General features: G+C 38.5%; 2 protein-coding genes across 2 annotated transcripts; one reads left to right on the top strand and one right to left on the bottom strand.

Moving 5' to 3' along the window:
- Positions 1-16992: 16992 nt before the first annotated feature.
- On the top strand, positions 16993-41100 carry LOC129764633 (rhythmically expressed gene 5 protein). Its single transcript, XM_055763900.1, has 3 exons — positions 16993-17539; positions 34579-34759; positions 39261-41100. The coding sequence occupies exons 1-3, from the start codon at positions 17426-17428 to the stop codon at positions 39815-39817; spliced, it is 852 nt and encodes a 283-aa protein (XP_055619875.1). The 5' UTR covers positions 16993-17425; the 3' UTR covers positions 39818-41100.
- A 12455-nt stretch (positions 41101-53555) lies between these two features.
- Positions 53556-135562, bottom strand: LOC129764628 (putative sodium-coupled neutral amino acid transporter 11). The gene is made up of 9 exons (XM_055763891.1): positions 134741-135562; positions 92927-92983; positions 82008-82190; positions 77863-77977; positions 76650-76905; positions 64799-64869; positions 64543-64704; positions 64188-64489; positions 53556-64121 (listed from the first exon to the last, which is right to left on the bottom strand). The coding sequence occupies exons 1-9, from the start codon at positions 134798-134800 to the stop codon at positions 63840-63842; spliced, it is 1488 nt and encodes a 495-aa protein (XP_055619866.1). The 5' UTR covers positions 134801-135562; the 3' UTR covers positions 53556-63839.
- Positions 135563-136103: the final 541 nt, after the last annotated feature.

Genomic DNA, 136103 nt, shown 5'->3' with positions numbered 1-136103 from the left:
ATCCACACGCATTTGCCATTTTGTTCGGAGATTTGCATTTTTGATTGCTCAGGTCAAATATTTGCTGAGCTGAAGGATGCTAGCCGGCGTTATGAAACACGGCAAGAAGTTCTACCCTAAAGTTCACCCAAATTCGTTGCGGTGGGCTGACGAAAAAAGTTTTTTTTCCGCATTTATAATCAAAATCGTCGTAGCGTGTGTCATTTTATTACTCCCATCAAAACAAACACTTATCATCCCGTCTGATGGTATCTAGCCATGACATCACCGGTTTCCAGGTTTGTTCCAATAAAAACACCGCCAACGACGACAGCCACGGGTCTTACGTTAACGTGAGAATTTTACATCCGCATTAATCTAACTAAAGCCCCCGCGAATCTTCGTCCGGGGAACGAGTGCTCGCAGACCTTTTGGGGAGGCAGAGCACTTCTCTGCCTCTAAAAGAATAACAAATTATTATAATTACATCCACAGAAGGTGCCCCGAATGACCGAGCTGTTGTTGGACGAGTTTAGTACTCGCTAATGATGGATGCCTGCGGGAGTGTAGCAAATTTTTTGTCCGTTGATTCCCAGATTGCATGATTATCTAGCTGAGCATCAAGCCAGACAGTTGGATGGACTGTGACTCATTATTATTTTTTTCGTATTTGGTATTCATCCAATTTGAATGACCCATAAATTTTAAGTACAAAAAAAACAATTGGGTTGGTTCAAAAATATTCAAAAGCATCACTATCTGCAAAATACAAATTCATCTCTTGTTCAATAGATTTCATATCGACTTACTTGGTAATCGGTACATTTTTACGGCATTTTGAATGAAGGTCGGACTTAGGAGCGGAAAAAGAACGAACCCACTAATAGAAAAAAAAACTAATTCAGAGTTTCCCTAGATTTGATTGATTACTTCCGAAACATCCGTCTGAATATTATGTTTGTTTTCGTGCTCAGTGACCGTAGAGGATGCAGAGGTTATCATACAACTGATACAATCTTATTCGTTTGTTTCTATCCCTTCTTCGAAATCCCCAGAACAACTTTATCACTCGTGGGTGATCCTCGAGATAGTCTAGAAAAATCCACAAATACGCCGCCGCGAAGCGTGTGGCGTTTGTTTCTCATCCGCCTCGCTTACGACAGAAAACAACGCTTTTTCAATGCTTGACATTTCCTTTTCAGACAATGCAAATATGTTGTTGGAGGGTGAAAAAAATGAAAATAGTTTTAATTCGATACACGTGGTACACGTGCCGAGGATTTAAGATAGAAAATATAAAAATATATTCTACTGAAAAAGAAGGATTAAAATAAGATTGATTCGAAAGCAATGAATTTATTTTGCCGCTCTGTTAGTGGCCAACCATTTTCGAAGGCCGTTTTGCGGACGTTGACAGTGTTGCTTTTTGTTTATTTTCGGGCATGTTCCGCATTTGTGTGAAGCTGGCCTTCTTCTATTTTTAATATTGCTCTAATTCGGGCTATTTAATAAGCAGTTACACCGTGAAGAATGATTCGGAAGTATTTGAAAAATTATTTGTTTCCCGTTTCTATTACGAATACTGATTTATTACAGTATTATCCAAATCGTGTTTCGCGAAGTAACACGAAAACACATAAATAATTGAGCAAGTTCCCCAAAAGAAAAGTTCAGTGATGTGAATTTGCCTAATATCGATGGATAGTTATCATCACTGAAACTAGAAGATATCCGATCCGGGGACCTTTCACGCAACGGAATCCAAATGAACGTTAGATGAAAAATGTCGGGTAAGAGACTCTGTCATGACAAATATTTCCGGTACGAGATAGTACTGATAATATTCGCTGAGCTCTATTTTTAACAGTTTTGACGTGGGACTACGTCTCGAAAGTCGAAAGTCGCGATACCTTTTGAACAGACCTAGTACATTCAGCAGGCAGTTGTTGGCTCTTATTTCGAAGAAGTTGCGCGTTAATAAAAAGCAACCAACCAAGGTGAAGTGAGTTCAAGTAGAATTCGATGAGGAACCGGCTGAAAGGTAAATTTCTAGTAAAGAGTTAATTCCCAAGTTTAGTTCATTTCTAAAACCTAGAATCTGAAATTTAAAAGTGATAAATAAGCGAATCGAACAAAATGATCGCTAAGCCTTATGTCAACAAAACGGTCGCCCAACCACTTTTTAGACAATTTGCTGCCAATTTTCCAAGCCATTTCGTGGGTGACAGAGTGGGCCTCATCAGCAGTTTTACTTATACATTTAATTTCAACCTCAAAATCATCGAAACTCCGGTTCTAATCAATGGTACCACCAACCCAAGAAGAAAAGCATTTAGAATCCCCAGATTCACCTTCGGCCGGCACGCAAACGCCAACCGGGACACGAGCCTGAATGTGTTCAGTACCACAGTGAACTCCACCCTCTGAGGGTACAGCACTGTACGTAATCCCTTTAGAAACGATGTATCCACAATAGCAACCATGAAAAGGACATAAAAATAAATAACCAAAAATAATTGCCAAGCCGTGCTCCCTTGGCCGAGTGGTTAGCGTCATAACTAACATGCCGGGTGTTCGGGTTCGTTTCCCGTTCTGGTCGGGGGAATTTTTCGTCAAAGAAATTTCCTCCGACTTGCACTGTGATCACGTGAATTCTAGAGCTTGCCACTCAAAATGCATTCAAGGCGTGTTATTTGGCATAGAAATCTCAACTAAGTACTAATAAAAATGACGCAAGTAATACTACGTTGAGACGGCGAAGTTCCTCTAGGAACGTTAGTGCCATTGAAGAAGAAGAAGAATTGCCAAGCCAAGCGTGGAGAAGTGTGGGCTAGGGATAGAAGGAAATATACGCCGACGCGAGCTACTCAAAAAGAAAAAAAAAAGCAGCGGAACTTTCCTGAGTGGATCAATAACGTACCAGGGATCGACTAAAAGAACGAGAACGGATTGGTTGCGCGTTCGCTTAGTAAGCGATTGATCGTGAGTTCAAAAATCAGGGCCCTCATTGACCATCTTTGTGTTGTTACAGAATTACTACGTCCACGCAACAATCATCAGCGATGGAGATCGATCCACGGTCGAAATAAGATCGATTCATCCATACAACTGCTCTGCTCTGCAAGACACATCGGGCTGCTGTTCTATAAATAACTCAACAATGATCAATCAACTGTCTCCGCTGTCCGGTGGTCTAACTGGATAATGGAAGAACAGAAAGAGTACTCTTACGCCTAAATGGCTACTGTGTAAATGTACCATATGCAATGGTATAGAAGGAATACACTGGCAAATGGCAGCTGTGTAATGTACTAATTATGTGTGTTCTGTTACAGCTAAAATGCTAATGAGCCTAAAATAAATAAATGGGATAAAAAAAAATCGTGCTCGAGGTTGCGTTATTTACTTGTGTTAGAGATGGGAAATTGCGTTACGTAGGGGGGTGGGGGGGAGGTGTGCACCCGTGGCCGAGTGGTTAGCGTCTCACATTATCATACCGGGTGTTCGGGTTCGATTCCCGTTCTGGCCGAAGGATTTTTCGTCAAAGAAATTTCCTTCGACATGCACTGTGGTCACGCGTATTCAAGAGCGATAAAATCACAGAAATGATCGAAGTTGCGTTAGCATTCGCAAAATTGGCTCAATATAGTCTACATTAAATATTATTCAGAGCGTTAATGGTTAACCGATGGTCAACCGTAGTTTCAGATGCTAACGAATAAATGTTTTCTGAATAAAAAGAAATTTTAATGGTTTGTATCTAGAACTACGGAATTACATTATTCAATACACTTGTTTATCTCTTCGGATATTATTTTAGAATGTATCGAAATTTTTAGTTTTTTATTACTTTAGTAGACTTGAATCATGCATACGACTATCGGCACTTTTCGTTTATTTAGTTCCGTCCTCACTTTACGATTGAACTGCACTGTCAACTCGCATCAGGCTTTCTTCTTCCCACTCAGATATCGATTACAAACTATAAACACTTTTGCTCCTATATTCCGCTTGAGATGTGATCGACTCCCATAATATGCAACAGTAACGTTTCTTTGCTAGAATTTGAAATCATACTTCCATGAAAGATTCGTTGTATCTAAATAAATACAGTGTATTCCAAAATTTTGGATACTCTTCCATACCCGCACTAGCAAAAACATTACCCGTATGCACCTATGTCGTAGCACACTTCGCTACAGAGAGCTTCTTCTTTTTGTATCGGGCTGTGTGTGTAGGGGAACCGCGGGTAATACGGACAGTGGGGGTAATATGGCCAGGTGGTTGATTTGTATTTTGAATTTCCGAGTTCTGTTAATGAGAACACCTTCTACATGTTATTCTATAATATTTAAGCCACCATATGGCGATCAATACTGATCAAAAGTGGAAAAGGGAAACAAATACCGAAAATCATACATGATGCTGCGTGAGGATGTAATTTTAGCTGCTTCGATATTAAGCATTTTGAGTGGTTTATTATCAAAATTCAATTCGCTGATATTTTCCAAAGATATAATTAAAGTTCCTCTTAACATGTCTGTTTTACCCCCACCTCCCCTATATGTGTTTAGATCAGCATAAAGCGGCACATAGACGTTCAATATTATTGCGCAATATTTTGGTTTGTACAATATAAGTGTTCGTCTAGCAATATTGAAGCCCCTAGACGAACGATTATTTTGCACAATCCAAAATATTACACAATAATATTGAACGTCCACGGACCGCTTTAGGCATGAATGATATCGGCTCGTCCCCCTTCTGAAAGGCGTTGTTCTACGCCAAAAACACTACAAGTCATCATACATGACTGCATTGTTGACGTAGAGCTATGAATTTTTTTAATTATATTTTGGATGTTATTTTAGAATGAAATTAAACTTGAGTATTGATTCTTTAGTATGAATTTTAGATGATCCCCAAAAAGGCCGAATATTGGCGTGTATTTGTAGAAACAGCCGTAGGAACAGCTTCACTGTTCGTCTTACCCACGTAAGTACAACACAGGATATGACCATGTGTCACATTCTCCCTTTGAAACTTCAATTACAACCTGTAGAATCACTATCATCAATTGATTCATCACAGGCTGAGCGTGCGATTGCCAGTTCGATTGTTCTTCGATGAAAGGTAGCTCTTCCTTCATGACTCCATCGGTTCAGGAGGAGGAGACAAGTTGGGACTCTTCAAACCGTTATTCTCTGCTGAGACGCATGTGTTCTGCTTTCTTCCGTTGGTTTTTAGTTCTGAGCTTCGCCTTTAGCCTTGAAAAAGGTTAATTATAGAATAACGAACAAGTCTCACAAAGCCTTGAAAAGGTCCATTTGAAAATATTGAAATTTACTCTTAGCTTTGAGAAAAGATGTTGACATGCCCGGGAATGTCATGTGTAACGGATGTTAAATAAAAAATGAGAATTTTTTCAATCACATATAAAAAAATATTTTTTTTGTTTTCGTCGATTTCAGTATTTTTCATTATAAACATAATGTATTTTCTTCAAAAAAAATGTCAGTGAATGTTTGAGTAAGGGTCTGCTGTTCGACGCAACTTTGTCGCGATGCTCTCACAAGAACGTTGTACGGCACTTACGTTCATTTTCCGGATACAATTCCGGACTCTTGTAGTCAGTTGCTTCGTGTCCATGGCCCTCCAATTGTCTTTATACATTAGGACACTGAGTGAGCCAAAGAAATCCTCTATTGGGCGGCACTGGGGCAAGTTTGTTGGGTTACGATCTTTCGGCACGAACAGTATCTTTTTCTCCTCAAGATACGCCAGCGTCTTCTTGGCGTAATGGGAAGACGCCTTGTCCGGCCAGAAGACGTACTTCCCATCCGCGTGATGCTCGTTCAGGAACGGCAGCAGGATTTTATCGAGGCACTCTTCTCGATAGATTTGTTGGTTGATTGCCAGACCGCTCGGCTTAAACCAAGGCTTTGAAATGCCCCGGTCGGAAATGGCGATGTACAACATAACCTTTTTTTCAAACTTGTGCTTGAACTTGTATTTCACTTCAGGAGGTGTGGATGATTTGTCGCTGGAGTAGTAATTATCATTTCCTGGAATATGCGTTTTGGACAGCGGAAAATAGCTTTCGTCGTCCAGAACGATAGACGTCCCGCGGTATTTTTTGGTCATCCACCGACACTGTGATTTAACCGTCTCAATCTGCTCCTCCGTGTACTCCGGCGACCTCGTCTTCTTCCTGCAGACGATTCCTTCAATCTTGAGGGTCCGATGGATTAATACGTGGGAGCAGCCATATTTCCGACCGGCGTCACGCAGGCAGGTTGGTAAATCCGCGTTAATTGGTAAATCCGCGTAAAAAAACCTCGTAAAAAACCGCGCAAAAAAAACCGCGTAAAAAAACCTGGTTGTATTGTCATTTTTTCCGTTGGAGAAATCGTTGAAATCGTTGTCGTTCTGAGGAAGAAACGATGTGCCATGTAATTGTCAGAGACAGAGAGAGAGAGGAAGAAAAAGGGAGAAAGAGAGAGAGAGAGAGTGAAAGAGAGAGAGAAAGAGGGAGAAAGAGAGAGAGAAATGAATGACAGAATGATTTTTCCATTAAGGGGGTATTCTAGTGTAGAAACACGAATTACGGACGTTCTTCGAGCTCCGTAAAAATAAAACAAAGAATATTTTTACTATCCACTACATCATTATTTGTTCATCTATCTTCTAACAATAAAACAAAAAATTGAACAAGGGAAAAATATTCATAACTAGAACAGTTAAGAGCAGATGAAGAGGGTTCAAAAAAGTTGTGCCATGGCGTGCACGATTCCAGCCCTTCTGGATATCTGGAACAAAAATATCGAACAGATTCTAAATCAGTAACGATGCTGCTATCGCATGAACCTCGGACAAGTCAAAAACATATTTTTTTTTACAAAACGGCGGCCATTTGAAAAACAAAATGCGGTTTAAAAGATTTTTTCTTACGTTTCCCGATTTTTTAGAAACAGTAAAATTTAAAAACCATCAATTTTAGAGGTTTATGCGATAGAGAGATGCATATAGATTGTATTCATATAAATTCGACATGAATCGGTTCAGTGGAACTTGAGATATCGTGTACGCCAGTTTGAAAAAAATAGTTTCGTAAAAAAAATTGTTTTGTTTTAAATTTCTAGACTAGAACACTGCTTTAAGAATCCCGGTCTGGAAAGTCGAAAAATCGAATTTTGTTTTTTTTTTTGTACTTTTGGATTGTTTTGATATTTGATTTCGTTGGAAAGTTACAGCCAAGAGTATAAGGTCACCTCAAAGGATATCGTATCGCTGTACGAATTTGAAAACACGTTTTTCTTTAAAAACTATTTTCTTTTAACTGGTGGTATCGGCATCTCAAATATGTCTTCACCCTTTTCGCAATATGGGCTCGAGCATTTTCATTATGCAAAATCACTTTCTCGTATCTTTTATGTGTACTCAGGACGCGGGGAATATGTTAAATTTTTCATTCCTTGTGTTTTCGACTGCTTCGAGTAATGGTGATGCATATTCTGATATCCACTTGTAGCATTAGCGTAATACATTTTCTAGATACCTTTCTAGAGTAACGAAATTTTATCCAATAAATTGTCATTGGTTCATACCGATGACGCATAAACACGAATTGAATAGGAGTTCAACAACCGACAAATATCTCATCAGACATCGTACAATTGAAATAAGCTTAATCATCAAAACAGCGTAAATCCACAAGCATTGAGACACACCACCTTCCCGCTTTCGAAATTACTCCTTATCCGGGAAGCTAAAAATAGCCTCCCAATGAACAAGAGGTAAAAAAATCACCGTAAAGCCCCCGATGCGATGACGGATCTCCAGGAATGTTTACATTCGCTGGTGGTCACTGGCGACAGCCGTCCGAGACAGCACTTTTCATGTGTCGGCGGCTCTTGGCCCCGTCGTCCTGTTATAAAATTAATGCAAATAAAATTTTGGCGACGCCTGCCGATCATCATCATCTTCAGCAGCAGCATCATCATCATCATCATCTGTATCCACAGCGTAGAAGAATCAGCCAGATTTATGCACAGCCTTCTTAGGAATGCGATCGTCTTCTTTCCCAAAGGACAGATCATCTCCAGACTAGTAGGGGAATTTTGATCTCGATATCGCCAGCAGGGAGAGAGATGGAGATGAGCTGGAAGCGTGCCGTTGTTGAAATGCAAAATTGGCGCGCCAATTTTTTTGGTTGGAATGCGAGATCTAGAAACTTGTCGATGAAGACAACAGCGGATCGCGATAATAAACAACAGGCGTGAATCTGTTTATTTGTTTTTTCATTACCATAAAAACAACATTGATGTCGTCGTCAATAGATCACAAACCAATAAAGGAAAACTCGAAGAATGGCCGAACTAAAATTCCAGACTCGATTATTCTCGATATTCAGATTGTGGGAAAAAATTGAATATTGGGCAGGTTTTCTGAATGTCTGCCACATACTTCCGGCGTATAATGAGCAGATAAGATCATTTGCTTAGCATTGAACTTTGCAAATCGTTTCCACGCGAAATTGCTTTTAAGCGGAGGACATTAATCATAGAAATGCGCGCGCTTCTCATATTTCAATAAAAAACAACATTCTTGCTGTTTCTGCTCAGAAACCGGGTACAAGCGATAGAAAATTTTCCCGGCCTAGATGTTGATGGTTTTCATCTTTCACTTAACGATCTTTCGCGAAAAAAAACAGACGCCGGAGAACTCTGTCCTGGAGCCTCATTTGAATATTCATGCGATGAGCCACGAGCGTAGCCGGTGAGTTCAGCGATCAATATTAAGAGCAGGAGTGAGGATACATCAACGAAAAGAAAACAACACCCCAAAGTGGTCCACCAGAATTAGCGATGCAGCGATCTTTCCTTTCCGCGAGTTCGGCCTCCAGTACCGGTTTGAATTGTTTTTGGTTACACAAATGATATCAGATATCCCACAAACGCCACAGCTTCAATCCATTCTAGTTTGAACCGGCGCAGAAACTGGCGCCCGTCGAATTATAACAAATGCGAATAGGTCTGAACGGTGATAAACGGCGCTGCCGCGGAAAATCCATTCAATTAGCTGTAGAAGATGACACTGATTGAAACATCTCGATAGATTGAAGCAAAGTTTACCGAAGGGGGCTGCTCCCATGAATGTTAATCTTCGGTGCTTTTGTGGACAAGTGCTACTGGTGCGGGAGAGTGAATCAGCAAATGTCAAGCCACACGTAATCTGGAAAATATCAACAATTCAATTCCGGGTTTGAACCAACGGGAAAGATGCACCGAGTCATCTCAAATTGAAGAACCAAGTATTTTGAATGATGTTTTATTTGTATCAGAAATGGCAAACATTTCAGATAAACCAGAGCTATACCGCGCATTCTAAATTCTATCGCTATCCCTTCTGGACGTTCATATTTTCATTGAGATGTCAGAGATCATGAAAAAATGAAGATCTCGTGTAATTGAGATGAACAAAGTAAATGGTTATTGTCTTTTGATATTATTTAACTTGGAAATATAGCACTTTAATAGACGCCTTCAGTAAAAATCTTACATTAATTCAATGCTTATTCCAAAGAGACACGCCGCCTCACGAATATCCAAATCGAATAAAAATTATCACAAATGATGCTATCACCATAAATAATATATTTCATTATAATTTATTACGATTTCTTGTAAATCTAAATCATTTAGCAAACGGTGAATCTTTTTGGGTCGTGTGTGTGAGTTCTCAAAACAAAAAAGTTCTTTGGGTTATTCCGAGGCGTAATAACAAAAAAATCTACCATCGACGAAAATCCAATTTCCAAGGGCACACACGCGGGAATTTTATACAGAATCAAATGGGATGTGTTAAGGCCGGCCAAACTGATGGTATATTCCACCCTAAAACGTGATCCAGAAGCTGAATAGACCCGCTCTTGCAACAAAAGTTTCCATTCCTACGGTCGTATAACTGGGTGTTTTTTTTTATTATCTAGAAGTGTTTTGAAGAAACCCAAATTGATTTTTTTTACATGGTATCGGGCTTGCTGTATTTCAGGAAGAGATTCAGCACGTTTTATGTGTTAATTGAATCGCATGAGCACATGTTGATTGTGACTCCCGAAACCGAGATGTTAGCGGCACCATTCAAATCGTTAGTATATTCAGTATATTAGAATCCTTAGCATAGAGCATTACCATAAATAACACACAGTGTGTCCCATTGAAGAAAAATCCGAAAATCCTTCTTCAAGCTTACATTTTTCTTATTTTGTTATGATTGAAAAAGCTTTTTATTCAAGGACGTACTTTAGCTAATACAAAAGTAAGGTATGTCCATCTTCATTCTCAGTAATTCTCCCCAGGCGATTGCGAAATCTAGAGTACACTTTCATAACATAGTCCTTCGACATCGATGCCCACGCCTTGGCGATGAAAGCTTTCAAAGAGTTTACACTTGGGTATAATGATCCACAGGCCTTCCCTTATTGAACAATCGAGCGGGTATAAATCTGAACATGCCTTTTTGGCCGGAATATTCCAAAAAGGCATGTTTTTCTTCAACCAGGTTTTGGTCCATTTAGAGGTGTCCATTTAGATGGTGCTCTAACTTGTTGGAAAACAGTATTCTTGTATTCAGCGAAATTTTCTTGAGTCCACAGAAGCACTTGATTCTTCAAAATGTCCATCTAGACTTCAGTGTTTGCATTCATGCCTGCTATTTTGCAAACAGGAGACATCTTCATTCTATTCAACGTGACCGCTCCAAATACCATGACTTCAGAGGGAAGCTTGGTGGTAAACGCAAATTTCACACATTCTCTGGAACATCCTCAATCTTCAGGAGTGAAAGTGAATATCTCGTGAAGTATCGATTAAACGATTTCAGATATGAGCAATTCCAAATGAAATCGTCCTGAAAATGTAGATCTCAAAAGCATGTGTTTTTGATTCGAATGAAAAAATACAAAAAAAAAATTAATTGCAATATCTAAAATATGTATTTTTTTATTTTTTTTTATTTTTTCAAATAAAATAGAAACCATGTACAAAACTTAAAAAACCGGTCCAAGATGGTAAATCGATTTCTTAAGAATTTTCGAAACTTCGAATTTGAAAAAAAATACACAAAAAAACTTTAATTGCAATATCTAAAATATGTATTACCTAATTGTTTTAAATTTTTTTCAAATAAAATAGAAATCATGTACAAAATTTTAAAAAATTGGTACCATCTTGGACCAATTTTTTAAAATTTTGTACATGATTTCTATTTTATTTGAAAAAAATTGATTTTTTTATGAATTTTAGAAATTTCGAATTTTTGTAAGGTAAACAATCATTTTAGCCACAAATTATGAATCCTGATATGATTTAAAATAAAAAAAAAACTCTAGATCAATCTCCTTCTAAATTCAGCCATTCTCGAGATATTTAAAAAAATATTTCTAATTTATTGTGAGAGTTTCACTCGTGCAGTCGTCGAATACAGACGTTTGTTTCCGGTAGAAGTGCTCGTTTAAGAAAAGTGCCATCTCATAAGGAACCGGAAAAAGATTCTCCTTTTAATAAGAAACAAACAGCACAACACGCATAATTTGGAGAAAAAAAATTGTAATCAAGTGAATTAAAGTGTGCTGTAAGCAGAATTCCAATGTTTAAAAAGTGATATGCCATGTATTTTCACGTTTCGAGGTGTATTGAAATTTTTGTGCAGGAGAACGGGTGCTTGTGTTTGGCATCGGATTTTTTGGGAAATATAACGGGATGTGTCTTCTGCACTAGTGAATTCGGTAGAATATGTATAAATATACCTGCATATACTCTAGACAAACTAAAAGATGCGTAGTTTGGTGCTCTTAAAAATTGGGCGAAGCCATTTTTTTAATTTTTTTTTTCGCTTCGGGTGTGTTAGTGAGAGTTCGGTTAGATCGTTTCGGCTCGTTCCTAATCGTCGCGCGTTCGATTTCATATTGTGCTAAATCTCTTCTCAACGCGTGTGTTTGTGATTTACATTTCCCCTAGCTTCGTCTGACCGATTCAGAGTTGCTAATGAATATTTTTCTCGTGCTTTTAAACGAATTTAATTTTGATAAGTCCGAAACTCCTGCATCGTAGTGGTGGTGAGAGAATTACTGTCATGGCTTGCTGGGCGAGCGGATACGTGAGCTAAGTATTATGTTTTCTTCATCTCTCTAACATGTGTCGTTCGATTTGCAGTTTTGTTCGATGGTAGATTCGAAGTGGGGAAAGGTGTTCTCATGTATATGTATGTGTTTTTTTTCTTCAGTTTTTCCTGTTGCAGCTTTGATTTTTATATGGTGCGTCATCTTTCGTTCCGGAGTTGGATTCTGAATTCGGATTTTGCATGCAGAGTGGGAGCTGGGGTGATGGATGTTACTGTTTGATTCGTTCTCCGGTGACAGCATGCGGTCTCGTATTGAGAGTTGAAAGCTGGATTCTTGTTTTTTCTCTTTTTAGACTTGAGATTTGGTGCTTCAATTTTGCATTTTGGTTTATACGGTGACCTTCTCAGGTTTCCCAAAAATAACTTTCCGTCGTCGCGATCGAAGTGTGATATAGAGAGTCTCATTACGAGCGTCGCTGCGTGGTGAGGGCGAGATGATTTGTATGCAAGGTTATATACACTTCATCTCGTTTTCACCGTGAGGTTATGTTCGTGATCAGGCTCAGAGTAGGTGTGATGAATAACGGAACATATCGCCAAACTCCTTCAAGGCCAACGATCGGTTGGCTTTGGAGGAGTTTTCTCGGTTACCTTCTCAGGTTTCCCACAATTGAATCTCCGCCAGCGTGATTGACTTTCGATGAAAAGTACCTGCAATGAATACTAGAATATATTATTATAATATTTTATATAAAATGTATCGATTTTACAGGTTTTCCTTCTCAGGATACCTAAAGATAATCTCTGCCGCGTGTTGTAACACATAAGATTTTCGGATTTTTGTTTTGTCGAGAGGTCAATTTTCACTTTTACATAATCACATCACTTACCGCAGTGAATCCTGATTTTTCTTAACCATTCCCACTAACAACTATCCCTTCCATGATAAACGCTAGGGAACCACGCTATAGAGGCGACCCTTCTGGCCTTCGGGCGGCGAATATCATACTAACGTTCCTTCCCTTCCTTTGGTGACTGTAAGGACGTGGCCGGCGTCGTTATTGACCATTTAAAGCTCGAATCACCGAAAATTGCACAACTAGAATGATTTGCTAGTCCCAAGCGTCATTCTGTGTACTCTTTGTGCAATTTGGTTGGTTCAGGTCAATCACGGAGAGCAACTACGAATTGTACAGTCTACCCAAGCTCAAGCTCAAGCTCAAAATATTTCTAATTTATTGTCTTTTTATCGTAAATTAGCTGACCCGGCAAACTTCGTCCCGATCCATTTTTATTTATATAGATAGAAGGCGATATAGGAGTGCGTTTTATCACATTAGAATCTAATTCCACTTTCGAACGAAGAACAATTTCGTTAGCGCAAAATCAAATGGACTAACAACGCTTGCCAATATGTAAATGTAGAACATATGCGAATTGAATTTTTGGAATTTTTGCCATTTTCCTTCAGAGTTTTCCGAAAATGTTCAACTGTCATGTTTGGTTGGAATAATTGTATTGTTTTTATGGGATCCCCGCTCCATTCCAGAGGAGAGAGGGGTGTCATACCATCATAGAAACATTTCTCATACCCAAAAACCCTCACATCCCAAATTTGGCTCCATTTGCTTGATTAGTTCTCGAGTTATGCAAAAGTTTGTGTTCCATTTGTATGGCAGTCCCCATGCTTTCAGAGAGGGTGTATGTGTGTCGAACCACCTTAGAAACGTTTCTTGCCTCCTAAAACCTCCACATGCCTAATTTGGTTCGGTTTGCTTGATTAGTTCTTGAGTTATGCAGAGATTTATGTTTCGTCGGTATGGTAGAGAATCCATTGCCATTTACGCTTCACAACAACGGAACACGAAGCAAACACGAATTCTTTGTCGCTTTTATCGAAATCTCCTCCTTTGAACCGCCTAAACCAGTATTCACAAGTTGAAATTGATGGAGCACGATCACACAGCATCGCATGCCATTCGATGACTTTCTGCTGCTTTTTTAATTCTTTGTTGGTACAAAAGATATCATGTTCGGAACAAAAACAAAAAATGTTAATTCGTTTGATTGCCAATAACGCCATCTGTTGGAATCCTCTAAAATCTATCTGGACACGAAATGACGTAGCGTGACCGGGTGACACGCGGGGTGGGTTTTTTGGATGCCACCCCTTCAACTAAATCTTGTTATCATGTCTTTGTTTTCGATTTCTAATAAAAAATAAGATTAACCGAATCAATCATTATATTCATTACTAGCTCAGGGCGTCTTCGTAGCGTCTTGGTTACGCGTTTGCTTACTAAGCGATCGATCGTGAGTTCAAACTCAGGGCCCTCAATTGACCATCTTTGTGTTGTTATAGAATAACTACGTCCACGCAACCTTCATCAGCGATGGAGATCTATCCACGGTGGAACAAAGATCGATGCATCAATACAACTGCTCTGAACAGAAAGAATACCCTTAGGCATAAATGGCTACTACTGTGTAATATACCATAATGTTATGGACCAGAAAACCTAGCGCCTAAATGGCTGTTACTACTGTGTAATTTACAATTTTTAGAAACATAAACATATGTACATGTACACGATTAAAACCCGGCTCTGTTACAGCTAAAATGCTTATGAGCCTAATAAATGAATAAATTTCCTACACAGATAATTTCCTTAGTTTTTTTTACTGGGATTGATGTCGGAAGATTGTGGAGGAATATCAATAACTTTTGAGTAAATGTAATGTAACCATGTACGACCTTCATATGTCTTTAGTACTGGGTCATTGTCTTGGCAAAACTTGAATTCTCGATTCCATCTCATTTTGTTCTTACTTTGCTACATACTACACCTTTAGGATGTTCAAGTAAACATTCTGATCTAGTACACCATCGATAAAAACCAAATTGAGCAAACAAAAAGTTTGTAATGTGCCTAGGAAGGGCAGCTTGAATGCCCGAGCACAGAGGGACAAACCGTTTCTCAGCAAAAAAGATCAGTAACTCCAATTTGATTATTCCAGCATGAAACACATGAATGTCTTACTGGTAAGATGTTATTTCCATAGATGGGTCCTAATTTGATATTTTTGATTCCGATAGTTTTCGTTTCGTATGGAGGAAGCTAACGATGCATTAAATGTAAAAAAAATCTAAAAGCAATGTTTAAACATGGTGGTGGTGGAGGAATGATATGAGGGTGCATGTATGAGAAATTTGGTTTTCATCGATGGTGTATTGGGTCAGAATGTTTACTCGATCATCCTGAAGGAAAATATGAAGCAAAGTGTCATCAAAATGGGATAGGATTGAGGATTCGAGTTTTGTCAAGACAATGACCCAGAGCTCAAGACATGAAGTTCGACCATGGTTACATTACAATTACTCAAAAGTTATTGATGTTCCTCCACAATTTTCCGAAACCAATCCCAGTAAAAAAAACTAAGGAAGTTATCTGTGTAGGAAATTTTGAAACCATTAAATTTTCTAAAAATAACGATTTTAAAACCCACCTTATGAAAAAATTGATAAATATACCTTCCGAATACACAAAAAAAAACTCGTAGATAAGGCTAAAGACAGCTAAAGATAGTTGCAATGAACAAGGGATACCATAATAATGATGGAATTAGGAAATTGGCCAACGCCTTCGAAATCGAGTAGAGATTTCAACCAGCGTACGATTATGAGTTTGAGTCAATTTTCATACATTAGCACATACATTCGCCATTTTTAGAGAAATAAAAACCATTATTCTGAAAACAGATAGCAAACCTTTTAACTCTCATATGACACTATAATTTTATCTAAATAGAATGTTTCGAAAGCTTGTTTTAGACTTTCAAAAGAAGGGAAAAGAGATCTGCATGGTGACCGCCGACCCGCCGTCGGAAGCGGCGGCCTTTCGCGAACAAACCTGTGTTCCATCGATTGCCCGGTTAGTTTGAAACATAGGAGACGATCGTTTAGTTAGGTCCGACCGAGCGTTAGCGAGTTTGCCCGGTTAAGTTTTGCTTTGAAATATATCATTTATATTTCAGTACAAAAATTTACCGGGCAAATGTATGCCGTCCGGCGCTCGCTAACTCTCGGTCGGACCTAACTAAAGGATCTTCTACTGTGTTTCAAACAAACCGGGCAATCGATGGAACACAGGTTTGCTTGCGAAAGGTCGCCACTTCCGACGGCAGCAACAATACAAAAGATATCTGAGTGCCAGTGTGTACAATAAAGTTGCTATCCGGTGACGCTAATACGAAAGTACCTACAAATCCTCCAAATACTGCATGGCTCGCTCGTGCGCACATTTCATTTCTTTTCAGGAAATTCTCGTACTATGCACAGTACATTGATAAATTCCATTTTATGTTGCCCACTCGTGTACGCCACAATGTGCAATCCGCCCTAGACAAGCGCGTGTCAGCGCAAAAACCATATCCCGGATTTTCCCACACAACGATCAAAGAGCATATCAAAGCAGAGAACGGAAAAAAAATATTGTCACCGTCGATGCCGGCCGCTCAGCATAAACAGAGATCGCGCGTTGCACAGGAGCATCGCAAACATAGAAAGAAGAGAAGAAAAAAAAACTCCAGCATCATGCCCCACGAGAATCGGATCGCATCGCTTTTGTTTGTTGACCGTTTGCGGATCATCGTGTGGCACAAAAAAAAGAAACAAGCCGCGGCGAACAAAAAAAAAACGCGATCGCGAGCGAAAGAATTTCGTCTTTTTGGTAAACAACAACAACGCGGGCTGCGCAAACGGCGGGGGCCGCGACCGCCGCGACTGCTGCCGAGATCGTCGTCTCGACGCGTGTGACGTCATGGTTTACGAAGCTGATCGCTGTATATAAAGTGAAACCCGATCGGGTCGCCACTGTTTATTCGTGAGCGACACTTCAACCTGTTAACAACAACGTGTGGAGAAGAAGCGCTATTAGAGCCACATTTTTCTTTTTTGTTATTTCGATTACGGTACGAAGTCCGTGAAAAGTACACACAACAGACTGAGTGAAATTATTGTGTGTTTCGTGGAAAGAAGCGCAAAATTCATCTGGTGTGGAAGGAAGATTGTTTTCATTTGCTCCCACCCGTGGGGAACGCGTGAAAGAAAGTGATTAGAAAGGATTGGTTCATCTGAGAAATCGAAGAAAAAAAAAACCCAAGGGGGGTAATTGTGTGTGGAAAACAATCGTGAAAGTGGTGAGAAAACTAATTGGAAAGCTAGGCAGGCATTAAGCCCCACTTTGTGTTCAGAAGCGAAGGAAGTGAAAAGTGAAAAGTACTAGTACTGAAGTTCTAGCGTGAAGAAAAAAATCCGAGAAAAATGGTGCGTGGTCAGAGAATAAGTCTCGGTGTGATGCTGTTGGGGATGACCCTACTGTCACTGTGTTCCGGTTCCGCGATCCCAATGTGGGAATACCTGAGTCGAGGCGAAAAGGTAGGTTTGAGATAGCTTAACGAATCGCTGATGGGATTCCGAGAAAAATTAGTTAGCGAACGTAATGCAGCCGCATTTATAATTGCCCACCCGAGATGCGGACGCTCAGCTCTGAGTGCTATTTGAAAATGGGGAGTTTATCTTTACATGTAAATCTCGCTGTCTCTAGCGTGCAATAGTTTATCTTTAGCAGCGCTTTGCGCTAGAAAGTGGCATTCCGTGCGATGGAAGGTTCCATGCTGAGACGAGTTGAGATAGTTTGAGTGTGAGCAATTCATGTGGGGTTTTCAAAATCACGAATTTATTTGAAAATGGAAGTCGGTAAATCTGAATTCCATCACATAACGCGCCTTCCGCGCCAAGAACGTGCCCAGCTGTAGAAGCCACCAGGTTCAATAACATACACTTCCTGTTTCGCAGAATATTTCAACCAAAAACTCGTTTTCGCGCGCATATTCAAATGCGATAGCGAGTTCAGAAGCGCGCGCGTTCGCGCCTCAAGCCTTGACCAGTACACCCATTGATTGTATCAGGAAGATTCACTTCAGGGTCACCTCCAGCAACATCAGCAGCAGCAGCCTATGCGCTCGACGACGGCTTGCGATTCTCGAAGTAATCTAATATGACCATCGCCGATCATCGGCTCTCCACGATAAAGTGGTTATTTTTATTCAGCGCCGTTCGGTCGTCCCGGAACAGAAAAAAGAAAGAAATTGGCAGATTTTTTCCATATCATGTTGTTTTACGTGTGTGTGCTGTTTTTTTTGCTCTCATAGATCCAATTACTATAAGTGGGGCTCTGAATAGTGGGTTCGAGTTTTATGGTGATCAATAGTGTGATTCACTGAAGGCGGATCTTCAGCGAACTCGTTTTTTTCCTCCTCAAGTCATCAATCTCACGTACGATTTTCCAGGAGTGGGAAGAGAATGATGCCCTGCTGACAAGGTAGGCTACGTGTTGTCTTGAGGTTTGCACCAGAGATGCTGGATTTACGGAACTATCCGTAGACTGATAGGCAAAATAAAGTGCCCACCTAATCATTTTCTGAATTTCTTTCATTTCATTGCACAAAATTAAGGTAAATACACTCTAGTCTTTTTGGGTTTCTAATTTATTATATTATTTTTAAATTTATCTTATAGAACACCGGAAAAAGAAGAGTTTTACTTAAGGAAACCAAAAAATCAATTTGAAAACAGTGACAAAATACCCATTTCTAAAATCAATACATTTTCGATCAGCTTCCACCGGAAACCCCCTCGATTATGTTTTGACACTTTGACATGTTTTGAAGCAAACGACTCGATCTGGTGCATTTGTACGCGTGATTGAATTTGATTCAGTTGAAAAAAAAGAAGAACGCAGTGATTTCGAAAGCAATTCTCTTGTGTATCCGAAAATTTGTCGGTTCGTGATGTGCAAAACGGTGAATTGCATCAAGCTGTCGCTATGAGGTACAGTATCAGCAAGGCAGCGGTTGAGAAAACTCTACTGAAGCTAAAAACGTTTGGATCAGTGGTGGATCGCAAAACGAATGCGAGAATGGACACCGAAAATTGTCCGCAAGATCCAGGAAATCCCTCAGCTATCAGTTCCCAATCGAACTGTCAACATCGCTGTCTCGTAGCTCAGGGATTGAATAACCAAGTCGCCTGAAAGCGCCCATTTATCAGTAAGCCACTCTCTCTCTCTCTTCCGGTCTTGTCGGATCAAACTGCTTAAAAAGGCTTCCAAAAAGTCTGGAGCTCAACTCCATTGAGATTTGTTGACAGCTTTTTGACGTAGGAGAACGCCAATTCTCCTACGCAAGAGCGTCGCGTATTAACACTTTCGTCGCCCAGAGCGATTCGGTCGAGTTTCTTGTGGGGCCCAAATTCAACTGTCGATGTGCTAGGGGAATAAGCGGGCAACGATAATAATGGATTCGGGTTCGATTCCGAATGGGATCAACCGAAAGCTATTGAAAATCTTACAGTGTTGTCAATGATTGTAAATAATAAAATTAAACAGAACATACTTGCTCCTATACACTATTCGAAGGCAATGAATAACCACAATTTTATTGGAGAATATGGAATATTCTGTTCGATCAATTGCGAAGAAGTCCAAAAAGACGCACATGTGTTTTTTTTCATCCTCAAAATGTTCACCGGACGGCGTAATAGTAAATCTGAAAGCGTTTAAAAGTAAATACTAAATGAAACCGTTTAAATGTATAGTATAAAAACTATATTTTTATGTTTTTGATTTTTTTATTATTCTACACATACCGTACCTACATTTAAGCGCCTATTCTATCAAATTCCGTTTGAAAATCTTATTCAAATTGAACGAGAAAAGTGTCACCCATATCTGGGTGACGGGGCGTTCAAAGTGTTAAGTATGATCAATTATCCAACAACAACCCGCTGAACCAGCAACAGATAGACTAACGGAATCCTACGTCAACTATGCGGTCATATCTTTTACACAATCCTCCTGTGACTTTTTGTCACTAAAACTCTTACGTTTCCAGTACCCAATAAGTGAAAATTAAAAAGAATTTTAAAGATAATATATCAACCATGATAATAATGAGAGAAGTGAGAGAAATTACAAAAACAATGAGGTGGATATTTTATTTTCCTTATCATTATAAAATGAAGGCTGTATTTGAGCTGTCTTGATTTCGTTGTGTGCGTCTCCTTTGAAAATATTATGATAGAATGAATTGAAAAATGTCGAATAGTAGTTAGCTTCGAAAAAAATCGATTACCATATGCAAAATGGGTAAATGGGTAAACATCTTTATATATAAAAGAGACTTTTTCCCACGTACGTAAAACTCATCATCACGGTAGAACGGCTGATCAGATCTACGTCGTCCATATATTTTGTGAGTTTGTCTTCACCCAAATTAGAATGATAGAGTACTTTGAAAATATTTGAGATGATTTGAAAAATTCGAAAAAATTGACTATACACATCTTTATATATAAAAGAGTTTTTTCCCACGTATGTATAACTCATCATCACGGGAGAGCGGCTGATCAGATCTACGTCGTCTTTTTTTTTGGAGTTTGTCTTCACCCAAATTAGAATGATAGAGTACTTTGGAAAATATTTGAGATGATTTGAAATATTCGAAAAAATTGACTATGCATATCTTTATACATAAGAAGGATATTTAAAATAAAAAGGACAATTCGAAAATAAGAGGTACGCATATGTATGTTTCGCTGGGAAAATCATCATTTAGATCAATTTGACAGATCTGAACGATAACATACAAACTCTCTTGAAGTATATTCGTTTTTTACCAACCAAAATATTCTCTAGAAATACATTATATGGCAGAACGACGTTTGTCGGGTCAGCTAGTTTAGTATAGATGTGCTAGATTTTGTATCGAAAACACGTAAGTAGAATAGCAAAAATCGTCACAATTTCATTCCGAACAGAACATAGTAATTTTTAACGCTATCCCATTTGAGAAAGTAATTTTGTGTTTGATACAAAAAATCTAGCATACCTGTAGTGATAGTCAAACCATTTTGACTCATATGTTCGGCACTAAGAATCGATAATTTATATTATTCTACAATGGGAATTAGTTTCTTCAATTGGAATTCGCGTTGACAGCATTGAGCTTCTTGTTCCGTTAAGCTTGCTTTTAAAACGATCGAATTTTTCAGGTGTGAAATTGGTTCTTGCGAAATGTTTTTGCTGAAGTCATCCACATTGAATTACGCAATCATCCGAATCTGTCAAACTATCGTCCTTACAATGAAAACAAGTTATACTGGATTGGTGAAAAAGATTCATATTACTTAGAAATGCGAGTTCAAGTATATCTCGAACTCGATACAATATAATATTAGAAAAATCAGTAGAGTGTAATAGATATTCGGAAAATTATTTATTGTCCTGCAGAAAACTTGAACACTGCTTACATCGTTCCATTGATGTGAAGCTGAGCGAAATATTTTATATTTTGTTGCACCCATCTTGATTGTCTTTATCACATTTATGATGTGGGCAGAGACAACTGTCAAAGCAACGCGAATTCGTATTTTTTCGCTGTAAAAGCTTGGGAAGTTCTATCTTTTTCGCTTTTTCGCAAGAGATCCTGCGCTTCGTTCTGATTTGTTGCTGGGAAAAGTTCGCAAAAATTCGCGTAAATTTGTCTTTATTCACGTAAACCCTTCACGGTTGTGAAACATCATTTATTGTGAAGCGAAAATTAAGTTGAGCGCATTTTCAAATGAGAATTGTGGATGAAAATCAACTTTTCCATATTGAATATGTATTCTATGTAATAAAGTATAACTTTTTTTTTGCAAAGTGGAGAGAAAATCTAAAGAAGAAATTGTATCTGATAACGATTGATGAAGATTTAGTAAAAATACTAGAAAAATAGTTGGGCCAGTACTACGTGTTTCATGTACTCAAATCAACTCAAATCAACATCAAGTAATAATTTTCATTCAACTCTTAGCAATTTCATTCTGCCTTCAGACCTGCGGTTCTAATAGAGTTCTTAATACACACTGTATATGTGGACACTGTGCACCCGTGGCCGAGTGGTTAGCGTCAAACCTAACATGCCGGGAGTTTGGGTTCGATTCCCGTTCTGGTCGGGGAAATTTTTCTTCAAAGAAATTTCCTCTGACTTACACTGTGGTCACGCGTATTCTAGAGCTTGCCACTCAGAATGCATTCAAGGCGTGTTATTTGGCATAGAAATCTCAACTAAGTACTAATGAAAATGACGCATGTAATACTACGTTGAGACGGTGGAGTTCCTCTAGGAACGTTAGTGCCATATAAGAAGAAGACGAAGAGATATGTGGACACTATACCTTCGTCATCGCGATTTGAGCCGTTTCACTGAATCCCTTTCTGCTTTATGATTTCACATTTATTTGTTGTTAATGTTGGACTGCAAATATTTTTGGAGATTCGATTTTATGGTAATTGCCGTAAACAGTGATATTTTTGGTTCGCCGGTTTCGCTAGTTATTATAATTAATTTATTTTGACTTTTGTACCGTACCACAAATTTCGAAATCACTCAATCAGCTAGGTCGACCGACCGACTTCAAATTGTATTTCGTTTAGAGTCTACGGGTTCGGTGTGTCGAAGTTCATCCAAAGTTTTTATAAATGTCGTCGGAATTCTTTGAAAATGTTAGCCAAATTTCGGAGAAACTTGGATATTTTTTTACTATTAAACGTAAAACTAGTTATAGACAAATTGAAACCTCAAGTATAATCAAAGTTCAGATCCATACAATGGTTAATGATATTAGCTAACAAAAGCTGGTGAAATTTAAGTCAGCCAAATTGTATAATTTCGCTAAATTTAGAATAAATTTCAATTGAACATCCAGCTTAAATATTCCACCATATGTCAGTCGAATTTCAGACCAGCTTCAAGATACTTACCGGTGAAAGTGGAATTCAAAAAAAACTACAACTAAATTTCAATCACGTTTGTTAAAAAATGTCAGCCAAATTTCACAATTTATGCAATCAAAGTTTTGGTTATGTTCAAATGAATTTTTAGATGAATTTGTAACTATTCAACAAAAATTCACTTACTTCAACAAAGAAAAAAATTAAATATTTAATCGGTTTCGAAAGAAGTGTATCCCAACAAATAATCATTCGCTGTTATTGAACTAGTTAGCCGAATAATAGCATAGAGTGCTGATTAACACTATATGCTGAGCTATACGTTTTTGCTTATGTTCAACCATTGATATTCACCTGAATAATACACCAGAGAAACGTTTTGAAAATGTTTCTTCAACTGCAAAGTAGCTTTTGTACAACACATGATGGACTACTTAAATGAGCGTTTTTGAAAAAAAGTATGGTCGAATAAATTTCCACCACACATTGCTATGGCTTAATAATTTCTCCTAATTTGCGTGAGCAAGGTTTGAATAGTGGTTTCGATGACAAGTATTTGAGGCATAATTAAGCAGAGAGCTTAACCAAATTTTCATAACAACGTCCCACTGATGGGGAATTGTTAGCTGGGATGTTCCAGAAATGGATCTAAGAAATTCTTAAATCAATAAAGAAAAAAAATCTGGCATCTCTGTCTATCACCTCAAACGGTTCTGTTCGATCTGACTTGTTACTTGCTCCATGAAACGGGAAATGAAGAGAAAAAAAACGCGAGGCTTTGAGCGATTCACTCCCTTGGGGTGGCTTCTAAAGCAATCAACATCACAGACAGCAGACCTGCCGTTCCTGCCGATCGGTAAGCCCCTATTGACCTCTCTTCTAGATAATATCTCACTTAGTTGTGTGTGTGGCTGTGTGTGCGCTCGGGCTAGCACACGACGTTTTGTTCGCCGGCTTAGAGATGGGCGCAGCGCAACCCCACCGGGTCGATTGGAATCTCTACCGGTTCTCCTACCACCGCTGGGAGGGGTGCGCTGTTTACTTCCTCATCTCGGAGATCAGAATTTGCTGCAGTGCTGCTCGCTGCAAGAATACAGAACGTGACGACGACGATGCTACACAAGTGTTCATTGAATCGGTTGCGATTAATTAAATTGAGGGTTTTTTTTCTCTACTCTCAGACCCCGTGCCCCCTTCCGTGGAAGTCGGGGCAATTACATCATGAGCTAACGGAGAGTATAAATTGTGACTTGAGGTCTGTGAGAACCATTAACTTCCTGTGCAGACAAATATAAACTCCGCTGGGGCGGATATTTAGGATTTCTGGTGGCCTTGAAACTCATTCATTAGCCCGAGAGGATGGAGCACAAAATCTTTGACAACTGTTAGGGTTTTAAAGAATGGATAGCGCACTTCCATGGCAAGGTCAACGGTTGAACTCGACTTCATATGCTTTTGTTTATGCCTGAGGAAGCGCTGTGAGACACACATGAACTAAATGCCCCACTCTTGGACTGTTTGTCTTGATGATCGAAAATGCTGCATTGGAACTCAATTGCTACAAGTTGGTGTGGTAGTCGGACATAATGTTTTCCAAACTTACATTCGTAAATATTGAAAATGCTTACAATGTGTTCAAGTTTTTTGCACTGTGTGTTTGTTTAATTTTTCTTTGGGATTTTAATTTCGTACCATGCGAATTTATGTCACGTAGTGACATGGTGACAAAGGGTTTAATAAATGTTTTTGATGTGTCTGGAAAGTTTGTATAGAATTAGATTTGAATACGTGTGTTTTCGTTTGGAGGGAAACAATAAAGGTTCGTGATGTTTAGATTAGTTTTGAGGTACCGATATCATGTTTTTTGATCCAGTTTTTGCGTAATAGCTGCGTGTTGTTCACAGCCTGTTTGTTTTCAATGTGTTACGTTGATAAAGCGAAAATGTATTCATATTAATTTTGATATCAAATGTTTTTTTTTTTTCAACATAATGATTTCTAGTATTTGAGCTTCAGATTGGATTGTCAAAAAAATTGATAAACTTTAAAAGTTTACGGAAAATTTGGTAAGCCATATTATGTATTGTTACACAGATAATATTTGAAAAAAAAAGACGGGTGGGTAATGTAGGGGACATAACCGGAGTGACGTAGGACTATACAAAGGGGACAGCTTTTGTTAAATATATATTTTTAATATATTGTTTTATTTTCTTCTCCTACGTGAATACCTACCTATCTACCTGAAAAATGGATTAGTTTACTGTTTACTCTTTATGAATATGTTGATGGTTCTGAAAAGAACCTTTGGTGTTGTGTTTTTGTTATTACTCGATATTCCCATCTTGTTCGGTTAAACATTCCTGTTTAGCTATTGCGTTTGCCACCCGCCACAGCTTTCACAGTTGGAAAATTTCTTCCCATCCAGCTTGTGACATGTTGTTCAGTAAATCACATTTAATGCGACGTGCCGGAGAAACACTTTGCCACTCACTGAAACTAATTGTTGCCTTGATGAGCGCCGAACCGAAGCTGCTCTGTTCTTGATGCGGGTTTTCTGATTGTCGTGAGCAGCTTTGCAAGCCAACTCGAGCACTCCGACAGCCGAAACTCTATAATCGCTGTTAGGTATACTGGTGCTCCGGCACCAATCCGTTCGGTCTAGTTACCCTTGCGGAGCAATCAGTGAATGCGACCAACAGGGAACTGGAGACCTGCACGGTTCGAGTGAGACTTTGCCTTTCCCTTAACTTGTCCTCCTTTGTTACGTCCACGATGCCGTTGCCGTACAACCACACGGGTTTACGGTTTGAAAGAAAATAAGATATTTTTTTGGGGTCCGCGTGTTTTATACTCTAGCGGTACACACTCACAGGATAGAGACAAATCGGCAGACTTAGCCAGAGGGGCGAGTCCAACGAGACGAACGAATGAGCATTAAAAGGGAGCAATGGCAAAAAATACATTCATTACGATTTGTTCGCTCGTTGGATTCACATGCAGGCTAAAAAGGGTCCTTTTCAGGATCACAAAATTATCTTCAATCTAAAGAGTTTATTGTTTTGTTATCACTCGATATCCCCATCTTGTTCGGCTAAACCTTCCTGTTTAGCGATTTGTTGCCACTCGCCACAGCTTTCACAGTTGCAAAATTTCTTCCTATCCAGCTTTGTGACATGTTGTACAGTAAATTATATTTAATGCGACGTGCCGAAGCACCACTCAGTGTCACATTGGAGGCGATTTTAACCTGTAATTGAACATTTGCGATGACAGTGGTACAGTGTCGACTTTCAATGTGGGGTCATAATTTGGATCTCTATGTTTACAAAAATGTCCAACTAAATAAGTCGCATTACATGTCCGTCCAATTAGTTAAATGTCGAACTAATTGTAAATTAATGTACTTTCAATCTGGAAACAATTTAAGAATTGGTGAAAATTGAATAATCAGGAAAGTTCCCAACTATCAATAAGCTCAGAACAACTGCCAAATTCACATACTCATCAGATCCTGGCAAACAAATTATGAAAAAATCAATTTGTGTTTTATTATTATTTTGGATGTTTTAGAAAGCATTGAACTGTATTTCCTAAACTCTTTTCTGGAAGGTTTAATGGCCCTGAAAAGCGCCTTGTTGTATGGAATGGTTCCAATTTAGAAAACTTAGTACTCGTGGTTTTGAAAAAAAACCATTTCGAACGCCCTCGATGCCGCCTTCTTCTGGATTTGCCACCAAAGCAGTTTGTATAAAGAACAAACTTTTTTCTTCTGCTACCTGATGCCGTTTTGCGATTGCGTTTGCCACTCGCCACTCGCTGCAACTGCCTGTTGTCTTGATGTCCACCGAACCGAATGTGTTCTGTTCCGAATGCGGGTTTTCTTATCGTCGCGAGCAGCTTTGCCAGCTAACTCGATCACTTCGGCGGCCGAAACTATATAACGCCGGCTAGGTGAACTGGTGCACTGGTACTAACGCGCTCGGCCTAGCTACCCTTGCGGGGAACTCCAGATCAACACGGTTCGAGCGGGATTTTGCTTTTCCCTTCACTTTTCCTCCTTTACCATGTCCAGACATGGCTGCTTGGGTTGGTTTGTTGATGTGTTGTGATGCGAACCGATGTGGTGTACGGTTTGAATGAGAATGATCGTTACGGAAGGAAGGAAGGTCTTGTATTATAGAGACTTTAAACTTTTGCAGTTCATTCGTCTCTAGCCTTGAGAAAGGCCCTTTGAAAACTCTACTCTACTTTTACTCCAGCGCTACCACCTCCACCCTCTTGCCTTGAGAAAGGCACTCGATCCCTCGCCGTCCAGCTCGTCCAGCAACGATGTTGTCCAGTCGGTGTTCACACAAAGAATGATCGTTACGGCAGCGGAGCGGGGATTTTTAAGCTGACTGGCTGGCTCGAGAATTACGCATGTGTGAGACTGCGACCAATGTTTCGTTCATTGTTTTCTTTTTCCTTTCCAATCGTGCTTCATTCTATTTCGCTGCTGCTCTGGTTGCCCGTTTTGGTCGGTACGATTTGAGGAGCACAAAATGAACCAATCAAAAATGGGCACATAGGGCATTTTGACAATGCTTGATATTTCACAATTATTCAATTATTTATCTCATGAAAAATGAAATGTTATTCGTTATGATAGATGCGTAGATATATTTCCTATCAATTGATGCAAAAACCTTTGCGATCTATTGAGAAATGCTCGAGTTATAAGCGTTCCAAATCTTGCATTTTTTCCTACTTGTTCAGTGTCTAGATTTTCATTTCACCCCCTATATCTTCCGGTTAGACGTAGTCCTACGTCAAAATGAAATTTCTACAAACAGAGATACATGATGAAATTATGAGATATTAAAAAGGGCCATGAAATTTATTATTAGCTCTTGGTTTTTAAAAATTATAAATAATGAACATGAATCTCAATTGAAATATTCTTTACTCTAAGATTTCGTCATGAAGAATGTGTGTTATAAATTTGAATGAAATTGATGTCTCGAGACATGTATACAATTACGATATTACGATTTATCTATACAAAAAGTGAGATCTCTTTAAGGGAGTATTCTAGCGTAGAGATACGAATTTCGGACGTTTTTTCGACTTCCGTGAATATACTACAAAGAACATTTTTACTACCCATTATAGCATTATTTGTTCGTTCTTCTCTTAACAATAAAACAAAAATTGAGCGGCGAAAATATATTCATAACTAGAACAGTGAAGATCTGATGAAGTGAGAGGGCTCAAAAAAAAGTTGAGCCATGGCGTACACGATTCCAGCCCTTCTGGTTATCTGAAACAAAAAAATCGAACAGATTCTGAATCAGTAAATATTCCGCTATCGCATGAACCTCGGATAAGTCAAAGCATCTTTTTTGACAAAGTACCGGCCGCTAGAAAAACAAAATGCGATTTAAAACGTATTTTCTTACGTTTCCCGATTTTTCAAAAATAGTAAAATTTTAAAAATATCATTTTTCAGAGGTTCATGCGATAGAGAGATGCCTGTAGATTGTATCCATTAAATTCGACAGGAATCGGTTCAGTAGAACTTGAGATATCGTGTACGCCTAGTTTTGAGAAAAACGCGTTTGAAGTTCATTGTTATGGTCGTACCAGGTTAGATACCGCATCACTAAAATGGCTCTAACTCGGTAAATAAGAGGATTTTCGATAAGTCCTTCCTAGGGTATATTCTTGAATGCCTAAACTAAAGAAATATGAAAGAAAAAAAAATTGAGTTTTTTAAAATTTCTAGACTAGAATACTGCCTTAAGGATATTTGAAATCATTTGCAAAATTATTCAAGGGATAGCTTATATTCCGTTCACGTTTTGCAGGCCATTTGATAAAAAATCATCATATCAAAATAAACGCAGCAAGTGTTTATGTTGTAGAGTTACTGACATTTTTGGAATTTTAAGGTAAATAGAAATGTTTCCAACTTTGAGCTATTTGTGACGATTCAATCGTCAAGAAAGTGGAATGGTTTTTCTACGAAACGACCTACAAGTGGATTCATGTGCGCAAAAGTGAACGTAGAAACTCGAAACCAACCATGAGTCTGTAAGGAATGTAAATCACAGCTAAGGAAAATCGCCTTCGAACGTAAACCACAGAAACATTAAATGTTTCTGAAAAGAAATAAACAAAACAGAAATAGAAATACTTCCGATTCCTGCGAGAAGTCTGGTGAAGACAATGCCCATTTCGGAAAACAGCTGCATGTAGATAAATTGAAACATCGGGATGGTCTACTGGAGACCAAGGCAAAGACGAATGAATCGTAGGGTTTCAAGTTTCGTACACAAAGGAAAATAAGAAGAAAGAGTTCTATGAAAAAAGACGGGTGGGTAATGTAGGGGACATAACCGGAGTGACGTAGGACTATACAAAGGGGACAGCTTTTGTTAAATATATATTTTTAATATATTGTTTTATTTTCTTCTCCTACGTGAATACCTACCTATCTACCTGAAAAATGGATTAGTTTACTGTTTACTCTTTATGAATATGTTGATGGTTCTGAAAAGAACCTTTGGTGTTGTGTTTTTGTTATTACTCGATATTCCCATCTTGTTCGGTTAAACATTCCTGTTTAGCTATTGCGTTTGCCACCCGCCACAGCTTTCACAGTTGGAAAATTTCTTCCCATCCAGCTTGTGACATGTTGTTCAGTAAATCACATTTAATGCGACGTGCCGGAGAAACACTTTGCCACTCACTGAAACTAATTGTTGCCTTGATGAGCGCCGAACCGAAGCTGCTCTGTTCTTGATGCGGGTTTTCTGATTGTCGTGAGCAGCTTTGCAAGCCAACTCGAGCACTCCGACAGCCGAAACTCTATAATCGCTGTTAGGTATACTGGTGCTCCGGCACCAATCCGTTCGGTCTAGTTACCCTTGCGGAGCAATCAGTGAATGCGACCAACAGGGAACTGGAGACCTGCACGGTTCGAGTGAGACTTTGCCTTTCCCTTAACTTGTCCTCCTTTGTTACGTCCACGATGCCGTTGCCGTACAACCACACGGGTTTACGGTTTGAAAGAAAATAAGATATTTTTTTGGGGTCCGCGTGTTTTATACTCTAGCGGTACACACTCACAGGATAGAGACAAATCGGCAGACTTAGCCAGAGGGGCGAGTCCAACGAGACGAACGAATGAGCATTAAAAGGGAGCAATGGCAAAAAATACATTCATTACGATTTGTTCGCTCGTTGGATTCACATGCAGGCTAAAAAGGGTCCTTTTCAGGATCACAAAATTATCTTCAATCTAAAGAGTTTATTGTTTTGTTATCACTCGATATCCCCATCTTGTTCGGCTAAACCTTCCTGTTTAGCGATTTGTTGCCACTCGCCACAGCTTTCACAGTTGCAAAATTTCTTCCTATCCAGCTTTGTGACATGTTGTACAGTAAATTATATTTAATGCGACGTGCCGAAGCACCACTCAGTGTCACATTGGAGGCGATTTTAACCTGTAATTGAACATTTGCGATGACAGTGGTACAGTGTCGACTTTCAATGTGGGGTCATAATTTGGATCTCTATGTTTACAAAAATGTCCAACTAAATAAGTCGCATTACATGTCCGTCCAATTAGTTAAATGTCGAACTAATTGTAAATTAATGTACTTTCAATCTGGAAACAATTTAAGAATTGGTGAAAATTGAATAATCAGGAAAGTTCCCAACTATCAATAAGCTCAGAACAACTGCCAAATTCACATACTCATCAGATCCTGGCAAACAAATTATGAAAAAATCAATTTGTGTTTTATTATTATTTTGGATGTTTTAGAAAGCATTGAACTGTATTTCCTAAACTCTTTTCTGGAAGGTTTAATGGCCCTGAAAAGCGCCTTGTTGTATGGAATGGTTCCAATTTAGAAAACTTAGTACTCGTGGTTTTGAAAAAAAACCATTTCGAACGCCCTCGATGCCGCCTTCTTCTGGATTTGCCACCAAAGCAGTTTGTATAAAGAACAAACTTTTTTCTTCTGCTACCTGATGCCGTTTTGCGATTGCGTTTGCCACTCGCCACTCGCTGCAACTGCCTGTTGTCTTGATGTCCACCGAACCGAATGTGTTCTGTTCCGAATGCGGGTTTTCTTATCGTCGCGAGCAGCTTTGCCAGCTAACTCGATCACTTCGGCGGCCGAAACTATATAACGCCGGCTAGGTGAACTGGTGCACTGGTACTAACGCGCTCGGCCTAGCTACCCTTGCGGGGAACTCCAGATCAACACGGTTCGAGCGGGATTTTGCTTTTCCCTTCACTTTTCCTCCTTTACCATGTCCAGACATGGCTGCTTGGGTTGGTTTGTTGATGTGTTGTGATGCGAACCGATGTGGTGTACGGTTTGAATGAGAATGATCGTTACGGAAGGAAGGAAGGTCTTGTATTATAGAGACTTTAAACTTTTGCAGTTCATTCGTCTCTAGCCTTGAGAAAGGCCCTTTGAAAACTCTACTCTACTTTTACTCCAGCGCTACCACCTCCACCCTCTTGCCTTGAGAAAGGCACTCGATCCCTCGCCGTCCAGCTCGTCCAGCAACGATGTTGTCCAGTCGGTGTTCACACAAAGAATGATCGTTACGGCAGCGGAGCGGGGATTTTTAAGCTGACTGGCTGGCTCGAGAATTACGCATGTGTGAGACTGCGACCAATGTTTCGTTCATTGTTTTCTTTTTCCTTTCCAATCGTGCTTCATTCTATTTCGCTGCTGCTCTGGTTGCCCGTTTTGGTCGGTACGATTTGAGGAGCACAAAATGAACCAATCAAAAATGGGCACATAGGGCATTTTGACAATGCTTGATATTTCACAATTATTCAATTATTTATCTCATGAAAAATGAAATGTTATTCGTTATGATAGATGCGTAGATATATTTCCTATCAATTGATGCAAAAACCTTTGCGATCTATTGAGAAATGCTCGAGTTATAAGCGTTCCAAATCTTGCATTTTTTCCTACTTGTTCAGTGTCTAGATTTTCATTTCACCCCCTATATCTTCCGGTTAGACGTAGTCCTACGTCAAAATCGAAAGTGAACTTCAGAGAGATAAGTAGAAAATGAAACTGCAACTGTCGATTCTAGATCATTGTTGACGGAGAAGTTCTAATTCACGAACGATCAGAACGAATATATCCTCGATTGTCGAGAAGCTTTTCCTGAAATTTCCATTCCAAAAATGTGCCGATACAAATGAGTTTCAACAAAAACAACCAATACACTCTTGATAAACCTTCGGAGGAAGATGCATCGCTTAGGCAGAACTCTGATGCCACGACGAATGGACCAGCACTTTCGGCCTTTACCAGTACCACTATTAATGGAATAGTTTTGACGGTATTCACGTGGAAACGAGAAGAGTAGTCCCTGTTTATAAGTAGTTGCATCAATAAAAAATTTCGCATCTAAGAGGACCAACCTAGAAAATCTCGGGGGAATGCAAGAAACCATTAGAGCACAAGCGTGGAGGGCAGTGATGAGCAGATTGTTATTCTCAGAGTCGGTCTCAAGAGTAATTGAAACCCTTTGTCATCACTATGGTAGATCAGTACACCTTGATGCAGAAGGCAAGAAAAGAGCTCGTGGATCACCTCGTAAACCCTATTGTTATCTAGGTACTGGCGGAGAAGTTGCACCCAACACTTAATTGGAATGGATGAAGAACGAGCGACAGCAAGGTGCAGTGAATTTGGCATCGTTTTCGGGGGTTTCTTCTCGGAAGCGACTACACGGAATCACAGAAGAGTGTTTTACCTGACTATGGACTCAGGGAACCATAGAGTATACTTTCTGTTGTCCTAATTGTAGATGGCACATCTACGATCAAGCAGATAATTTTTCACGCATTTCCAAAATTCTCTTCTGGGTACTCTTCTTTCTTCCAATTTGTTTATGTTGTCAATTTGCTCACCATTGACTATTTTTCTTGCACTAAGCAATAAGCTTGAAATAGGTATTGGTATCAAGACTTTCGACCACGTGACTCTTTATACTTCTGTGCCTGATTTGTTGAAACTATTTCGATTTTCCCAGATATGACTTTTACAACATCCAAACACTCCTGAATCTGAGTTCTTCCTTGTGATTCATGATACTTGATTCATTTATTATTTTCGCGTATTCAAGACGCTGCGATTTTGCAGTTGAGAGTGTAGCCTGCTCAAGTATTTCAAGAAACACATGCAACATTCAGTGATGGCATTTTTACTGAAATGATACACCCGCGCGCTAGTTTCATGACTAAGCTGAGGATACAGTCATCTCTCACCAGAGAGAAACCATGCGCTTTTCCGTTTCATCGGTTAATATATGAAGAGCCAGTGTGCGCTAGTTGGGTGAAATCTTGGTGCGAGTGAATCACACTCTCACACACTCTCTTTACTCTTGGGAGTTCGAGTGTGCGAAAAACTGTGTCCAGCACTAAAGCGCGCTGATCTGCGCGCTGGCACACTGTGGAGTACACTGAAGAGTATACTGAAGAGTACACTGAAGAGTGCAATCTCATTCGACATATAATCCACACGTATGTTTCATCTCGGTTCACTTTTTTCAGCGAACCACAGCGCTAATGTAAACTCTTCATTCGAAGGAGAATGTGCCAGAAAAATAGAGAAGTTTTCATTGGAAATATTCAGCAGGACTGATTGCTGGCCAACATTACATATTTGTCTGGTCTACTAAGCTGTTGGATTTCAGGAAATTAATTGAAGGCAGCTTATATCGACTACAAAAATGGTGGAAAGAAGGTTCGATACGTTTGTCACCTCAAAGGTCGCCTTTGAATGTTAGCCTTATATTGTCGAACGACTTCTTACACCTGCAAAAGCGATGTTATGTGATCCATCAAACACAACAAACGCTTACGCAACATGATTTGCGGTCTTACATATTCATTCACCATCCAAATTACCCGCTGACACAGAAATGCGGGAGTGCTGTTGTCAGCATTTATCGCTATCATCGCACGCATAATTTATCACGTTTGTCAGGCAGTGAGTGTGTGAGGCTACTTTAAATTGCACATTGAACCAAGCGCCATTCGCCATCGATCACATACCTGCTTCGACCGATTTGGATCGATTCGGAGGTGGTGGCAAGTGGAATGGAATGGATTGGACGAAACTTGAAAGCAGCAGCAAACACATTCGTTAAAAACCTCGACAGCCCGCGTACGGGGATGGTTTTTGTGCACATTAATTTTTAATGAAATATCCACTACGCGGGGGTACCGTGAATTAACACGCCAATGAAGATTTCATCCGTTTCTGTTGAAAACAAAACCCAAAAAAAAACCCAGCACGAATTGCTTTATCACGCGACGACCCAACCTTGACTAACCTTGGCATCGGCTTGGTGTGCATTTTTGCTCATTAGAGAAGAGTTTCGCTTTCGGATTGCATCACGTTTTTTTGAGCTGTGTCGGTCGTTTTCCGCTGTCAGTCAACGTGACGCCTCTCACCCGGGTCCGCTAATGAATCCTGAGCCGGCGTCTCGTCCCAGGGTTGATGGATGGAGCTGATGGATCGCATCGTGTTCCGACTTTCCCCCAGTACCATTAGTTTGGTTTTTGTTGCAAACCTTCCAACTCAACAAACTGTTCTCTCACTTTCAGATGTCCCACCTGTACTCGATGTTCGCCAAGCAGGTGTCGAGCTACTGCAAAAACTCGCAGGAGATGCCGACCAATATGTGCAAGCGTAACCTACTGATGTACGGCATTAACAAGCTGCAGGACATGAACGAGTCCCACCTGGACTCGATGGATCCTTATCAACGGGGCGCCCACGATATAAGTGAGTATGATGATAGCGTATTGTTGTTTCGTGGAGGTTTGGAAAAAACCCACACTGTTCAATGTTCAACCAATCGTCGATTTGTTTACATACTTCTAATGATGACGACTGATTGATTGATTGGCAGTTAGATTTTTTTGCTGCATTGACCTATGTGGATATCTCTCGTATAGATGATAGAATAGTGTCTCGGTTCAATGGTGATCGTTTGTCCTCCATCGCATCGGAGTGAGAAAAAAACTCCAATAAATCTCCTCCCTACATAGTGTAACATATTATCTGGTCGCGCGGCTGCTGTAAACTAGTGAAAACGATATTTTAATATTCTATCCGTGGCGCATCAACGTATAAGAGCCTCTATTTATATTTAAAGCGACCTTTAGCGCGAGCGTGCTAAACTCATGCCGCAGCGCCGCGGTTCTCCTTGGTGGTGAATTTCATCTTGAAGCCAGTGCTGGAGGTTCGGTGGATCATTTCTCCCCCTTCCAAGACGAGCCGAGATCCGCACGGATGGCAACCCAGGTGTGCATCTCGGTGCACATTCTTCACCGCCCGTAAGTTCGCGAAGGTATTTTGTGTCGTGAGAGCATCGCACGGAGTAAATTTAATTTATGATAATATTACCCGGCTCCCCGTGTGATGGCTGTGGATAGCACTCTGCGGGTAGGCGGAGCGTAACAATTTTGAATTCTGGCAAGAATTGTGCCACGTGATCATTTGTACACATGGCTCATCAGAACGAAAGCCATACCATTATTCGAGGGATGTAACCACAAAGTTCCAGAATCACTGCTAGGGGTATCAGCCAGCTTAATTCATGGCTTTCCTCGCTTGACATAAGCTTACATTCGATCGCAGTGCGGGTCGCAACCTTCATCACCGAAGATGACGCTCGATCGTTTGCCTTGGGGTGGCAGCCGACGACTTATCGCCTACGACTCTTTATCCGTTCGTTCAGGAAGCGTGCGCTGGAGCGAAAAAAAGTTCAGGAAATGACCTCGAACTTTGCCCCCTTCAAACCTATCTCCATGGCTGTCGGCGATGTGAAGCTAGCGTGTGATTAATTATTTATCCGTCGACTTTGTATGCGAATCAGCGATCCCAGATCTACGAAATTATCCCTAGATCAGCGGAATTTAGTACATTGTCTATGCTGTTTTGCCCCGTTATAATCAAAGTATAATTTGATTTTGAAGGGAAATAAAAGAGCAGAAAAAAGGTGCAATCATCTGAATTTCAGAACGATTTGAAAAACTAAAAAACCCTATATATGATAAAGGATTGAAGTTGTTGGTCATTTGACGTGAAGTCTTCATTACTTCATGACTTCATGAATTCATGACTTCATGACTTCATGACTTCATGACTTCATGATCTCATGACTTCGTTACTTCCCGACTTCATTTCTTCATGATTTCATGACTTCATGACTACATGTCTTCATGATTTCATAACTTAATTACTTCACGACTTCATGACTTGATGATTTCATGACCTCATGACTTCACGACTTCATGAATTCATGACTTCATGTCTTCATGACTTCATGACTTCATGAATTCATGGCTTCATGACTTCATGTCTTCATGAATTCATGACTTCATGGCTTCATGACTTCATGTCTTCACTACTTCACGACTTCATGACCTCATGGCTTCATGACATCATGACTTCATGACTTCATGACCTCATGACCTCATGACTTCATTACTCCATGACTTCATTACTTCATGACCTCTTGACTTCATGACTTCCTGACTTCCTGACTTCCTGACTTCATACTTCATGACTTCATAACTTCATGACTTTATGACTTCATTACTTCATCATGACTTCATGACTTCATGACTTTATGACGTCATGACTTTTCTTCATGACGGGGCAAAATTTCGCACTTAATGAATAGAACTCTTGAGATAACTTGTAACAAAAATTAATGATTTATCATTAGTAGCGGGAGAAAGCATCATAAGTAGCGTGTGAAGGCATCATCTATGAAGGAGTGGTATATTGATTACTTGCTCCTTGTTGAATCCCATGATTTTGGCTAAGCTGATTTAGTGTATTCTGGCTAAGCTGAAAGACGCACGATGCATCCTTATTAAGCTGGATGTCCAATATCTTTCTGCCAGTTTTGTAACCTGGTTGGATCTGTGCTGGATGTTGTTGGCTTTTCGAAAAACAAACAGCAGGTACCATCAAGAATCGCTTTGTCCAATGGTCTGCAATGGTTGGCCTGTTTCTCAAACTGCTCACTCTCAAATACTGGGTCGAACCGCCCAAGGTACTCGCTGACATATCATTGCAGAATCATAAAATTGTTTGTTAATATGAACCTCAGCACTGCTTCAGAAATACCGAGGTCTGTCACAATCCGACGCTATGAATCTCCTTCCCAGAACATCTTTCATCATTTCGAGCCATTTCGGGCCAATTCGAGCATTTCGGAGTGTACTAATTCCAGATGTGCTTTCTCCTGTAAGTCCTGTATCGAAACATTTTGCTTGAAAACAACAAAAACAAAAACGAATACGCATTATGAACTACTATAGAATGAAGAAATTTTGGACACTGTGATTTAAGACTTTCTAATTATTTCAAAAAACTTAAAAATTTATTTCAAGGCGGATACTTTTGAAACTCTTAACCTCCTCTGCTAAGCTAAATGACCGCCCCCTGGACTTAACGCTACCCATCAAATCCTGTGCAACACTTGCGCCATCTTTCTCACACACTTTCAGCCACTCTTTCTTCAAATCCTGGTAGTTTTTGAAGACCTTTCCTGTTTTCCAGAGCTTGCCCTTCATAATCTATTGGGAGAAGTTTTGGTGAGTTTGGGAATTTGCCTCTTTCTGCACAAAAACTACATCGTTAGCTTCGTACCACTCCATGACCGGTTTCGCGTAAAGACACGATGTCAGATCCCCGCTATGTTATAAACTTATAACATCTCGCGGAATACGGTTCTGCGAGTTGTTATAAGTTTATAACATAGCGGCCAAGTACAACGCAAGCATTGATGCGATTCAGCAGCTTTGAAGGAAGTACCAAGAGCTTGATACCGTTTGTGAGCGGGTAGTACGTAGACGCAAACGCTTGACAACGGACCGGGAACGAATCGATAGAGAAGTGCGGAAACCCCCAAGAGCAATCATTGAGCATATCGGAATGAATAGTGCGATTGAGACTACAACAGCAAGGATTAAGGAGCAAGTTTTTGGCTCGGCGACCTTTAGTCCGTAAGGTCAACCAGATCAAACGTTTGGAGTTCGCCAATAAATACATCCACAAGCCAATCTCGTTCTGGAAAAAGGTGCTGTGGTCAGACGGAAGCAAATTCAAGCTTTTCGGAACGAAACAACGATCCAGAGTAAGGATTGATCGAGGAGAAGAGCTGTTTGACAAGAACGTTTAGCAGACAGTGTAACACGGTGACAACAACATTATGGTCTGGGGGTGTTTTACTTGGTCCGGTGTTGGAAACCTGGTTCAGATCGATCGTATAATGAATGCTGACATGTACAACGATATCCTTATGCACAATTTGAAGAGCTCAGCACGGATGATAGGTTTGCCGGAAGAAGCTTTGGATTCAGCAAGACAACAATCCAACGCATACGGCACATAAAACGATGTCCTACTTCCGTCAATCTCGTATGAAGTTGATGGATTGGTCACCACAATCACCCGATCTGAGCCCGATCGAAAATCTGTAGTCAATTCTTGATCAAATAATGGATAAAAGCGCGGTGACCAACCAAACTCTGCTGTTTGAGGAACTTTCAACGCCGTGGGAACAAATTGATCAACATTAACTGCAAAACTTGGTTGAAAGCATGCCCGTCTGCAGCCACTTGCGGTACAGCTTCCTGACGCGGGAATGGGCCACCGTATTCTGTTTATCGGTTCGGTTAGGCGTCTTCCTTACCTTGAAGACATGAAGTCTAGCCCGCTTCGTTGTCTGCTGGACGAACCAGACGGAAGAATTGCTAATCTTGACCACTTGAACTAATCTCCCACCTTCCTTACCTTCACGGGTCGGTCGTCTTCGTTTTTCCTCCGCTGCCAGCTCGCCGCTGAGTCGTTTGGATCTCCTTGAACGATTTTACCACACAGGACGCGGTCGAATGGTCGATTCCCAACTGTTTCGCGATCCACCTGAGGGATTGGCCTGGATATTCCACGACCGCGCCCGTAATTTTTTGTCGAAACGCTTTTTGCTTGGAAGCCATATCGATTACCACTTGACAGATTGTGACGAAATTTGCACACTCTAGTTTTACCCAATATTTCATCAATTTTTACCCAATAATTTTCGGCAATAAAAAGTTACAGAAAAGTAAGTGTTGCATTCTTTCTAGGAGCACAATCTTTATGTCTTTCGGAAACTGAAAAAAATATAATGATCCGTAAATTCGAAAAAGTGTATGCATATACACGAAAAAATTGGCATCTAATAATTAACATACCATTCTTTTTTCTCTCCTTTGCCCTCTTTCAGTCTGGGACGCGATGATGGACGGCCATACCAAAAATGGCAGGAAGAAGATCCCAAACCAGTCGACGGAAGCCCCCGCCCAGATCGTCAGCGGTCAGTTCGAACACAACCCACTGTTCGACGATCCTGCACCACAGCAGCAGAACCGCAAGCAGGACACCGTGGACGCCTACCAAGAGTCCAAGTTCGAACTGAACAATGCCGCCTCGTCCCAGAGCGTACAGTTTGCCGAGCCCCAGAACTACTTGTACGCCGCCTCGAACCACTTCGACAATCTGTCCCCGTACGAACAGAACACCAACTTCCTGTCCGGCCCGATGGTGGTTCGTCTCCGCCCCGATGGTACCGCCGTTGATGAGCCCCACCAGAAGGTTCTGCCAAAAGACGATGACATCAAGGAGATGACCATTGGGCAGGAGAAGATGCCAAGCTTCCAGCAGATCTACGATAGCCTGAAGCGCCACGAGGAGGTCCACGTTTCGACGACGGAAACTGCCACTTCGCCATCCGCTACCAGCTTCGTCAGATCGTACCGAACTGAGTACCGATCGCAGAACTGAGAGTTCGGAACCACTGCGAACAAAAAACCCATAACCATACAAACCCTTTGATTGTGATTTTATTTAAGTATATGCTAGCGCTACTACTAATAGAAAACTGAAGAACTCATGGTCACTCCGATGCGGGACAGACGCGGGAAAAACAAAACACTGTCGAACCAATGGCGTCTCTTTACCAATATCGTACCTAATAACGACAGTCCCCAGCCTCCTGATGGGGAGGGGGCAGTGCGCAACTGCGATTGCACAGGCCAACGAGGAACGGGGAGGACAGTAAAACAAACGAAAGACATTCATTGTAATTTAATATATTTATAAATCATCGTCACTCATTTTCATTTTATTAGTTTTGTTTTCTGTAGTGGCGCTTGGCGCTGCGATGCCACACCGCTATCGGCTTGTTTGCGGTGGGGGCGGATGTAACGGGTTCACGGCTTTCCGCCAGTCTTTTCAACCTAATTAGACGAGAAGGAAGCGAGAAATAGTGGGCCTTCCGATTGTGATGAATAAGAAAACGCTAGAATACGATGAAAATATCTGTTTTTAAGTTTAAGTACATCTACTTATATGTAACCTTAATAAGAACCACACAGAAACGATCAACATGATCTATCCTGGGGACCAGCAGGACCCGGTAGTGGCCCCGTTTCTGTGAGATAATTGCTTTTGTATCAAATTTTAGCGGAAGTGAAGGACCGTTTTCCGGTAAAATATCAATGAGCACGGAAGGAAGTGAAGCGTGATAGTCGGCAGTTTTAACTAGTGATGTAAGACAAAACACAGAGAGAGGTAGAGAAACTTTCTTTCGGCACCGAGAGCGATCATGCCCGAAGAAATTTGGTACGAAATTCAGAGGTATTCCAAATTGTTTGGAGAGTTATTGAGTTTAGTTACGTTTTAATAGCCATTAGGGTTAGGATGGGTTGATTTGGTAGGATTGTAATGCTTCGAAACCGCTCTTAAAATAGGCGCTTTCCAGAACTATAAATGGCAGTCGAATCCTTGCCCATTGTAAGAGAGGTGGAACAATATAAAGAGTCCATCGCGTCTATTTTGTTAGGGTCTTAGGCACAGAAAACACAGACAACAAAGTAAGAACCAAGCAAATGTGATTTTATTGATATACTTTTAGCAGTGTAAGAGAGCAATCGAGTCGGGTAATCCGATTCGTGCGATCGATATTTTCTTTTCGCAGGACCTACACTGGAATTGAAACGTTTGTAAAAATATCACTGGATGTAAATTGATAAAAATTGATAATATATTATATTTATTAGAAATAACCGATTGGTGTCTTAATTCTTGCGTATCACAACCATTCCCGATCTGTGTTCTTCCATGTTCATTGTAACGATTTGTACAATTTTTCCTATTTTCTCCTTCTCTCTATTTCTCTCTCGTATATGTACATGTCCCCCAAGCCAACGTACCTGCCCGTTTTCATCTGCGGCAAGCTTAGTCTCCACATACCATGTTTCCATAAAAAAATGGACAGATTTTACCAATTTTTCATGCGCTCACCCTAACACCTGGTGATGATACTACTTGTCCATAATCAATAACAATAATCCATCGGTCATCGTCGAGTAATTTGAGTCCGCCGGATAGTCTATAATATACTTAAACTTCGTGAGAACTATGCGAGCATTGAACGGAAGCCTGGTTCCGATCGTTCGATGTTGCTCGCGTAGCTAAAGCTTAATATGGAAGATGGAGGGAAAGATTTCTAAATCGTTCCGGTCTTTGGACCGGGAGGTCGCAGCAACGGACCAGACAGTAAAAAGAAATATCTAGCGGAGATGGGCATTGGCATGCGGAAATGTAAATCAAGACCAGCTGTGTCGAAACAGCAAACTGTGACCCAAAAACAAAGGCTTAAAGTGATGGAGAATGACATTTTTCAGATGAAGCGGAACCTCGCGGTCGTCATAGACAACGAGACGTATTTGACACTGGATGGCAACGACTGGATGGGAACCATCAACTTTACATCCTCCGCCAAGAAGGTAAGTGCCGACGTAAAGTACATCTCACACATCAAGTTCCCAAAGAAAGTGCTTCTGTGGCTTACCATCAGCGAAAAGTGGATGTCAAAGCAAAAACAAGGCAAAGGTAAAAATGGAGATGGAACTAATCAATAAATCTGAGAAAGAACTGAAAAACATGTCAACAAATATGTCTTCGACAGCAATTGCGAAAGTTCAGTTCATCCATAGGAAGGAAAGATAATATTTTTCTAACATGGTCAATAAAATTATGTTGTATGTGAAATATATCCCATTAAATTATCTTTTGTGGTTTTTTATCGTCATCCGAAAATTGTCCATTTTTTAATTCAAACGTTATGTGTATTGCACTTTAAACATGAACGAATATCATGCCGACTCGTCTTAGGAGTTGGAAGCACCATCTCAGATAGCAGTGGAACGTTGTGGGTGTAAAGACATTGGTCATTTAATCAACTTTGCATACTTGAAATATAAAAAAAATAAGACTACTTTTTGAAAAGGACCAAATTTTTTTCCTAATTTTTTACAAAAAAACATAACTCAAAAATTATAATACAGGTCGCACTCGATTATAAACAATTTTGGACTCGATTATCAGCTTGGAATTTTTTTTATATATTTCAAATATGGCTTATTTCAAGAAAAAATGTAACCTTTCAGCGTTAAGGTGAAGTTTAAGTGTCTTTTACATGTACAGTGGGTTAAAAATCGTGATTTTTAAAGATTTTGCTTGAATTTTCACCAGAAATTGTTTATATCGATATTGCAGCCAAATTAAGAAAGATAGAAGTGCGTTAAAGAACAAATTGTAGAGCGGTTAAAGAACTTCAATTTTATTGATAGAAACAATCTAGTTTAATATAAATTGTTAGGATAAAATTAATAATAACACATTAAAATTATTAACTTTAAAGTTATTCACTTGCAAAATGTTATTAAAATCCACTAATTTAGTTGTTCCACTACTATATCCTGTACTAACTTTTCTCATCCTTCAAATGAAAGCATCAGAATCGTCTTCCGTAGCGTACTTTTACAACTCTGTCATTGTTGAAATTCGAACATATGCGTAGGAGGATTTTTTTCATCACCTCCTGAGATAATCTGGATAAATTTATTTTTTTCATGTGAGAAAGGTGTTTCCTGACTTGAAGGGGATGAATCAAAAATCAAATTCCTTTTTTATTTTTAAAAATCGAAAAATACATGAAAAAAAAACAAATAAAAAATTTTTTTTTGGCTCGATTATATACAGTCACAAGAAATCAAAAACTGTATATATTCGAGTCGGCGCTGCACCTACAAAATTATGTTCAAAGGATGAAATGTAACAAATTGTTTTAATTTTTATGAAAAAATATCTTTTTTCTTTTGGGAGTGTTGAAAAAAAATTGTTTCAAAGATATAAATTCATTTTTCTCAAAAACGATTTTTTTAAATTCTCAAAAAAATGTATAAAATGAATTGAATTGATGGGCCTTACAATTTCCTACAAATCACCCATAAATTGGAAGATGGAAAATTATCGCGTTTGACATGTTATTGACATGTTTCCAAATAGAAAAAAGTTATGAATTTTAATTTTCAAAATATTTTTTTTTCAATAAAATTTTTATTTAAAAGTTTGTTTGATATTTTTTCATGAAAACTTTAATAATTTTCTATATTTAAAGCTTTAACTAACTTTCTATAGGTCTTATGATTTCTGAGTTAAGATTTTTCGAAAAAAAAAAATGGAAAAAAACTCCAAATTTTAAAAAATCTTTTTAAAATTTTAGTCAAAGGATGAAATGTAGGAAATTATTTATGTTTTCATCCAAAAATTTTAAACAAATTGTTTGGTGTTGCCGGTGGTTGAGTTGGCGTGAAATTCCGATTCTAATAAATTTAAGTAAGATCTTGTGTATATGATTACTGTCTATCAAACATTCTTATTCAAATGTCATACTGTCAATTTTAATTAGTGAGCTTATTGTCTTTCGAATGGCTCGATGAGTGAGTGAAATCAACATGAACAATAATCAACAAATCTTACATACGCTGTTTAACAATTGACTTCTAATTTTAAATCAAAACTGAAGAAAAAAATTATGCCATCGTTACTTGTTTTTAAATTAGTTTTATTTTAAAAAATCTTTGAGGTTTTGTGACGAGTCGAGCCGTATTGATTTCATAAAAAATAGATATTGATATTTTTCAACATTTGAACACCACCGTCCTTTCCTTGAAGGAGCGTAACGATCATTATTCTGTCGAAAGAATTTATACTACATGCATTTTCTTTCGACCCTGTGTTCATCGCTAATTTTTTTATTTAAATAATTTGAAGAAATTTTCTTCGGCAGTTCATAGCGCATAGTTATACAAAAAAAAATACAATGAAAAAATTTTTATTTAAGAGTCCACTTTGCATTTACGCTTCCGAACAGCCGATTAAGTTCCAGAGAGTCGATTTTCGACATGATGACAGATGACAGTAGATCTCGACGTTTCATGCAATTTGAAGACATTTGGCATCAAAATACATTTTTTTTGAAAAACCTCGATTTCATGTACCCCCTCCTCGTCTTTCTATCAATTTATACCGTATTCTGATTATGAAAAAAACTATAAACTAAAGGGTGTGTCACATCAAATTGCATCACGGAAAAAACGCTGTAGAAATTCGTCCAGTAGACCGATCCTTTTGAAAATTTTAGACAGTAAAATAAAAACTATTAAACAACTTTTGGCATTTTCTTTTTATTCATACTTCGAGCCCAAGCCCGTATGCTCGCACCTTCCTCTTTACCCCGTCCATAAGGTTCTGTACAACGTCAGGTTGTAGTTTTTTTTGAACAGAAATCCATTTTCAAATCCAGTCCGCCTTCGATTTGACATCTTTTGAGTTCTTCCGGAGGGCCTGCTTTATAATCGCCCAATATTTCTCTATTGGGCGAAGCTCCGGCGCGTTGGGCGGGTTCATTTCCTTTGGCACGAAGGTGACCCCGTTGGCTTCGTACCACTCCAACACGTCCTTTGAATAGTGGCACGAAGCGAGATCCGGCCAGAAGATGGTCGGGCCCTCGTGCTGCTTCAGTAGTGGTAGTAAGCACTCCTTAAGGTAAACCTGTCCGTTTACCGTGCCGGTCATCACGAAGGGGGCGCTCCGCTTTCCGCAAGGACAGATCGCTTGCCACACCATGAACTTTTTGGCAAACTTTTATAGTTTCTGCTTGCGAATCTCCTCCGGAACGCTGAATTTGTCCTCTGCGGAGAAGAACAACAGGCCCGGCAGCTGACGAAAGTCCGCTTTGACGTAGGTTTCGTCGTCCATTACCAGGCAATGCGGCTTTGTCAGCATTTCGGTGTACAGCTTCCGGGCTCGCGTCTTCCCCACCATGTTTTGCCTTTCGTCGCGGTTAGGAGCCTTCTGAACCTTGTATGTACACAGGCCCTCCCGCTGCTTGGTCCGCTGGACGAATGAACTTGACAAATTCAGCTTATTGGCGACATCTCGGACCGAACTTCTCGGATCACGTCTAAACTGCTTAACTACGCGCTTGTGATCTTTTTCACTGACGGAGCATCCATTTTTGCCGTTCTTCACCTTCCGGTCGATGGTTAGGTTCTCGAAGTATCGTTTTAGTACTCTGCTGACCGTCGATTGGACGATTCCCAGCATCTTACCGATGTCCCGATGTGACAACTCCGGATTCTCGAAATGAGTGCGCAGGATTATTTCACGACGCTCTTTTTCGTTCGACGACATTTTTCCAAATTTACGAAAAATTGACAGTGAGGCATGGCCAACGTGATCTATACACTCTTATCTCATTATAAGCGAAAGCTGAAGATATAATTCCTAAAAATTAAATTTCTACAGCGTTGTTTCCGTGATGTAATTTGATGTGACACACCCTTTACGTGCAACTTCCCTTCTCCAGCGACATGAAAACGACTAATGTCTTAACGGGCAGTTAAATGTCTTCAAAATGAAGATATGTATCCAAACTTGGTATCTCTGGTCGTTACCTAGGCTTACTGAAGCAGTAATTTCGTCAATGGTCCGGACCTGCATTATTACGAAAGCCTCCTTACTGCAAGAATGTAATAATCCGTTACGCTAAATATCAGCATCTTGATCACTTGTGGATCTGCTGTCGACTGAATAGGAATAATATTAACAGTTGGTATGAGAATGGCGTGGGAAAACCTAGACTAGCGGTACTCAACCTTTTTCTCTCACGGGCCACAAACAATATGCCGCGGGCTGCACACCGCGACCCTGTAATCTTATGTAGAATGCATTTACTCATTTCGTCATCGAATCGTCTAATGAACACGAAAATCAAAATAGTTCTGAAAGAAAGTAACACCAGATGGGACAATTACGAAGGCTCGGTGGGCCGCAGGTTGAGTATAGCAGACCGAGACGGATTACTGGGAGAGTTTTTGGCGCCTTCAGCTCTTCTACAAAGCTTGATAACAGAACTCTCGTTTATGCTAGATTGACCCTGATGTGGTTAACATGCAGCTTACCAACGTGCACATGTTTTAACTAAACACAACGTTTATTGGAGGATTTTCTCTTGAGAAATACTGGATCATGAGAAACGAACTATGACTCTCTTTTTGCTAATAGTTATTTATTACATAATAAACTCTATTGCAGTAGATTCCATCCATCGTTTTCTACTAATTTACCATAATTTTAAGTCTTCTTGCTTACGAACTAGTTATGTTTGATATACTCCACGTAAGTTGTACCACCAATAATCTGAATAATTCCTCAAATATGTGTATACTATAAATATATTTAATGCATATGTAACAAATAATCTGCATGTATATAAAAAATATCTATCCTTGTTTTCCACAACATTCTGTGCTCTTGTTTGCTCACTGTAAAGACGGCTTCGAAAACATGCTGTAACGCCAGAAATCAACAGTATGTATAAATATATCTATGTTTCATCTTCTCATCCTGAACATATATAGGAAAAATATATATCCATTCCTGACCTAACAATTGTACACGATTTGAAAAATCAGGTTATTACTGTGAACTCAGTTATGTTTTGCTTGCCGCTTCGATGAATCTCGTTTCGATTCTTTTTCTCGCAGCGTCAGCTTTGAGGCGCTGCGAAGAGCGTGTTGCGCCTAAATTTAGGCAGTTCGTTATAAATATATAAGGTGCAATGCGATACTCAGTGCTTTGATTTCCACAGATATAAACAGATTGTTTGCTCTACCGTTCTCAGTTCAAATGAAAAATAAAACTCGATGATCAAATTGATGCTATCAATTATCAGCAGATAGACACTGTGGGGTTGATTATTTACTTATTTATTCGATATGGTTTTCGTCTCTGCATGTGTTCCCATAATATTTCATTTGAAAGTATGCGTTTGTGTGTTATCCATTCAGCTACTTTTTGGCCGACTGCCGCTAGTCATGCATGCTTCTAATCGCGTTTTTAATACTTATTTCAGATGGTTATATGATTACGTTTGAAAGACATTTTTTCTCAGTAGAAGCTTTGACCTACTCGTTTGACGTATGAAAAGTATATTTATACAAAATTTAAAAATAGTTTATCTGATTTTTTCCCTAAACAAGTTCATTCACGTTGTGCAGTTCCGATAATTACGGTAGTTTTACGGTGTACTCGAGAAGGAAAATATTTCCATAGAAAAATGTGCAAAAGTCTCAGAAATGTTGCCATACAATGAAGACTATAGATTAGCAGGTACATAAAGCTGTTTTGAAATGAACTGGTTCGTCCCAATGGTTTGTAATGATTCCACCAATAACCAAGGTAGTCATACTTTGAAAATTTTATATGTTTTTATCTATAGGTTTGATTCCAATGCTATGAATGTTGCTGAGAAGCCTACACCACATTAGTTGCTAATTCTTATTAATTTTCTGTTGTTATTATGATGTTGGTCCCAAAACAGGGAACTGAATTGCTTCGTTCTAAAGTGTGAAAACATTATTTTAATACTCTCTATTCACAGCTTACGGATGGTTATATTTTGTTTCTACTAATACAATAGTCAATCTGTCTGTAAGGGTTTGAAGTTGCGGTGAAATAATGCTACTATACAAATTCTGACAAAATTTTCCTAATATTTTTAGTCTTGCTAGAGATTGTCACAAACTCAAAAGTGCAGTTTTTCTAAGGGTCGAGTTGGAATTTGATATTGTTGTCATTTTACCGGCTTGAGAAATAGTCCCCGTGGGATACATACTTTTCAAATACTCGCAGTGAATTTGTTTGGTATCATTGCTGTGTCTTCACGGGTTGATTGTTACAGTTTTTATATTTGGGTTTGGCCCTTTGCACTGTAAGTTTTTCTTTATTCGAGGGTCCAGAAAACAGATCACGTTTTCAACGTTGATAACTATTTTTGCTGCGTATGGATTTTGATGATCTACATGCCGATCGAATCGGAAATTCTCAGTAAATGGTTTAGTTGAAAATTGGAAACGTTCACATTTTCCATACATTTGTTCTGCTCATTTGTATGCTTACCAGCCCCTACTGTCGATGAGAAGCCACTGGTGTGAATTACTTGTAGATGCGAATGAACTTTCTTGTTTAAAGCTTCTATTGAACAAGTTGAAGTTGAAACAGTCGCACGTTAATCGGTCATTTGAAGTGCTTCACACTGTGACATGTGAACGGACACTGTGAAGGAATAAAATATTGCAATTTAAGCCCCGCCCGTGGGAAACTTATTGGGACGACCCAATGTACTGGAAGAAAGGTAGTGAAGATGGCAGAGTTTCGAGCAACATAGCATGCGCTGCCATAACTATTTTTCAAGTAGTGACGTCAGTCATTGTGTTTATCTTTGATTGCCCATCGCATCCACGTGAAAATGCTATTTTCAGGAAGTAATTTATCAATTAAAAACGTACATTTTTTTAGAGTTACCGCTGAATATTAGACTAATGTGATAGCGTGCAGTGAATATTTGTGAAATCACGTCGGAAAAGACGGATAAAAGTGATATTTCCATGTGCCATTTTCACTCCTCCACGTTCATAGAAACAAACGAAATTTCATTATTTTAATGTTGTGAAGTGCATGTTTCGAAGGCTCTCAGTGTCGGTGTATATGATGTGAGAGATTTATTCCGCCATTTATTCAAAATTTCACCGACAATGTTACTGCTTTCGAGAACTAAGCATACGACTGCTCTCTGGACCTTTTTACCACATAAACAATTGAAATAAGCCACGATACAATTGTCATCTGTTAAAAAACAAAAACAAATAATTTCATGAGAATTTTGGCTCAAATTATCATGTAACCGTGAATACTTTCAACATTGTTTTGTTTCTTCCATATAAATCCCATATTGAATGCAAATAATTACGACACGATATTTTGCTTGCCAATACAGATATACGTTGCCTACTGCTCCACCTCGATATGTATCTCATTGGGGACGACCAGAGCGTAAAAGCAGAAGGTTTACGTAGTCTTGCCCTTTCCACTATGCAGGCAGCATCAAACACGGTGTGATTTCGTTCGCAACTTCAAGTTCCACTTAAAGAAATGATACAACATGTTGATTTTCATGCCGTCTGGTGGAGAACGCTTAATAATTTTGCATCACACGCACTGCAAGCTTTTAGTGATTCATGTGCCGGCCAGTTCACCTTATCACCCCTGCTCAATTTCAGACGGTTGAGAGATTAAGATTCACCTGCAAAACACGAAATGGTCTTCCAGGCAGAGCTTTTGTCAATGGATCCGCTATCTGCCGTTGTGATGAGGGTACTGCAGCCGAATACGCCCCCACTGAACCAGATTTATTATGTACTTATGTACTGCGACATCGATATGCCTTAGTTTGCCACGATCATTCGGATCATTCACAACCAAAACGGTCGACTGGCTATCTTCATAGTACGTTACAGGTACAGACAACTGGTAATCCAGCTTCCTACAACTGGTCTATAATCACTATAATCTTAACGTATCGCAGAACATGTTTGATGGACGTCCATTGTTTCTCTGTAGTGTAGTTTCAAACTGACTGTAATAGTTAACTACTGTAAACAGATCTGGACAACGTCAACGTCGCCAACGCCACATACATCAAACATCCGATCAATTCGTATTCGATGGGTTCCGACGTACGCCGCGCTTCTTCTCCCTTCTCGGGTCGCAGTTGACATTCCATTGACACTGTGTTTGGTTTACAGTCCGCCATGTTGAAACGATTGAACAATCCCTCTAGGCATCGTCGCTGGCTAATTCGGGAGAACGGCTTCTCTGTGTCTCTCTTGATTCGCATGCCTAGAAAATTGGTAACTTGTCCGGTCAAATCGAACTCTCGTGCCTGTGCTTTGACGACTCGAATTTCCTTCAGGTTGGGTCCGATCACCAAGATATTATCCACGTATAGTATCAGACCAATCCTTTTTATTCATTTTCGTCACGCCAGTAAATACATCACATCACTGCTATTCCTCATGAATCCTAGTTTGTCAATTAGCCGATGAAAACGGTCATTCCTGGCTTTTGATGTATGAGGCCGTACAATTACTTGGGCAAACGGCACACTGACCATCTCCGAATCCTTCCGGTCGCAACATGAAGATTTCTTCGCTGAAGTTCAGGAATGCTTTGTGGACATCCATATGGTGCACAGACACCACTATTTTGGTTTGCTACGCAAAGTGTCCAACTTCACCACTGGCGAGTATGTCTCAGTGCAGTCATACTCAAAGCATTGACTGAAACCTCTTACGGCAAGTGGCGCCTTGTAGCGATAAGAACTCCACCTACAGGTTTCACCCAAAGACTCACTATTTTTTAAATTTTTATATCCATATTTTTTATACTTTTTTTATTATATCGATTTCTGGTTCCATTTTAAGGAATCTATCTCCGCCGTAAATTATTCGTCGTAGCACGCATTGAATCCGTCGGACTCTTCCTCAGGTCCACACATCTCTTCTTCCAATCTACTTTTCTTCATTCTCGCTTTCTACGCTGAATCTTTCACTATCTTCATCGTCCTTGTTAAACGGGCCAACAGCACTCTACATCCGCGAATCTTCGAACCGTTACGATTCTCCGCTCCTCCGCCTGTCAGATTCGATAACCGTTTGTTCCACATCCCACAAATACACCTCTCCTGCTCTTCTCGTCGAATTTCTTGGGGTTCTCTTCGGAAGATGACAGTAGGCCACGGATCATTCCCTCGAACATCTCGATCGAACGGCGTCAGGCTCTGTCCAATGACGGTAGGAGAACTCCTATTGGCCAGGTATGCAGCAGTCTGCACCAGTGTTGCTAATGGTCACCATCGTATGACTGTTCATGGAGACGTATGTGCTGGTCATTAATGAACATCATAAAATGAACAGTGCTCCCTTGGCCGAGTGGTTAGCGTCATAACTAACATGCCGGGTGTTCGGGTTCGATTCCCGTTCTGGTCGGGGGAATTTTTCGTCAAAGAAATTTCCTCCGACTTGCACTGTGATCACGCGTATTCTAGAGCTTGCCACTCAGAATGCATTCAAGGCGTGTTATTTGGCATAGAAATCTCAACTAAGTACAAATAAAAATGACGCAAGTAATACTACGTTGAGACGGCGAAGTTCCTCTAGGAACGTTAGTGCCATTGAAGAAGAATAAGAAGAAAATGAACAGTCAAACAACCGTCGAACTAAAAATGTCATATGACATTTCGGCTTTTTTTCGTCCTATACATTAGATATCCATCGCCCCGTAATTAAACAACAGGGTTCACGGGGAACGCTCACCGCTGAAAACGTTCATTCAACACATTCGCACTTGATAGGGGAGAGTTCGACGGTTGCTTTGAAATAGCAATCCGTCTGAATACCATCCATCGTGTATGGATGTGTGAGTGAGCAGGTGGATGTATATGTGCAGCTACGCTTGAATGCAGAATAAAGGGAGAAAAAGAATGCACACCACTGCAGTTTTAATGTCAAATGACATTAAAACTATTTGTTTGTTGATTTTGAAATTCGGAAATTCAGAATTTACAAGTGATATTGATTAATTAATAATTAATTAAGTGATATTGATGTCGAAATTTGTATTTCGCTTCTTCGGCAACGATCTGTGCTGCGGAACAAATTCGGTGATACAAGTTGCTGCACGAAGGTAAGCAATGGTCACAGGCGCACGAGATCATCATGGAGCATATTGCCGTGGACTGTGTTATCAACGGTGGGTGGTGTCTTTCGACAATATGAACGAGTTCTTAAATTAACTTCCGTTTTTGTTTTGTTTACAGATTCGCTACTGAACGAGTTCGATGATGTCAATCAAATTTCCAACTGGTTCATCAAGGGGCATATTTTGAGTGAGCTTATCGATACTTTATGAGGAGGTTAGTTTGTGTTAATTTGAGCACACCAAAAATAACTCTCTCCTAATTTCCTATTTATATTCTTTCAGACAATTTGACCTGACTCGAGACGCTATCGACTACGAGGTGGACGAGGCTCGGCTCGAGGATCTCAAGCCCTAAATGTCCGATCTGTGATCGGTGATCGAGATGTTTCCCTGTCCGACGCGGAAGCATCGGTTCTGTCAAAGCGAATTCACCCAATATATCTGAGTCGGACATTCTTTGCCCAAGATCCGCGTATAAATAGCTGTGCGTTGATTCACGCTCGAGTAGCTACTCCTGCCCCAAGAGTACGTGCTCAATAAATTGCTGCATATGCTGAGCGCGTTTCTGGACGAGGATCTGCGTAAACAGCAATGAGATAGAGTTCGAAGGAAAATTATGACGTTATTTTAATCGTAAAGATTATCAGTGCAATGGTGAAATAAAGAAAAAACACAAAAATATGGGCACACAATACATATAAATAACTTCATCGAGCTGAATGTGAAGGTGAGTTTTTGTTGATTTAAACACACCAAAATAGTTCCCTCTTCTAATATTCTTATTCGGTATTCCAGACAGTTCGACCTGACCTGGAACACGATCGACGACGAGGTGGCCGCAACTCGGCTCGACGAACTCGAACCCAAACTGTCCGATCTGTGCCCGGCGCTGAAGTATCGGTTCTGTTAGAACGAAATCACCCAGCTGTTTTTTTTAATCCCATTTATTTATTAGGCTTATTAGCATTTAGCTGTAACAGAGCCGGGTTTAATCGTGTACATGTACATATGTTAATGTTTCTATAAATTGTGAATTACACAGTAATTAGTAGTAACCATGTAGGCGTTAAGTTTTTCTGTTCCATTACATTATGATAAATTACACAGTAGTAGCCATTTAGGCGTAAGGTTATTCTTTCTGTTCATCCATTGTTCAGCAGACCGGACAGCGGAGACAGTTGATATTGATCATTGTTGGGCTATTTATAGAACAGCAGCCCGATGTTTCTTGCAGAGCAGAGCAGTTGTATGGATGAATCGATCTTTGTTCCACCGTGGATCGATTTCCATCGCTGATGATGGTTGCGTGGACGTAGCTATTCTATAACAACACAAAGATGGTCAATTGAGGGCCCTGAGTTTGAACTCACGATCGATCGCTTAGTAAGCGAACACGTAACCAAGTGGCTACGAAGACCCCCATCACCCAGCTGTTGGCATATATGATTTGGCCATTCTTCGCCCACGATCCGATATGCGTTGATGCGAAATGTGCTCCAGAAGCTGTCCCTGCCCCAGGGGTATGAGCTCCAGGAATTGAGAGAGCAATGAGATAGTGTGTGGAGGGAAATTATGTTTTTTTAATTATTTTATTTGTAAGGCTCAATCGCGTGTGAAATAAATTATGCTATTTGTGTATGTTTGAAAATAAAATAATTTAGCGTAAGAATAAGTACACCGCAACTGAACCAAAGTTAGTTTTTGTAATACCGTTGATGACACCTATGTGTTTTGTCCAGTAGGTTTTTCATTTTTATCATTACAAATTTACATTGCCGCTGTTGTGGGAACTGTTGTAGAACCATATGTGGCCAAGACAAACGTGTATGTGTGCTGTGCGAATTACGGAAAATGCTCGTAAACGTATTCTGAAGTGGGCGTAAGAACACCGTCCTGATGCAGGGTGCGCGTAATGTCCGTGAGACCTGCTCTCACTTTGACCGTGCTCCTGGTGTGCCACACTTCAACATTCGGCCGTCTTCTCCAAGGCAAATACGAAAAGGATCGTAGTTGCCGCAGCAGCTGTGGTTTCAATATTTTCCGTATACAATCAGCTGCATGTAGTCGGAATACGCGTTGACGGCATTGAGCTACGTATCATGCAAACTCCCCCGCATGACAATATGGGTTTGCAGAAGAGATGAACACGCTTTTGAATTAAAAATTATGAATGATAATTATTTTTCTCAAATCAAATTAGCACTCTATGTAAATCAAAACACTTTCACCTGTAAGTGGTGAAAAAAAATCATGGGCAAATTGATTATATTATAATGGTAAGTTTTGGTGAGAATATCTGAAAATTTCTAGAAAATAGTTTAAACTAGAGTCAGGACAACGTACTTTAAGTAATTAAATAACACCAAGAAAAAAAATCCATACAAATTCAGCAATTCAAAACTGCCTCCGGCTCTACTAAACTGATAGAGAATAGTTTGCCTCATACAAACGTCTTAGATACAAACTAATGTCGTATCCAGACAATTCACCATTCCGTCGTCATCGCGGATATTTGCAGCAATGTTTATCTGTCATTCCGCTATATAAATGAATGCATGTATGTGTATGTGAGAGATGTACGGTTTTGTGTAGCGCAAAGTCTCTTTCACATTGTTATCCGGTTATCCGTCCAAACCCAGCGGTGCTTTTTGAAACCGGTACGGCAGAAACCGGATAATGTGTAATCGCCCTTACTATATGTCTACCTGCAACGTGTTGACCATGTCATAGCTGCACGTCACGGGCAGGTGCCTGGATTGAGACTAGTGGATCGACTTCTATATATGTAGGTTAGATATGATCAACCCCGAACAAGCAGCAGGAATCTAGGTGGGCGCGGTGCGATACATATTGGGCTTTATAAAATCCGAATAGGATTCCGCAACAGTCCCAAATACTTTTAGAAGCCGAGTTGATGCGGTAATGTCCTTTTATCAACGAGGTAAGCTGTCTTAACCAGTAGAGAAAATCACCCGCCCAAAGCTCGACATCGTGGGAGGAAGTTCGTTGGTCAACGAACGTGATACGTGATTATTACAAGAAATAAATATTCGCTCGATGAATCGAATATTGAAAGATAATTATTCGAATGAATCGAATATTGAAAAATGCCCCAAATCGATAATCGAATTAATGAAAAATTTAGACATCACATCATATACGAGGGTAAAACACACGCCGGGAACGATGATTTAGGTTTCTTAGTTTTTTTTTGCAACAACGAAATGGTCGTTGGTAGATCGCTCTTTCCCCTTTGATCATTGCATAAAGTCACTAACGTTCCCGAAATGACCGAATGGAAAATCAAAATGACCCCATCTTCATTAGCCGAAAGTGGAAAAGAAGCCTTTTTCATGCCCACAACAAGCGTTTATTCTACTCTTCAGTGACATTTCGGAAACTGTGACTTTTCCGGTCGACAGGACGCAGGGCATTCTCATGAAAGATCCCTAGAAAGGAGATCTTATCAAACGTGACAATTGACGCGGCATCATGTTGCTGTGTATGGCCTTCAAAGTACTTTACCCTCAATCAGTAAATCCAGGTTATCCTATAGGATAAAATCGACAATGCTTTCCGACGACAGCAGACCTTGTTCCATGCCAACCGATCATGTGTGGATAACATAACTACGCTATGGGTCATATTAGAGCATGTCAACGAGTTCCAGGAATCTCTTCTACTATACTTTATTTATTATGAAATAGCATTTGATCTACTTATTCATGAAAATATCTGGCCCGTACTAAGACGGAAGCTATACTATACTGTTGAGTGTAGTGATGGCATTTTCACTGACATGATGTACCCATGCAATATACACACAATTATCTCTGTTTTGCGCTTTTCTCAACAGAAGCCCTTTCTGTTAATATTGCCAGTCTAGATGAGCTTAGCTGTCACCTTTTGTGGAGAGAGTTTTCCTACCGTCATGCGAAACCAAATCACTGACAAAATTCCAGAAACAAGACTCACCAAGAAAATAAATCTTGGTGAGCTGACGATAGCCTAGCTTGATGATTCCCCACACAATTGTGTAGTTCAAAACATTAAGGCAGTGGCGTAAGTTTGATGAAATGATTGCAATGCCAGATGCTTCATTGCTCGTCGATAAGTTGCTCGTTATTGACAGTTCTGTTCGGAAAAGCATACAAATGGACAGAACAAATGTGTGAGGAAATGGGAATGCTTTCAATTTTCATCAATTTAAACCACATACAGACTATGGGATTGTAACGTACAGCATATCAAACAAATCTTAGGGAATTTCCGATTGGTTTGGTATGTAAATCGCCAGAATCCGTTCACGGCAAAAATAGTTATTAACGTTAAGTTTATTTCATAAAAACGTGACCTTAATGAAAGACGTAGTTCTACGCCAAACTTATCTTGCATCATCTTGCGCTCGCCCATATCTAGAACGATGGTGATTATAGACCAAAAAGGATCGTTCTCCTTGTTGATGACGGAGAAGAAGGGTGAATTTAAGTTTCTCTTCGCTACACAGAGGAAATGTTTGTGAAGTGAGACATGTTTGCATATTATCACCCTTTACTTTACTTTTTGGTAGATGAGATCTCAGCTAGTGCAGATGACAGTAGATCGAACCGATGAACCATGGAACCCTTCAGCCATGGAGCGATCTTGACCCGACTGACGGCGATGTCTTGCTCGTTCAGAGAGTAACTAATTTGCTGGGCAGACTTGATGATCTCCTCGAAAGCATTAAGGGTGCCGAATCAGATAACAGGTCACGTTTTGACGTAGGACTACGTCTTTGATTTCTATATAGGGAGTTTTCAAATGCATATTACGCAGAATCATTCTTACGATATATGTTATAATATACACTAACAGACGGCAAATTTATCCAGCATTTTTTTTCGCTTGAGACATCAACAGTGGAAATAATAAAACAAGTGAGAAATTTAATAAATAAAAGATATATGATTTGCGAGCGAATGCGAAGGTAAATCATGTATTATGCATTCTTTCTTTCAACTTCGTTCCCATGATATTGTATGAAGTACAAAATTGTGTGCAATAATTCGTTCTATGTCGAAGTAATCAGATTCAAGATTTCATGCAGAGAAAAAAGTAAAGTTTTCCAAGGACCTTTTTGCAGGTTAGAGACGAATAAGCTAAAGCAGTTTAAAGTCTCACGTGTTTTAGTTTCGGATTGAGCTGTGGACGCGACCAAATTACTGACTCGCTGATGTCTATAGCACTGCAATAATTGCATAAAACTGACGCCATTACATTAAGGTTCTGAGCCACACAATTGTGTGGGGAATCATCAAGCTAGGCTATCGTCAGCTCACCAATGAAATAAATGTTAGATTTCGTCTGTGATTTGGTTTCGCATGACGGTAGCAACCAGGTGTATGGCACGATTATCGCTATCTCACTCTACCTACCGTCATCGCATATCTCACTATCCCTCTGCTGTGAAAGTTCATCATCAACATAACGATATGTCAGATGCTGGTAAATTGGTAATTCGCGATGGTGTCGACTTCCAATTAGGCCATAATTTGTGTCCCAAACAAGGCAAAAAGGGCTTCTGTTGAGAAGTGCGCAAAACGGAGATAAGTGTGTGCATATTTAATTGCTTCAAACCATCGATATATGGATATTTTTGTGTGTGTACGTGCGTTTTAATGTATTGCGCTGTTGCGGGTGAACATTTCGATCCGAACGTGGTGACAAGGAGGGGAGATAGCGGGAGGGAAATATTTGCGCTAGGGTATTAGTAATGAATCTCTGCTGGAGCTAATATTCAGTCTTTTTTCAAGCAGTTGACATTATTTGTTTTTCGTCATCATAAAGACTTCGTTGATGCCTTTGACATTGAATCAATGCATTGAACTGACGTTATGGTAAAGCAGGTGTTAAGGTTGTGCACCAAAAAATTATTTGGGAATACCAAGTTATTCAATAAGTTATAATAAGTTATAAATTTATTTGGATTAGCGTGCCAGTTGCAAAACTCCCTTCAACTAGGATTGCATTTGCGCTAATCTTGATCATGATGAAGCAGTGCTACTCTTTTCGAGATTGTTGAGATTAACAGGAAGACTTTATTTCGTTCATTTAGTCACCAGGGAAGTAAATGTGGTTCTGGAATTTTGTATGTGATTTGGTTTCGCTTACCAGTAGCAAAACTTTCTCCACTAAAGATGATAACTGCGCTTATCTCGAGCATGTATTGTTCTGAGAGGACAAGAATGAATCATCAAACAATAATCGTCAAATGATTCTATAAGAAAAAAATATTTCAGGCCGACCAAACTGGTAGCATGATTATTTCTAGAATTTCGTAGCTTTATAAAGTAATATTCGCAGTTATATACAAGCGACTTGAATTAAACTACAGTGTAGTTCTACGTCAACAATGCGGTCGTGTCTTGGACACAACCTCCTATATATTTTTTTGTTCGTTGACGGTTATGAGTACATATAACAAACTTTTCTGGACTACTATTAGGAGTTTCAAAAGAGTTATGCTAACAGATTTCTGAACAATGAAAATAATTTCATTCGAAAAAAAAACAACTGTTCTAAACAATCACAGTCCTACGTCAAACTTTCGTTAGTGCCCCTAGGCTCAAACCCTTCTATTTTTTATGAAATGAAATTAACGTTAGTAACTATTTTTGCTGCGAACGGATTTCAACGATTTGCATACCAATCGAGTCGGAAATTTTCTAAGATTTGTTTGATATGCTATACATTACAATACAATAGTCTGTATATGGTTTGAATTGATGAAAATTGGAAGCAATCCCATTTTCCCATACATTAATTTTGTCCATTTGTGTGCTTTCATGAACAGAGCTGTCAATAACGGGCAACTTATGCAGCCGCTAGAATAGAAACAACGAAGGGGGATAGCGAAGAGAGAATATTTGCGAAGTAAACTCCACCCTTGCATAGTGAGTAAGCTATTGCTAGAGTATAAGTATTGCATCTCTTCTGAGGAAAATTCTCAGAATCTTTCTGCGCCCGAAACAACAAAGGTCGCTTATTCTGCTCGTTTTGTGTTTTATGTTTCCCCTCGAGTTGTGAGCGCTAGCGAATATTTTACTTGAAGTGCATCTGGCATTGCAATTAACGTAACCATCCGAGCCATGGCAATGCAGGCGAAAAAAGAGAAGAGTGCAAATGATTATAGGTCGCTTCCAGCCATCACTGTTTGGGTTTGTGTGTGTTGCTTGTTTTCGTTGCGCGAAACTTAGAACTTGTTCATTTCCTGTACATGTGAATAGCACACCTTCGATACTTTTAGTTGCCATTCGTAATTGTTCTCGTGCGCATCGGCTCTGTTCTGATGCAACAAGCTCCTAGCTTTGTTGACGGTTTTGACCGAGAGTTGAGAAGCATTTTTCATAAACGGTCATGAAAATGCAATGCGTGCATTGATATAAAGAAACAAATTGCGACTTATGACCAATTAGTGTAATGTTCTCGCAAAAGAATCGTTGCTTCTCGAAATGATTCTACAAAACCACGTAAGCCATTAAACCTTTTCAGGGAACTTTCGAAACTTTTTACTAAAGAGTTATTTTTGAATTTCGAACGTATTTGAAAATAATATCCGAAATGATAAACCAACAAATTAGAAAAAAAGATTGCGTAGTCCTACGTCCAAAGCGGTCGTGTCTCGGATAAACCTCGGATAAACGGCTGTAAAAGGTGGTGTGTTCCTGTGAAGATAACGTAAAAAACTCTAGGTCGTTAGACATTGCTTACGATACATCATCCGCGCTTAGTGGCTGGAAAATTGGATTCCTAACACGGATCTCCACTGTCGGTTTTATCAATGGTAGATTGAAACAGAAGTTCGGGAGCGTAAGTGGAAGTGGATCGGAGATACTCTAAGACACATGAAATCTGCAAGGAAGCACCTGATTGGACCCGCAAGGACAATGTACATGAGGTAGAAAGTAGTGGAAATCTTTTCTTATAGCCCTTTGCGCCAGATAACTGACGTGGGACCAGTAAGTAAGTGAGACGGCATAGAATCTCTTGAGGGTCTGTAAGATATATGAGGGGCTCAGAAGGAAAGGGGTGTAAGTGACTTGATCGATTTCTCTTCATCAGCTTTTCCTGTAGTTAATAACTCAACTGCAAAAACATAAACATATGTACATGTACACGATTAAAACTCGGCTCTGTTACAGCTAAAATGCTAATGAGCCTAAAATGGGATAAATGGGATAAAAAAAAAATTCCCCCAGACACCTTGGATCTGAAGTCTGTGTTGGGGAAACACATTTCAGTCGGAGCAAAAATACCCCCGACTTTCATGTATTTGCAATGCCAATTCCTCCAACACTACTTGGTTTGTGCCGATTTCCCCAAGGCTTCTTGGTTATGATGGCTGTGTTTGGGAAACCGTAAATCGGGCCAATCAAAACGAGGCAGCTAGGGCGTTTAGATAACGCTTAACGTTTTAGAGTTATTCAATTGTTTAGCTAATGAACAATAACATTTTATTTATTGCGATGGATGCGTAGAAATATTCCCTATCAATTGATGCAAACATCTTTCCGATCCAGTGAGAAATGTTCGAGTTATAAGCATTCGGAATCTTTCATTTTTTCCTGCATGTTCTGTGTTTAGGTTTTCATTTTACCCCCCATATACTCCGGTTAGACGTAGTCCCATGTAAAAAAAATACGGACGATGGAAAACAAACATCTTCTAAGAAAACGTCCATATTGGTCCAATAATTGGCATTGAAAATGACCCAGACTTATTATATATTGCGCTTTGTGACATTTTTCTATTTCGCAAGGTGAAATTCGTAGATCCAAAGTGTCGACGCAATGAATTCGCTTTAGACACATGTTGCAGGTATGGGCAAAAATGAATATACGACTGGGGAAACAAATTTCACTTGCAATGTTAATCGAATTTTCCGCAGATCTTTTCTGGTGATACCGGGAAACAAATATCATGCTATATGATCCTCAGTGTTACCTCAGTAGAATCGAACCTTTGCACAAATTTTTGTGCAATATAGACGCATCAGCACCAATCAGCATCCAATATAACACAATCCTACGTCAAGAAACATTGAAGTTACAGAATTTCAACTTAACACGTCCCAAGAATGTCTCAGAGCTGCAAAATAGGTTCGCATGTTTATTACACCTGTTTTGACCCCTCTTGCTGTTCATCGGTCGTTTCCAAGACAAATAGCCCTTCTGCTATGCGTCGTCGAATGGTGCAATCAGGATTCGGCAGATCAAGACCTTTTTCATTGCACGAATAGTATTGCGTGGATCTCTTTTGATCTCGCTGATGATCAGGATATCGCATATCAGGTCGTGTATCACGTTTGCGTTTTGATTCTTTTCTCGATCGATCATCAAAATTTCCAACATTTCGGAGAGAAAGTTTCCAACATTGGTTGTGCGTTCGCCTACTAAGCGATCGATCGTGAGTTCGAAACTCAGGTCCATCTTCAGCGATGGAGATCGATTCACGATCGCAGTCCTGTATTCTCTCCATCCACACACGCTCCGCTGCTTGCAACAATAAACATCAGGCTGAAAACAGAATGGTTTTCTGAACGGCTCACTCCATACTTCTCAGTTTCTTTCTGTCGAGATTCGGTACGTTTGCAATCATGCAAAATAAGATTTCAGACCTGCATTGAAATTTTGTGTGCGCTCGTTTTTCAACAGCTCCAAAAACAATAAACTTGGTTAATACAATGTATGCCTGTGTGGCTTCATATTTCGGACACTTCTTAAAAATAACTTGAAATGCTTAATGCCCTGATGATATAACTACAAAATTGATATCACAATTGATTCATCATATTAACCCTTTAGTAATATCATCAGGATATTAAGCATTTCAAGTTATTTTTAAAGAGTGTTTTTTTTAATTTAATGGAGTTCAATTTTTCTATGCCATTAATTTAAATAAAGAGAAGTTTAGGAATTATTTTTTATAAATTTATATTGGGGTTGGATTTTCCTTTATTCCGGTCATTATATACATGTTTGTTTGAAATAGTGTAAAAGAACGCTCAAAAATATTAAATTTTGGCTGTCGGTAGATGAGGGTAGTGATCGATATCTCGTATAGTGTCGATCGAACAATTTCAAAAGTAGGTGCCATTTTATACTTGAAAATTCTTTCGCTGTTTTTATGTTTGTTCTGTTCAGTTGTGAGTTACAGAGTGTTAACAATGGAAGTCAACAAAGAGAAAATTCGGTACATTTTACAGTTTTTCTTTGGTAAAGATGAAAATGCAAAATGCTCGCTGAAATTGTGAACGGTATTTATGATGCCAATACAAAATATGGGTTTTTTTACGCGGGAGATACGTACCTCGTAAAAAAACCGCGTAAAAAAAACCGCGTCAATTGGAAAATCCGCGTAAAAAACCTAGTAAAAAACCACGCAAAGAAACCGCGTAAAAAAACTTGGGTGTAAATTAGCTTCAAAAGCTAATTAAGTGCGATTTTGGTTTCGTCGATTCTGATCTGGCATTTTTGATGTTAAAGATGCACCTCACACAGACACACACGTCGTCGAAAATATCGATAAAATCACAGAAATAATCGAAGCTGACCAACATATTAGTAGTCGTAGTCAGGAGCTAAAGATCGACCATAAAACAGTAATCATATCAGAGTGCATTTGCGCGCTGATTGACAAAATATTGGGTTACCTGAAAAGTAATGAGTCATTTTATCATGACGAATAAAATAGAGGCGAATGAACTGCAAAGTTTAAAGCCTCTTAAAAACAAAGAAAGAAGAATGACGAATAAAATACAATTGTTTGTACAAATAATGAACATATAAAGACAGAATGTACAACATTTTAATGCTTAACCTCTCAAGTTTTATCAATTACTTTATATCAAATATCGAGAAAAAATGAAAAATCGACTTCTCTCTATTTTTTCAAAGATTTTATGAGGTAATAACATTTTTTGACAAATAATTCCATAGCAAATCGAATTAACCTTTTTAACCAGCTTTCATCTGATTCCTATAACGGTCCTGTAGAACATTTCAATACAGAGATATTTTCGTTAAAATGGATAACTCCCACTTCGTCTTTGATGATTAATTGTTCAATAAATAATGATCGTACCGTAAATGGAAAGGCAGTTTTGAAAACTCTAATAAATTTCTTACACGGACAATTTGAGTTTGCTACAGAATTCGATAGATGAGGCTCTGACCTATCGTCTACATTGTCAAATACACCTGGGAATATGTTTGCAGCTATGTTATGACCAAAAGAGAGAGTCGACGTAGAGAAATCAATCAGATCACTTACACCTCTTTCATTTTGAGCCCCTCATATGTTTACGTGCGTTCGATAGTATTGTGTTTAATTTTAACATGTCACAATGCACCCTTAAGAATGGGATTAAGCGTGAAACTAGGCGGTTGTCCCATCCGGTTTTCGTAGAGATTTTATTATGAAAATATAGAAGGAAACCAAAATTGAAGTGTCTCTTTCAATATTATTAAATCGCAAACTCGTAATTGGAAATCTAAAATCCAAGCCTTTTCTTAACCCGTTCAAAAAACTCAGTCTCATTAAACTGTTGTTAGTCCTAGATTGCAATTCATAGTAAGTTTTATGTAAATCAATTCATATCTTCATTTTTCGATATACTGCACTAAAAATATTTGAAAAAAAACCGATCAACCCACAACCGATTCACTGCGAATATTGAATTCTTCAGCTAGCGCAATTACAGTGCGTAATAAATCGATCAATTACCGCACAGTAGCGTCAGCTAGGACCGTACCAATCCTCCAAGCTACGGTTTCAACATTAGTCTGCATTAGTTGGTAAAGCTCGTCCCTTTTCAAGCTCGTTCCGTTGGGCAGGCCGGCGTGGTCCCCTGGCCGTTCATTGTGCTGTTCATTGCAAGTTCGTCGTCTCGGCAGTAGCCCATAATGATGCCGGTTCTGCAGTCACCAATTAGATTCGGCATTAGCAGCGCAGCACCGGATATGGTTACGATCGTCCCAAACAGCACCAGTCCGGCCGCAGGAAGTTTCTCCTGGCTGAACAGCGAATGTGGACTCAGCTGAATGTACGCCAGCCCGGGGAGAATGTATGCGAGCGGAATTGCCGCCAGGAGGCCCTGCGAACGGGATTATGGATGGGTTAGCAAATGGGCAAATAAATTGCTCGGTTTATGGGGGCTTACGTTCAATTCCAGCACCGGACCGAGGCATTCGGTGTAGGGAGATATGATAAAAGCTGCAAACACGATTACTAGTGTGGTCGCCACTGATTTCTCGTCCTCTTCGCTACCGGTTACATTGCTAGGGTCCTTATCGGTGTCATATTCCACAACCTCCTGGGAGTAGAACCGTTTGATCTGCGTTCGGACGATTTCACGTGACACAAAACATTCGATGGGAAAAGTCAGCAGGATCGAGATGGAGAAGAGCACGCGGGAAAAGTTCATCAGGTCGTCATCCCAGCAATAATTTTCCAAGAGATCACCTGTTGGGTGGGAGGTGAATTTAATGGACGCAATTCGTTCAATCAGAACCTACCTTGAGATAGCGCTCGGAACGTGCTGTATCCGGCGATACCGAACAGGGCTGCCACCAGCCAGGCAAAGCCCACCGACAGATGGGTTACCTTCTCCCATCGCTCCAGCGTTGCGCTCTTCATCGATTGGTAAACCAGAAACGTGTTGTGATGACACATGAAAGCTGTAAACACAAACGAAATCCGAGATAAAACTTGCGTTAGGCCTCAAAAGTTTTCCCACGCAAAACTGGTGGTGGTATATCGTGACAACTTTACCGAAAGCCATTATCCCGACGGCCGGGATGAGGTCGCTGTGGGCGAATCGCCACGATTCTGGCGTATCCGGACTTTTGATTGCGTTGATTTCCGGTGGTTGGCGGACAGAGATGGAGAGGGAGCGATATAAACAGCAGGAAGTAGGGGGTTAATCGTGTGGTTCTAACAAGTGTTTCGTGACTTTCTGCCGGTGGCTTTACGCCGAACGCAAAGTTAACACAATTTTATGCTCAACGAACTGCCGAGTTGTGAAATTGTAATCTTAATGGAAATCGTCCGATTTTAGGCGGGTGCCGAGTCTCATGTGCCGAATTCTAGATGCCAAAAATTCTTAACGATTGTAGATAGGGCAAAACGTATGCCAAGCTTCGTTAAAAATGCGGGTAATCCGTTTTATTGATGAATGAATAAACATAATTGAGAGTTTGTGAAGTATTGTACATTTTGGACTTCAACTGTGAATACGATGATAAATCAATGAATCAATTGCGGACGGTTGACACAGCAGAAACAAGCAAAAAGTCAGTAAAGGATTTTGTCTACGAATGATAATAATTCTTCTGAATGAAAATAACATTATAGGACCCACTTGAACATAATGCAGTGTGCTTGGCTAGTGTCATGATACACTCGATGAAACATTCGAGGATCAAGATTATCTATGATTTTTGAAAGGTAGTAACTTCGTGGTACATGATCAGCTGGAGATGAAGTATATATCAATTTAAATGTACAAGTTAGCAAGTGATTATGTTGCATGGTAATGCTCCATCACACTGCCAAACCGCTTAGAGAAACGAGTGAGTCATTTGGTTGGGAATTTCTTTCATATGCAGTCCACTCACCAGGTTATGCTCCTCCCGACAAGCACTTATTTGTATCAAGGGATACGCACTTGCTAAGCAGCGGGTTAATTCTTGCAACAGTTCTTTTGGCGTAACATACATACATTTCTAAAGAGATCGGAAAAGTGTATAGCTATCGATGGAAAATACTTTTCATAAGGTAGAATTCCATCTGGATTTGAAATAACGAACAAAATTGCACCACGGTTGCATGCACAATGAGACATACTATCCACACTCCAAAGTGATAATGATCGTTTGCCGGCAGGAGCAAGCCTGGTTAACACTCCTATACTCGCGCATTGGTCTGTCAGACCGAGAAATCAATAATTCGTTCATTTCTCAGAAAATATCAACACTACGACTTTGCGATTCTCTCTAGCTTCGTTATTCGTCGTTCGTCATCGTTTAGCGTATCGCATGTGTTGGTACAAAGGGTACGTGTGCCACTTTTTTAACACTTTCGGTCTGACACACCGACGCGAGTATAGGAGTAACTTTTTTAGACAAGTGCCTTTTTTCATATTCTAGAATATTGTTCAATGAGATGTATTAATTAATGTTAGTGGCGTGGAATATTTATTGAGTATAATGCATAAGATCATTACCGGACTACAGAGCATTGAAGACTGCAACATACCAATTATGAGAACACTTGTAATACTAACCTTGAGCCAACCGCGAGTAATCGGGTACATATTACTAACATAGTTGTAAGACAAAAATTGTCAAAATATTGGACTCCCGACCCCGTCAGGCTAACGCCACGTGTGCCTTAATAAAATATATATTTTGGGAAAAAAAAATTACCGGACTATTCATATTTGATTTCAGTCCCTTTTGTAGCTGGATTGAACGGATCCATATATTAACTATTCGTCAATATATTCGTCGTTAGATTGATACGTTCAAAAGCAAAATATAAATGTTTGACTTTCGTATAGTTATTCGCTAAATATAATGGCCATACATATATACACTTGTGAAAGAATTTCACTTGTGGAAGAATTGTAAACAGTAAACTATAAACTAATCGGTGGCTTATGGTAATTTTTAACAATTACAGTTTCGGGGATATTTTTTCTATAATGAACAATATCGACAAGAAAACAAGTAAAAGGCAAGGAAGTTACTAGAAATCCTTTTATATCATCTTTTTATACCAATCTAAAGAAAGGTATTAATTCTTTGTTTACCAAGAATACAGAGACAAAGCATATTAGAAATATGCAAATTTTATATTCCAGAACCTTTATCATCTGGTAATTATCTAGAAGGTCTTTATACATTCTTCTCTCCGATAACAGACCCGAAAAACACGCAACAACTGCATGAAATGTAAAAAAATATGTTTGTTTCGAGCATGCAGTTATGCTATGTTCTGATTCTTACTCCAATGAAACCAGAATCGATTAATACGTTTATAGCTATAGCTCTTTTATTTTATAGCTCTTTATACTTCCATGAATTATATTCAGTTGCTTACTTTTAATTAATAACAGTGGAAAATTCGAAATTCGATATTTTTGTTGGAGTATCAAAAATTACTCTGTTTTGAGGATGCTGAATTAGATGACTATTAAAACATAATAAAGACGAAGAAAACATATTTTTTTGAGTTTTTTCATTCAATCATACCCTTTTCGTCAAATAAATGCCAGTAAAGCCTGAAAAATACACAATGGCAACATTACAGAGAAGTTCAACTTTCGGTCTGTGACACCGTGCGCGAGTGTACGTGTTATGATTTTGCACGCGAGTACAGGAGGGTTAATAGAGATTGCAAATATTTGGATTTTACGCTTTGACCGTGTGAGAGAGTTGCCATCGGTGCGATATTTCCTCTCTAGACGGTGTCCGTTCACATGTAGCAGTATTTGTTCTCTGCGTAAAGGGTGTGTCACATCAAATTGCATCACGGAAAAAACGCTGTAGAAATTCACCCAGTAGACCGATCCTTTTGAAAATTTTAGACAGTAAAAAAAACTATTAAACAACTATTGGCATTTTTTATTCATACTTCGAGCCCAAGCCCGTATGCTCGCACCTTCCTCTTTACCCCGTCCATAAGGTTCTGTACAACGTCAGGTTGTAGTTTTTTTTGAACAGAAATCCATTTTCTCTTGAAGTCCGCCTCCGATTTGACAACTTTTGGGTTCTTCCGGAGGGCCTGCTTCATAATCGCCCAATATTTCTCTATTAGACGAAGCTCCGGCGCGTTGGGCGGGTTCATTTCCTTTGGCACGAAGGTGACCCCGTTGGCTTCGTACCACTCCAACACGCCCCTTGAATAGTGGCACGAAGCGAGATCCGGCCAGAAGATGGTCGGGCCCTCGTGTTGCTTCAATAGTGGTAGTAAGCGCATCTGTAGGCACTCCTTGAGGTAAACCTGCCCGTTTACCGTGCCGGTCATCACGAAGGGGGCGCTTCGCCTTCCGCAAGAGCAGATCGCTTGCCACACCATGTACTTTTTGGCAAACTTGGATAGTTTCTGCTTGCGAATCTCCTCCGGAACGCTGAATTTGTCCTCTGCGGAGAAGAACAACAGGCCCGGCAGCTGACGAAAGTCCGCTTTGACGTAGGTTTCGTCGTCCATTACCGGGAAGCCGCATTTCGTCAGCATTTCGGTGTACAGCTTCCGGGCTCGCGTCTTCCCCACCATGTTTTGCCTTTCGTCGCGGTTAGGAGCCTTCTGAACCTTGTATGTACGCAGGCCCTCCCGCTGCTTGGTCCGCTGGACGAATGAACTTGACAAATTCAGCTTATTGGCGACATCCCGGACCGAACTTCTCGGATCACGTCTAAACTGCTTAACTACGCGCTTGTGATCTTTTTTACTGACGGATCATCCATTTTTGCCGTTCTTCACCTTCCGGTCGATGGTTAGGTTCTCGAAGTATCGTTTTAGTACTCTGCTGACCGTGGATTGGACGATTCCCAGCATCTTACCGATGTCTTGATGTGACAACTCCGGATTCTCGAAATGAGTGCGCAGGATTAATTCACGACGCTCTGTTTCGTTCGACGACATTTTTCCAAATTTACGAAAAATTGACAGTGAAGCATGGCCAACATGATCTATACACTCTTATCTGATTATAAGCGAAAACTGAAGATATAATTCTTAAAAATTAAATTTCTACAGCGTTTTTTCCGTGATGCAATTTGATGTGACACACCCTTTATGTATCTCGAGCGACTGATTTATATGCGATTGATTAGTAGTTGCTCTTTACGATAGCAACGATATGAGTATGTATGCAAATGAATAAGCAAAACAAACGTATGGAAAAGTGGAAATGCTCATAATTTTCATTAATTGAGACTCGTATAGACTCGTAGTATAGCGTATAAACAACTCTTAGAGAATTTCGGATTCGATTGGAATGCGAATTATCAAAATTCGTGCACAGAAAATATAGTTAGAAAGGTTATTATTATTATTATTATGTTTGATTTATTTCGGCCGGCTTTAACCTTTTAGGTCATTCGCCGTCTCTCGGAAAAAAATGGTTTTACAAATGTATGCAATACTACAAATAAACATAGTGGAGAATAAACGACACATTACTCATTCTTTCAACATTTAAAATTAGAATCGGTAATCGGTAATGAATTAGAGAGACTTTAAACTCTGAGAGTTCATTCGTCTCTAAAATTAGAATGAAGCGAAGCAGCGCTTTTATAGAACAAGTTATTTTATCCGTTTGTCTACTCTTCCTTGTAGCCATTGTTTTCGCAAATCGTAATATTTCTATCCGGCGTATGTGATGTTTCTAGAAAATCGCAAAGGAACAGTATGTTATTCAGTTAGAAAGGTGAATCAGAAAACAGGCCGTATTTTTGACGTAGGATTATGTCTTTGATTTCTATATAGGGCGGTCACTCTAAGAAAAAATTTACGATTCATTAAGAGTTTTCAAACGCATATTACTCAAAATCGTTACTGCAACATATGTCGTGATATATACCATTAGACAGGGAATTTATCCAGTAATATTTAGCTTGAATGGAAAATATGGTAAAAAAGTTCAAATTGTTTGACTTTTAAAACGGGTATGTTTTATCGATGGCACTAAACACACGCTTTCGTCCCCGACGCCAAGAGCAATCTTTTTGCCTGCAATTCGGCGTTGTGAGTTGTGAGTTGTGAGTTGATGCGAATTATGAATTATTCTCCAATTGCCGATAATAGGAATTTATCAGCTGGCAGATTCAATTTTCGGATAATCTTGAGAATTATGTTCATTTGTGTTCATTTATAACAGAAGAACAGAATTACAGAATTACAGAATTACAGCCTTGCTTCTTTTTTGAATTACAGCCTTGCTCATTTTTTGTCCAGTATATGATGTGAGAAAAAGGTCGCATAGCCTGTATTAAAAATAATATACAGACAGTCGGTCAGTTTTATGACTGATTGACTCAGAAACGTTGAGACGCGCGATGAACATGGACTCTAGGGTTGCCACAATGTATTTTGTGTTTTTGGTATCAAACGATCATTTTATCTTAGTTTTTCTCAGACGATCTGTATTGATATGTGTGTATAATTTATAATTTAGATTTTGTATTTGATAGGCACAATTATTATTGATTCTACGATGTTGCGATGTTGCGATATACTAGAGTAAAAATATAATGCTTCATTGGAAAACACAACGTAATGGAAGTTAACAGAGTTACAAGGACATGTTTTTTTTATTAGCATTATTATAATATACCGTTCTGAATCATATTTCGGACCGCTTCATATTTCAGACACTCTGTAATATGAAGTTGTCCTCTGTTTTGCTTGATGCCTGATTATATAACTAAAGGATTACTCTAAAGAACCAATTGTGATGTTAATTTTAGAGTTATATCATCAGGATATTAAGCATTTCAAGTTATTATTACAGAGTGTCCGAAATTTGATTCAGAGAGGTAGTTCTACACCCAAAACTGGAGAACTGTCAAAGTTTGAAAATGGGACATAAAGTTGCCATGAAGTCATATGCTCGATTGATTTGGAATGAGCAAATTATATCATTGACTGTCCGTATCAGTCTCTGATATAATTTGTTCATTCCAAATTAATCGATTAGGTTTTCATTCAAAAATTTTTCTACGACTCCAATCGTTGGACGGATCAACAGATAGTCCCAAAAGTTATTTTTCTACCCTCGCTCAGTTCGATAGCTCTTGTTTCTATATCTTCAATATCGATGTAGATCGCTTGTTGCTTATTATGATACCAATCGAAATCTCCAATGTCAGATCTTAAAGGGTGTGTCACATCAAATTGCATCACGGAAAAAACGCTGTAGAAATTCGCCCAGTAGACCGATCCTTTTGAAAATTTTAGACAGTAAAATAAAAACTATTAAACAACTTTTGGCATTTTTTTTTATTCATACTTCGAGCCCAAGCCCGTATACTCGCACCTTACGGTGCTTTGGCTCTGGTGTACATCTTCCGGGCTCGCGTCTTCCCCACCATGTTTTGCCTTTCGTCGCGGTTAGGAGCCTTCTGAACCTTGTATGTACGCAGGCCCTCCCGCTGCTTGGTCCGCTGGACGAATGAACTTGACAAATTCAGCTTATTGGCGACATCCCGGACCGAACTTCTCAGATCACGTCTAAACTGCTTAACTACGCGCTTGTGATCTTTTTCACTGACGGAGCATCCATTTTTGCCGTTCTTCACCTTCCGGTCGATGGTTAGGTTCTCGAAGTATCGTTTTAGTATTCTGCTGACCGTGGATTGGACGATTCCCAGCATCTTACCGATGTCCCGATGTGACAACTCCGGATTCTCGAAATGAGTGCGCAGGATTAATTCACGACGCTCTTTTTCGTTCGACGACATTTTTCCAAATTTACGAAAAATTGACAGTGAAGCATGGCCAACGTGATCTATACACTCTTATCTGATTATAAGCGAAAGCTAAAGATATAATTCCTAAAAATTAAATTTCTACAGCGTTTTTTCCGTGATGCAATTTGATATGACACACCCTTTACTACTATGCATGATTTGTATTATTTTGGCCATATATTGCTCAAGGAGTGCGATGAATTGTTCTGGTTTTCCAACTGATCTGAGTCAAATCTGGTGTTTCTGTTATTTTTTCCAACTCAACAAACTATGAAAAAATATTGTAACAAAACAGTGAGAAAAGTTTGGTCATCGAGTCGTTCAATTGATTCGTTCGGGTCGTAGTTGTTTGGTCGTTTGGTTTCTGTCCTAGTTAAACCTCTCCTGGTTACGATTGACGACGGATTCTAGCTTCAATAATTTCTGAATTGAGTTCATTTCATTTGTCCACTGGCTGCGCGAAAGATGACTTTAAATTCGCGTTTCCCTGACATGGATGAACCGATTTTCCAGTATGTGTTAAGGAAAATCCATGCGATCTCCACAAATTATGGTGAGTTAAAAAATCTGTTTCCAATGTCATTTTAACATATTACCTATCGAAAATTTTATTATTATATTGCAATAGTTTGTTAGGGAATAACTAAACCGATTGATGCCAAATATCATGGAACCCTCATGAAATGTCCAAACTTAAAATTGGACAATTCTCGTGACTCGATCGACATAAAATCGTTTTTTTTTGTTTGTACTCCCTAGAAGTTCCTGAAAACGTTAACCCTACGTCAAAACAAATCAATGTTTGCCATATCAATGTTTGTAAATATTTTCAATCCTTAAAACAACGCTAAATGAATTTTCACGATAGCACTTTTAGAATTCATATTCATTATGATTTAATGGTATACATCAGCAAACCGTGGAATAAAGGTGACGTATAATTTTCATCATAACGAATATTGCAGATTTTCTTTGTGATTTTTTCTTGTAAGCCATTTCAGTGTTTGAAAGACTATTTCTCGAAGAAGTTGTGAAGTTATTGGAGCCATTTGTTTTGCCAGTGGAATTCCCCGAAGTAGATATACGAATTTTGAATTTTCAAGTATTTTTCGATGTGTGTGAAGCTTTCCGCTGTATTGATCCTTGGAGCAGGATTTCTGAAGATCCCCTGCCTCTGGAAAATATAAAACAGCTAAGTTTTAGTTTTGTGTTACTTAATTAATTCATTTTTTAAATTTTTTTTATATATATACAAATATACAAGTTTTATCTTGTGTGAGTGTTAGGCATTTTATGCTCTTTCTGCTCTCATTTTTATTACACAATTCTATCTAAATGGAAGGGAACGAACTCTCTGATGTTGATATGAGCATCGTTGTTTCTCCTAGTAATTGTTTTTCTGAAGTTCGTCCTTCGAAGAAAAAAAAAAATAAATCACAGTTAAATTCGCCACAACCAACAATTGATTCTGTTTCACTTAATTCGGTTCAAAATCCTATTAATTCCCCTCAACATCCAATCATTGAGAATGTTCCCCCCAAGAATCTTTCTCGAATACGACAATACCAGAACGTTTCGGGTTCATCGGAAAATCGTTGGGTGGTATTCTTCCGTCCCAAAGGGAAACCGTTAAGAGTGACCCAAATTTGTAATGATTTGAAGTCTAAGTACTCAAGTGTCTTGGAGATTACAAAAGTGAATAAAGACAAACTTCGTGTTGTGCTCTCGGATTGCAAAGACGCTAAGGCAGTTGTTAATAATTCTTTGTTCACAGATGAATATCGAGTGTATATTCCGGCACACATTGTTGAAATCGATGGTGTGGTTTCGGAAAAATCTCTCCAATTAGCAGATTTCGAAAAAGCAGAGGGTATTTTTCATGATAGAAAACATCATGTGAAATGTGAAAATTTTGGGAAATTCGATCCCTGAATCAATTTATAATTGATGGCAACGAGAAGAAATATTTCCCATCTGGTTCTTTTAGAATCTCCTTTGAAGGCACAGTCCTTCCAAATTATGTGCTCATTGATAAGCTTCGTCTTCCAGTAATTGCAAACAGTTAGTTACACTAAAAGCTTCTGTTGCAATAAAATTAAATGTTCTAAGTGTGGAGTCGACCATGATGAAAGTATTTGCAATAAGGATGCTGATAAATGCATTCTTTGTGAAGGTGTTCCTGACACAGTTAAGGACTGTCCAAAATACAAATCCCGTTCAATTAAACTTAAACAGTCACTTAAGGATCGTTCTAAGCGATCCTTTTTACTCAAGGCAGCTTCACCTCAGGTATCCAAGATTTCAGAAAATCGTTTCTCTCTTTCCGACAGTAACCCTCCTGGTTGGGGATCCTCTAACTATGACGTTCATTTCCCTGAATTGTCAAGTCATTCCAGATTTGCTTCTCGATTGGTTCCTGAACCCCAATCATTTTCAGGAGGTATTTGCTTTTCTTCAATTGTTGGATGGATCTTTGATATTTTCGGAATTTCAGATTCATTGAAATGTCCCATTTCTGCTTGGCTTCCTACTATCAGTCAGTTAGCTAAGCGAATGGTTTCAAAGTGGCCCCCCCTCTCCTTCATTAATTTCGATGCCTAATTTATTGGATGAGTCAGAGAAATCTACTGTTTTACAGTGCAATTGTAGAAGTCTTCTACCAAAACTTGACTCTTTCAAGCAAATGCACCATTTTTTGAATTGTGATGTGTTTGATCTATCTGAAAATTCAACTGATTCAAATGAACAAGTTGAATATTCTGAAAGGAGGATCTTTGACTTTGCCAAGAAGATATGCCCAGACTCAGCACCCGCACTACCTGCCTTCTTGGAGACATCTGATGATATTGCGCCTCCGATTCAGTATGGCTGAATTTTCGTTTGCACTTCTGTCATGTAACAATTCGGCTCCGGGGTCAGATAGGATCAAATTCAACTTATTGAAAAATCTACCTGATAATGCGAAGAAACGTTTGTTAGAATTGTTCAATGTTTTTCTTGAGCAGAACGTTGTTCCGCATGAGTGGCGACAGATTAAAGTTATAACTATTCTGAAACCTGGTAAACCTGCGTCTGATTATAATTCGTATAGACCAATAGCAATGCTCTCTTGCATTCGAAAATTCCTTCTCATTGTTCGATACCAGGATATGAAAAAGCTGATCTTCTTGCTAAGAAAGGCGCTATGGAAGGACTCTTATTTCATAGGCCCATTACTTTTGATGAATATCTCATTTTTTTCCGTGAACGTTCACTGCAATCTTGACAGACAAATTGGAAAGGTAGTGATAATGTTTGGTGGCTGTATTCTGTCATTCCTAAAGTTTCCCTCAAACCATGATTCAAAGGATATAATTATTCTCGTGATTTTATTCGAGTAGTGTGCAGACTAATGTCTAATCATTATTCCTCAATTGCACATCTTTTTCGAATTAACATCAGTGATAGTAACCTATGTATTTGCGGTACACGTTACCATGATATTGATCACATTTTATGGTATTGCTCTGAATTTCAAAATAACGGGTTATCTTCAATAGAAAATTTTCGCAAAAAGGGAATGCCACTCAAATTTTCGATCCGCGACGTTCTGGCTACTCGTAATCTCGATGCAATTACAGGGAAACTTCGATATAACGTACCCTCGTTATAACGTACCCTCGATATAACGTCACTCGATATAATGTACATTTTACCTCGATATAACGTACACATTTCCAACGACAAAAAAATATTTTTTTTTTCTGAAAGAACAATAAATTATCTGTATTTTGATACTAAAGCTTGTGTTGTAACTTTAACCAATCCCGAAATACAACTGTTTTGTGATTCCGGATTTTAAATGAATCAAACTTCAATCAACAGAACGAAGGGAAGCATCATTAGAAAAGTTGATTATAAAGTAACAATAAAGTAATATAAGCTACGTTTCAGAGTTCTTTATTATGCTTCGATATAACGTACAATTTTGAAAGTAAAATGTACGTTATATCGAAGTTACCCTGTATGTTGTTTTCTTATTTCCTCGAGTTCATACACCTTCAAGTATGAGTATGTGTGTATTTTTTCTTTTATTTTTGATTATCGTTTACTTCTCCAACTTTTTTTTTTTTTTATGAATATTTTTATTATTTATCAATAATCTATGGTTATTAAAGTTTTCATTTTTCTTCAACTATTTCCCTCGGAACTCAAAAATACTCAGATGCACGCCATCTTCAAGGAGGTGGTTATCTCTATAAACAAATCCACAAGAAGAAGCCTTAAATAATATTTTATAATGAATTGTTATATAATTATTTATATTGTTCCATTTCATTAAAAATCCATAGGGTTTTTATGCCTTTTTGAGAAAGAACATTTGGATAGTTCTACTCACAAAGGCATTTCCCTATTCATAAACACGGCTCATTGATGCTTAATGGAAAAAAGGTAAACTATGTTATTGCATCATTGTAACACTAGCTTTAGATCGAACATGAGGAACGCTACATATGAAAGTCAAAAAGGAATTACTCTCATAAGATTATCATTATTATTGCCATCAGAACGTTACTAACATCGGAACGTTATTTTAAAAAATCTGTATATTCTGTATAAAACCCACAAAATCTGTAATCTGTAATTCAGTTTCACTTCGATAAAGGAGAAAAGGCAGGCCAAACGGCTGAAGTGTTTTGTTTCGACGACTACACTTCGGTAATTTCAATGTCAAACATGCCTTACGATATGAACGATCGATTGTCGGAAATTTTTATGGAATAATGGACATCGTGGAGTGCGAAGCCATCTGATTTATTCATGAACGCACCAAAACGGAAAACCAAAAAATTGTGTATCTAGTAGCACTTCAATAAACCTGATGAGAATTATACAATACATTTTTACTATTCTCTAAAACTTTTGTGTTGAAAACAAACACATGTGAATAATAAAATGACACATAGAGAATTTAAATATTGATGAATTTAATTGTATTGGAACGTAATCTTAGTTGGAGGCATCCCAACGCGTGTCGGGTACAGTTAGTCTACTAACAAGACAAACATTAATTCAATTCAAAGCTCGCATGTTTGGTTTCAGACAACAGAAGGACGACTCGAAACATACAAGTACACAAATACACACAACCATATGCCCATACTTACACAACGTCGTAATCACCCGCGAGCAGTTTGTACACGACTGTGACCAGGATAATCACCACGCAGGCCAAACTGATGAAGCTCGCCTTGGCCAGCCGCGAGACGTTCTTGTACAGACAAAGTGGTATTATCACGAACAATGTGACGACCAGCACGACCCCGAAGCGAACCGCTACCATCGAGCTGCCCCAGGAGGGCACGAGGCGTACCAGCACCTTGGAGAGCGTATCCCCGACCACCACATTGTAGGATATCATCGCTGCTCGGGTGCGCCACGTTCGGTTGATTGGGATGAAACAAAGCATAGGAGGGAGGGGGTAAAGCGTTATCATTAGTGATTTATATACTTAAGTATCATAGAGATAGCCATCGTGTGGTTCGTGTGTGTGGTTCACAATGTGAGAGATCGAATCAGGAGGTTGGAGTGCATGAGATATTAGCCTGAGATGATGATGATGATGGCTCTTCATAAATAGGGAACTAAAATATGTATGTTTAATTGCATTAAGGACAAGAAGCTGAGAATCTGTGGCTCTGCTGATTGATGTCAAAAGACAAACGATGGGAGGAAAGGGTTGGAAGTAAATTCAATTATGCTGGTTCATAAATTTTTCATGTAATTGGGGATATGTTTTATGATATCGGAATACTTCATTGTGCTGAAAAAAATGTGGATAAGGATTTAAAAATACCTACTTACATCGGCACATATTTTCAACAAGTGTAAATAAAACGAAAGCGATTCTTTTTTAGATAATCAAAGAAATGAAAAAGCACACCACGATAATAATGAAAAAAGAAAAAAACTCCCTTCGCTGCGAATCGTTCACCATTTGAAGGAGGACAGTAACTAACACGATGTACGATTTTATGTTGTAAAATGTGGGTGAACGTGATGTTTGATTTGCTGTCAGAGAGAATAAAATAAACCATAATACATCCCAACGTTGCTATGCCAACAAAATCAAAAGCGTTAAGAGATATTCCGCAAATAAAATCCCCTCCAGGGTTGGGTGGGGCAGGTTGAAGCTTTGTGGAATCTGTCCGATTCGATTGTACTTCAATTTATTTACACATTGATTTCTACTTAGATTCAACATAACTCGAGATGATAATACTTGAGTAGCAGGAAAACAAAACCCTCTTGTTCGATCTCTCACAACCTCCGAATCTATTGCCGAACCACTGGGAAACGGAAATAACGGAGCAAACTCACCCAGAAACGGATACATGAACTGCAGCAGCGATAGCAGATAGTAACCTCCTTTACCGTAGGCGGCCTCCATCACGCCGGGATAACTGAATCTTCCGCTTAGATGGCCGCATCGCACCTGGGTTGTTTTTGTGTTGGGGTGAGTGGGAGGAGAAAAATAGAGAAAAAAAACAGATGTTTACTTGAAAATGTGAAAGTTAAAAGTCATGTATAAGAAGCGACGGTCGCGAAGTAATGATGGAATGGGGAATAGCAATTGGAATTTCAATCAATGAGCTTTTTATCCGAATGTATTCGATTTATTTTGGCGTTTTACCTTAAATAAGAAAAAAGTTGGGTTCGAATTCAAATGAGGGTAAATTGAGTGTATGCAAATATCTGGAAGAGCCACCCATAACCTCTCATGAGTCCATTGGAATAATAAGAACAGAACCGTCTCGCAAGATAAGGTTTACGTTGTTTTCCCTGTAATCCTATCTGACTTCAAGAGAGGAAAACGTGTATTGAGTTTATTGACAAAGGAACAAAGTAATAGAATCCTGTTGCGTACATACGTAAATAATCGATGAACTTGTTACTGGATATTCTAAATCTCATGTTTGCAACCGACACAACTGTCAGATTCAAGCACCATAAACAGACTTCCTCCCATATTTTACGCGATCTTTCAGAATCATTAATCATGTGTGTGGATATGCTAAATACCACCAATAATTAAAAGCTCACGAGAGCACTAACCTACCACTCCGTTGAGAGTATTTTTCGTACAAGAAAATCTTTGTGGTACGCTTTTTCACTGCCCCAGCCTCATCTTGAGCAAACTCAAGGTACAACATCGGGCGACTTGGCGGTTCATTGTTATATCAACAAACAGCTCCGCTGGCATGAGGCAGAAGAACTGCACTAACTGGAGCGGGGTAAAAACTGCCTCTTACCGAAGCCAAGAGCTGCGTGCCTCGCGGGACGATCCTTGCGAAGTGATGTAGCGGGAAATTCAACTTCAATTATTCAGAAGCGCACTCGAAAAAGCCGTCTGTGGGAGAGCCACCATCCGTGTGTTTGTGTGTGTAGCATCCATCATGTGTGTGGGTGGTGAATGGTGGATGGAAATATGCTTAAGTTAACATTAAACAGAAAACCTCTGCCTTCCGGAAGTTTGCTCGCGAACGTTGGCATAAAATGCACACACGGGACCATACATTCCACTACGGCCATTCGCAGCTCTGGTGTTAGCATAGCGCTTGGTAGGACTTACAAGAATGAAATACCATATGCTGTAAGCACCGCACAGGTTGCTGACGATTTTTTTTTCTTTTTTAGAAAAATCTCTTTAACTCTTCTCTACCATTCACGGAATTCGTTTACAGTCACCACACAGTAATGGATAATACACTGTAATAAGTTATCAACATTCATTAAAAGTTCAATGTTCAACAATTTTTCGTCTCTTCATGGTTCATTTGAACTCCTGCTTCATCGTGGCCTAAAATCTCAGAAGATTTAAGTGGATTAATGTGTTTGGGAGGAAAATCCACCGAATAAGCTTCATACTATTGCGTCAGGCTTCTGGAGTAATGACATGAACTAGAATCCGTCGAAAAAAGCATTTTTTCCTTTATGCTAGTTCAACATGCTTCAAGTTGGTTTTATTTGCAACAGCCCAAAACTGTAAATAATAATATTTTTAATAAAACACTTTTTTAATATATATTTTTTAAATGAAAAGCCCATTTATATTTTTTTTTCAACAATGACAGAGTTATAGAACTTTTTTTTTTGTTTCAGATTCTGTTGCCTCAAACTGGCTCTACATTACAAAGTACGCTACAGAAGACGATTCTGTTGCTTTCATTTGGGAGATGAGAAAATTTAGTATAGGATATAGTAGTAGAACATCTAAATTAGTGGGTTTAAATAACATTTTGGAAGTGAAAAACTTGAAAGTTAATAATTTTTAATGTTTTATTTTTAATTTCATTCTAAAAATTTATTTTTTTCCAATTCATTTATTTGTAAGGCTCAATCGCATGAGCTTTGTGGAGCCACTATTTCTTGATTTGTTTATACAGAATTTCAACTTAAATCTATGTTTAGTAAATTTCGACCGATTACTCGCGATTTACTCGAGGTTAAAGGGGCAACAACTAAAATTTTATATTAAACTAGATTTTTTTATCAATTAAATTGAAGCTTGCTAACCGCTCTACAATTTGTTTTACGACACCCAAATTATATATATATATATATATATATATATATATATATATATATATATATGCATCCATTACATGCCAAACCGATATAGCGACCGTTTGAAAAACAAAATCCGGTTCAAAACGAGATGATTCAAAGAGAGATGCATACAGATTGTATTCATATAAATTCGACATGAATCGGTTCAGTAGAACTTGAGATATCGCGTATGCCAGTTTGAAAAAAAATAGGTTCGAGAAAACGCGTTTGAAATTCATTGCTATGGCCGTACTAGGTTGGATATCGCATCACTAAAATGGCTGTAACTCGGTAAATACTGGAATTTTCGATAAGTATGGAGGCGTACCGTTGTTTTTATGCTTAGTTTAGAACGAGCAAAGACAAAAGGGGCGCTTGAATTTAATGTGTGTGTTTGTGTATAAAATGAGGCGGGCATCACACAAGTGAGATGCGATGTTTAGAATCTGAATTCTGCGCCCTGTTCATTTTGTGCTTACTTGTTTCTGAGTTTGGTGCACTTGGTAGCAAGAAAAAATACGTGCTTTTGGTGAACGTGTGCTGATGAAAATTAAACTCGAGCGCAGCGCAGCGTGTATTTTCTGGAGACTGGTTTCTGGTCCTCCTGGATGCTACAGACCAATCCAAATTAAACATGTTCTCAGACACAGTCAGCAGCGTAGTGAGGGTAGACAGCGCCCATGGCAAACAATGGAAATGGTGCCCCAAAAAATACCACTATTTTCAAATTTATCACTATAATCGCACTTAGGTGCCTACTCCATCAAATTTCTTTTAAAAATCATATTCAATTTGAACAAGGAAAGTGTCACCCATATCTAGGTGACGGGCGACGAACGTGTTATTGCTTAAATAACTGTAAAACATCGCATGGCACGGAGGGGCGCCCAGGCATGCGTACCGAATAAATAAATCAAACGGGTATTTGTGTAATATGATGTTGGGTGTTCAATTTTTCGAAAATCAAAGAGAGGTTCTTGGTTTCATGTACGGAAAGAAGCAACTACTCATGATGGATGTCTTTTTACTCAATTGAGAGATGAAATATAATGTGGGGAAAAAATTGCATTTGAAAATTCTTGGATTTTGGCGCCCCAAAGGGTCAGCGCCCCCGGAAAATGCTGGGTTTGCTACCCGCACACTACGCCGCTCGACACAGTACTATCCTTCTTGAATATGCCCTTGACAATTGACCATTCAATGTAACGACAAGAGTCACTGGATTCGTCTTAGAAAATGAAGCGATAGTTCATTGATTCACTTCAGTCTGGTTTTTGCACAACATGTGATTCCCAATCCAGATGCCCACTTAATGTGCCACACAGGATAAACACTTTTCATTGAAAGTCAAGAATGTCTGTATAAGCGAATACAATTAAAATTCTTTTAAACCATCAAAGCTTTGATAACTCATGTTTAACTGTTTGACTGTTTATTATGTTGTGACATAGCTTTTGAATAAACGCTTCGTGGTTCAAGTATCCAGTAAATCTATGGTGCAGAGATAAGCCCCAAATGGAACATTCATCGTTCATGCAGTAAAGTACATTGGAACGTTTCTCTCTGTAAAGGCTTCTGTGTCACATATGGAATGCTGAATATACGTCTCCCAAGTGATTACCGAGACCCAATTTGTCTTCGGATGACAATTCAAATAAAGTATTTTAAGCGAAGAAGACTGTTTGCTCGACGACTGCCGGATACAGATTGCTCCCCCCGGAGGCACAATGTGACCGGCATTATACGTACCGGATGTTGTGAATGGAAAGGATTGGGTTCATTCCTTCCAGGTATAGCCAGGAAATCGTACAACAAAAACAGTCTTCCCCGGGTAACTGCTACCTTTAATGGAAGTTTAGTTCGCAAACGTACAATCGCTGAGCGGAAATTCCCAACGAACCACAGTCATTACTTACCATTAAAATCAGCGAATAGTCCGTAATCACGGCGACGATTATGAGCAGGAATAGTCCCAGGCCAAATCCGGCGCGATGGAAGGCATATGGGATGCCAATCACACCGCTGCCAACAATCGAGTTGATGTAGTTGAATGAAGCCTGCGGAAGTGACGATAGCGTTTCCTGTTTGGGTTGCTCGTTCTGTGAATGAGAGGACGGAAATTAACAACGGGACAAAACGGCATATCGATATAGCGATCAAAATTTAATCAATGTACATTATCCGAAGACTTATTTGGTAAAGGGATTATAGCCCATTTGGTTCACCAATATGTAATTTTTTGTATCAGCATTGTTTCATTTATAATTCATAAATTCAATAATTCTATTAACGAGTTTAAAAAACGTTGAACCACTCTTGCATTGGTGCATCTGTTTTCGAAATAGCGGGCTCGAATCCTAATCACTTTTTCGTTGTTGTTTCCACTTGTTGACAGCACTCAACTCAGCAAAAAAAAAACTGAAATCCAATTAACCGAGGATGGACGTTCATTGATTTCTGATCTCGTGGTGTTTGGGTGTTGGTAATCAAATAACAATAGCCATCATAGATTGAGGTTCATGTTTATCTATGGTCTCTCTGTGGGTGATGGAGGATTGGCAGATGGGAAAAGCTGTTCTCAATCATACGGAATGGAAAAAAAAATTCTGTGAAGAAAGGCTGTTCGATTTCTGCTTTTGAGCGATGAACATTGATTTTATATATGGGGCAATGAAGACATGAATTATAGCATGGCATGGCTAAAGCTTAGACTGAGATAGGATATTACTGTGACTCTACCACAACTCAGCAAACTGTTAGCAAATGATTTTTAAGAGTAGAAATATTTACGTAAATTCTTCTCAGAATATGAATCCGATTATTCAGCGAAGCTGAAATTCCTTCCGTTGATATGAGTCTTCTCCTTTTTTTAGACACATGCATATTTATTATCAGTTGTTCCGTTTCGCAGAAATGGTATAAGCTCATTGAATTTCTCCGCATTTTTGAAAATGTGCTACAAATCCAATGGTATGTAAATGATTTTTTCTTGTTTTGTAATTCAGAAATATCGTCATAAAGAAAATATATTCTGCCATCGGTGCTTATTCTAACTCATTGGTGCAACTGCAGAATCCTTCAGTGATAAATGTGAGAAGTTTCTTTCTATAATTGCATCGATAGAATAATGCGAAACGGTTGATGGGTCGTTTTTCATAAGCAAATGCTGAATGGCTCGATGATTATTTTGAACATTCTTCTGGACCAACAAACGTCTTAAAACGAATAACCTGCGATGTACGATAACTCCATTATTGACCATCTATTTTTATTTTCTTGAGCAAATATTTATTTAATGAAGGAAGTATATTGCATTCATTTCGGGTGAATTTCACTTTGCTACCGAAGTGATCAAAAGGAAATCGCAGACATTTTGAAACTACGGTATAATTTTATGACGAAAAAAGTCCAATTCAATTGATGCATGGAGAAATTACTTGTATCTCATGAAGAAATTTTGAGCTTTGCGAGTATCAGCAACGTAGGAATTGACTCATTGAAATTTACTTTTCATTTTAAGAAATGTGATGATAACGTATGCATTAAAATGATGGACTGATTTTAGTGATTTTTCATGCGACTATCCTATGCATCGTAGCAACTCTTTTCGTGTACAGCGTTACAGATGACTTACAGAAGCCATGGCGCAAACAGTAAAGCAACTACGTTTGATGATTTATTCGCACTGTCAGCTCCACCCCGCAGCGAAGAAGTTGGACACCATGAGGCACTTTGTGTCCTCCGGATTTAGTCAACATGGCATTTAGGACTTCCTCTCCCGCTTGGAGGAAGAGGAGAGCAGGGTTGCCAAAAATATTTTTCAAAAACTGGAAGATTGTTCTTGAAAAAAAAACTGGATCCTGTAAAACCGTTTTTACCCATTTCAATGCTTGAGAAATAGATTTTTTTAAGCTTCGTGTAGTATCTAAATGTAAATCATAGAATGGCGAAATAAACCATGAATTAATCATATCATTCGAGGAGAGAAGGGCGTTTCGCGCCACACATTGCTGTGAAACAATATTTTGACGTGAACCGTCTTTCAGGAAGGGTGATAAATCAGAAAACAGGTCACGATTTCAGCTTTTCATGTAGCTTCGTGAATTCATATTTTTCACCCTGGAACAAACGATTCAATCTGTTGATCTGGGGCAAAACATACGTCGCACCGTCCGACGCGAATCCTTTCAGACGATCCTTGTAAGGAATTTTATCCTTATGAAACTGATCAATCATTGCATTCTCAATGCTTTTAAGATCTGCAGCACCAAGCGATACTGTGGTGTAAAGAATAACGAAAAAATCTATACCATTCCAGATAAATCTGTAGGGTAACGCGGGATGAGTTGGACATACGGGGTGATTTGGACCACCCCATTATCTCAAAAAGTACGGCTCAACTTGGATTTTTTATAATGTCATCTTCTTTTATTGTTGAACCGTATGTAACTAACGTTAAAAAACCTTTGGTAAAATTCGACAGGTGGAAGGAAATGGTAGCAAGAACACAGCAAGCACTTTGATTGTCAAAAAATCTGAGTTTTCCGATCGTGGTTTTAAGGTTTTTCCGCTGATTAAACAAACGTTTCGTATACTGTGCAGTAAAGTTCTGTTCGCCTACAGGAGAGGAACAATTTGATGCAGCGAAACTGTAAGTTTGATAACAATAAATGAAATTAATTGCATTTTAAGTTTTGCGTGTTGTGTGGGGTAACATGGACACATTTCTGTGGGGTGAATTGGTCCTACAGATTTGAGGGTTTTCTTTGGTCTAATTGATTCCAGATGTCGCTGAATTACAAAAAGAGGGTGGGCAGACAAAGAGCAACGCAAGAACGGATTTTCTTTGCCCAAGCATCGAAAGTGTTTGAAAATGCTCGAACAACAGTGAAAAAACCCATGCAGAATTCGAGATGGTCTCAATCCAATTTTTCTGGTCTGGAATCAGGCCAAGACACCTGGCAATGATCCCAGAACACTGTTACTAATTGTAACATTATTCCAAAATACTTTGTATAAACATAAGTATGTTTTTTTATGAAATACACACTGGGCCAAATCACCCCACAGATGGTCCAAATCACCTCGCATCAAATTTTAATGTCCAAAAATCATCTCTTTTATTTTATGATATATTTGGTAGTTCAAAGCTTGATATAATGATTAAACATTATTGATTGAGAGAAAACAAGTGTAAATTAGTATACAATGTGACATTTTTTATTTAGACCGTATTGGTTTGGATATATTAAGCTGTCAAAAAAGTCCTGCGGTATTTCCGCGAGGTGTCGTTGTAAGCGCGTAGTTCTAGTTATATTCATTGTATCGAGTCATACTATAGCTTGTTGGAAAGGTATTTCGGCCAAGAGCTGGGGATAAGTCATCAAACCGTTATTAACCATTTGAAGAAGCTTGGATTCACAAAGAAGCTCGATGTATGGGTGCCACACACGTTGACGCAAAAAACATCTTTGACCGTATCGACGCATGTGAATCGTTGCTGAATCGCAACAAAATCGACCCGTTTCTGAAGCGGATGGTGACTGGCGATGAAAAGTGGGTCACTTACGACAACGTGAAGCGTAAACGGTCGGGGTCGAAGCCCGCTGAAGCGACTCAGACGGTGGCCAAGCCCTCATTAACGGCCAGGAAGGTTCTGCTGTGTGTTTGGTGGGATTGTCAAGGAATAATCTATTATGAGCTGCTTCCCTATGGCCAAACGCTCAATTCGGATCTGTACTGCCAACAACTGGACCGCTTGAAGGTAGCACTCATGAAGAAGAGGCCATCTTTTATAAACAAAGGCCGCATTGTCTTCCATCAGGACAACGCCAGGCCACAACCTTCTTTGGTGACGCGCCAGAAGCTCCGGGAGCTCGGATGGGAGGTTCTTTTGCATCCGCCGTATAGTCCGGACCTTGCACCAAGTGACTACCACAGAAAAGGCCTGTGAAAATTGGCTATCCGAGTTTTTTTGCCAATAAGGAAGCGAGCTTCTATAACAGGGGTATTATGAAGTTGGCATCTCGTTGGGAACAAGTCATCGAACAAAACGGCGCATATTCCCCCCTATTCCCCTACGTGTGGCAACACTGCTTCTAAGTTGAAAAAGGTAGAAAATTATTTATCTTTGCATTCGCTCGCAAAACATACCTTTTTTAATCCTGAAATTGCTCACTTGTTTTACTTTTTGCACTGTTGATATCTCAAGTGGAAAAAATGCTGGATAAATTTGCCGTCCAATGGTATACATACCATAATTTATATCATTAGAACAATTCGGCGTAATAAAAAATTGAAATTTCTTAACAATGCTCAAATGAAACACTACAGCAATATCAAAAATAACGTCAGAAATAAAAAGAACAAAGGATTGAGGTTAGGTTCGATGCAGTGAACGATAACCCCATATTATTTTATTGAATTATTTATATCTAATGGACATGAGGCAGGAAATATGAAATTGTTCAAATTTAACCCTAAGAAAATAGAAAAATTGTAAGGGGTTGTATCTAGGGCACGACCGCATTTTTGACGTAGAACTACGGAATTATATTATTTTATTTAGAATGCATCGAAATTTAAAAAATAACTTTTCAGTTATTTAGTTATGTTTACTTCTTCAGGAGTAAAAAAAAATTTGAATTTTGAAGAATTTGAAACTGCCCTCAGGTCTGGTAAACTTACAAAGAATAACACGCCTCTCTAAATAGATATCGCAGCCAGACGTCGACACCATTAGATATTAGATATAGAACATATTAGACATATCAAAGTTATTTTTTATGCGTGATTTTCATCCTTAAAGTGTGTTTATTCCACCTAAAAATCCATTATAGTCATTGTCGCTTCCCAAACTCGTCATAGAAAGCTCAATGTCGTCAAATCGAATAAACCTTTTCGCTAAAAACTAATATCTTCACTCCGTCTGTGAGGTGGGTTCATACTGATAACCTGCTATGTCTGACAATATAAATACAGTTCCCTAACTATCCGCGAGCGGATGAGACGCGGTTCGGATTATTCGCGACAGCGAATTCCATAGTGAATATAATATAATAGTATAAGAGTAATAGTAAATAGGCCTCCTAGGAATTTGTCAGTGAGTTGTAGAATATTTCTCTTTTTTTTGTCATGGCTTTTATATTATTTGGCCACAGGTGTACACGTCCTTATAGATGGATAGTTTAATGATTTCAGTATTTATAAAACATAGTTTTCATGCTGAAGCATCTTTTTATGTATTGGCACCTCATTTTTAGTCCATTTTGCGTTATTCGAGATTTTCGTTATCCGCGGTTAGGGTTCCACCGTATATCATGTATTTGCTCATGCCGGTACGTGTCTGATGAAAACCGTGTTTATTCTCTGTGTGCAACATTCTTGGTAGCAAACCGTTATTCCATTCAACAATTATCAACTATTGGACTGAGATGCGCAAGTAGAAATATTTCCTATCGATTAATGCTAATATCTCTACGAACTATCGAGAAATGGCGAAGCTTAAATCACAGTAGTTCCTCTCTCCTTTCTCATTGCTCGTACAACGAACGCTTCCGCTTTTCATTCCATTCCTGTATCGAGCTGTGGGTGTATATGTGTGAGAAATCAGCATTAGGCATTAATAATGTCCGCCTTTTGTGTGGTGATTGTTAGCTCACTCGCTAACTGAATTTTCATTCATTTTCATTTTTGTTTTTAACCCTTCTGTACTCGCGCGTAAAATCGTAACTCGTAAACAGGCAGACTGTGCGTGTCTCTGTAATATTACTATTGTGTATTTTTAGGAGTTATTGGTATTTATTTAATGAAAAAAATATAATTGAATGAAAAAAATCCAAATTTTTTTTTTCTTTAACTTCATTCAGTTTTAATGATAATTTAATTCGGCCACCTCATTGATCTTCGGTCTGTCAGACCGTATGCGCGAGAATGGGAGCGTTAAGAGGCTTGAAACTTCTTCAGTTCATTCGCCTCTAGACCTGAGAATGACCCTTGTGGAAAGAAATTCTATTCTATACTCCTCCTCCACCTGTCTTGAGAAAAACAATTCACTCTCGCTCGACGCTCGACTGTAATGTATAGCATATCAAACAAATCTTTCAAGTTTCCAATTCGATTGGTATGAAAATCATCAGTATTGGTTCGCTGGGACTATTTTCGTTAACGTTAACTTTATTTCATAAAATCGTGACCTGTTTTCTGACCTGATTTCAGCTGAAAGATTTTTATTTGATCATTCTCACTAATATCTGCGAGAAATCTTACGTTGTTTCAATGTCCAATGCTATTAAATATAGAGATCATTTGAAAAGCGACAAGAATTTTAGGTTGGAATAGCAGCAGAAGAAATTATCAGAACAATGGACAGCGAAAGGCAGAACATTTCAAAGGATATTTGTCGCAGTTTTTTCATAGAGCTGATCAAACAAATGAGAAAAAAATGGATTTGGATGATTCGACGCTCAAGTGTACGGTAGTGTTTAATCCCAGAAACTTTTGCAAAGTGACTAGAATTAACGTTGTATTAGAAGCGTTTCAAGGATTATACAATGGGAATGTACAAGATGAGTAGAATTTATTCTGTAGCCTAAAGATAAATTACTTCGTAAGGAAGTCGCAATTTCAGAAAACGAGCATGCACAGTGTTGGTTGACAAAAATTGGATGCCTAAAAAAAAATTGACGGTTCGCTCGCCTTTTCGGCGCTTCGATGCTTTGTTTGTAACGTTCTCACTATGCCTCACTCCTCGACAACTGTCCAGCGATTTTTTCCAGAACAAATCAGAACAAAAATAAGATTTAAAATCGGCAAATGTGGCAACACTGCTTAGAAAGCGTACTTGAAACCGGAAAATTTGAAGAACAAATCAAATTTTGACATTTTGAAGAACAAAATGATTTTTCTAAAAAAGCGAATATCATATAGAATATCAAAAACACCAAACATCATCATTTACTCGCTGCGTTCTTTGGTTGTAAATTTAACGTAGATTCGTCAGCCCGTTTGACGGCTATGAGCACGTATAACAAACGCCCCTCTTCATGGCCAACATTTGGAGGTTCAAAAGTGTTAAAATAACGATTTTTGAACAATAAAAAGAGTTATTGTTCTTATTTCTGTTTAATAAAAACAATTGCTCCGAACAATCACAGGCCTACGTCAAACTTACGTCCGTACCCTTCTACTTTTTTAAAAAGATCCCACAATATTATTCTAATACTAAAATGATCATATTCAATACTAAGTTTTTGGTCTTATTCTTTGATATTCTACTTCTCATAGCATTTTTACTTTCAGTATTATAGTGACTTTCAAACACTTTGGCTGATTTTTCACTTTACTTCCGTTTCGGACTTTGCACTGTGGTCACGCGTATAGAGCTTGCCACTCAGAATACATTGAAGGCGTGTAATTTGGCGTGGAAATCTCAACTCAGTACTAAAACAAAATGACGGCGGTAAGACGGCGTCGTTCCTCTAGGTACGTTAGTGCCATTTAAGAAGAAGTACAGGGTCTTTCAGATTAAACGCTCACGCAATAAAGTTGAATTTAATTTTAATTTTCGATGTGACCACCGTTTTTTTCGAAAACGCGTTTGAAACGGTGAACAAAATTCTTCATGCATAACTCACACTACGACTTCGATGCTGTTGAAAATCCGAGGGCGTTTTCACTAAAATTCACGTTCTTGTAAATTCTACATCTTGACACTAGAAACCATCCGATCAGACTGAACTAGTAGCCGAATATTATCGTCCCGATGTGGGGAATGCAGTGTTATCGTCGACGGAGCGAAAACATTTTTTTTATAATTAGCTATTCGATTTTTTTTGCGTGAGCGTTTAATCTGAAAGACTATAACTATACCGTTCTGAATCATATTTCGAGCAGCATCATATTTCGGACACTTTGTAATAATATCTTGAAATGCCTAATGCCCTGATGACATAACTGTGAAATTGATATCACAATTGATTCTTTAGATTATTCCCTTGGTTTCACTATCATTTTATATTAGATTTACTTTCAAAATATAACATAGTAAGCAAAAATCTAGCAGCACTACTCATTATTGTTTGTTTTTGGCGTTCGCTTAGCGTGAGCAGGTAGAATATAACCGTTTATCAATAGTTCAATATCTCTCGTGTTTCATCCCTGATCATCATCGTTATCAGCTAACTGTCATTGCTTGGTAAGTTTTCCACAGTTGATTATAAAACATAATGAAAGTATATTGTAATTTTTCTTCAAAAAATTATAAAATAAAATGTCCGAAATTTGATTTGAATTTTTTTTCCTACGATTCATATTTCGGACAAATAAAATTGGTAATACTACAATGTGTGTTTTCAGGTTTATTATGGATGCAAAGCGTAAATACAACAAAGTCAAAGTTGAGGACGCTTTTGATGCCATTCGAGCAGGATCATCTATCCTTACTGCTGCAATCCAAAATCCCAAATCCTCAGAATCAGTGTTGGCCAACATGCAAAGCGGATGTGGGCGGATGGAAGCGGATGGATGAGAGCGCATTTGAGATAAATGAATATATACTAGTAATATTATAACTAATATCAATAAACATCATGTTAGTTAATGGCAATAGAATATATTTTTTGAGGGACGAACGAAACAGATGATAATCGAAACAGGCTCTACTGCGGTTAAGAGGGGACCCCGGTCAGGAAGGTCGAAAAAAACGAATTTCCCTTTTTGGAATTTTTGGGAAGCTTGTGCCCTAAAAAATTTTGTCCTAAAACGATTTTTCGATATTTGATTTCGTTGGAATGTTACAGTCAAAAGTATGAGATCACCTTAAGGGATATAATATAGTTGTACGAATTTTTGAACGCGTTTTTCTCGAAACCATGTTTTTTCAGCTGGTGGTATCTATATCTCAGGAATTAACCGACCGATTCAGCCATGTTAATTTTTTTTCGAATTTTCAAAAACCCATATGTAACGCTTTAGGTGTTGTTCTGAAGTTTCAAAATATTCTTAGGAATTCGTTCTGCGACACGCCATTGCTTCAGAACCGATACCACCATCAAGGAACCGATTATTCGTTCCCCCAAAAAATAGAAAAGAACATCTTCAAATATACCTTAAACAATAACCAAAATACCCGAACACTTCATTTTTCTCATGTTTGATCATTTTAATGCATTAGTAATTGTAAATAAATACAAGTTGAGCTCAATACCACAAGAAGCCGTTATGCAAACAGAGTGTTCGAAATTTGAATTCACTCTGTCCGAAATTTGATTTTTTTCATAAATAGTGTCCGAAATTTGACTCTTATCCGCTTCAATTGAAAAACATTTTTATTCAATAATTGTTGATGTTGTTAATCAAATAGGCACCAAAGTAGAAAGCTTAAAAGCTTATTGAACTAATTTAGTAAAAATATCAACCAAATAGTACTTGTGCATAAAGTTTAGATCTGTTTTCAAATGTCATCAAATGTCTTAAGCGTCCGAAATATGATTCAGAACGGTACATGAAATAGATAGCCCAGGAAGGTTCTATTGTGTATTTGGTGGCACATGGAAGGAATCATTCATTATGAGTTAATTTCGTATGGCCAAACACTAAATTTAGATATCTACTGTCAACAACCGGAATCTTTCGCCCATAATTGATTGTTAAACTCAAGAAATTCTTCAAAGTAAAAATTAATAATTTAATAATCAGTAATGAACCATTTGTACGTAAATCAGTGTAACAATTAAAGAGACAAAAGTCTCAAGTTACAAATTAAATTTGAATAAAGAATAAAGAATAAAGGACCAAGCTTCTATGAGAGAGCCATTGAGACTATTTTCAAAATGGCAACAAATTATAAAACAAAACGGTACATATTTGGTCCTAATCGGACAGTCCTAAATATGTTAAATAAAGCTTCGAATTTCACGCAAAAATAATGGATAACTTTTTCTCCCAACCTAATATAAAATCAATTCAAGAATAATTCGATTGAAAATTTTCCAATGTACAGCACAGATCAGCGCTGTCATGTGATGGCGTGTGAAATCATCACCCATGGGGAGTGAAAAAAGCGAAACAGTTTTTAATTATGTATAGGGCTTCCTTGAAATACGCTGTTAAATTCATCCTTCCAGGTCTAATTAAAACCTTTCAACAGTTTAAATGCAGCCCATCCCGGTGTGTAACATAATACAGCTCTTTAAACTATCGTGTCCTCTGTTTAACCATGCAGCACTAGCAGGAGAAAAAAAATCCTTCTCGTTGCTGAAAAGCTCTCCCCGTGTTCGTTCCCGGAGATAAATTGAAAATGTCCTGAGCAGTGGAAGCTGGTGCTCGACAGAAGCATCACTTTTGGCGTGGGTGTGTGAGAGCGTGTACATCGTGTTCTCCACCCTTCAATTTCCATTTTCTCCATTGAAGTGCACCGGGCTTGCAATGAACCCTCTGAAGTGTGCTACAATCAAGCATAATTTGAATTTTTTTTCCAAGTTCACCTGAATTTTAAACAGTTTCTCTGATAAGTGATAGTTTGCGTCATACGCTCTCTCTTCCATCCTGATGGTTAAATACAGGATGAAAGTTTTTTTTTTATTCATTGAAGGTTAGGTCCACTACCGGTGGAAAACATTTGCTGTGTGATCGGACAGGTGGAAGCAAACAATATGGTCAATGTTTTCTAACGAAATATGGTACGGAGGAAGTTTTCGTCAGAGGATGATGACTGGCGGAAACGCTAGCGCTAGCAAGGTTTGATTGAAACCAAACAGAATTAATCCTTTTCCATTACTGCCCGTGGAGTAACGTTTACCTTCTCAATAAGACTACACATAGTGTTCGTATTTACCTTCATCAGCGAGTTGATGTCGTCAAAAGCGGCCGCCTCGGTTGAATCATCGCTGCCCTGGAACGAGAAATCGGACGAGAAAATGAGTTACAAAGAAATTAGGTCGGGTAAATAGTGCCCGGTGGCATGTTTGCTTGGTTGAAGTAATGCTGTCAAAAAAGCTGACGGGAGTCTAAAGCATTGTTGTACGTTCTGATAAGTAAGATGATTAATTTACCTCAAAATGACTGCAAAATAATTGAATGAAAGTTGTTCGGACACAGTTTCTTTCTAATTGACTGGTTTGAACTGGGCTGATTCAGTACATGGTGCATGTGTATTGAGTATGAATTGACGGCAAAACTGATTTTAGGATCAGTAATTTATAAATTAAATATGAATGGTGTTCCGTTCTTTAGTCTATGCACCGAGAGGAGGGATAATGAATGAGAAAGAAATAGGTTTTCTTCCTTCATATTAGGTATATGATCCTTGGGAGTATTTTACCCCTTTTAGTACATAGGTTGATTATTTAAACAAGTGGATTTTGTATTCTGTTGCAACAGTGCCGAGCACTCGAAATAAGTCCGTTAGAATAAATTCGTTGGAAGCTGCAATTAGTGACTCTTTTGACACAAGTGAAAAAAATGCAAATGGAGACAAGTGAAGTTTTAAAAATGCTGAATTTGGGGCATTATTAGAACAAGATTTATACCAGTCTTAAGAGCACTTTTCTAGAATTTTGTTAGTGACTCAATAATTGTTTAAAAGCGGTTCAAATGTATACCAATAGTGTTCCGTCAAGGAAACTTTAGTGATGTTACGAACAAGACACACTCTTTAGAACATTTTAGTTGTTTCTTTTGTGAGAATCGATCGAACATTTTCTTAGTGATTTGAAAAGGAAATGCATGAAAACTTCGAAATCATAGAAGAACCTCATCAATAAAAAGCAGTGGCCATCAGAAGGAAGACAGCGAGAAAAAAACATGAAAAAGTATTTGAAACGAGAATGATCATCTTAACGTTTAACCACGTTTAACATACAACAACCCTAGATGCTGGTTGCTATTTCTATCATGTGTGACAACATATATCTCAATTTCTCCCCGTGTATTTCGGAATTACGTCAATACTGGAGTTCGCTGCAGAAATGAGCATGTATTTTGTTTTGCCAACATTTAACTTTAAATGCCTTAATTTGAGCCATTTAGCCAGAGAATGCAAATCTTCGTCTATGTTCTCCGCGGTTTCTTTTATGCGATGAACAGGACAGTATCATCCGCGAACAAATTAATGTCATAATATCGTAAAACTCGTCGCAGATCATTTATATATAAAATGAACACAATGGGCCCTAAAACACTTCCCTGTGGCACCCCGAGTGAGTTGCCGATGGGATCGGAAACAGAATCGTTGAAACGAGTCTTTTGAGTTCTGTCGCACAAATAGCTTTCAAACCATTTGTACGCCATCCCTACAATCCCAATGCGCTTCAATGTTTGTAACAAGAAGGGCCTAGAAATTGTTTCAAAAGCGCGTTTAAGATCCAGAAATACCGCAAATATAGTCTCTTTCGCCTCGATGTTCTCTTTCCATTTTGCTAACACCAGGTTTAGTGCGGTTTCACAAGAGTGTCCCTCTCGATATCCCGACTGTTCTGGCATTAGCAAATTGTTGTTATCTATAAAATAAATCATCTGACCTTTCACAACAAGTTCTAACAGTTTTTCTAATATGTGCAACATGTTAATAGGGCGGTACTCTTCGGCTTTATCCGTCCCATTAACTTTGGGGATTGGAATCACAAGGATTCCTTCCAAACCTTTGGCACGTGTCCAGTTCGTAGAGATTCATTTATCAGGTCGAGCAGATCGTGTCCATCGTGACATGAAAACAATCTTGAATCACTTTTGCGTTGACATTATCGGTACCAGCAGATTTTTTCAATGAAAAACAAATACCTTTCAAATCAGCAAAAGTGGTAGGTGAAAAACAATTTAGTCTGCAATTGATAATAATCGGCTGTATTATTTCGACAGGTTCACTAACCAACTCAATACTTTGGTTGATCAGTAGAACACTATTAATGAAATAACTGTTAAATTTATCTGCAATAATGCGGTCTGACTGTTCTTCTGACCCTCCGAAAACTATGGAACGCGGTACTTTTTTTTAGAATTTAATAATGTTTTTAATATTTTCCATAGTCCTTTGCTATTATTTTGATGTTCATCGATTTTCCTCTGTATATATCCACATCTAGTCTTTTTCAAGGCCTGTGAATATATATTTCGCGCCAAAGTGTACATATTCCAATCATTTTCTAAATTAGTTCTTACAAATTTTCTGTACTTTTTGTCTCTTTTGCGTTTGAGGCGCAGCAGATCCAAAGAGTACCAGCTTTTCGAATAACTTAAATCAATATATTTTTTCAATTACTAATTTATTCGTACACTCTTTCAAAGTATTAGTTAGAACAGTTGCTTTATCATTCAGATGTCCAGTAGTTGCTTCAAAATCCAGGCTTGCCGACACAAGTTGAGACATAGCTTCTCGAGAATATTGTTTCCAGCATTTGATCTTTATTTTGTTTCTATCACAGTCCTTCTGTCCATTCTCAATGTTAACAAAAATTGTCTCATGGTCAGTTATTTTAAATTTGGCCTCTTTCGAAGAATGAACAGTAGCAAAATTTTAAAAGACGTGATAAATTAGAGTTCTACTATGTTTAGAAATTCTAGTAGCTTCGATAACCGTTTGTTTTAAGTTAAAATAATGCGATAATTGTTTCAACTGATTCGAATTTCGTACATTAAACCAATCAATGTTAAAATCGCCAGCAATTACATTTAATTTACTGCAATCAACGACATTTTCCAACCAGTTCTCCAAAATTTCAATAAAACGCTGGAACGTCACAGGAACTAGGGGAATGGTATACAATTCCATATTTTCCCATCTGCATGCCTCTTTCAACTGAAATAGCCAAGAACCAATTATTTTCAACAGATTCGTTTAACCGGATGTTGAACTAAACTGATTCTTTTGCATAAATTGCAACACCTCCAGTGTGTTTGGAGTGGGACAAGCAAAAAGCAACTTTATAACCCGGTATGTTGTACTGGTCAAATGAATCTTCATTAACTATGTGAGTTTCAGCAAGAAATACCATTTGAGGTCGCATGTTTTCTACAAGTAATCGCATTTCTGCGTAATTTGTAGAAAGTCCAGCTATATTCAAATAGATTATTGCTAACTTACTTTCACATGTACTTTTCCTAAATTGCTATTTAGTTGTTTGGAAAATGTTGCTTTTTTCTTCTCCAGTAGTCTCCGATACACAGGACACTGTGTACTGTAAGCTGGATGATTTTCATCCAAATTAAATTTTTGTTCTTTATTTACTTTACAACAATTGATGCATTTCCATTTGGTTGATGAGCACTCAGATGTTTTATGTTTTTATGTTTTTTTTTGTTACATATCTGTTCTTTGTTGCAAACTTTACTCTTATGTCAAACTTTACTCTTATGATGACAAAGCGAGATGGCGAACCAATCAAGTCAACCCTGTGCGAGGTGCAAGAAAAATATAAATTCGCGAACCGGAAAGCCTTTACAGTGCGACGGAAGGTGTAAACAGTGGTTTCACAAGGCCTGCACATCGTTATCTGATGCGGAATATCAGGAAATCCAGACGGTTCCTGATAAATTTTGGTTTTGCATTCCTTGCAAGGAAAACCGAAATAGGAGCAGAAGAAGTACGATCAACATGGCTGACCCACCGTTGTTGTCTACACCACGCAATGCTGAAAGAGATGCTGATTCGTCTAATCTGGAAATTGGAATTGGGAGGATTGAATCAAAGCTGGATAAACTGATTGGCTGGCAGCAAGAAGTGATATCGGAGGTGCGCAATATCCAAGATGCACTTAATGAACTACGTACCACAACTGAAACCCTAATCGATGAGCAGCAACAGTTACGTGAACAAAATGATGAGCTGCGAAAGAAAGTAGAATGGTGTGAAATTGAAATCGACAAACAAAAGCAAGAAAAATTGAGCCATTCTCTGGAAATGTCGAACATTCCGGACATGGAAGGTGAAGATCTATTTAAAATTGTAAATACTATTTGCGGAGAGATTGGAGTCGAACTACGAAAGGATGAAGTCAAGGAGATCTTCCGGACGCCTGCCTATGCGTCCACGAAATCTCAATTGCCTCCATCTATTCAGGTTAGATTCCATAGTAAGGAGAAAAGGGACGATATAATTGCAAAAAAGAGGAGCAAGAGAGACCTAACTACTGCTGTGTTGAAAATGAATACCGGGAATTTACGCGTTGTAAACATTTACATCAATGAGGTGATGACAAAGCGAAATCGGTATTTGTTCAAATTATCGAGAGATCTAAAACGTGATGGTAAAATCAAGTTTGCCTGGTTCAGAGACGGTAGATTGTTGGTGCGGAAAACCGAAAAAGGTAGAGTCAGAGAAGTCTTATCGTGTGACGCCCTGAATGAATACATCAAATGATCAGAACCTTCAACTACCGTCTCAATCGAACACACGATCATTAACCACTATTAAATCTCTCAAAATCAACAAAACGAATAGTCTCAAACTGTTCTACTTCAACGCTAGAAGTCTACGAGATAAACTTACCGAGCTAGAAGTACTACTGGATGATGCCCCATGCCGAATGGATGTTCTTCTGATAACAGAAACATGGTCCCGAGGTGATGTCGAAACATCCATGTCACTTCTAAACTACAATTGCTTCTTCGCTTCGCGATCATCAAGGCGAGGAGGAGGTTCAGCAATATTCGTTCACAAAGATATCAATGCCAAACTTGTGGAATCGTATTGCGACGAATACAACAGTATTGTTGCTGTGGAAATTGGATATCCACAAAAGATTGTTTTGACCTGTGTATATAGACCACCCCAAACACTTGCCACCGCTGTGGATGGATTCATAGAATTGCTAGATGAATTTCTCACTCGACGAGGAAAATACACCATGATCTTATGCGGAGATTTCAACATCGATTTATTGCGAACTAACACTACCGTGCAGAAATATACGACTACGGTTCACTCAAATGGATTTAACTTCTGCGACACTACTCCGACCCGATATGAAGCGTATCTGGATCACATATCTACTAACAACACAGCAATCCACACAACAGTACAACATCTGCAGTACAGTTTATTCGACCACGATGCTATCTTCGTTGAAGCCGACTACAAGATAACTAGCCTGCCACAAATGCGAGAAGTTTACCCAAAAATTAACATTAACAGTTTCCGTGAGATCCTGCTACAGCACCCTATAGTGACGAGCCGTAGTGTCGGTGTGGAAACTAACTACACTTCGTTCATCTCAAGATTTCAACAAGCACAGGGAAATTCATCGAAACGCATACTAGTGTCAACAGTAACTCGCAGACATTCGAAACCGTGGATGGATTACGAAGTAGTGGTGTGTATACGGGCCAAAAATTACTGGTATGCAAAACATCGCAAAAATAGATCCGATAACTTCGTCCGAAACGTATATTATGACTGGTGTAGAAAAGTGACATACATGAAGCGAAGCAAAATGAAACAATACTATGCTAATAAGTTTGAACGAGCTAAGGGAAGTGTATCGAAAACTTGGGACACTATAAAGCAAGTTATAGGTACGATCAAAAACTGTGATGCAATTACCGGAAAGTGTGATACCTTAGAAGATAGACTATGTGTGCTTGAAAATGCGAACAACTACTTCGCCAGGGCTGGCGCGCAACTAGCGAAGAAGATACCATATGTGGATCTGGGACCATTCTGCGAACAAACCAATATTTCGCTCAACTTCACCACTGTTGGGCTATCAAATGTAAAAGAGTTTATTAATGCACTCCCAGCAACAGCATCAGCTGGCTATGATGGAATCCAGTCAACAATTCTCAAGGAACTCTGTGAAGAACTGTCGCCGAACATATGTGACATAGTTAACTCCTCAATCCTACAAGCTCGAATACCAGCTGAACTGAAAGTAGCGAAAGTGGTTGCAATTCCGAAATCGTCAACCCCTAGTAATATCTCAGAATTCAGGCCAATCTCAATTCCTTGTGTAGTCGACAAAATTCTTCAAAAAGCTATTAACAAACAGCTCATGGAACACCTTGAGAATCACAGTCTTCTCTCATCTCGGCAATACGGATTTCGGCCGAGTTCTAATACACAAGCTGCTTTATTCGATGTCGTTTCAACAATCCAATCGCTATGTGATCGGAAGGAAAAGGTTGCGGCGGTGTTTCTTGATCTAAGCAAGGCTTTTGATACCTGTAATCGAAAAATTCTTCTCCGTCGTTTGAATGAGCTTGGAGTGAAAGGAAAGAGTTGTAAGTGGTTCAGAGATTTTCTCGACAATCGTAAACAATATCTTTACGATAAAGGTATCAGTAGTTCGCAGCATCCTATTGACTTTGGAGTTGTTCAAGGTAGCACATTAGGACCAACGTTGTTCAACTGTTACATCAACAACCTAAAAGACCTACCTCTTCATGGAATCTTGTTTATGTATGCTGACGACATCGTGCTAATTTACACCGGAGCAAACTCTAATGAACTCCAGCAGCTGATTAACCAGGACCAGATAGCGCTTCATAGGTGGATGAACCAGCATAAACTTACAGTAAATATTTCGAAAACGAAATACATGTTGTTCAACGTTCCTGAAACAAACAACATCGAGATTCGCTACGGAGGTAACATCATCGAAAGGGTTAATGCATTCAAATATCTGGGTGTATTACTTGATGAAAAAATCAAATGGAATGAACACATTAGTAAGCTGAGCTCTAAACTTGCTCAAGTTGCTGGTATCTTCAGGAGAATTGCGGATCTCGTACCTCTAGAAACGAAACGGTACCTGTACTTCACTTTATTCCATTGCCACCTCACGTACGGCATACTAGTATGGGGAACTGCCAGTATTACAGCACTGAAATCCTTGCAAACGATTCAGAATAAGGCGATCAAGAATTTGTTTGGTTATCATCGAAGGACTTCAACTGCGTTCATCCACTCGAAACATGATATACTGACCGTTAAAAATGTGTATATTCATGCAGCTTGTATGCATATCCATCGTATCCTACATGGCACTGTTCATACAAATATAACTCTCAGTCGGCTATCCGAACAACATCAATATAACACCAGAGGAAGAGATCGTTTGCTATCCCTCAGACGATATACGACGACATTTGGACAGAACTCTGCGGTCAATAGGGCAACTGCTCTGTACAACAATCTCCAGCAAGAACTAAAAGTGCTTCAAGAAAATAATTTCAAATCCGAATTGAAAGCTTTGTTTCTTATTGAACAGTCCTCTGCATAAGTTTGTAAGTTTGAAATGTCTTTTAATTTTTGTTATTAGTTTGTCAATCAAATTCAAATAGATACTTGTACTCCTGTAATAATACGCCTACATGTTGGCATATATATATTCAGACAGTCTCTAAGAGCCATGCGCTCAAAGACAAACAAGGTGATTTAAATAAATAAATAAATAAATAAATGTCCGTATTCTCCACATTTGAAACAACGTAAAATATGAAAGGCCTCAACCACGTTACATCTTTCTCACCCGATGGATACTTTTTGAGCAGTCATCAGGTTGACGTAAGTATCATGGTCAACTTCAATGATTGTATTATATTTGTTATACTTCAAGCGTGGATTTCCATATTCTATAACAAATTTAATATCCTTCATCGAAATGTTTTCATTTTGACTCTTCAAATAATCAATGAAAACATCAGAGGAATATCGATCACTCATCCCAATAATTTTCAATCTTGGCTTCATTGGTTTTGGTAAGAATGTGCTAAACCTTTCTCCAAGATTGTTTTCAATTCCATTTTTTACGTTTTCAATATCATCCCCTGTCGCACACTCAACAATGATCGAGCCATCTTTACCGTTTCTGAAATTGGCTATTTTGTGTATTTTTGGATCCAATTTAGTTTTCAATTTTTTTCTAGTATCATCACTTTTTTCATTAGACTCGACTGGTTTCACCACGATGACTCGCCTTACGAGCCACGACATTCGCATATTCATAAAAACATTTCTTAGCAAAAAACCTTTCTTGTCAAATTTCCCTGCATCGATTCAATACGTTTTTTCATTAACATAATTTTTTTACTTGGAGTGTCCAAGTTAACACTTATTGTGCTTGGACTAACATGACGCTTCCTGTTCATAACAGCCGTTTCCTTATCTAAATATTTTTTTTCACTAAACAAGCTTTTCAAATTTTCCAACTTTTTGGCCACACTGTTTTCTAAGCTAGCCATTTTCTCTTCGAGAAGCTCGTTGAAAGATTTGATAAGCTTTTCTCTTTCCTTCTCCAGCGCAATGTTTATTTGTTCGTTGATGTTTTCACGCATATTTGTGAAAGAAAAGGATATTTTTTCCATCTCCCTTTGCATTCCACTAACGTCCAAAACACCATCTTGCATGCCACACTTTTGGTTCGACAAACATTCATCGCATATAAACTGAAAACAGGTCGGACTCGATTATATATAGATTATATATCCTATACATAGGATTTGGAAATAATTGTTTAAAAAAAAATGGTTGACTACATATCGAATCTCAAGAAAACTATTTTTTCATTAATGTATGAATGCCAAGCATTAATAGATAAATAGCTTTTTTGTGATTCGATTATGTATTGGATTCGAAAATTAACGTTGAAAGTGAAATTGCGATTATGTACAGGGTTTTCAAACTTTAAATTCCGAAAGTAAATTGAAATAAAACACACTTAGAATTCGAATTCAGATGAAACTTTTATTTCAAATTAAAGTTTGGTTTATGCCATTATGTGTGAAATACAACATCATTCAAATGTCCACGTAGGGCTTCCTCGCACACCTTGATCCGGAACAGGTAATTTTCGATGACTTTTCGGCACATATGGGGCGATATCTCGGTCATAACTTCACAAATGTTGTCTTTCAAATGTTCAAGAGTTTGCGGAGAGTTGGCATAGACACGGTCTTTCGCATAACCCCACAAAAAAAAGTCTAGCGGGTTCAAATCGCATGATCTGGACGGCCAATTGGCATCACCAAAACGCGAAATTATGCGTCCCTCAAATTTCGTTCGCAATATGGCCATGTTCGGTCGTGTTGTGTGGCACGTGGCGCCGTCCTGCTGAAACCACATGTCATCCGTATCCATATCTTCAATTTGTGGCAAAAAAAAATCGGTTAACATGCGGCCATAGCGCTCACCATTCACAGTTACCGTCTTGCCGTCCTCATTTTCAAAAAAATACGGCCCGATGACTCCACCAGACCATAATGCGCACCAAAAAGTGACTTTTGGCGGATGCAATGGCCTCTCAACAATCACGTGTGGATTTTCTGAGCCCCATATACGGAAATTTTGGGTGTTCACATAGCCACAGAGCTCGAAATGTGCCTCATCGCTGAAGGAAATTTGACGCGAAAATTCAGCATTTTGCTGCTGTTGTTCGTTCACCCAATCGACGTATGCCCGACGCATTCCATGGTCACCACGCTCTAATTTTTGTACCAGTTGGACTTTATATGGATGTAGGTGCAAGTCCAAATGCAAAACTCGCCACAATGATGTGTTTGACAAGTCCAATTTCTGAGCACGCCATGGAATCTTCCACACTGGCAGCAACAGCAGCAATATTTTCGGCCGAACGCATATTACGATGATGCACAGGTTTCACAATATCCGCTACGGATCCAGTTTGTTCGAATTTACGCATTACATTAGCGATTGTGTGCTCTGTAGGCCGTCCATGACGACCAAAATCCGTCCGTAATGCTCGAAAAACATTTGCCGGTTTTTCATCATTTTTATAGTATAATTTAACAAAATTAACACGTTGTGCGATGCTAAAACGATCCATATTGTAAAATGGCAGACATTCAACTAACGATATGATGCTTTGGTTGACAGCTATGTCAAACGGTTGTCAGCGCAGGGCTGTATACTTTCGGAAGCCCGAAATGAAAAACCCTGTATAATCGAGTCCGACCTGTATTTGGATTCTCCGCTATAAGCTTCGCTGTTGCCTTTGTAAGCGAGATACAGCGCCGATGAAATCGAACATCGCACGCACCAACACAAGCAACAGAATCATCGCTTATCATCATTTTGCCGTCGCACGCTTTGCACTCGCTCATCTCGAGTCAGCCCCGTGCGGCAGCAATGGCAAAAGCAGATAAACAAAAACACAATTAAACAATACACAAGCTGCTACGGTGACTATCCTGAGCGATAGCGAGCCGTAGAGTCGTTGTAAATATAGAAAATAAAACACAAACTAACTATCAGCATGCAAGGAATGGTACTCATCCTGATAATTGTTCAAATTAGCCGTCAGTGGAACAAACTTATTCCAATTTCAGCTGTATATTTCTTACAAAAAATCACTTGAAAATCAGCACTAAAGAGGTACACAAACCACCATGTTCAATCAGCTCAATCCGATACGAAGACATGTGATGACGCAAAACAGAGAAAAACAAGCGAAATTCATTGCTTTGAATACAGAACGATACTGAAAGCTTGCCTTCCTTCCTTGCTTGAGACTTTAATCTTCTTCAGTTCATTCTCGTCTCTAACCTTGAAAAAGGCCCTTGGAAAACTTTACTTTATCCATCATATTACTCCTCCACCCCCATTGTCTTGAGAAAGGCATTCGATCCCTCTTCGTCTAGCTCGCCCAGTAACGATGTAGTCGATTTCCTCACGAAGAATGAAAGTTTGCCTCAGCGATGATGATGATGATGATATTGAATTAGAAAGACTTTAAACTTTTTCAGTTCATTCGTCTCTAGCCTTGAGAAAGGCCCTTGGAAAACTACTATTCCTGCATTACACCTCCATCCTCGCTGCCTTGAGAAAGGCACTCGATCCCTCGTTGTTCAGCTCGTTCAGCAACGATGTTGTCCAGTCGGTGTCCACCCAAAGAATGGTTCGTTGAAACCCTGTTTACCTCAGCGAGAACCACTGTTTATACTCTAGGCAAATATTCCCCTACGTTCTTCTTCTTTTCTTTTGTTCACTTTACATCTTACGATTTCCCCTTCGTTGCTCGTCGATAAGTTGCTCGTTATTGACATCTCTGTTCGGGAAAGTATACAAATGGACAGAACAAATGTATGAGGAAATGAGAGTCCAATTTTCATCAATTTAAACCATATACAGACTATGGGATTGTAATGTATAACGTATCAAACAAATCTTAGATAATTTCCGATTTGTTTGGTATATTTGATTTATTTCATAAAAACGTGACCTGTTTTCTGATTTGGCACCTTTAATGAAAGACGTAGTTCTACGTCAAAAAATAATAGAATTTCGGCGATCAGTTCAAGTTTCGCTGCTACAGAAATATCAAGGGCAATTTATCAACTTTAGAATTGACAGATACTGAATGGTGAAGTCAATCTTTTTTTTTTTTGAAAACCCCGATTTTATGTATTTACCCTTGAGTGATTTTACTGTACTCAAAAAAACTCAAAGTGTTATGTCTCCGCGACACTAGACAATGAAGTCTGATGAGATTGGAATTTTGCATAGTGTATCTCATCGTGCAAATTGACAAGCCCGTTTGAAAAATCGAGATAACCATTTTCAAAGGCACCCTAATGTGTATAGATAGTGTCTCGGTAAAGTAAATAAAATAACTGGTACACTACTGGGTATCACTTTAGAATGAACCGAAATTTTTAAAATAACTTTTAAGTAGAATGCTTAAATGGTGTAGAATGAGCCGTGGTTCTGTAGAATTAGCTGAAGATTTTTGAGTCATGGGCAATTCTTTCCTCCACCAGAATAATATGACGAGCAGTGGCGTACCGTGACCGGATGACATCCGGGGCGGGTATCCTGGGTGTCACCCCTCCGATTAAATCTTGTTATCAAGTTTTGTTTTCATTCTCTAATGAAAAATCAAATTTACTGACCCAAGAAACCTAAATTTAAGGTTGATTATAATTATTAGCGATCACAATTGTCAGCAACATTGTTCTTATCTTCATCTTTAAAGAAGTACGGGCCAATGATTCCTCCGGACCACAAACTGCACCAAACAATACATTTTTCTGGATGCATTGGCAGTTATCGTATTATTTGTGTCTGCTCATGTAACCAAATACGATAATTTCGTTCATCAATGTATCCATTCAACCTAAAATGTGATTTATCGCTGAAACTATGATGTGAGCAAGTATCCATGGGGCGGAGCTTAAATTGAAATATTTACTCTCTCCACAGTGTCCGTAGAACGAACATTGCAATTGTATTTCGGGCGTGCGATTGACTCGCAGTAGTATATTTCGATTGTGCTTGACTTGACTGTATTAGTTTGAACTATTCGATGATTGGCATGCGAATGTTCGCCGTTAGTTGTAAGCAAAACAGATGAACAGAAGTAGCAAACTATAATGATGATTGTTTCGTTGTGGCATTGTTTCGAGCAGGCAGAGAACCGCCTACTCGCACGTGTCTCTCCCTCTCTCAATCATTTTTGTTACTATGATGAATGTCAAAATTTTAAAGAATATTCGCTTTTATCCTTGTAGAAAGCCGTTCAGAATATTGTCAATGGAAGATTCTAAGAGTGAGTCCACGATCAATTTCTTTACGGACGCGCATCCATCTACTCGTCATTATAAAAGATGCAAATGGAGGGAGCTTGAACAGCATGTTCAGCGAGCGACTCACACATTATTGATCCGCAGTGATATAAAGTTGGAATGCATGAGAGAATGCATTGATAAAAGCCGTTGATTGGAAAAAGTCTATTTGCAAGAAAACGCAAATCGTTCCTTTGATACCGAATATGTTACCAACGGGAGGAGTTTAAATTGCAATATCTACTCTCTCCAATGTGTCCATAGAATGAATGCTGCATTTGATTCGCAATGATATAGGAATATTGCAACTCCATATTGACAGCAGCGGAGAGTAAACACACAAATGTGCATTACAAATGTATGGGAAAACGGGAATGCTTCCAATTTTCATTGATTTTAAACATTTATGGTTTAGGGAATCGTAATGTCTAGCATATTTAACAAATCTTAGAAAATGCCCTATCCGATGGGTATGCACTTCATCCAAATCCATTCCATACAAAAATAAATTATGAACTTAACTTTATTTCATGAAAACGTGACCCTTTTTCTTATTTGGCACCCTCACTGAAAAACATAGTCTTACGTGAAATAAAAAAAAATTAAAAAACTTTTTAAGTTAAACGGTTTAATGTCTTAAAAGCTAGAAAATAATTAGGCAAGTAGCAGTTAATTGTTATCACATCCCTTTCTTCATTAATCTAGGACAATGATGAGACTAAAATAAAATCTAATTTCATTCGGAATATTTACGGAATATTCCGCTCAATATCGGAATTATTTACGGAATACCGATATTGAGCGGATTACAAAAAAATATATACACCTTTTTGAATTTATGTTGTTCATAATGTAGTGTGTTCTCCAAGTCAAGCCATTCAGCCATTTTTTTTACCGACGGCCAAATTGGATTTTTAAAGATAATGGAATACACCGAATTATAATGACATCAGAGATAAAGATTTGTTCCAAATTTCAGATCAATAAATCAAAGGGAACGAGGTCAAATTTTTATTAATGTGGAACAAACCTACAGACATACAAACATACCGTTTTGTCTCATATTCCGAACAGTTTCAAATTCCGAACACTTCATTTTTAAATATAAATTTACTAAACTTTTATGTTATAAATAATTGAATTGAATTTTGATTGCTGTTTTCATGTAAAGTGCTAGAAAATGTAAGAACCTACAATAACTGGGTGAAAGAAATGATATTTTATGCAGAAATCTCCATTAAAATTATTATTGAAGTAGTGTTAGGAATATGGATCAGATTTCTACGCATGATTCAAATTCCGAACACTTGATTTTTCAATGTGAATTTACTGAACTTCAATGTTATAAATTATTTAATAATCAAAACCTTGACATTATTTTGGTTATAGACTTCATTTTGACATCATTTATAGGTATTGATACCGATATAGCGCCCTTGGTCCAGAAACCATGTAAACTATGAAAAACAAATACAATCGATAATTACGAAAGAAAATTTTTTCCGAGTATAACATTTTTCCAAAAAAGACTAGCTTATTGCCTTTAATTTGATATATCGATTATATGAATCGGTCCAGTAGTTCAAAAGATATGATTTGAAAAAATGCATTTTTGCTGTTTGGAATTTGAGACAAAAGTGATTAAACATATTTTCAGTTTTTCACCAAGAATATGTATTTTTAAATCAATTTTATTGTAGTCAAATGGAAAAAGAAGGCTGGATTGTATCAATTAAATTGAAATTAAATTGAAAAATCAATTTAATTTCGCAAAAGAGTACCATTTTGAGTAATGAGACATATTAATGGCCATCAAAGCTTAAGTGTTCGGAATTTGAGACAAAACGGTACATACAAACAGGTCCTGTTGAATGAAAACGTTTAAAAAAGTAATTGGCTATTTTTTACAGCGGCCGTCTTGGATTTGAATTTTCCTAAATAGCTGTGATCTACTGGTCAAGCTACTGATACCCATTCTCAATCTTCCCATCAATTTTTTTTTGAGAAAATTTGTAATCCGCCATTTTGTGGTGGCAGCCATTTTGGATTTGCTTTTTTTTATAAATAACTCTGTCCTACTATTTAATCCCTTTCATTTGATTTCAATATTGATGGGGTTGATGAAATACGCAGTTTTATAACTGCAGAGATAAAAGTGTGGTTCAAATTTCAAATCAATCGGTCAACAGGAAGGGGTTCAAATTTCTATTAATGTGGTAAAGCGCTACAGACAAACATGTAACAAACATACAAACCTACAAACATACAGACATACAAATAGGTTTGTAACCTACAAACATACAAATTACAGGGCAAGCTAAATAAAACCGTTTAAAAACCGTTTAAAAACAGTGTTGACCTCGTGAGAACAATTAGAGATAAGCATTCTGCAATGCTACAGCAGAGATGGTGATTCTATAAAAGCAAATTATCGTGTTATTTTTTGAATCATTGATCTCGTCGATCTCATATGTGTGCAGTCAAGTCAAGTATATTAAATCTACTCCCTAGAACAAGGATGTGAAAATACCCCCCAGGTGATCATTCCTCGTTTGGATTCTTCACATTCCTGGTTGTTCATTTTGGCACATAGGGGAACTCTACCATTTGTCTTAATATATTTAATCTTTCGCATTCCGGAACGTAATCCGCGTCACCCGATGGGTTGTTCACAAAATCGTACAGACGTATCAAGCCAGATGCCAGTAGTCTCTATTGAGGATAACGAGTGCGTGGGATGTAGAAGAATGTAGAAGAATTCTGCGCTTCACCACAACGGACGAACAGGGGGGAAAGCAGCTATAAAGGATAGCGCAATAACGGAGGGTGCTTCTGGCAGGGAAAGGCTGTGTTTACGATTGCATCTTGACAGCGAGCGGCTTTATTTACAGTCCCAGGTCGTAGCAAATGGTGAGTGAAATAAAACCTAGCTCGGGAAATCAAAGTACCGCATTCTTGCGGGATTTAGTGAATGGGAACATTCATTTTGTTTCCGAACATTTTATATTTATATTTATTCTTTAGGTTTTTATAAAAATGAACGAATTTAGAATTTAAATTTCTTCTTGAAGTCCTGTGTCGTAATGAAACACATCACAATTGTCGTAAGACAGCCGACGAAGCCAGAAAACAAATTATTATTCTATCACTCCATCTCTCATTAAATACTCTGCACTAAAGTGCAATTATTTATAACGCCAAGTAAACTGTCATCTGTCACGCCATTGCTGTACGGGGTAATGGTCTGGTCGATAGTACTAATTACATTCACCCTTATCATTCTAATTAAATCGTTTTGTTCGCGAAAGGCAGTTTTATTATTAAAAATCGTTGAAACTATTTTAAGCTTGATACTGTCGTCATTTTAAACCTAACTTTTTCTATCGTGAAACTGGAGCACCAAAGAAATTCACCTGCGAAACTGTGGGCAAGCTAAACTACTTCTCTACCGCTCCCAATAACCATAAATGCTCGCCTCCAATCAAACAGACCATCCACTATAACCTATGACGGGAGCTATCAATTTCACCCCCGCTTTGAATGAAGGCGCTGATTAATGCTATTTCTCGTTGGCACCGATCGGTAAATCCAAGGCACCTCTATTTTCGATTCGTGGCACGGCAGCGGCGAATGATCCGGTGCAGTGGAAAACCTGCACACGTGATGTAGAGAAACGAAAGGACGTAAAGAATATTTGTCGGAAGAAAAAAAAAAAGAATCATCCCAGAAGAACGTGTTTCTGAAATCTGGCATTGAAAAATAAGACTCGGACTAGACTGGAATGCAGTTGGAAATAAGAAATTGTTCATTACCCGAACTGGCACTACTTCCGGTTCGGGGCCGGTGTTCCACTTACCGGAAGCGAACACTTGGCCCACCCTTCTCATATATGCTCATACGATCCGCCTAGCCACTGTGGGGCGAGCCATTTTTCAAAAGAATGATAAATCGCACTCTTGGGGGGAACACATATTTCAAGTGGGTCAACTTTCAATCGGGAAAATGTTATTTATATTCTGTTGGGTTGGTACGAGAATAATTTCAATTTGACGCGGTTTTTGTTTCCTTGTTCTTTCTATTTTTTCCGTATTTTCATTTGAATTCTGAAATTGACTATTGAGGATTACTATAGAGACACATCCCATCAGTTTTTTTAATAAAGCTGGCGACACATATAACTTTTCATTTGGTCGATTTTTTCAGCAGACAATTAATTATCATTTTCTTTGCAGTGTCCATCTTGAATAAGACCACCTATCTATTTCCTCGTTTTATGTTTTTGGGTGAAATGTTTGCGAAATATCGAAGGGAACGAATATAAAAACAGGAAAAATTGAAGCATTCCACCATGATTAGATAGAGTTGGGAAAATGTTCGTCGAATTGGTCGATCTCATGTTCAATCCCCAAGGTTACGGGAAAACTTAAAAACGAATCCACGTAACATCAAATTTTCCAATCAAGATAAGTAAGAAATGAAACGAAATACCGTTTTGTCTCATATTCCGAACAGTATCAAATTCCGAACACTTCATTTTTAAATGTAAATTAACTGATCTTTTATGTTATGAATAATTGAATGATGAAAACACAGACATTCTTTGAGGTACAGGCGTCATTTTAACAGCATTTACAAATATCGATACAGCCTATAACTTATAATATTACACATTTGCAAAAAAGTGACAGTCAAAACCAATGATAAAATGTTTGCGTTACCAAATTCTTTAAAAAACAAGCATCGTAAATTTTTCTGTTTTTGTAGTTTTCTCAACTATTTTGTTTGTTGTTTTCATGTTAAGTGCTAGAAATGGTAAGAATTTACAATAAATGGATGAAAACATGATATTTTATGCAGGAATTTAGAATATGAATCAAGTTTTTACGCTTGATTCGAATTGCGAGCACTTCATTTTTAAATGTGAATTTACTGAACTTTAATGTTATAAATAATTTAATTGTTGAAACCCTGATATTCTTTGGGTTCTAGACTTCATTTTTTTCTTCATTTATTTATTCACAGGTATCAATAACGGTATAGCGCGAGTATCACATTTTTCCAAAGAAGACTAGCTAATTGACTTTAATTTAATATATTGATTATATGAATCGGTCCAGTGGTTTAAAAGTTATGATTTTCTCAAAAATTGCATTTTGCTGTTCGGAATTTAAGACAAAAGTGTTCGGAATATGAGTCAGTGACAAAAATGGTGTTCGGATTTTGAGACAAAAGTGTTTAATATTTTTATGTTTAATATTTTTAGTTTTTCACCATGAATTTGCATTTGTAAATCAATTTTATTGTAGTCAAATAAAAAAAAGGCTCTATTGTATCCAAAAATCAAATTAATTTCGCGAAAAAGTACCATTTTGAGTAATGAGACACTGTTCAATGGCTTAAGTGTTCGAAATATGAGACAAAACGGTACTCAGAAAATCTCTTAATCATTGATGCAAATCAAGCAGTTTCTGATTGAAAGTCTAAAATAGATAAGCCTCTAATTTTGCACCTTCTAACATTAAAAAACGTTCGAGTTGCGCTAAAATTCTAATGGATCAGCTGTGTGTAATTATAATCTTTAATGTGATTATAAGATTCGCGCCGTTCAAAATTGATGTTTTGAAATTAACACTTCCGAACATTCACGTTTTCTTACTAAGCGATTGTTCGTGGGTTCAACCCCAGAGATATTTGTCTTTTCATTGACATTGACATTGAGGGGTTATATCTAGGACACGACCGCATATTTTCGACGTAGAACTTCGCAATTATATTATGCAATCCACTTGTTTACCACTTCGAATATTATTTTAGAATGCATCGAAATTTTTGTAATAGATTATGTTCTTCGTTACAAATAAATTTGATGAGCGTTTTTTTACGTTTGATATGATTTCTAGGACTACCAAAATATGAACAGAAGAATTGTCAAACGATCATTGTATTTTACGTTTCCCTCTGAAATTATTGCACATCTCATGTTTACGTAGTTCTCGAGCCGCGAAGGTTCATTCACCTCTAGTATCTGAAATGACGATTTTCCCAGGCTTTTCAGTTTAAAAGTACGTTTTAGGGAAACATATTCCGGTCTGCACAACGACAAGCGAGTACAACAGTACTCAACACCAAAAAATACCCCCGACTTGCATGTATTTGCAAAGCGGAATCCCCCAGGCACATTGATTTTGAAGTCCTTGTTAGGGAAATACAGCTCGGTGGGAATAAAAATACCCCCGGATTTCCACAGGTACATTGATTTTTAAGTCTGTGTTGGGGAAACCGTAAATCGGGCCAATTAAAACTCGGCAGTTAGGGCGTTTGAATAACGCTTGACATTTCACAGTTATTCAATTGTTCATCTCAGGAAAAACAATATTTTATTAATTGTGATAGATGCGTAGAAATATTTCCTATCAATTGATGCAAACATCTTTCCGATCTGTTAATAAATGTTCGAGTTATAAGCACGGGTAGGGTTAGCACACAGATCGGTAGAACAAATGTATGGGAAAGAAGGAAGTTCTTCCAGTTTTCAGGATTTAAACCGTTTAGAGATTAGCAAATTGTAATGTATAGCATATCAAACAAACATCGATCTCCTCGATTCATACCATATGTACAAGATCCATTACCTAAAATCCTCCACCTATGAAACAGATCCAAAAATACCCACAAGCTATCATTCCTCGTTTGGATCCGTCGGGTTCGAAGCTCTCCCCTCTTTCTTTCGGCACTCGGAGAAACTACCATTTGTCTCAATATTTCGTATCCCAGCACGTACATAATCCGCACTTTCACCCGCACATTCCGAGACATTCGCGCCAACCGATGTGTCGCCCACAAAGTCGTTTAGACGCATCAACGAGCCAGCGGTCTTTATTGAGGATAACGATTGAGTGGAAAGGGTGTTCTACCCGCAATGGAGGAACGGAGGAAAGCTATAAATGATAGCACAATAAAAAGGATGCTGTGGAGAAAGCTGTGTCTACAATTGCATCTTGATAGTGAGTGGCTTCAATTGCAGTTCATTGTTACCCGGTTCTGGGAAGCCAGCATGAATATAAATGCAAAGTTCATGGTCAGTCCCAATAGTTAACCCTTAGCGAACGAATGCCGCCAAACTCGCGACATTGCAAATGTTCTAAAATAAATCGAATGCCGCCATACATACGGCATTCCGTTGTATTTCAGAAATTCTATTAGGTTATGCCTTTTTCATGCACGCAACGTGATCTGGAGCATTCTTTTCCTTTTTCTTTTTCAGTGCAAATACATAGTTTTGTATACGGTCAATAAAGTTTGTTATCGTCATTTTCGGAGCACTATCTGGTAGAAGAAAGAGAAACGGAGTCGTGCGTACATGCCTATAAGCCAATAAAGCGATATTAACTATTTGGGGTCGCAGGTCTGCTCTCAGCCACCACAGCAAGGAACTATATTTATCTTATACTTTACACAACAATTTATCAGTTTACACTTCTTATAAACGAATTTTAAAGTCTAGTGAACTTGTTCCAGGATTGAAACGGTGCTCCTATGAATGATAAATAACTGTTCTCAATATAAACATAAGTTGTTACCCATGCTTGAAGAAAGACTCATGCATTGCGGTAATGTGTAGATGTAAAGAGCATTGTTCTGTGTGTTTTTTTTTATCCCATTTATTTATTAGGCTCAATAGCTTTTAGCTGTAACAGAGCCGGGTTTAATCGTGTACATGTACATATGTTTATGTTTATATAAATTGTGAATTACACAGTAGTTAGTAGTTGCCATTTAGGCGTTAAGTTTTTCTGTTCCATTACATTATGGTAAATTACACAGTAGTAGCCATTTAGGCGTAAGGGTATTCTTTCTGATCTTCCATTCAGCAGACCGGACAGCGAAGACAGTTGATATTGATCATTGTTGGGTTATTTATAGAACAGCAGCCCGATGTTTCTTGCAGAGCAGAGCAGTTGTATGGATGAATCGATCTTTGTTCCACCGTGGATCGATTTCCATCGCTGATGATGGTTGCGTGGACGTAGTTATTCTATAACAACACAAAGATGGTCAATTGAGGGTCCTGAGTTTGAACTCACGATCGATCGCTTGGTAAGCGAACGCGTAACCAAGTGGCTACGGAGACCACCTAATTGTTCTGTGTGTTGAAACAGAAAGATTAAAGGCGGAAGACACCGAACTTATTTTTTGTGATGTAAGCGAAAACCAGAGCTGTATTTTAAGCATTGTTTCGAAAGATATCACACGAAGAAAATTTTTTACACATATTTTTTATATGAAAGTAACACATTGAAATACATGTTTAGTAAATTCTTATCTGAAGTTTACAAAAAAAATTAATCATGTTCATCTTTCATAATCTCACAAGCTATGGATACACTGCATATAATCTAACAAAGTTATACATGACTGCTTTTTCAAGTATAAATAATTACGACCAGAACGATACCCATATTCAAATTTAATACGACCGCAAAGGGTTAATTATGCACCTTTTATCGCTCTGGAAATATTCTTCATTTCTTGAAATCCGTCGACAATCACTGCACAATGGTCCAGGAGATGAATTTGTGGTTTTTTTTTTCTCATGTTCCCTCAGAACATATTACGGTAATTAGTGCTTGTAACGGAGCTTAGCGCTTAGTGTCGCATCTTATCACGATTCTTACGTGGATTTTAGGTGTTGGGTAACGGGGAGCTCGCCGGGCGGTACAACGGGACGGGGTTTATACGGGCAGCGATTCGTGAATGTCTTTCCCTGTCTACTTAGCTCTGGACGGTCCAACAGTGGAACTGCACGTTCATCGGCAGAAGAGTATACAAATTACTAGGGAATCTTCCAGCAACAGCAGAAGATTTCCTAGTAATTTGATAGTAGTAATTTGATTCATTGGAACAACTAAAAAATATGAATTACACGAATTGCAGCATTTATTTCATTCGAATTAATTCAAAGTCACACGACGTATCAAAACGAAATTTTCACTGCTGCACAATGGTCCAGGAGATGCATTTGAGTGGAAATTAGCATTTAGAGCTTGACAGTTATTCTCCAGACAAAAAGTGTCTTCGACAAAGTTGTTACATATGATAGAGCGCTCATTTACATGTTGCCAAAAATAGGGCGATCAACATTTTCGATGAAATAAAAAATCTAACTCTCTTATCTCTATAGATAGAGGTAAATATAGTTCGACAATATTGTAGTCCCAGTTATTTAAAACATCTTTGTAGAGCAAAGTTTTTTTCTATCTCTTGAAATAACCGTTATAGCGCCTTTTTCCCAATTTTCGTTGGGGTCACCATTAAAAAAACTGTTTTTTTGCTCTAACTTTTATATTTCAAATTTTACATACAAACTGTCGTCGAAAGACTTTTAGAACATACTGATACAAACATTTTGCGATGCAGAACTTGTCAATATCTCAACTTCACTCAAAGTTATTGATATTTCATCGCAAAAAAATACGATCTCTGCGATTGTTTGTCATACTGTCTGGGGCAAACATAAACAAAGTTTATTGGCGGCATTTGAAAGAACATAGTTCACTCTACATAACGTATGATTTTCTAAACAATGTTATTTTTTGTGTTTGGGTAAATTAAAATAGAAATCATTAGTTTTTGGGTGAAAAACCATCAATAACTTTGAGTATGATTAAGATATTGACAAGTTCTGCACCGCAAAATGTTGGTCTTGATTAGCTCTAAAAGTCTAAAAGATAGCTTTGATATAGAATTTGAAATATAAACGTTTTTTCATGGTCATCCTAATGCAACTTAGGAAAAAAGCGCTAAATCGATTATATTAATAGATAGAAAAAAGATTTGCTCTACAAAGTTAATTAAAATAATTGGGGCTACAATATTGACGAACTATGTTTATCTCTATCTATAAAGATAAGAAAGTTAGATTTTTTATTTCATCGACAATTTGGTCACCCTATTTTTGATCACATAAAAATGAGCACTCTATCATATGTAATAACTTTGTCGAAGAAAGTTTTTGTGTAAAGAATAAATATCTCCCACAAGCTGTTTTTTAACTAGGTTGCATTAGGGTAACCATGAAAAACCGGTTATTTCACTCTAACTTTTATATTTAGAATTCTACATCAAAATTGTCTTCGTAAGACTTTTAGAGCTTATCAATACCAACATTTTGCAATGCAGAATTTGTCAATATCTTAATCCTGTTCAAAGTTATTGATGGGTTTTCGCCCAAAAACTCATGATTTCAATTTTAATTTACTCAAATACAAAAAATAACATATCTTCGAAAATCACATATTATATAGAGTTAAATTTGTTCTTACAAATTCCGTCAACAAACATTTTTTATGTTTGCCCCAGAAAGAATGGCAAGCAATTGAAGAGAGCGTATTTTTTGGGAAGAAATTTCAATAACTTTGAGCGAAGTTGAGATATTGACAAATTCTGCATCGCAAAATGTTCTAAAAGTCTTTCGAAGACAGTTTGTATGTAGAATTTGAAATATAAAAGTTAGAGCAAAAAACAGTTTTTTTAATGCTGACCCCAATACAAATTAGGAAAAAGCCGCTATATCGGTTATTTCAAGAGATAGGAAAAAAAATTGTTTTACAAAGATGTTTTAAATAACTGGAACTACAACATTGTCGAACTATGTTTACCTCTATCTATAGAGATAAGAAAGTTATTTTTTTTATTTCATCGAAAATGTTGGTCACCCTATTTTTGGCAACATGAAAACGCTCTATTATATGTAACAACTTTGTCGAAGACTGTTTTTGTCTAGAGAATAACTATCGAGCTCTGATAATTTCCACTTGAATGCATCTCCTGGACCATTGTGCACTGAAAGAACATTGTTAGAACATTACAGAACCGAAAAAGACACTGCAAGGTATTCCATGATTGTTGATTGAAGATTGTCATGATATTGTGACCGATTGAAGATGCATCAAGCGCAAGCGACCGACAGCTATTTTGCATGAATCTTTCTCTTGTAGTTACTATCCCGTGAGTGAAAAAAAAATGGGTGGGTTATATCTATGATATAACCGCAAAGTTGACGTGGGACTAGCTTAGCTTAGCAATCGTTTGTTTTTATTCATAAAATTTTTAATTGAATGGAACAGTTTCCGGATTCAATCGAATTCAATATATTAGCTTTGTGAGTAAAGAGATTGAATAAATGCCATGTAAAGTCAATTCATGCATTGTGATAATTTATGTTCTTCGTTACAAGTAAATTTAATGACAGTCCTTTCACGTTTGGTATGATGTCTAGGACAAAATATGTGAACGGAAGAATTATCAAACGATTATTTTATTTTACATTTCCATCTGAAGTTTGCATCTCTCAAGTGTACGTACTTCTCGAACCGCGAATATGCTTGATTTGATGAACTTCAGGCACTCAGTGAGCAGAAGATATGAAGTCATATCCTTCAATGCAATCTTGAATAACCGAACCAAAACGTTGCGTTCGTGCCCGTTTTTGTAATCCGTATTAGGAAAATACTTTTCGGAGTGCGAAAAAAACATGCGGGTGCAAAAGTATCCGCGACTTGCATGAATCAACAACTTCAACTTATACTTTTTATATTATAGAACCTTTAAACTTGAAAGTTCGTTCGCCTCCAATGTCTGCAAGATTTTTCCAGGTTCCTAAGTTTAGAAGACCATGTTAAGGAAACATATTCTAGTCTGCACAAAGGCAAGCGAGTTCGAAAGTACTCGCAGTTTGAATTTATTTTCAATGCCGATTTTCCCAGACACCTTGGTTTAGAAGTTTGTATTAGGTAAACACATTTCAGTCGGAACAAAAATACCCCCGACTTGCATGAATTTGCAATGCCAATTTCCCCACGCTCCATGGATTTGAAGTCTGTGTTAGGGAAACACATTTCAGTCGAAACAAAAATACCCCCGACTTTCCTGTATTTGCAATGCAGATTTCTCCAACACTGCTTGATTTTGAAGTCTGTGTTAGGGAACACATTTCGGTGAAAACAAAAAATCCCTTACTTTCATATATTTGCATTGCCGATTTCCCCAAGGCTACTTGATTATGATGACTATGTTGGGGAAACCGTAAATCGGGCCAATCAGAACGAGGTAGTTAGGGCGTTTAGATAACGCTTATCATTTTACAGTTGTTTTTACATTTACATTCAATTGTTTATCTAATCAAAAATAACATTTTATAAATTGCGATAGATGCGTAGAAATATTCCCTGTCAATTGATGCAAACATCTTTCCAATTCAGTGCACCCGTGGCCGAGTGGTTAGCGTCTCACATTATCATGCCGGGTGTTCGGGTTCGATTCCCGTTCTGGCCGGGGGATTTTTCGTCAAAGAAATTTCCTTCGACTTGCACTGTGGTCATGCGTATTCAAGAGCTTGCCCCTCGGAATACATTCAAGGCGTGTTATTTGGCTTAAGAAATCTCGACCAAGTATTAATAAATGACGCTAGTTAATGCATACGTTGAGACGGCAAAAGTTCCACAAGGGAACTTTAACGCCATTCAAGAAGAAGATCTTTCCAATTCAATAAGAAATGTTCGAGTTATAAGCATTCGGAATCTTTCATTTTTTCCTGCATGTTCTGTGTTTAGGTTTTCATTTCACCCCCATATACTCCGGTTAGACGTAGTCCCACGTCAAAATTGTTTCAATTGAAATGCACCATGACGAAAATAACCAAAGTAATATTTCAGCCATTGTAATAAAAAAAAAAAAAATACAAAATTACACACGAAATCGATATAACCACGAAAACTGGTTTGAGAAAATTTTAATGATTCTCAGTTGTGTCTAAATATATAAAGTTTGGGTTGCTAATATCTAAATGAAAATTATAGATGTCATTGCGTTGTACAGCTACTGATGAGCTTCCAATTGTAATTCTATCACACTAGACAATGAAATTCCTGTTAAAGTACCATCGATCGAATCCGAAGCTCGTTCAGGACTGGAATGTGGTCGATATTATTCATATTCATAATAATCCTGACCGGTTGAATGATTTCATACGTCTACCGTTGGTGAGGGTGCCAGTGCGCAATGAGCAAACCTCATTCCATCCGTCTCCGTTCCGCCACACAGTTCATCACAACGGAAGCTGAAGGCGTATGATTCCGAGAAGGTGTTTTATACATACATACATCCATATAGCGATTCGAGTGTCGGACGAATCTGCTTCCGAAGGGATGAATGCTGAATTCGCAGTAGGTGGTATGTTTGCACAGCTGCTCCCCACAAAATGTCACTGCTTTCTGCGGCTGATGTGGGAAAATATAGCCTTGTCCTCCGAAATTGGCATCCTCTTCAGCGTTTCCATTCGTTTGGTCGTATATTTTGCCATTACCAATCACACTGTAGTGGATCCTACGAGAGGCGTTGTTGCTTTACATACTTAATCGAATGTGCATGAACGAGCATCGCTCAGCTGTTGCTTCTATTTTCGTTAGCACTGAATATTAAACGAACCTTATTAAATTTTCTCAAGGATTGAACCTGAACACCTTCAATTTTATTCTCTTCCCAGTAGCGCGTCCGCTACTTGACCGGTAAGGTCAAAGTGCTTCACCCATTCATTCATTCACACATCCAATGACCCTTGCGTTCCACTCAATGAACGTTAAACGACCCTAGAAGGACCTACTCAATAATCGATGTCATTATTTTTTCATCCTCCTCCAGTGTCAACAACACATTTCATCAACGTTTTTCGGAAGAAAAAATCTAACAAGACCGAAAAAAACGGTCCCGCTCATCACTCACACGCCCCATCATAGGCGTCAAGGCGGCTGTTTTTTTGTTTTGTTCCGTTTCCTGTGCGCAGCTATTCGAAATGAAAGTAGACACCTCCACATGTCCTCTCAGAATGAAGCAGAAGGAATGGGCAGACAAAAAAGACAAAAAAAATCTCCAAGCAGCCAATCGTAAAGCAATTTGCGAACATCAGACCCGGAATGTCAAACTGTGGGTTAAATCAAAGAACAGGGTACGGTAGGTAAGGAAAGGAAGTCAGAATCTATCACACACTCCGAAATATCAGCATCATGATGACCGACGTTCAGCCATGAGTACCATGAGTTTTGCACAGATTCGGGTCAATGAGATCATGAAAAAATGATAGTTGACAAGGTAGTAGCGAAATGGGCAACCAACCATATGATTATCATCCCGAGAGAGCACATTTCGGATAAATTATTTGACTGTTGGAAACGATTTTTTGCGAGATAAACGTTCATATTCGTTTATCTCGAAAAATGCTTTCGTTTAGGATTTGATTTTGTGTACGATTTTCCTCCTCGGAAAGTAGTATAAAACATTATTTGCGATGAATAATATGCGATTTAGAGCTTGGATTAAACGCTACCCTTCGAGTATCTCATCACAATAGTGCTGCAAAGTGTGGACCTATCTTGTAGGAAGGGAATATGTAGTGCGTTATGTTTTCACCATATTCATCCAACTCGATTGCTTGGTTGCACATGATCACATTGTTTGTGCTGTGAGCTAGAGTATCTAAAAGGTGTATGATATTCCATTTCTTGAAAACAGTATTTTTGAAAAACGTTAAAGCTTTAGTGATCTAGAAAAAATCTACTGTTAGTGATCTCAATATCAATTTTGAGCGCGATCAACGACAAACTAAAGGACTTTGGTTTGTTTACATCGTCAGTAGGAACAAGTTAACTTTCGTTTGTTCGACGAGTTTTGATATGATGTTGTCCATTCGGAATATCTTCCGGAGGATCAAACGGTCAAGTAACATGTTGAGCCCCGAATTGTTTGCAAAAGCGTTTGCACAATACCAGTATCGGTCCCAACTCTCAAAGATACATATTGTATAAAAAGAAAATAGTCAGAAATTTAACTAGAAAGTAATCACATTTTGTAAAACATCTGAAAACAAACTATATATATTTCTTATTGTAACTGTCAGTCTCAGTCAGTCAGTGCTTTCCTACAAAAAGTTCAACGTCGGCCTCTAGGGACTGACGCGGGGCTCAACGTGTTAAGAGTATCACTTGGGCGTTATAAGGTGTTTTAGAGAGAAATGGCCAGATTTGTAGAAGGATAACACTTGGATTTCGCCCCTCGATAATGTACCGGCTCATCGATCGAACATTGTGTACGAATTTTTTATCATCAGGAACGTGGATGTGATTGCACAAACACCGTACTCTCCAGATATGGCCCCATGTGGCTTTCTTCTATTTCTGAAACTCGAATTACCGCTTCGTGGGACCCGTTTTGACAGCATTGAAGACATAAAAACGAATTCGCTGCGTGAACTGAAGGGAATTCCTGAATACAACAAAAAAAGTGTTTTGATGACTGGATTGTTCATTCGCAATAGTGTATTGGGACCTATTTTGGAAACGATAATATAAATCTAGATGATAAATAAAGTATTTTCACACAAATTCAGTATATATTTGACAGAATCTTCTGATGCTTGGTTAAGTATAATTGACTCGTAGATGAGTGTATTCTGCTCAGATATGAAATGGTGATGTAAGGAAGCATTACCTGGAGAAATGATAAGTTCATCCGAAAAGTCATGGCATGGTTTAATGAATAGGTACTTCAGATTCTGGACTGGTCAGCTTGTTCACCAAATCCTTCAATCCAAATCCAAATCCTAAAAAAAACTGTCAAGAACATATGAGGAGTAATCATACTAATAGTAGATACAGCTGACTAACATATATCTGGAAACTCAGGAAAATGGAGTGGTTCGATAGTTATGAAACGCAGTGTATAATATCAGTATGTTAAATGTAACTTCCACAGTTTTTTTTTTGTTTTCCAAACGAGTAAATATATTTCCAATCGTGGACTTTTGTGTGGATTTTCTGTTATGATAAATAACATCATGAATCATGAAATATAATTTTTAATCTTCAGAATTTGTTATCGGAAAATGTATCGGTTATTCGATATCATATTCCGAAAACTAAACCGTTCTAGAAAAGTCTTTTGTGCGGTGTCAATTCCTGTAGTTTTCTTTTCTGATGTACATCAGTACATGGGAGAGGTGTATAATGAGATACAATGTTTCGTTTTTGAACGAGATTAATTGTGATCTGAGTTAAATCTGGAATTGAATTGGGATCGCAGCGGTCACCAGGGTTGCCATAATAAAATCTGTGTTTTGGTCTTAAAAAATCTTTTTATCTGTGTTTTTTCCCAGAAAATCTGTATCGAAATCTGTATGAACCCTTTGGGGTCGTTTGTCTGCTTTCAGCCACCACAGCAAAGTACTAATATTATAATTTATGCAACAATGTATCAATTCACACTTTTTCTAAACGAATTTTAATGTCTTGTGAAATTATTCACGAGCCAAAACGGTGCAACTATAAATAATAGATAACGGTACTCAGTATAAACAAAAGTTGTAATCCATGCTTGAAGAATGGATTAATGGAAAAATCCATGGATTACGGCACTGTAGATGTAATGAGCATTGTTGTGTATGTTTAAACAGAAAGATAAAAGGCGAAAGACGCCAAACTATTTATTTTTATGTATCACAAAGGATATCATACGAAGAAGAATTATAGCAAATATTATTTTAAACATAAACATGATAACAATGTTCAGTGAATAATTATCAGAAGTTTACAAAAAATAAAGAAATCTTGTTCATCTTTCATAATCTCACAAAGTTAAACATCACTGCTTTATCATGTAAAAATAATTTCGACCAGTACGAGACAACTGTCGAAATGTAATACGACCGTAAAAGGTTGAATTTATAAGTTCAATCTTGAAGCATGATCTTAGCTTTAGTATTATTGATTGGCATAGTTATTATGAATTCGACGATGTCGATGGTATCCACGTAAAAATTCGTATTCACTGTGTTTTAGTAGGACAAAGATACACAGTGTTATTTATTTATTATAAAGCTAGCCGATGACGCAGACTTTTGCATCTTTCCGCCTTATATTGAACATGAGAAAGCAGTACTACACGCTACATATGAATGATAAAATTACTCTCATTCATACTGATTCGAATTCTATTGGAATAAAATTGATGAGTTGGGGAAAATATTATTGTGATCAAGCCATAACTAATATTGGATCGTTATTCTGAAAAATCTGTAAATCTGTATGAAAACCAAAAAAATCTGTATCTACAGATTCTTAGTTTCAAAAAGTCTTAAAAATCTGTATAAATACCAGTGCCGAAAATATTCACGTTCACAACATTCAAATACGGCGAATTTCAGCCTGCCTTGCATTGATAACCTACTGCTCAAGCGAGAGTCGATAAATATGAAACAACAATATCAATGAACACCAGTGGAATGAACAGCAAACTTCAGCTTACCATGAAGTTCATTATTCATTTGCATCTTTATTTTGATCATGATATTCGTAACGTCGAAATTGAAGATCATTACGTGTTAGTGAAAATCAAAGCATAACTTCAACGTAAACCAATTGAGAGTGAAATCAATAACACAAAATTCTTTTTTTTGTTGACTTTGGCCGGGGAATGTATAGTATAATTCTTGCTATGTTTTCTGACTCCCGATTGGCCGGAAATGCCATACAACCCCCATTATATGGGCAATGGGTGACAATAACAGACGAGCGGAAAACGAACAGAATCTTGTTTTGAATTCCGGTTTGATGATACTAGCTCTAAATGACCAGCAATGATATAAAACCCCTACGATATGGGTATTGGATGAAAGGGCTTCAACAGCAGAAGTCGAACATCGTATTCCGATGCCATTTTGGAAAAGAAGATGATGGCTTCCGGTTCATGATAACATTGAGCGAATTGGCGATAGTAAAAGAGCATAGAAAGCGGAAACGGAAACGGACCGTACCTCTCACGCTAAAGGTAACGTGTTCAATTCTCACTCTCGACATTCTTCCAAAAATGGAAGTGAAGTGAATAACCAGCCAAAAAGTGTTGAAAGTCATTATAATACATAATGATGTATAAAAACAACTAGAAGTGGGTTATATCTTTGATATAACCGCAAGGTGGACGTAGGACTAATGTTAACTTTGCAATCAATAAGTAACAAGTATATAAATCTTAGACATTTCATCTTTCGAAAAAGTGCTACTACGAATTCACGCTTAAAGGGGGAATCGATTCCTCCTCGGAAGTACCTAGTGCAAATAGTACCCCCTCAGTTGGAATCATCCTTGATCCGGAGGATTATTAACGCTTGAGAAGGAATGGATTCATCCTCGAAATTACGGAACTACTTTGAAGCTATTGAAACAATTTTTCGAGTCTATAAATATCAATCATATAACTCTTGGACATTTTATCTTTCGTATGAAATGATTAAAGAAGGAATGGATTCCTCCTTGGAATTACTCAGCAAAAATAATGCCATTTCCCAACAATTATAAACGACAAACGATTGCGGCATTCGCAAACAAATGATTTTCAATGTGATTTCTTTGATATGGTGAAATATTCACTACACCATATCAAACATGTCGTATTTTTGACTCCAAATCCATAGTCATTGGCACCGATCTGTATCGAGTTATCATCGATATTTCGGTTTTCGCTAAATGCTCCGTTCGGTTCAACTGCAGAAGAGAAATGAAATTGGAGAAGAAGAGCATAATGCATAGTCGTCTGAGTCCGCATCTCAAAATTGTATCTCATATTTTTTACATTGAATGGATTTCCAGAGCGTGTGCGTGTTTAGATACGGTTTCAATAACCTGTTTTCAAAGCAATTTTAAAGCAATTGAAACAAATTTCCGGCTCAATAATTAACAATCATATGACACGTGGACATTTTGTCTTTCGAATGAAATGATTATGATACCTCTCCGTTCAGCCGGAAAAGAGGTATTAACGTTCAAAACCTTGCACTCCAGCGTCACTCTCTCGTTTTCGAAACTTTGAACTTACACCCTGGTGCAGAAATGAAAGATGTAGTCCTACGTCAAAAAGGAATGGAACGCTTCAACGCTAAACCTCACTCAGCTGCTCAACACCGCACAATGGTAAACGCTCAACGAAAACTAATGTTGCCTTTTCCGGATTCCTGGTTCTTTCGATATAACGTACATTTCACCTCGATACAACGTACACATTGTCAATGTGTAAAGAAATAATGTTTGAATACTTTTTTTTAAAGAACAATGAATTATCTGTATTGTTATACTAAAACATGTTTTTTTCCTTTAACCAATCCCAAAATACAGCTGGTTTTGTGATTCTGGATTCTAAATGACTCATGCTTCAATCAACAGAACGAAGGGAAATATCATGAGAAAGGTTGGCTTCGTCTTCTAATTGAATTTATTCATGAACCTTACCCAAACATCAACACAATAAAGTAATATAAGCTACGTTTCTGAGTTCTTTATTATGCTTCGATATAACGTACAATTCGATACAACGTACAATTTTGAAAGTGAAATGTACGCTATATCGAAGTTACCCTGTACCAGAAAAAGTTCACGCGTCTCGACTCTTGTGTTATACTCATTATAACAGATATGGTGTTGAGTTTCAACAGAAGAGAATTAATCCGACAATGGAAAAAAGCTAATTCCTTCATTCGTGAATAAATTTTGATAATTTTTGGCACTTATAATTATACAGATTATTCTGTAGATATGGTAACTCTGGCGGTCACATGAGAAGCAAAATAATTACTGTGTGTTGTATGAAGGGTTATGTATACCAGAATAGGTATGGATTTATGTTAGAATGCATATCGCTTAACCACCAAGAGAAAAAAAATTATTTTCAGCCATTTTATGTATGTTTGAACGTAAAACACGGTTGATGACTTCAAATCTCCTAATCTAGCCCTAAATGACAATTTTATTGGTCCCTAAATCCTGAAAGACACTTCTTATACTACTGTAATGAGCGTAGGATCTATATTTGTCATCGGTAGATTGCCACCCTTATTGTAGCTTGGCGTTTTCTGGTGAAGCGAGATGAGGATAACGACGTGTGTTATCTTTTCAGGACTAGCAAAATTCAAACCACGTGCTCGGGTAATGGCCGTTTGCAGCGGTATAGCGGTGGGACACGCATAAGTACTTCTGAGCGTAATATCTATTTAATGCTTCCTCGAATAGGGTGCTGGGAAATTTGGACTGGAAACTGACTCACAAAATTCGATTAAACCTGTAGAGCCTCGATTAACGTTAGGAAACAAAATGATACAATTCAGTCAGTTCTGTTTAAGCTCGCCTGCAGACGACAGTTTCGAGAAAGTTTGCCGAAAGTATACAAAATAAATAGAACCGTTATTGAAAAAAGCTCAATAGCAGAACGTGACGAATTATAGTCGATGAAAAGACGAATAGAGGAAATGAAGACGTTCGCGAGCATGCAAATGATTTGGAATAAAAGCTGCCATCGCACGGGAGTACTGGAAAAAACGAAATTCTATTACCGAACCCATTCCACCACACAGTCTGGAGGTTCGTGAATGATTAGATTTTCAGCAAACTCATGGAGATGGCATTACGGATAAAGTTCCAATGATCAATTTATTCGTGGTGAGCATCCCTAAGCTGGGCAAATCATTTTCCCATAAAGCGTAGGTACGAGTATAACACGCCATCGAAAAGTTCATAACTGGCACAATCGATATACAAGATGCGGTCTGGCACGTCCGGAATGACGCTTCAACACGTAACCAATAATTTAATCGAACTTCGTGTGAAGACCCCCGAGCTCCGGTAATTCTCCCGCTGTGACGATGGAATTCAAATGTCGTAAATGCCGTTGGCAAAAATTCGATTCCATTCCACGAAGCCCAAAAAGGGGGGACTCTTCCCTTCATTCTGTCTCTCTCTCTCAGTCCATGCGGTTCGAAATCCGTTTCGATTCTTGCCTTCCGAACCTTCGTCAAACGTCACGCGGACAAACTCACCATGACCAAGTTTGAAATTCCTTCCCCGCAGTCTCGCGTGAACTGCCGGCGAATTTCGCCTTGATTGCAAAGTTGGTCTGAGATGGCACTTTTTTTCGATTTTCTTTGCAAGTAAAATATAGAGAGAAAAACCTCGCATCCACAAACATACCGGTGACGTATTGTGGATGTTTTCACGTGGGATTTTCTCGGAAAAAGTAAAGCCACCGATCAATGCGGGCTATAAAGTTCTAGACCATTTTGTGGACGTGATATGATTGAGATTATGTTCCCGGTGACTACTGCACTGAGGGGATTGAAAAAGCGTATCATGCGGATACAATCGCGCACCGAGAGCAGCTTCCGGCGGCATTCTCGACACGGACCAAGTGCTCCGGCGCTTCGCAGAAATCGATCACCCTCGTTAGACAGCACCAGCAGTAGCATTCTGATGTACGTTCCTAGCATCGTGACGGAATGAAAGTTTTCGCAATTCCCTTCACTGCATGTGATCCGAATGATGAAATAGAATGCAGAATTCCAACAGATTTAATGATTTGCGGAAGCGAGGTCACTGAAATGCAGAATGATTCCTTCGGAATGAAGTGGTGCCAACGCAGCATTATTCCTCGAAATGCGTCAGTTGTGAAGATAGGATTCCGCTGAGGCAATCTTGAACGCCGCTCCGTCGCACCGATCCGTTGGTTGTCAGATAGAACGCGATACTTTTCGACACGTCAATTTTGTGGAAGGGTTGAATTGTTACTACATAGCTACATGTTGCCTAAAAGTTGCCGTCGTGGAATCTCGGTTTAACAAACAAAACCACCCACATTGAAGGATTGTAGACTTTTTGGGAACGAAATCACCCGCCCGAAGGTAGATACCTACCAACGCTGAATTTTAATTTAGCTTTTTAAATGACTTTTCTAAACAAACTCCTTACTTTTTCGACTGTTGGTAATTTCGGCACTAGGGAATTAAAATAATTTCATGTGAATCTTCCGATGATATTTGAAATATTAAACTTAGCTCATTCAGGAATGGGACAGATTCAAATGTCACTTTTTCGTTAAAGTTTCAATGAGCTTGAGCTTGAGCTTGGGTAGACTGCATACTTCGTACACTCTGTCCAACTTCTATAAGACTACCTTGATTCTATTTCGTTGCAACACAAACAGTTAGAATTTCAACAAGATACATTCATACATTGTTGAATGCATAGAATAAAATAAACAAACAACTCTTTTGAACGAAATTTACGTTAAATATGTCAATTTCGTTCAAAAGAGTTGTTTGTTTATTTATTTTGCTTGAATATGATAATTTCAGCTGTCCAGTTTCTATAAAACCATTTTAAAATTCATAAGTATTATCAATTAAAAATGTCAATAATTGGTAACCTTGCCCTTTCGACTAATAACCTTGAAAATTCGTGTTGGAATACTATTTATCAAATTCTGCTGAACGGATTTCTCGATTTTTTTTCCATTTTTCCGATATTGCGACCTTGAGCTCTTCAGTCGTGGTGTACCGTTTTCCCTCAGTGTAGATTCTGCGTACAAGGATCCCCCCTAAGATTTTGAACACAATTCAAGTCGGGAGAGCGAGTCGAACAGTCTAAAAAATTAAGTTTTTGGTCCTTAATCCATTGCTTAATTTACTTGCTGCTAAGAATAGTAGCATTGTTTTGCTGGAATGTGAATTTTTTGTGACGATATCCACGCAAAAACGGCAGGAGAGAGGATTCTAGAACATGTGTGTAATTCTTGGATGATTTGAAAGCTATCCTGAGCTTTCCGGTTGCACAGAATCCCGCCCAAACCATGCACGAGCCTCCAACAAAATTCCTGGTTGAAAAATACTGTTCCTTCTTCCGTAAATCACACCAGTACCCGTTGAAATCATCAGGACCATCCAAATTGGACTTGTTTTCGTCAGTAAAGATAACCTATACATTGAAGAACTTTTCGATATGGTATATAGCAAAATGTATTCTTTTGGAAACATTTTTTATCACAACATACCATGTCCCACTGTCGGTTCATGTGAACTTTGGCAAAACTCAGACGTCTTCCGATGTGAGATGGTGTAAGATGAGGAGTTTTAACCTTTCAATCCCTCTTTATGTGAGTTTTTTTTACCAAAATTTGACGATTGCCACCCGAGCAGTTGAGGAGTTGAAATATCGCTTTATTTGCACATGCGATTTTGAGGTATTCGAACCTGTTCTAACTATTTCCCGCTTATCCCGGTCAGAGAGCTTCGATTTACGTAGAGCTCTCTCCTTCTTACCGTATCCTTGAGGATTCGCCAAATAATTGAGCAGCCCTTGCAGGGATCGTCCAAACCGATGAGCAATTTCTCTGATACCAACATTTTCTTGGTGAAATGCATCGATTTGTCTTTCTTCTCTCTCCGTGAGGGCTTTTCCCTTCGGAATTTTTCAAATTTAATGATGAACAAAACTAAAACAACGGATAATGTAACTGGTCTTTTAGAAACTTGACATACGAAAACATTATATTACGCTCAACACTTGCACACACACATATGAATATCATGCAGTGTATCGTAGTCATCACTAGAATATAAATTGAAGCATTGTTTGTTTACAATGACACAAAGCAGCAAGATCATCACCTGGTCTTATAGAAGTTGGACAGAGTGTAGTTGCTCTCTGTGACTGACTCGAACCAGCGAAATTGCACAAAGAACACGTGGAACGATGTTTGGGAGTAGCAAATCATTCTCATTGTGCAAGTTTCGGTGATTCGAGCAGATTCGAGATTTATTCAGTAACGACGCCGGCCACATCCTTACAGTCACCAGGAGAAAGGATGGAATGTTAGTATGACATTCGCTGCCCGAAGGCTAGAAGGGTCGTCTCTATAGCGTGGTTCCCTAGCGATTATCAAGGAAAGGTAAGTTCAGCGGAGGGAGGTAAGAATCAGGATTCACTGTGATGAGTGATGTGATTTGGAGTTTATCCATTTCTTGTCCCTCTGCTCTGGTTCCCAATAGTTTCAGGTTCTTTTTTCGCACACGCTACTATAGAGAACGGCACAGTTATGTCGTTCAAGTTTCAATGAATTGAAAAACATCAGTTGATTGAAATATAGCTAATGAAAATGTAGAACAAATTATTCCTATTGTTTTGATGAAATTTCCTAACTTATAAGCCGGCGTGTGGCAGCTTTTCGGCCACGTTCATCGTTCACAATGTTTTCGATGACGTTCCCCTGCATCTTCCCGCTACTTCCACTTTGATATTGGCCGAAGGTTTTGTGTTGGAAGGAACAGGGACAGTTAGGAGGATTCGTTTTTTTTCTGATACATTAGACTCCTTTGTGCTTGTGCTTTCGCAGCACGTTCTTGCTGTAACTATACACTCTGTCCAACTTCTATAAGACCACCCTGAATATATATAATTATAACACAAACAGTTAGAATTTCAACAAGATACTTTCATACAGTGTTGAATGCTTAGAATAAAGTATATTTAACGTCAATTTCGTTCAAAATCGTCGTTTGTTTATTTATTAGGCTTGAATGATAATATCTGCTGTCAAGTTTCTATAAAACCATTTCAAAATCCATAAGTATTATCAATGAAAAATTCAAAACCATCGGCAGATTTACATGTCAATAATTGGTAATCTTGCCATTTCACATAATAACCCGGAAAATTCGTGTTGGCGTACTACTTACCAAATTCTGCAAAAAGGATTTCTCGATATTTTCCCATGTCTCCGTTATTGCGGCCTCGAGCTCATCAATCGTGATGTACCGCTTTCTCTCAGTGTAGATTCCACGTACAAGTATCCCCCTAAGATTTTCAACAGGATTCAAGTCAGGAGAGCCAGTCCAAAAAAAATAGTTTTTGGGCCTTAATCCATTGCTTAGTTTTCTTGCTGGTATGAATAGTAGCATTATTTTGCTGAAATGTGATTTTTTGCGACGATATCTACGCAAAAATGGTAGGAGAGAAGATTCCAGAACATGTAAGTAATCCTTGCTATTCATTTTGAATGATGTAAGCTATCTTGAGTTTCCCGGTTGCACAGGATCCCGCCCAAACCATACACGAGCCTCCGACAAAATTCCGGGTTGAAAAATACTGTTCCTCCTTCCGTAAATCACACCAGTACCCGTTGAAACCATCAGGTCCATCCAAATTGAACTTTTTTTTGTCACTGAAGATAACCTATACATTGAAGAATTTTTCGTTATGGTATCGTTATACCGTTCTGAATCATATTTCGGACAACATCATATTTCAGACACTTTTTTCTAATATCCTGAAATGCTTAATGCACTGATGATATAACTATAAAATTAATATCACAATTGCTTCTTTAGAATAATTCCTTGGTTTCACTATCACTTCATTAGAGAATTACATTTGAATTATTACATAGTAGGAAAAAATCCATCCAAAATCCAAAATCCACTCAATAACTTTTGTGTTTGACGTTTGCTTAGCGTGAGCACGTAGAATTGACCCCTTCATCAATATTTAAATTTCCTCGTATTTCATCAGTTCTCATCATCTTTATCAGGTTACTGTGATTGCTTGGTAAGTGTTTCGCAGTCGACTTTAAAATATAATCAAATGTAATGTAATTTACGTTCGAAAAATTACAAAATAAAGTGTCCGAAATTTGAATTCAATCTGTCGGAAATTTAATTTGGTGTCCGAAGTTGATTCTTATTCGCTTGATTTGAAAAGCATTCTATTCGATGATTTTTTTATGTTTTCAATCAAATAGGTATCAAAGTAGAAAGCTTAAAACCATATTGGATTAATTTATTCAAATACTAATACCTGTGCATAAAGTTGAGATCTGTTTTCTGCATCATATGCCTTAAACGTCCGAAGTATGATTCAGAACGGTAGGTTTAAAATTAATTCTTTCGAAAACTTTCGTTGTCAGAACATACCATGCCCCACTGTCGGTTCATGTAAGCTTTGGCAAAACTCAGACGTCTGCCGATGTACGATGGTGTAAGATTAGGGGCTTTAACCCTTTAAGCCTTCTTTATTCAAGAAATTTTTACCAAAATGTGACAAATTGTCTCCCGGGAAACATTTAAATTCAACGATTGCTTTAATTGCATAAGCGATTTTGAAGTATTCGAAGCTGTTTTAACTATTTTCCGCTTATCCTGGCCAGAAAGTTTCGATTTACGAGGAGCTATCTTCTTCTTACCGTATCTTTGAGGATTCGCCAAATAATTTAACACTTCTTGTTGAGATCGTCCAATCCGAGCAATTTCTCTGATACCAACATTTTCTTCGTGAACTGCATTGATTTGTCTTTCTTCTCTCTCCGTGAGCACTTTTCCCTTCGGAATTTTCAAATTAAGTTGAGCTTGAGCTTGAGCTTGGGTAGACTGTACAATTCGTATTTGCTTTCGTGATTGACCTGAACCAACCAAATTGCACAAAGAACACACAGAATGACGCTTGGAACTAGCAAATCATTCTCGTTGTGCAATTTTCGGTGATTCAAGCTTTAAATGGTCAATAACGACGCCGGCCACGTCCTAACAGTTACCAGAGGAAGGGAAGGAATGTTAGTATGATATTCGCCGTCCGAAGGCCAGAAGGGTCGCCTCTATAGCGTGGTTCCCTAGCGTTTGTCATGGAAGGGATAGTTGTTAGTGGGGAGGATTAAGAATCAGGATTCACTGCGGTAAGTGATGTGATTATGTAAACACGAACTATCGACCACTCGACAAAACGAACCACTGGATATCGTATATTTCATTAATCTATTTATCGCACGTATTTTTAACACACCAATCACAACGGAGGAGAGTTATATTTCGGAAACCTTACCGAGAAACTAATCCCAATCGGACGGGCGCTATATTTCGTTATTTATCATGCCTACTCTTTATCGAATTCCAATAGCGAAGGTAGAGAATAAAACTTGGGAACCTGACAAGGTAACCGAGAAAATTACTTTAAAACAATTCGACCAGCAATATATTTTTGATTTTTTATTGTGTTTAGTCTTTAAAGATTTTCAAACGCAACGGCGCAAGATTATACTTTAGAAACCTTACAAGGTAATCGAAAAAAATCCTTTAAAATTAATCGGACCATTGATATGCGTCATGTCTATTCTTTATTGAATTCCAATCGCGACGGTAGAAATTTATTCTTGGGAAACCTGACAAGGTGACCTAGAAAATTCTTCTAAAATTAGTTGGACCGGCAATAGAATTGAAGAATAAAAGATTTTCAGAGTTAAGTAATTAAATTATTATGGAATTCAACAATAAAAAATTGAAATGTGTATGAAAACAAGAATTAAAAATAAATCTTATGTGACACCACTGCAGTGCGGTTATTTACACCTTCCATTTGGCAACACAGATTTTCCTCATCTCTCATGCACTCTTCCTCTCCCTCTCTGTCTGGAGTTTAACGCGAATTGTGTTTCTCTGTGTGGATGCAAACATGTCATACCCTCACAACACACCACACTGTCGCTGCATACACTCGATTTCTACGATAGACACTACCACAACCGCTCTTACGGCGCTTTCATTCTACGGCACGAGCTCGAGATGCTCACATCTCCCACGAAATTTGTCTCAGCTACACACCACTCCATAACTCTTACACAAAAATGCACCACACAATACTTCTTTATATACGAAAACAAAACAAAACCCCTACGTGCAATACTGCATAACGGAGCAGCTGCGCTCCTGGGGAACACATTATTATTTCATTCTGAATTCTACTTCAATAATTCAACATGTGATTTGAATTTGACCACTTTGACGTCTCAAGCTGAGTGCCATCAGTTTTGGTATGGTGCACACACTTACTTCTTCTTCTTCTTATATGGCACTAACGTTCCTAGAGGAACTCCGCCGTCTCAACGTAGTATTACTTGCGTCATTTTCATTAGTACTTAGTTGAGATTTCTATGTCAAATAACACGCCTTGAATGCATTCTGAGTGGCAAGCTCTAGAATACGCGTGACCACAGTGCAAGTCAGAGGAAATTTCTTTGAAGAAAAATTTCCCCGACCAGAACGGGAATCGAACCCGAACCCCCGGCATGTTAGGTTTGACGCTAACCACTCGGCCACGGGAGCACAACAATACACACACATACACAAACGGCGAAAAATCAATTTTAATATGTCGCGGCACGAAAACGAAAGAACGACCAACGCGAGCATCTTGTGCTATACGAACAAATAAACTGCGCTAAAATGCTAAAATGTTTTCTGTGGAATGCTTGTTTGGTGCTAGTTAAATGGCAACGCACGGAATATGTCTATAGGTGCGATACCACTGGACCAACACTCATCAGGTTCACCTAATAAAGAGTGATTTATGAAATTTCTTTGTATTTCTAAATAATATCCGTAATGATAAACAAGCAAATTAAAAGAAACGAATGCGTAAACCTACGTCCTAAACGGTCGTGTCTTGGATACAACCTCCTACATTTTTTTGTTGTGTTTAAAAGTTTTAATTCAATGTCTATGACATAATATACAATGCAAAAAAAAAAGACTACAGTTGACATTGACAAGAGACAAGAAAACATTTTAACAATACAGTTGAATTTCACCTTGTTTTATCTAGGTTGGATCAGTTCAAATCTCATAATATGTGTTGAAGGCAGCGAACCACCAAATACTGGAAAGAAAAAACTGAGTGAATCCGTAGCGATTGCACTGATTTTCATAATTTTTTCTCGTGGATCCGTATTTCCGTAGAAATCGAACAGATTCGTAGATCAACAGATATTTCCATATATCCGGTATTTATGCTTTATACTGGGAAACAAAGCTTCAAATTTTCAAACAAAGCAGACTAGATTATTCTTTTCTTATGGTAAATAACGAGATACAGAAACAACATAGTTTTCGAGATTAAATATAATTGAAATGAGCGTTACAATTAGATATAATTTGCAACGCAAAGCAGGGAAAATGGAAGGGTCATTAATTTTTCGCCAGAGGCAATCATGCAAAACCCGTGTTGATGAATATTTTTAATCATCGGCATTACCATAAAAAGAACGTTCCCCATGCTAATCTCAATCAACGCCCACAGAGATTTTCCTGGATTCCAGCCGACCCGATCGCAAGCGAAAATCAACTTAGGACGCCCTGGCTTGGGAAAATCCGTTCGACCTCTACCCCAAATCGCTTAAAATGATAATCGAAAACGGTGGCACGAGGAGAAGAAAAAACAGAAGCAATATTTACTTGTCTCTGCAGCATGTAGCTGAACTCCGAAACGGTGTTTTTCTTGTTTCCACCATCCATTCCTGTCTGTGTGAAGGTAGCTGGGCCTAAAAGTGTCACTGCAGAAAATTTCCCAAGGGCCGTCCAGTGGGCAGTTCTCGGTCCGTCCTCCTCTTTGGGGCGGGTGCTCACGATGCTAATCGCTGCCGGTTGTGTTGTGTTGCTCGGTAGTGATCCCAAAGGTGAAGCAACGCTAACACCGAGTTTCTCTTTATGTCGATGCTTTTTTAAACAACTCTCGCTTTAAATTATCTGTTTGCTTTTGTTCTCCTTGCGGATTTTCTGCTCACTTGTGGGAAAATATAGCACTCACGCCGAAAACGGAAACTTCCCGGAAAAGCGAATTAATTATTTTTCTTCATCATTCACGGAAGCTGTTGAAGCACGTTTGATTATCACACCACTCACACGAAAAGACATTTCACGCACGACCACACATTCCTCGCGCGGTTGGAGTGTTGGGACGGGGGTGGTTCGGAGTGGCACGAATGATCCCACCACTGTTGCTCGCGGCACCGATTTTCTGCTGACAATTCAACGGTTTAGTGGTCAATCTTCGGAAATTTGATATCGATTCCGGGAGATTCACTATTATAATGCCAATCCGTGTCCAAGTGGCTCGTTCACTAGGCGAACTGGGAAAGGACGTGCAGGAGAACTGTGTGCATGTGTGGGTGGAATTCAGTAGGTGCTGGTGTATGAAGATGCTCTGATGAGGTGTTGGAAGAGTTATGTGTAGTGTGCTCGGAAGAGGTATCGAAAAATCGCGTCCACACTCGACAAAGCTCCACTGCAGTATGATAGCGATTCTTTGTGAAGACGCCAGAGTGATACGTTTTGGAAGGATTCTTCGCGACTCTCAAAACTCACAAGGATGATTCCTCTCACTCTCCGGCAGCATAACTACCAGGGACAGACAGAACTGTGTCTCTCGAGCGAAACTGTGCATCAAAACAGTTCTCCGAAGGTGTGCGGTGGACTGTTGCGCTGTTTTTGTTATGGTTGTAATTATAAACATAAACACTGCTCCTGGTGTTCTGCATCGAATGAGCAACAGTGGGAGAGTCAGTGCTGCAAAATCCAGAGCGAATGGAATTTGAGGAGTAGAGCGTCGCTACTGTTGCGAAAAGCTTGATCTTGACATTCAAATGTGCACAGCCATAGAGTTCAACTAAGCATAAGTGAATAAGTGCATCCTAGGCAGGTGTAGATGTTCAAGAAGTTTGAAAATTTATGATATTATTATTCGTCTGAATTTTTATTACACTGGAACTTTAATAAATTAATAATTAAGATGACATAGCACAGAGTCTCTGCAAATCTA

The sequence above is a fragment of the Toxorhynchites rutilus genome, chromosome 2 (assembly GCF_029784135.1).
Source record: "Toxorhynchites rutilus septentrionalis strain SRP chromosome 2, ASM2978413v1, whole genome shotgun sequence".
Taxonomy (NCBI): Eukaryota; Metazoa; Arthropoda; class Insecta; order Diptera; family Culicidae; genus Toxorhynchites; species Toxorhynchites rutilus.
The sequence above is the reverse complement of the archived record's forward strand: the minus strand, read 5'-3'. Positions and strand labels throughout refer to the sequence as shown.

What these genes read in the sequence shown, in the direction of transcription:
- LOC129764633 (XM_055763900.1), top strand. Translation starts at nt 17,426, where the DNA reads ATGGTGCGTGGTCAGAGAATAAGTCTCGGTGTGATGCTGTTGGGGATG. An exon ending in ACCTGAGTCGAGGCGAAAAG is followed by an intron (nt 17,540 to 34,578) that starts GTAGGTTTGAGA and finishes TCTCACTTTCAG; the next exon opens with ATGTCCCACCTGTACTCGAT. An exon ending in ACGGGGCGCCCACGATATAA is followed by an intron (nt 34,760 to 39,260) that starts GTGAGTATGATG and finishes GCCCTCTTTCAG; the next exon opens with TCTGGGACGCGATGATGGAC.
- LOC129764628 (XM_055763891.1), bottom strand. Translation starts at nt 134,800, where the DNA reads ATGGATGGTGGAAACAAGAAAAACACCGTTTCGGAGTTCAGCTACATG. An exon ending in GTTCATGTATCCGTTTCTGG is followed by an intron (nt 76,906 to 77,862) that starts GTGAGTTTGCTC and finishes GCACCCGAGCAG; the next exon opens with CGATGATATCCTACAATGTG. An exon ending in GTTCCGAGCGCTATCTCAAG is followed by an intron (nt 64,490 to 64,542) that starts GTAGGTTCTGAT and finishes CCCACCCAACAG; the next exon opens with GTGATCTCTTGGAAAATTAT.